Here is a 144,179-nt window from a genome sequence, read left to right as displayed (position 1 = left end):
CACCTAGAACAGTGCTTTAACAAATGTTGAGAATATGGGATCTCTCTCATCCCCGAAAAATGTGTCTTTGGAGTCTCGTTAGGAGTTATTTTGGGTCTTTGCACAAGGGAAAGCAACACACCCTACAAAGATTGACAAGATTGCAGTCTTAACAGCGTCAACTAACCTCAAACAGTTTAGAGGATTCCTTGGCCATGTGGGATACTACAGAAGATTCAGCACACACTTTGCAACAAAGGCAACCCTCTTGAATAAGCTCCTCAAAATATGCAAATTTTATATGGACTATTGATTGTGATGAAGCACTCAACCCTCTAAAATAGTGCCTAATTGAAGCACTCATCCTGTAACCTCTTGATTGGATGAAGGAGTTCCATGTGCACATTAATGCGTCAGTTGAAGGTCTAGGCGGTCTTATGCCAAAAAGGATCCTCAAAAGTTAGATCAACCTATCTATTATGCCAACTAAAAAGCAAGTGACTGAGAAAGGAATTATATTGTGATGGAGATCGAGTGCTTGCCAACGGTGTTTGCCTTGAAGAAGTTTCAACACTACCTACTGTCCACGCACTTCAAATTCTATATGGACCATGAAGCCCTATCCTTCCTGATTAACAAAGAAGATGTGAAGGAAATAATGATGAGATAGCTTCTTCTATTTCAAGAGTTTGACTTTGAAGTGGTTACCAAACCTAGTCGCTCCCATGTCCTAGTTAATCATTTGTCACAAATCCCTCAAAGCAATGAAGAAGAGCAGGATGAGCCTGACCTTCCTGATGCTTCCCTCTTTCTAGTAGAAATTGTTACCCCATGGTAAGCAAACATAGCCAACCTCTTGGAAACCCAATACTCTCCCCCTAGTATCTCCAACCGTGAGAGAGAAGAAGAACCTTCTATTGGAATCAGCCCCCTACACCTTGTTAGGAGGTGCTCTATACAAGAAAGGAAAAGGCGAAGTCCTGGGAAGATGTGTTGTAGGAGGAGATGAGGTTGGAATAGTACTGAAAGCATGCCATGACAAGCCCTGTGGAGGAGGACACTTTGTAGGACAAGTCATAGCTAGGAAGGCCTTTGTAGAGATGAGCACAAGCTCAACCACCAAGACCCACAGACCACTTATTCTTTCAAGAATTTCAGGTTGAATGCAATGGCTATCTCTCACCTAGCCATACACACTCTCAACCTACAAGTGTAGTAAGCTTACCTACATGCCTGATTGAGTTGCCTCCTCTCTCGAGCACTCCGGTAGCTCCACAATCCAACTGCAAGCTTCAAGAGAGCTCAATCCTTAAGCTCCACACTCCAAGCTCCATTTCCGTAAGCAAGAAAAGAGAAGACAGGAGAAGAGAAGAGAAGAGAAGAAGAGAGGAGAAGATGGAGAGCTTCTCCGCCACAGTCCCTCACCCTCACACACTCACTCCCTCACACTCTCACACCCCTTCTCTCAAGCACAAGCTCAAGCAAGCAAGAACAAAAAGAAGAAGAAGAAGAAGAGGAGAGCTCCTTTTGGCCAAACACAAGAATGAGCTCCTCATTCACTTTTCAACTTTATATACAAAACCCTAAATCCCTTTTGGGCAGTCATCCCCTTTCTGGTTTGGGCTTAGCCCATTCCTCCAACCCTTCTCCTCCTCTTTCCCTATTGGCATGGCCTCACCCCGTGCCTCTAACCATTTACAATTTTCACGAGTGAGAACCCGATGCTCTTTTACAAAATAAATCATGGTGCGCCTTGTGCTCTTTTACAAAAGTATTGACTTGCACTTTTTTTTGTACACCTCTCTCCTTGATTTAGGACTTTTTTCACATCTTAGTGCCATCGCAATCAATAGTGGTAAACAATGCACAAAAGACCATGGATATTACACCATACTCTTAAAATAATACAAATAGCCACTAGCTACCAAGAATTAAGGCGTCAATGAGCTCAATTATGCTACATCGAGTTGTCAAAATCACAAATGATGTCTCAAGAAGCCTTCAAGTGTACTTCTCCTCAACATCAATTAAAATTTCCACCCCATTGAACCCTCACTTCATCCACACATTGCTATGAGGAACTAGACCAATAGTCTTATAAGTACATAAAATCTAAGTACACACATGCACTCACATAATATCTGCACCACAATCTATACACAGTTTGGGTCCTCAAGTGTAGGACAATACTCTCGGCTTGCTTAGAGTTCAACCTCTCTCCCAAATTAATCAAACTATGTCTTGTGGACGATAAGAAGACTAGCAATAACCTCTAGGGAGAGACCATATGAGAGATTTTCAATTGCAGGTATTGAAGACACCAACAAAAGTACCGTTAGCTCATCATCAACACTCAACTCTGAACTCTTGTCCTTTATTATCATGCAAGTCCACCAAAGAATTGCCATGTGCAGAATCCCCAAAAGCCAACACCTATGGCAACCATCAATGCAACTCCCAACAAAGAATATCCCTATCACAAACTCCAACAACCCTATCACAAGCCAATAAAGCCAACAAAGTACCACCAATGACCTTCATTTGCACAACCACCAAAACTCCTCCACAGCAAATCACTGCAGTCCCTTCAACCCATATCTCCGGTGCATGCCAAAGCCTGCAGCAACCTATGATGGAGAGTGCCATGGGACTGTAGAAGGGGGTTAATGTCAACCCTAAAACGAACAAGGTGGAAAATCCAAAAAATCTAAAGCAGAAGATAAGCCAAGGAAAAAGTGAAACGAAAGACGAAGGTGCACCAAGAGAAATTTGAAAACACACTTGGTTGGGGGCCTTAGCGTTCTCTTTTTTTGAAGTGTCCTCACAGGATATAGCCGCGGCCTAATGAAAAACCTCTCTAGGTTGTGAGGGTAGAACTCCCTCTCTTTTTGGAGAGTCTAGCTCTTCATCTCATTCGCTCTAGACTCTTTTCCTTACCCATTGGAATATGCCTCCATTGCTTCTTATTAGAGAGGGTGTTATGTTAAGAGTCATTTTTCTCTTACTCCTAAAGGTTTGGGTGACTCTAGTGTAGAACCAAGAGATGGTTTAGGGTTCATGTCATGTAGGCTTGGATGGAACTAGCTAAAGAAGTCAAGGTTTTATTGATGAGTGGGAAGTATAGAGATCTAGGATTGCAGGGCCTTGAGTGAGGCTGAAGACATATGCGCTAACATCAAGTACCATTCTCCCTACTCCTAGCCTGCTAGCCACATGTAGAAATTCTTCTAGATGTAGTTCATCATACAAGGGATGTTTTTGGATAGTAGTAGAGAGCTGAACCTCATGGACCATTGGCAACACTCTTAATGAGATTGGGGCAACGTATGTGGAATCATGTATTGATGTCCAAAGGTTTTCCTTTGGTTAGCGAGTGTCATGAAAAAATTACACGGTGCAACGAATAGAATCTGAGAAAGAGATAGAGAGTACACAATAGATAAGAGGAGAATCAGTAAATTCTTTAGCTCCAAACAACTGATACAAAGATGGCTCTGTCCACCCGTGCGCTTCCACTGTGTGAAGCTTAGATGGCGATCTGGACAGAAGATAGGTGAAGAGCTTAAGGCTAGCTGGAACAACAACTCTGACTGGGTGAAAGATGAATGATCGATGGCTATGAAGGGGTTTAGCTTTTATAGCCCGCAAAAGGCCGTTAGGTCGGCCTAATTGACCTACCATATGAGCCTCCACTAGTCGGCCAAGGAATATTCCAGGGAAAATTCCCTTTACCATCGGGCTGGGGGTGTTGCTCCCGGACCCCCGCCAGGGGCGCCGCTGGCCCCCTTGGGACCCCCCAGCCAGGGGCGGCTTCCGCGGCCCTCGGACCCCAAAATAGGGGCCCCTTTTAACTCCCTTACCCCGAAACTTGATGCAATGTGCCTCGAGTTACTTAGCCACGTAAACCTCCTCCTTGAGGTCACATTTAAGAACGCCGACTTAACATCCATTTGGTACATTGGCCAATTCTTGTGGGCAGCCACTGCAATTACCGTGCAAATAGTGGTCATTCTGGCAATTGGGGCAAATGACTCTTGAAAATCAAACCCTTCAACTTGTGAAAATCCTTGGGCAACCAATCTAGCTTTGTACTTTTCTAAGGTACCATCAGCCTTGTACTTTACCTTCCAGATCCACTTGGCGCCAATAACCTTCCGCTTTGCTGGTAGATCCACTAGCTCCCAAGTGTGATTCTTCATTATGCTGTCATACTCCGCTTGCATAGCAACCTTCCATGATGGATATACAAGTGCTTCTTCTAAGTTCGTTGGCTCATTTACTTCTCTCATAATCTCAACCATCAAGGCCACATTAACTATGTGAGCAGAAGCCCTCCTTTGCTCCTCTATTCTCTGAGACTTCCTTGGTCCGTCTGCCTTCTCCTTAATAGATGCAGGCATAGGATTATTGTGGTCATAGAGCTGCTTCACCCAACGCGGCAATGGCTTTTCCGGTAGGGTGATGTTAGGTTGGTGAACTTTTTCCTCATCATCTGAAGATGATGCTTCCTCCTCCTTAAGGATAGGAACAGCTCTCGGGACAGGTTCATAGTGGACTACTTCTTCGCTTGATGATAAACTAGAAGAACTTGCCTTCTCCTCCTCCACTATATGCGGCTCCTCCTTAAACACCACATCACAGCTCGCGATGATCTTCTTTGCCTCTTGGTTATATGCCTCCTTAAACACTACATCATGGCTCGCGATGACCAACAGGGAAAAGTGTGAAGAAATTTAGGACAGATGGTGGTGGTGAGTTCAACTCAAAGGAGTTTGAAGATGAGAGGCCCCACTATCCAACACCCACACGTCACAAATAATTTGTGGCGCAAATGGATCAAGTGTCACATATAATTGACACTTGAAAACTTGTTGGTCATGTGACGGGAGGCCCCACTATCCAACACCCATGAGTCAGCGGTAGATTCTTCTTGCGCCAAGGAGCACACTTTCTCAATGGTCGCCATGAATAATTCCAACTCTGCTTCAGTTGTATTGGCTGTCTCTTTCCCTTTACTTTTAAGGGTACCATTCTTTTCATCTGCCTTCTTGACATGACAATCTACAATTGCATGTCCTTTCCTCTTGCAGTAGAAGCACTCTCCTTGAAACTTCTTCTTGCCGCCCTTCTTCTTTTTGTCACCATCATTTTTGGTGGAGAAAACACCTTTGTCTTTTGCATTGGCAGAGAATGCAGCATCTCCATTGTTGCTTCCTTCTCGAGCTTTCAGCCTCAACTCCTCCTCCATCAATAATGCACAAAACTCCTCAAACGTCAAAACTTGAGGTCTCACCTGAGTATTAACGGCACTTACTAGTCCATCAAACTTTTGTGGACAAATCCGAAGGCACCTCCGAGCTAGCTCTTTGCTTGTCTTTTATATCCCAGCTCCAACCATCTAGTCGCGTAGATTCTTAATCCGAGTGATGAATGCTTCAACTGTCTCTCCTTCAGCTAACTTCTCCGCTGCTAGTTGATTCTCCAAGTTTTGAATCCTTGTTTGGTTTCGTGTTTCATACTGACTTCTTAGTACATTCCAAGCCTTTGACGCTTTGGTTATATGCTAAATCAAAATCAGAACAATGTCAGAAGAGCTTGTAACTAAGGCACACAATGCATCTACATTCCTTCGTTTCCAAGCTCCTAGAAGATCTGCATTCGGAGGAATCATCACACTAGAATTTGATGGGTTAGGGGTAGGCTATGGTTCAGCATCAGTCCCCAGCACAGTCTCCAGAAGCTCATAAGAAACAAGGATAGTTGTAATTTTGAACTTCCACAAGGTGTAGTTTGTACCGTCTAACTTGCCTTTGCTGAAGGTTGGTGGAAGAATCCTCAGTGTTTGAATAGCCCGTATAGTAGCACCACCTCGTGCACCACTTCCTAATGCGCGAGAACCACTTTCGGAAGTCGACATAGTTTCTCTTTGCTATTGAAGCCTTTGCCTCTTGCACACTCTCTGATCTCTAGAGCCCCCTAGGCTCTGATACCATGTAAAAATTACACGGTGTAGTGAACATAATCTAAGAAAGAGATAGAGAGTACACAACAGATAAGAGGAGAATCAGTAAATTCTTTAGCTCCAAACAACTGATACAAAGATGGCTCTATCCACTAGTGCGCTTCCACTGTGTGAAGCTTAGATGGCGATCTAGACAGAAGATAGGTAAAGAGCTTAAGGCTAGCTGGAACAACAACTTTGAGTGGGTGAAAGATGAATGATCGATGGCTATGAAGGGGTTTAACTTTTATAGCCCGCGAAGGCCATTAGATCGGCCTAACCGACCTACCATATGAGCCTCCACTAGTCGGTCAGGGAATATTCCCTTTACCATTGAGTCGGGGGCATTGCCCCCCGACCCCAAAATAGGGGCCTCTTTTAACTCCCTTAACCCACAACTCGATGCAATGCGCCTCGAGTTACTACCAACTTAACCACTCCGTCTAACCCAAAGATTAGACCCACAACGGTCACCTTTTTGCCATCCGGTCACATAGACCTCATCTAATATATAAGTCAGGACTCAACCAATGTCCGAGCTCACATTTGGCTTCTCCTCATAATGGGGGCCCTACAACTTTGAGCACCATGGATCATTGGTGGCCCCTAATGAGGGTGGGGCATTGATCATATCTAACAATCATTAGTCAGTGGCCAATTTTTGCTGCCAAACTTTGGAACTTTGGTTGGAGTACCATTTCTGCACAAAGTTACATTTTCCTTTCCCTTTACATTTGATTACTTCTACATAAAGTCACATTGAGTAGTATAGAGTGAGGGTATCTAAGGCAATTCTCTAGCTGTGGCTTTTGGGATGTCATTTATGACTTCTTCAGCAACAACTACATAGCGGGAGCAAACATGTTGTTGCTTATCCCAAGTCAGGGGTTTGGCTATGAGCTTTGTATGCTCTCATGTTGGGCTTCCAATGTCCACATGGATGTACACATGTGTGATGGTTGTCAGCTTCTGATCAAACTTCATCAGACACTTCATTTCTCGTTCATTGGTCAAATGTGCCATCTCTTTTGCCAAATCTTCAAGAGATTTCACCTGAAGCCTAAGCTTTAGGTGCTTCTTTGCAAGTGTTGGAGGTGTTAAGGATGTTGGTTGCGACATCTCTTCCATAGGTGAATTGCTAAGGACACGTTCTGCAAGGGGCGTCATCATAGCCAAAGGCTATGGCTGATATGATTCCTAACTGGAAGTATTAGTGGCTAGTTCATTGGACTAGCTACTATTGGTAGACTGCAATGTCAATTCCTAGGCTGATCAGAATTAGTCATGTCTTTTATTGCCCTTTGCGCATTCACTTGTGCAGATCGAGCATCAATTGAGCTAGTCATAGTGGATTGGACATGCATATCCTTAGATTGAGAATTAGGGGTGGTGTCATGTCCTACACCTTGGTCATTCGGAAGCTGGAACAAAGATAGAAATTGGGATTGAGTAGATGCACTTAACAACTGTTGTTTTGCTTCTTGTGTGTGTTTTGGGAAAGAGAGTGTAGAAGATTTCAAACTCCTAGGTGGACTTGGCACTGTGGCTGGAAGATTTACTTGTGGCTCTTAGATGATTTTGCCATTTGCTTTGTTGAGCAATCAGGCTTATCATGAGTAGCGTGTGCCTATGGTGCTCATTATCCTCTTGGGAAGTCAAAGGCTCCTTGGGCATGTAATATACTAGTTCTCATGGCAAGTCAAATAACTAGAAATTTATGAATTACACCATGCTTGCAAAGAAATACAAGAAATACACCATTTTTTCAAGAAAGCCATAGCCTTCCATGGAAGGTTGAGAATCATAGATGTAAGCCACAACACAAATACTCACCTCATGTCAAGGTGGGACATGGTATGCACCCCATATCTTGGTTGCTAAGAGTATGCACCCTCTTAGTTGGTGGAAGAAAGGAACCTCAAAGCATGTATTGCTTGAAATGGAAAAAAGATCTCCCACAAGTTCCAATCTCCTCCTTTTATACTTAGCCCTAGCCTACTCTAGACTAAGGTGACTTATGCTTTATTACAAGCCATCCCGACCTAAAAGAGCTTTGTCATCAAAGTTGAACTGGGAACAAATTACAAGGATGATTACAAAGATAGTTTGAAGCATTTGGAATCAACTGAAATAAAGCTCCATGTTGATGAAGATCAAATAAGTTGATGAAGATGGACCTCATAAATGGAATTGACTATTGTTAACTGTCCAAAATAGGTTGTAGTACGAAATTGGTCATATCCTGAGCTAGAAGTGGCCAATTTCCATATGCAAGATATAGAAATGTAGAGAAAAACATGTACTATCTAGCCATGCCTTCAAAATCGAATTTTGATGCCGATAAGACAATTTACTTTCTCACAAAAAATTAATACAGCAAGTTATTTATTGCCCTGTTCATGAATTGTCCTCTTTCCCAAGCCATGGAGATTGTTCCAAATATGATGCTTGTTGCCATGAAGACTCTTCAATAGGCAAACCCTTCCATTTGACTAGGTATTCCACACGAATACGGCTCCTTAGAACCTTCTCCCACTTGCCAATAATCTTCTTGGGCTCATATATGATCAAACCATCATCATCCAAGGGAGGTAGTTCTTCAAGAACTTGAATTTGAGGTCCCACATACTTTTTAAGCTAAGACACATGAAAGACATTATGGATTCTTGTGTTTGAAGGTAAGTCTAGTTGATAAGTAAGATCCCCAACTCACTTGACAATATGATAAGGACCATAAAACCTATGAGCAAGTTTGTTGTGTCCTCCTTTAAGAGAAGCATAATGTGATTTGGAAACCTTTAAAAAATACTCATTCATCTTCCTTAAACTCCACATGTCTTCTTTTCTCATCCGCATAGACCTTCATTGTCTCTTGAGCTTTATGAATGTTATCCTTGCATTGCTTCATAAGGGCCTCCATCTTTTCCAACTCCTCATGTGCTTGTGGATTTACATCTTCATGAAACAATGTGGAGGGTACTTGTACTTTGTAGCCATATAAATCTTCAAAAGGAGACATTCCAATGCTAATATGGTAAGTATTGTTTTAACAAAACTCCACAAGATGAAGCCATTGGTCCCATGCATTTTGTGTCTCATGAAAAAAGTACCTCGAATAAACTTCTAGCCACTTGTTAATTCTTTCAATTTGCCCATCCGTTTGTGGGTGATATGCGGTACTAGGAGTCAAAAGAGTCCCCATTGAAGAGAACAAACTCCTCCAAAAGCTGCCCATAAACTTAGTGTCGGGATTGGACACAATCTTCATTGGCAAACCATGAAGCTTGAAAATACATTCCATGATTTGTTGAGCCACTTGCCCGGGGAGTCCACCTTATAGAACATGTAAGATACCACGTGAGTTGAAAAGAAAGGGTATTATATTTAGTAAAATTTACAGGATTATATTTACAAAAGGGGTTTTCAAATTACAATTTGAAAAAAATCCGTAAGTTTAGTAAAGTAAAAAGGGTCATTTTAAGGCCTTATAGCATATAAAGAAAGGGTATTTCCTAATATCCTTTGAACATATGTTATACAAATGATTTCTTATAGGTGGACTCCCTGGGGCCACTTGCTTTGCTATAAATTGGGCCTTAGTAGGGATGAAATGGGCTGATTTAGTCAATCGATCAACTATCACATAAATGCTTTTCCACCCATGCTCAGTTGTAGGTAATCCCACAATAAAATCCATAGAGATATCAATCCACTTGCCTTGAGGAATAGGGAGTGGCTGAAGTAAGCCATCGAGTAGAAGAGATGAGTCTTTATTTTGTTGACATATAACACATTGCATCACATAATCCTTGACATCCCGCCAAATGCCCTTCCATAGAAGCTGTTATGGATGCTGCCAAATGTTTTGAACAGTCCATGATGACCCGCTAAAGGTAAAAAATGCATCTAATGCAAAATACGGTCTTTGAAAGAGGATTGTGGTGTCAAGTAGACTCTACCATGATACCATAAAAGACCATTGTGCCAATTGAAATTGGGATACTCTTCTCCTTTTCCTTGCTAAAATTGTTAGAATATCAAGCTCTAGCTACTCTTCAGTCAGTCTATTTTTATGTATGTGACTAAAATTAGCTAGATACAACTGTACACGTATGTGACATTGAATAAGACAGTGTAGTCAATGACTTAACCACAACTATTCTTGGTTAGTCATACCTATGTGTGTAAGTCTCTTTCAGTTAGTATGATGGAAGAATAATGAAAGAAGGACAACAATGAGATGAGGCTCATCTTCCACTCTACTCTCTCTTTCTCCCTCTCTTCCAACTTGGTATCAGATCTTGAATGTCTGAAGCCTGAAGGCTTGGTAGTGGCCATTTGACATAAAGACATTAGATCTGAAAAAAACGTGATCAAAGGAAACTGTTCCTGCAACCCATTTTTTCACAAAAGCTATATCTTGCTACAAAAATGGGTTTTGGACAAACGACGTGCGAATCCTGACCATTTCAATGTGGTCCACAGCTTTGCAGAAGAAAGCTTTTTCAAATTCCTCACAAATTTTGAGATATTCAGCACAGACCTGTGCAGATTGACTGTTTACTGCAGCAAACAACAAGTGATTCTAGGGCACTAGTGGCTTTCATCCTAACAATTTATATGCCCTTAATATTCATGCATTTGAGCATGATATTAAAGTGTTAAATGCTCAATTTTGGAACTTATTTGTAGGCTGGAAACAATGAACCGGTTGTTGTCCTAAATTTGGAAACAATATATCTATAGGGTTAAAGTATTTGTGATGCTTATTTGCTACTAACAAATGCTTGGATCATACCACTTGAGTGGTAGATGCTTTTTGAGATATTGTGAGTGTTGGAAGTCCAAAGTTTGGACTGATTTGTTACTAGTTATACTAGGGTATTGACTGGTTATTGTCTGTAGGAAGGATACCTATCATCTTCACTTGACATACATGCAATATGTTCTGGCCGGTTGGACATGTATAAGCCGATTGCTTTGCAGTGACATTGAATGGACTTGGCAAAGAGTATAAAGCATTTGATACGTCTATTTCTGTGAGATTTGAATCCCCTAATTGGGATAAGCCGATTGCTTTCCTACTACATGAGGAAGTTAAGCTTGGGCTGAATACAGGTTCTAATACGACTCAAAGCAAAGACATTGTTATTTACTCTAGCCAGTGTGGTAGAGGTCATGGCTCTTTTCGAGGTCAAGGAGACACTCGAAACACTTATGGAAAACATCAGCAGAATGCTTGGCATGGCATAAATACACAAGGCCAATGTGGATCCGGTGGTTTTAGAGGCAGGGGGAGATCATCCCATGGTAGAGGTGATGGATCTGGTTCATGGCAGTCAAATGATCAGCCAAAAACAGAGATAAGGACTATCATTATTGTGGCAGATATGGACACCTTTGCAATGCTAGAGGTGATGGATCTGGTTCATGGCAATCAAATGATCAGCCAAAAATAGAGATAAGGACTATCATTATTGTGGCAGATATGGACACATTGCAAAGGGTTGTTATAAGAAGCAAGGAGATATGAAGGCAAAGGGCAAACAACATGGGCACTATGCATCTTCCAGCAATACTCATGATGAGCAGGTTGATAGATTGTTTGCCATGCATAGCATGTCTAAGAATGTATCTAGGCAGAACAAAGATGAGAGATGGTACATTGATTCAGGGGCTTCAAATCATATGACACCCTATGGAGAATGGTTTGATGAGATGGTTGCAAGTTCACATGGACATGTTTGTACTGGGGATGACACCCAGCATACTATTCAGCATAAAGGAGTTGTACCTTTGTTGATGCCTGATGGCAAGAAAAAGAGCATGCATGATGTACAACATGCACTTACAATAACCAAGAATCTTTTGTTAGTTGGACAGATGGTAGAACAAAATCTGCAAGTGAGATTTAATAGACATGAATGCTTTGTTGAAGAATATGGTAATGGCTGCAAATTGATGACTTTAGACATGTATGTGATGCATGTCAGTTTGGAAAGCAGACAAGGTTTCCATTTATGAGACATGTACAGAATAGCTCACGACCCTTGCAGTTGGTACATTCAAATGTATCCTTTGTTGATGACTTCAACATGTATACTTGGCTTTACATACTAAAACATAAGGATGATGTGTTTGATGCATTCAAGGACTTCAAGAAGCATGTTGAAAATGAGTTGAGCTGTAAAATTTCATGTCTTAGATCGGATGGAGGTGGAGAATATGTCTCTAATTACTTTGATAGATACCTTGCTAAACATGGGATCAAAAGAGAGTTAACTTTCAGCTATACACCGCAGCAAAATGGTGTAGCAGAAAGGAAAAATAGGATACTAATGGAATCAGCAAGAGCTATGTCGAATAAGAAGAGTTTGCTAAATGGTTATTGGGCTGAAGCAATAGAGTGAATAATGTCTATGTGTTGAATAGAACCCCTATAGCAGGGATTCATGATGTAACTCCACATGAGAAGTTATATGATCATAAGCCTGATATTTCACACTTGAAGGTATTTGGCATCATTGCATATGTGCATGTTCCTAATGAAAAGAGGAAGAAATTGGATCCTAAAGATGTCAAGAGTGTGTTCCTTGGTTATGCACAAGACTGGAAAGCTTACAAGTGTTATGTACCATCTACACATGAGACATTGATTAGCAGAGATGTTGTTTTTGATCCCGAGGGGTCCACTATGGTTTACCATATGGTACCACGTGAGTGTAAGGGAGGGGGGTTATTTAAGGGAAGCAAGATACATTTTATAAGGTAAGGTCCCATAAATAGGGGGTAGATAAGGTATATTTTCATATATTTCTTGCATGTACGTGACGTCTCCTTATTACTACTAGTGAATCCCCTGTGTTTTTGATGAGTTGGCATCATGGTATGGTAATCCTATTGTAGTGGCTACTGATGGATCAACCAGCACTAGTAATTCTGAAAATAGACCTACAATGAGTACATCTATGAGTGGTCCTACAAGTGATGGGTCACCTATAGTAAGTCCTTGGTTAGGACGTTTGTTGAGTCATACTCCTACGTCCACTGACACGGATATGTCAGTGAGGGGGAGATTGGATAAAGGAAAAGAAAATATGCTTGAGGATGTGATAGGTCCACTTACAACATGTTATGAGTCATCCAGCAGTGATAGTGTGGATAGTGAGTTGGGCATTCCATCTCCTATGACGCTTGGAGAAAGACAGAGTCATTATGTATCACCTCATGAGAGGGCTCAAAGTGAGCCACAGTTATGAAGATTTGAGAGAGTTAGAAAACGAGTTGACAGGTTTACATATACTGGTTATTCAGCCCACCATTATGCATATATGGCTAGTGTGGCAGGATATAAAGAACCTACAAAGTTTGATGATGCAGTTACAGATGATAACTGGTGTGCTACCATGAATGAGGAGTATGCAGCCCTGGCTGAAAATGAGATATGGGAATTGGTTGAGTTGCCTGAAGGCAAAGTGCCCATTCGCTACAAATGGGTGTACAAGGTAAAGTGCAAGTCAGATGGTTCGTTAGAATATTATAAGGCTAGGCTGGTTGCAAAAGGGTATGCACAATAATATTGCCTTAACTATGAGGAGACTTTCAATCCATTGGCTAAAATGGAAACAGTCAGAACTATCATTGCTTTGGCAACATGAAAAGGTTGGAAATTATGGAAAATGGACATTAAGAATGCTTTCTTGAATGGTGATTTGGTTGAGGAAGTATATATGGAGCAGCCTGAAGGCTATGTTCACCCAGACTTTCTTGCACATGTATGTATATTGAAAGGCTTTATATGGACTGAAAAAAGCACCTAGAGCATGGAATCCTCAGATTAGCAATTATTTACAACTACATGGATTTAGATTTAGGTGATGCAGATCACAGTCTATTGATGAAGAAGACAAATCATGGATATGTGTTTCTAGTGGTTTATGTAGATGATCTTATCATCACTGGAGATGATGAAGAGGGCATTGCTGAAATTAAATCATGTTTACATGCTGAATTCAAAGTCAAAGACCTTTGTGAACTAAAGTATTTTCTTGGGATTGAGGTATCTCTATGCCTCAAGGTATATGGCTGCTACAGAAGCAATATACTCATGACATCTTATAGAACTCTGATATGGCTGAATGCAAGCCTATGGAGACACCTGTTGATCAGAATGTCAAGCTACAAATTGATGTTGGGAATGACATAGAGAATGTGACCATGTATCGACAAATGGTGGGCACCTTGATATACTTGACTATTACCTGTCGTCCTAACTTATGTTACACAATGGGGATAATTAGTCATTTCATGCAGAAGCCTTGCAAACCACATTTAGATGCAGTCAAGAGGATCATGAGACATGTAAAGGATACTACAGATTATGGGTTGTTTTACGCATATGGAAAATCCCTTGACTTGATAGGGTTTACTGATGTTGATTGGGCTAGTTATGCCTATGAAAGGAGGTCAACCAATGGTTATGCATTTGGATTGGGAAGCAATACGATCACTTGGTAGAGTAAGAAACAGCCTATTGTTGCATTGTCCAATACAGAAGCTAAGTACAAAGGAGATGCCTTAGAGGCTTGCAAAGAAGCAGTTTGGTTAATGAAATTGCTGAAAGACTTGGAAATACAGCTAGAAAGTAGAGTGAGATTGCATTGTCATAACCTCAGCAGTGTTATGTTAGCTAGCAATCTTTTCTACCATGCTAGGTCTAAACATATTGAGGTTCACTACCATTTCATCAGAGAAATGGTTCTTACAGTGCAGATTGACTTGATTCATGTAAAGACTGAAGACCAGGTAGCATATATATTTACCAATTCTCTTGGTAAAGAAAATTTAATATATTTCATACCACTACTTGGAGTTTATCAGATCGTTTGAGCTTGAGGGGGAGTGTTAGAATATCAAGCTCCCGCTACTCTTGAGTCACTCTATCTTTATGTGTGTCACCCAACATTAGCTGGGGACATTAGCTGGATACAGCTGTACACGTGTGTGATATTCAATAAGTTGGTGTAGTCAATGACTTAACAACAGTTAGTCTTGGTTAGTCATACCTATGTGTGTAAGTCTCTTTCAGTTAGTATGATGGAAGAATAATGGAAGAAGAACAACAATGAGCTTAGGCTCATCTTCCGCTCCACTCTGTCTCTCTCCCTCTCTTCCAATTGAAATTCCTTCATCATCTTTGATGCTTGCTCATCAAGCAAATATTTTTCTTGGATGTCATGAATCCAATCCTTATGTACTATTGTAATTGAAGATAAAGAACATGCCCACATGCGTGATAAAACATCCGCCACATCATTATCTTTTCCAGCCATGTAAGATATTTCAAAATCATAGCTTTGAAGAGTAGCTAGCCACCTCCTTTGTTTAGGGGACAAATTTGGTTGAGAAAGGAAGTATTTCAACACACGATGATCGCTCTTCACCTTGAAACGGCTACCATATATATAGTGATGCCACTTTTTGATAGCATGCAAAATTGTCAACATCTCTTGTTCATAGACATCTAGTTGACACTCCTTGTCATCAAGCTTGCGACTTTCATAGGCTATAACTCCATGGTCTTGATACAAAACAGCCCCAACTTCTCTTCCACTAGCATCCACACATATAATGAATTTGTTAGAGAAATTCAAGCATATAAGAAAAAGTGCTAAAACTAATAGAGATTTTAGCTCATTGAAGCTCTTGTCAGCTGTGGAGTCCCAAAAGAAAGCTTCTTTCTTTGACCTATCGGTCAAAGGAGCCGCCATATGAGCATAATTTTTGATAAAATTCCTATAGAATGAAGATAATCCAAGGAAACCTCTCAAGGAAGTAGAATTTGTAGAAGTAGGCCACTCTTTGACACATTTCACCTTGTTAGGATCCACACGAATGCCTTGCTCTCCCACAATGTGACCCAAGTATTTTACTTCATCTTCCATGAAAGAACACTTTGACATTTTGGAAAAGAGTGTGTGTCTTTGTAATGTGTCAAAGACCTCTCGCACATGCATTAAATGTTCATCCTTGGATTTGCTATAAATGAGGATATCATCAAAGAATACAAGGACTGTTTTGAACAAGAAAGGCTGCAATATCTTATTCATGAGTGTTTGAAAAGTAATGAGCATATTTGAAAGCTCAAATGGTATGACCAAGAAGTGGTATAACCTTCTTTCAATCTTAAAGGTTTTTTTATACTCATCCCCTTCCTTCATTCGAATTTGATGATAGCCTGAATGAAGATCAATATTGGTGAAGACCTTTACGTCTTTGAGCTTGTCCAAGAGGTCATCAATGCAAGGAATCGGGTATCTATTCTTCACTATGGACTTGTTAAGCTCCCTATAATCAATGAACATGCAAAAATATCAATCTTTCTTATTAACCAAGGGCACAAGAGAGGAAAATAGAGATTGACTTGGCTGAATTAAATCCATTTGCAGCAACTCTTCAACTTGTCTTTCCACCTCTTCCCTTTCAAATTTTGGCAAGTGATAGGGAGGTCTGTTGATGGGTTTTGTGTTGGGAAGCAAGTCAATTGGGTGGTCTACCTCTCTCTTTGAAGGCAAAGATGATGGTTGTTGAAATAAATCTTTGTATTCCTCCAATAGCTCTTCCATTCTTGGATCCTTTTGCTTTGAAGAAGATGATGGCTTATTTGGTGACTGCTCTTCATCCACTTTTGCAAGCAAAAGAGTGAATATGCATGACTTGCATTGATTTTTTACGCATCTTCTTCCTAGAGATGAGTTCCATTTGCTTTTGACCAATGCCCTTCAATATTATAGGCTTTCCATTCCATTGGAAATCCATCAACATGTTTTGCAAGTCCAAAGAAAATTTTCCAATGGTGTTCAACCAATCGCAACCAATGACAATATATATGGGACCCATTTTCAAAGTTATTAGGTCCACTTCCATAGTACATGAAGGAGATAGAGTAATAGGAGTGTGTAGGCATACTTCATTACTTGATTATTAAGCTCCATTAGAAACTTGAATCTTCAACGGCACTTGCATTTGTTGAGGAAGAAATCTCAACCCATGCAAAGATTTGGTATTAATGAAGCTATGGGTGATGCCCATGTCAATCAAAAGATGAATCGTTCTACCATTGATCAGCCCCTCAAGTCTAAGGGTGTTTTCTCCTTTACAACCAATCCATGCATCATGAGAGATTGCACATAAAGAACCACCCGCATCAAAAGGAAAATCGTCCACAATATCATAAAATTCATCATTATTTCCTTCATCGTCATCATGCATTTCTTCAACCATAGGGTTTTCTTCCTCTTCACTTTCATCCTTATCCGGCTCATCAATGATGACAAAGTTAAGCTTGCTATTTTTGGATTCGCATTTCAGCCTATGGTCTTGTGTCCACTTTTCTCCACATTGGAAACATAGCCCTTTTGCCCTCATGTCTCTAATTTGTTCATTTGAAAGAACTTTGATGTAAGTGTTGTTCTGAGATCCCTTTTGTGCATTTTCATCCCTCGCAAAGATTTGTTTTGCTTCATCCATTGGTCTATAACCATTTCCTCCAGTTGGTTTTGATCCATAGATTGTTGGATATGTAGGAAACTTGCTGTAATTACTGTTGTAGGTACTAGTTCCCTTGCCTTCTTGCTTATAAGCATCCCTTTGCTAGCTGCAATGTGCTCCAATCCTTGAAGGCTGATTAGATAATGAATACCCTACACTTTTTGGCTGAACCCCCATTGATTCTCTTCTATATTTCTGCCTATATCTTTCAACATATATAATGGCTTCATGAATTGTCTTGGGCTACATTGCACCTGCTTCCGAAGAGAGGGTTGAATCTAGATCAAATATATATTTATTTAACTTGGCCAAATCATCAATCCCTTCAATGTACATAGAAAGATTAAGGAACATGTTAGAGTAATCACAAATGAACATGCCTCGTTGTTGAAGACCATACCATCTTCTTTGCAATCTTTCTTTTTCCATTGGAGAGACAAACACTTCCAACATTGCCTTCTTAAAATCCTCCTAAGAAGCAAAATTGTGACCAAATCTTTGCATATATCTCCACCATGTATGCGTGTAACCTTCAAGATGGAGTGCTGGAAAATAAATCTTGGCTTCGTCATGGCGAGGGAAAAGTGTGAAGTACATCTCTAATTTGTTTGCCCATTCTTCCCACTCCGTTGGAGATGCATTATCCCCCTTGAAGTTAGAAATGGTAATCTTTTCTTTGTAGTCCCTTTCATTATAAGTTGGTTGGAAATTGTTGGAGTGCTACCCAAGAGATTATTGTCTCAAAAAATCTCTATTCATTGAATCTCTTCCAAAAAAATTGGTCTAGAATTGGTTGTCCCAATCCAAAAGAATGATGATGTCCATTTGTGGGCTAGCCATGAAATGACTTATCTTTGTTGGTGATATCATGAAATGACCTTATTTCATAAAATCTTCCACTCTTATCATGAAAATCCAATTATTTTGGCTTAATGGTTGGTTGAGAGGGAAAAGATTTGTAAAAGGGATCACACCCATGAAACTCCTCATTCTCTTCTTCTCTTATGTCCTCCTCTTCTTCATAAGTAGCCTCATGTCTTGGATTGAATTGTGGATGGGCATGGTGCTTTGATGATATTGGTGGCTCGTAATGAGTACTCCTCAATGTGGATGGCTCTCCTTTCTCAAAGGTTGACATAATAGGTTGATCAATCCCCTTTCCTTTCATATTGGAGGGTTGGGTTGAAGTATTTTCAATATGAATAGTGGGTTCATTTGGTGTAAAAGATATGGTTTGAGTCTTCAAATCCTTGACAGCTGCTACTATATCCTCAAATCCACTCTTCATGAACTTGACCAGCTGTTGAAGCCCTTCATCCACTTTGTTAGATGTGTTCTCAATCTTTCCCATGGATTTGGAAAGTTTCTCGTATTAATCATGCATCCCAATGATCAGCATATGCATCTCTTGAAAGCATGTGATCTTCAAAAGGTTCGTGAGACAAGGGATTTCCATCATTACCCAATCGTGCACCATGAGCATTACCAACACTTACATCATCATCTTGTTGGTCATGATTGAGGGCTTAATTAGTCTTGTTTTGATCATTTATGTATTCTCTAATATCTTCTTGAATGGTCCCCATGGCTTGATCTTTTCTCTTGTGTTTAGCCATTAAGGATAGGTGCACACAAAATGACTGTGGGAAAGAAAACTGTCAATAACTTGCTTAGTATTGCACCAATGCCAATGGTTTATTGATCCAAAAAAAGATTATATATCAAGGATACTCCATAATTAGTAAGATCTCAGCTTGCAATAGGGTATATGGGTAAAATGAACTCAAATAGTGCGCCCCTATCAGCTTGTCTAGGTGCAGTCCACTAGACCCCCTATCAGAAAATTGATTATAACTTTTGCTGCCAATGTCCTATTACTAAAAATTTTTATTCAAAAACAAGATTAACATCCCCTCTTCAAATCAAGCTATCAGGATCCAAAATCAGATCATGATAGAATTTTTTGTAATAGAAACTGTGTACCTCTCCAGTGAATTCCTACAACCTATTAACACCCTGTAGAAGCTCTATTTCACCTTGAAATGAGTAATGTATTACTTATAAACCTCCAAAGAAATTAATAGACCTATTATGGGCTGTAAGACACTTTTAAGTATCCAATAAACACTTGCAATTGATAGGTACTTGTTGGAAAGCCTTGTATATCTTCCTCGGGTAAGTTACTCACGAATATATGTGTGCATCACATCAAAATAAGGTATTTTTCAAATACCATTTTTTTACTTACAAGAGGGTATGATATAAAGGGAATGTTTATAGATTGAATAAAAAAGGATTATGTTTTATTCAATGAAAATTCACAGATAAGGATATTTATAAATAGGCCTTGAATGCACGTGATGTAGAGGATATACATATAGTAACTTCCCCAAGATATCTACCCAAGGATGTCACAAACTACCCTGTTCGGTACCCCTAGTATTCAAATCTTCATCCACTCTTTCCCAAGTGGTCTTTCGTAGTCCACCACCTGTGGTGAGGGATAAAATGGTAGGATAGGCACCTAAATGGGCTCTAAAACTCTAGAAGGTGTGCAAAGTTCCTTCCGGGTCAGGTTATGCACCCCTACGGAGTCTTAAATAGCAAGGGAGGGTCACCTCTCTTTTGTCTTACTATTTCGTCTAGCTTCTATCTTTTTTCTCGGTTGGACTATACATGGCAGAGCTAGTATTCTATCAATCAAAGCAGGATATGCATGGCTGAATCAAAATTTTTCCATTTCATGATATGTAAGAACAAAGTGGAATAGGACTAAATTGAAATGGATATGGGTAAGGAATACCTACAGCAATGACTCACTTTTTTGCAATTCTATTCCACTTACCAATTGATTCTTATTTTCAGCCATATTTCACTCAATCACATCAAGCAATTCAAGGCTAGGATTAATACAATTTTTCCAACAAATGGAAGGAATTAGCAACAATTGGCTACCGATTTTTATTGGGTAAGATGAAAAGAATTCAACATGACATCATTCAGCCCTAAATTGGGTCTATATGCAATCAAATGGTAATTCTTAAATGAGATTACTCTTAATTATCACTTTTCAACAAATGGATGGCTTAAGCAATTGGATTTTAAAGGGATTAAGAGCAAAATTAGGAAATATCTCTTGTATTGTTGAAGTAGATGATTATGGAAGCTCCAATACCCATATGAAACTTGAAATTCTTGAACTCCGGGTTGATGTAACCAAGAATATCCTCAAATTACAATCCCCATAATGAATATGTATTTCATTGACTCCAATTTCTCTTCAAGAAAGCTCCAATATCCAAAAGCTTGATAGAAGTGATCCTTGTAGCCTAAATGTGATTGGAAATTTGAAAGGGAATCAATAATGAGCATCCAAAAGGGTAGAAGACTTCAATCATTGATGGAAAACTCTTCCATTGTAGCACATAGGCTTGCATATGCTGCCCATACACTTGCAATGCCAAGAAGAAGCTCTATTCTTGCAATAATGATACAAGACCATGAATTCTTGATATAATCCCATGCATAGAAGTTTTAGGATGCATCAAGAACCAAAAGCCCCATGATAACATGCTTCAAAGATCAAAAATTCTGAGAATTCAAGTGGCTGCCCTCATTCCGAGAGAAGAAGTGGCTCTTATCAAGAAATCTTCAATGTTTGTTCAATGAGTGCTGAAGAAGCTCAAGGATGATTGTTAGAACAAAAGCCCTTTGATCTATTGAAGAAATTTCAAAGAAGACTCACTATGGTCATGAATCTGCCATAGCTAGGGTTTGGAAGGTAAAGAATGATCAAGAGAGTGGAAATAGAACTGAGTAATCCCTGTTGAAGCTTGCAATAGCCATAGCCAAGCTTAATGGTTGAATTTTTCATAGAGTAGAAGAGGCTGAAAATCAAGGCAATTTGCGCAAAGTGCTCCTCTTGTCCTGGATGATAAAGATTTCTTAAGCTAAGAAGTAGACTGCTCTACATGAAGCTTGTGGCATAAGGAATCAAGCTTTGGTGTCTCTTCAGTGAGTAACGACCATTGGAGGAATATTGAAGCAGTAGAAGCCATGGATTCTTGGAGAAAAGCTTGAGAGGAAGAATAAAGAGAAATTAGTCGCAAAAAGTAATCAAGGTTTAACTTTTGTAACCCCAATTAAACTCCAGTTAGGGTCAAGAACCTTCAAAATGGACCTGCATTTGACCACATCTTGCTATTTCGGCCAAGAACCTCCATCTTCCTCAAGATCTTCTTTAAGAAACCTCCAAAATTAGTCTCGACTTGTTGCAAAGAACTTTGACTAGTCATAGTTTGAATTGTACCAAACGGTGTGGCCAAATCTTGGTACTCAAGTTAATTGGTTCCTATCCCTGTGACTAAATTCTCCAAGAAAATGACTCTTCCCATGGATCAAAGTCCATGCTCTAATACCAATGTAATATGCTAGTTCTCACAGCAAGTCAAATAACTGGAAATTTATGAATTACACCATGCTTGCAAAGAAATAGAAGAAATACACCATGTTTGCAAGGAAGCCATAACCAAGGTAGCTAGGCATGAAATAGTATTGCCATGGAAGGTTGAGAATCATAGATATAAGCTGCAATATGAATACTCAACTCATGTCAAGGTGGGACACGGTATGCACCCCATATCTTGGTGGCTAAGAGCATGCACCCTCTTAGTTGGTGGGAGGAAAGAACCTCAAAGCATGTATTGCTTGAAATGGCAAAAATATTCCCCATAGGTTACAATCTCCTCCTTTTATACTTAACCCTAGTATACTCTAGACTAAGGTGACTTATGCTTTATTATAGGGCACTAGTGGTCTTTGTGCATGCTTCACCATTACATTTGATATCCACTTGTTAAGCACATTAGGCTAAGGATCCATCTTTCGAATAGTCATGTTTGGTTTCTTGATTTTAATCATGAGGGGTTTAGTCACTTCAATGTTGTTGACTCAAGACTTAGATTTTCCCCTATACTTCTTTGCTTTTGATACAATCTCGCCTTCAACTGATAGAGGTGGTTTAGCAAGGAGTTTTGGTATCCAAATCCATCAGTTACTTGCATTATACCCTTGAGCACGTAGCAACACTTTGGATATCCATCGCGGCATTGTGCTAGCTCTCCATCGATACCTTAGTCTATAAGGCTTGGGCTTCTTTTGTGGTCTTCTACGATATTTGTAAGTCCAAAGCCTATCCTTGTCATTGTCTCCTAAGCTTCTTGTTTTAAGCATGGCCTCGCTCACTAGTTCTCTCTGTTCAACATGGGCTTGTATCAAATCTTTCAACAAGTCCTTGTCTCGTTACTAGGCATGTCTAGTATGTTAGAATATTCCTTATCTCTCTCTCGAGGTTTGATGAGTTCACCCTTGCTAAAGGTTGTGATTATCCTCACACCCGATGTAGTGTCAAGTGTATCCTTTGTGCTACATAATCGGCCTCACACTTTGTCGCCCTTTTGAAGGGTCATCCTAGGAGGGTTTCCTTTCCACAATTTGCACTATTTGAAGGAACATGGAATAGGATAGGCAAGCTTTCAGTTTCAATAGTTACAAGGATTTTGCACTTTCCTTTAAGTTCTTGTGGGTGCCCCCTGTAGGGACTAAGAGTTGCATAAGTCGGTGTGAGCTCTGATTGGCCTAGTAGGGTCCATGCTTCATAGGTCAAGATATTAAAATCCGCTCCTTCATTTGAAGGACCAGTCCAATCAACTCGTCCGATCGGCTAACTGATTGGGTCTAGTCCAACTTGTCCTGATGGTCCGATTGGTTAGACAGATAGCTCAATTCTAGGAGTCGGACTTTGGTAATAGTGTCCCCGACTCGTGTAGATGAGTTTCTAAGGATGATGAAAATTAGCTCAATTCTAATGGTTTTTGTTATGAGGGGTCACACAAACTTCCAGAATGTAAGAATAGACCCTAATGAAGGATTGTATATACCTAGAATAGTAAATAAGCTTCAAAATACAAATTGGCAATAAATCAAACCCTTTTGCCTTGTTATAACAGCAGAAACCCTAATGCTTGTTTTCCTTTCTTTTCTTTGTTTTTTCCTACCCTAATGCATCCAAATCGCAAAGCAAACACCTACACTACTCCAACCTAATTTTCCAAATCCAAAAAATCAAAGACTTACTTGCTAAGGAGATCAAATACCTCTTCAAACTGCCTCACTTCCTACCTATCTAGCTCAAATACCGGTTCAAGGAAAACCCTACTTCAATGCTCGATTCAGAGTGCACAAGCACTCAACCGTTGGTCCTGGTAATGGAACCAAAATGTAGGGGCGAGATCCCAAACCGCCAAGACCCACGGACAACTTATTCTTTCAAAGGTTTCAAGCCAAATGCAATGGCTATCTCTCATCTAGCTGTATACGCTTTCAACCTACGAGTGTGGTGAGCTTACCTCCATGCCCGCCGATCGAGTTGCCTCCTCTCCCAAAGCACTTCAGTAGCTCCATGATCTAAGTGCAAGATTCAAGCGAGCTCGATCCTCAAGTTCTATGCTCCAAGCTCCATTTCCTTGAGCAAGAGAAGAGAAGAGAAGAGAAGAGAAGAGAAGAGAAGATTGAGAGCTTCTCCACCACGGTCCCTCACCCTCACACACTCACTCCCTCACACTCCCTCTCTCAAGCATAAGCTTAAGAAAGTAGAAGAAGAAGAACAAGAAGGAGAAGAGAGCTCATTTTGGCCAAACACAATAATGAGCTCCTCATTCACGTTTCAACTTTATATACAAAACCCTAAATCCCTTTTGGGCGGTCATCCCCCCTTTGGTGCAGGATTGGCCCATTTCTCCAATCCTTCTCCTCCTCTTTCCCTATTGGCATGGCCTCACCCCATGCCTCTTACAATTTACAATTTGCACGAGTAAGAGCCTTGTGCTATTTTATAAAATAAAGCATAGTATGCATTGCACTCTTTTGCAAAAGTATTGGCTTGTGCTTTTCCTTGTGCGCCTCTCTCCTTGATTTAGGAAAATTTTCACTTCTTATGTTTCCTGATTTTTCTTGGCGTGCCTTCATCTTTCGTTTCACTTTTTCTTTAGCCTTGTCTTCTGCTTTAGATTTTTCAACTTTTCCACCTTGTTCATCTGAGGGTTAACATTCTTGCTCGCAAGTTATTGGTGGCAGACCCTCCACAATGATGCTTATGACTACTACAAACATTGCAATGCTTATTATCAACGAATGGAAAAGCCTACCAAATCTAGTGCCATGCCACTGTAACCCATCCTTCCCCTAAAGTTCAAGAAATGGGGAATCGAATTCGTGGGCCCCATTGATCTACCAACCAAAAGGAAACAAAACTGATACATCATGGTCTGTACAAACTATGTGACAAAGTGGTGTGAAGCCAAAGCTTTGAAGCAGGATGATGGCAATATCATTGCTCTATTCCTATGTGAGAACATCGTCACCCATGCTAGATGTTATCTATGTGATCGAATGGAAAAAAGGTGGTCTTTGTGGATCTAGCCTTTGGATTAGATATAGTATATTGGTAGCAACTTGAGGTACAATGCATCAAGTCTCAGGGCGTGGGAACAAAATTGAAAATATTCCTTGGCTAACTAAAGAAGGTTTATAATATGGTGGGATAGGTCATTCACTAAAATACATTCTCGAGCTATAAAAGCAAGATCCCTCCAAAGCCATCGTCAATCTATCTTTTTCCCAATCATAGTTCTTCCAGTTAGCCTTAAGCTCTTTGCTATCAACTATTTGGATTGCCATCTAAGCTACATAATGAAAGTGCATGGGTGGATAGAGCCATCCTTGTATCCATTCATTTGAAATTAAAGTTGTTTCTATCCTTCTCATATTTGTTGTGTATTCCCTACTCTTTACTCAAATTGTGTCCACTTGCATTTTGTAATTTTTTACAATGATGGTGTGGACATAGACTCCAACTTGATGTTCTCCTCCTTACCTTACTCCTTATTCAATCCTTGGTCCATCTCCATGCCTTGCCCCACATCCACATCCCCAATTATTGAAGTTTTCTTCGCTATGAGGATTAGGAGGAGCCTTAGTATAGCCGTTTAATTTTCTATTAGGACATTGAGTACAAAATTGGCCTAACTGGTTTCTTTTAAAGAAATGTGGCTCATTATTTTGATTCTTGTTGTTGTTTTTATTATTGTTGTTGTAGTTCTAGGGAGTAATAGTAAGATTTTTTGCCCTAATTAAAGTTTTCCTACTAGTAGTTTACTCAAGCTCTTGGCATAAGTAACCTGTTGAGCCTATTGTTTTACCTTGTGAGAGTAGCTACTAGTGTTTGTCCCCTCATTAAAGCATCTTCCAGATCAATAGGCCTCATTGTTGCTGAGTCCCATTGAGAGGTGGGTTCATGCCTTGATAGATATGTACCATCTATTGGCCCATGGACATGTGGAACTCGTACTTTTGTAACGTAACAAAATGAGATTAATATCCTTCAAGAGCAAGCCCTTGCTATTTGAGACTATAGAACTCACTTATTTTTAGAGTCTAATAGGCAAGAGACGAGTATCATCTTTGGATTGTCTCCTTGATTTGGCTTCACATCACAATAGTTTCAGAGATAGTCTTCATAGCACCATTGTTTCTACCAAACCGTGCTTCTCCTATAAGCATCAATAGTGTGGTTATTGTTTGATTTTTCAAATTGGTTCTAGCACAAAAATGTAATCTTTCATCTACTCGATCCAAGTTTTGGCACTTATCTCTACCTTTGCTCCTTCCCTATTAAACTTAAGCACCTTAACCTATTTAAGTAGGAACTTTTTCTCTTTCTCATCTGAGAGGTTAGTGACAATTGGAATAGCCGCTAATGGAACTTTGATCAAAGAAAACCGAAAGAGTATTGATATATTTTTCCTCAATATCATTTTCAATTCCATCCATCAATAGCAATCCATTCAGAGATAACTTAATTAATTGCAAGATTGTAACATCAAAATTAAGATTTGCAATCAAAGATGTTCACTTTTATGCAAGAGCTTCATTATGCATGTTAGATGTTTCAATTTAATTTAGCATAACACTATACTACCATCATTTACAAATTGTTCCAGAAAGATAGTTTTATATCCACATAATCTTGCATCATTGGCTATATAGAGTTTTATAAGGGTGTCTCATACAACAACAAAGGGAAAGTTTATGCAAGATTAGAACTTTTTCCATAGGGATTTTCTCATGGATAGATGCTATCTAGGGCTAGATAACTATTTGGGAGGTTGGAAATCTCTTTAATCTCATAATTATTTAGACGAGACCGCTAAGTCACAATGACACAATTTGGCTGGACAATCTTGGTAATGCTACAATAAACCCATCAGTTTAGGATCATCACTGCACCATTGATATGAATTGGAGGATTTTGGTTGTTCTTATGAAACATGTAGAGTCAAACTAAATTGAGTATCTCCATCTAGTGTAGCCTCAATAGATTGTACTCTATACCACTTATACAATCAATAGAGATGTAGAAATAAGTTGATGTCTATCCCCAACCTTACTATAAGGTCAAACATTCAAGGTTGAATTGATAAGCTGACTATAAAGTCCAACATTCCGAGTTGAATTGATAAGCTTGAGATGGAGAAATAATTTGATGTCCATTCCCAACCTTACTATAAGGTTCAACATTCAGGGTTAAATTGATAAGCTTAAGGAATAACATTCTTTTCCATAGTGTGGAAATTTTCTTCTCTTAAGAAGATATAGCACTGATGTCGAGCTTAATAGACTATAAAAATAGCTCTTGAAATCATTGCAATTCCACTTACACACACTTTTCACAATAAACACACATGTTTTTTTGCAATAAGAAACATAATTTCTTTTTGGATGCTTAATACAATGCTGATAACTAATTTTATAGTTGAGAGTCATTTTACCTTGTTATTAATACTTTAATCCATCCCTTGATCCTATCTGTACATAAAGAATCAGTCTTGCAATAGTGCACAATCCATATTTCTTCTTAGATCAATTCCCAAGATGACACACTCATGTTAATATTCCAATAGACTTTTTGCATTGTTACTTGTTTTATCAACTTGATTTCTTTTGTTAGATTCTATTTTTTCATGCTCAATGTAAGAACAATAAATATTAATATGATATCACATGTAATCTACCCACTGCTTGATTACATAAGGTAATGCTTCGTAGTCATCTAGGGTCTATCCAAGCTACCACTGTCTACACTCCATAAGAATGATCAACTAGGCTACCTTGCAAAAAAAAGTGCTTAGCCTCAATCCATAAGGATGTTTAGATAGCAAGCTCAACATGTACAGACATTGATGATGGAGCACTTAGTTAGATGGGTCCACACCCGGGTAGCTCACTATATGTATACCCTCTATATCACGTGCATTCAAAACCTATTTATAAATATCCTTATCTATGAATTTTCCCTTGATAAATTATAACCCTTTTCTATTCAACATATAGGTAACCCTTTTATATGGGACCCTTCTGTATGTAAAAAATGTGTAAAAATTGTATTTTCAAAATCCCTTATGTTGAACCCACGTGATACATACATATATTTATGATTGACCTCCTCAAGGATCCACACATCTACATTTAGCATGTCGGTGGTCATTATGATCCTCACATGGCCATTGACTTATCACTTATTATATTTGGTTGTTACACATGCATATAGTTGGCAGAGTTATAACACCAATCAATTAGTATAGTCAGCTATGTATTGTTTGAATTACTAGGCCACTTTCCTTGATATTGTATATATCTATAGTTTGTGTATATTATATTGGGAGAGAAAGAAAAGAAGAAACCAACAAGAAAATGTTTTGGCCTCCATCTCTCTTCTTGTGTTCTTGAGTGAGCTTCTCTTGTATGTATGGTATGTGTTTAGCATAGTAGCTCAAGCAAGTCTCTCCACCATGTAATTCTTTACATGGTATCAAAGTAGAAACACTAAGAGAGGATGGTTTTTAAGGGTAAAGTCAAGGAGAAGAAGCGAGAATTTGAGTAGGCAAGTAACAGGTAAGAAGCTCTCACATTCTTCCACTCTTTCTCTTAAATAGAGCTTGTAGAGACACTGAAAGTAGGACTGAGCAAGTATCTCAGATTGCTATGAGATTTTGTATGTGAGTAAAGCACTAATTCTTTAGATAATCTAAGGTTGTTTCAAGCCCCATTTTAGACATGTAAGGTTTCAGGATATACTATGATTTTGGTTATATCAACCAAGAGTGGGTGCATAGGTTAGAGATTTCAAATTTTTAAGTTCTAAGGTGTTTACTAGGAAGCAAGTACAAGTTTTATCTCCAAATAGGTTACATATTACATGTACTATTGAGTAGTCAACAATGAAAAAGACCGTTTCATGTGTTGTCATATACTTTATTGTGAAAGGTTGTAGAAGACTTACTTGCTATTTTGTATTAATTGTATGATAATGGTAGAAAACAATGGAAACCCCATCATTGAAAAGCTCAATAAGAATGATTATCTATCATGAAAGTTTTGTGTGACAAGATTCCTTATTGGAAAAGTCCTTTAAGAGTTTATTTCAAGTGAAAAAAAGGAGCTAGAGGAGCTAAGTGACCCTGTGACTACAAATGAATTAAAGGCATGGAAAGAATGGTTATCTATCATGAAAGTTTTGTGTGACAAGATTCCTTATTGGAAAAGTCCTTTAAGAGTTTATTTCAAGTGAAAAAAAGGAGCTAGAGGAGCTAAGTGACCCTGTGACTACAAATGAATTAAAGGCATGGAAAGAATGGAATCCAAAAGAAAAAAAGGTTACATAATGGCTATCTCCAAAGCAATCATTGATAACATTATACCGGGGCATATCAAAAATGCAAAAACTTCATGTATAGCTTGGATGATTTTTAAGAACATGTTTTCAGTCAATACAAAGGTACGAAAGATTCAACTCAATCAAGAGTTGAATATTTTGAACAAAGGGAATGTGTTCATAAATGAGTTTATTTTGAAGGTAAGAAGCATTGTAGCTACCTTGGCAACTATTGGTGCAATTAGTGATGATGATGATTTGATTTCATCTACTTTGGGTGGCCTAAATAATGAGAAGGCTTGAAAATCATTTGTCACTTTTGTGTATGTACGAAAGCTCTTTCCAGTTTTTAATGAGTTTGTCTCTCTTATGATCACCAAAGAGATCAATATATAGGGTGAATTATTTGTCCAAGCATTTTACTCAAGTTCAAAAAGGGGACATGGTAGATCCTCTTCAAGAGGCTATGGCATGGGACATGGTGGTGATAACTAGCAAAATAGGTTAAAACAATAGTTCGATATTCAAGCTTTAGGAGGCCATGGAAACTTTATAGGCAAGGGAGCTCTAGAGGAAGAGGTGAATGAAAGAACAAATATTCTAGCAATTTTGGTATTATTTGTTATTATTGTGGCAAAAGAATTCTTATTACATCCCATTGTTAAGCTAAGAAGGATGACATCAATAGTGGTAAATTGCAATAAGAAAACTATGCATCATCTTCATGACAAAATGAAGACAAAAATGAGTGTTTGTTTATTATGCAACATATGATAAACGATGTTATACGAAAGGAGACACACGATGATACATGGTATGTTGATTCATTTGTATCTAATCATATGATCAACCATGATAAATGGTTTGGAGGGATGCAAGATTCACAAAATCTAGGTTATGTATAGACAGGTGATGATTCATGCTACCCAATTTCACATATTGAAAAAATTTCCTTGTCCTTGCATGATGGTCAGAGAAAGAGTCTATTAGATATATTACTTGTATCATCCATCACAAAAAATTCAATCTCTATTAGTCAAATGGTAGAGCAAGGGTTGTAGGTTTGATTTAGTACAAAAGGTTATTTTGTGGAAGACTTTAATGATAAGTACATGTTGGTTGCAAAATGAAGTAGAGTTGGCTACATGTTCACCTTAGATTCTAGAATTTTTGCTATGAATGCTGCTATGTATACTAAAGGCAAAGGAGTGATTAAAGACATTGAAATATAGTACAAATAGATTGGATATGCAAATGTGCAAAGCTAAAATTAATGCATTTCAAGATTAGTTATAGCATTACATGCTTTTAGAGTTGCAAAATTTCATAAAGTGTATGAAGTATGTTAATTTGGTAAGAAAGCAAGACAACCTTTTTTATATGATAGAGATGTGAGTAGGAATATACTTAATGTTGTCCATACAGATATTTGAGGGCCTACACAAAATATATATCTTGGTGGCAAAAATTTTTTTATCACATTTATTGATGATTGTTCAAGAAAGCTATGAGTATAATTTCATGAAGGAAAAGAGTGATGAATTTGAGCACTTCAAAACTTTCAAGGCTACTATTGAAACAAAAATAGGCTTGAAACCTAAGTGTTTGAGGTCAGATAGAGGGGAGAGTACCTCTCTAATGAGTTCGGTGACTTCTTAAGGTCTCATGGTATAAAAAGACAATTTACTTGCAAGTATACCCCACAGAAAAATGGGATCTCATAAAGAAAATATAGGTATATTGCAAGAGATGCATTAGCATTGATGGCTGAAAAAAATATACCAAAATATTTTTTTTCTAAATCTATTCATACTTCTATCTATATTATGAACAGATGTTCCACAACAATATTTCATGGGGTGACCCTTGAAGAATGCTTTACAAGAAAGAAGCTCGATGTGTCACACTTGAAAGTGCTTGATTGTATTGTATATGTTTATGTGCTCATAATTCAGATGCTTCTATTAGCAATTATAAGGGTAGGTTGGCTGCAAAAGGCTATGCTCAAATATATGGCATAGATTATGAAGAGACGTTCAACCTAGTTACTAGAGTGGCAACTATTAGATGTGTGATTTCTTTGGCAACAAGCAACCAAAGGTTGGAGTTTGCAACAAATGGATGTAAAGAGTACCTTATTTCATGGTGAATCGCAAGATGAGGTGTATATGGAACAACAAGTAGGTTATGAGGATTTGGAGCATCCTTTATATGTGTGCGAATCAAAGAAGATGCTCTATGGGCTGAAGCAAGTACTTAGAGCATGGTCCGACAAGATCAGGGAGTATCTTATCAACATTTGCTTTTATGTTTCTAATGATAATCACTCACTTTATGTGAGAAAGGGAGATGCAGGTTTTGGCATCATAGTCATCTATGTGGATGACTTGGTTATTATAGGTAATAGTGGCATTGGATTGCTAAAGTTAAGGACCTTTTTTAAAAAAGTGTAAGATGAAGGATTTGGGTGAGCTAAGGTATTTTTTTGGTATTGAGGTGATAAAAAATGATGATATTATATGGCTTTCCAAAGGTAAGATGGCTTGGATATGTCGTCTAAGTATAGTATGACAATATGTAAGCCTCTTTCAATGCCATTAGAAAAATGTAAAATTGAGTGCTGATGTTGGGGATGAGACAAAACACCCCTACTATTTTTAGGAGTAGTAGAAATTCTAATTTATATGACTATCACAAGGCTAGACTTGAATTATGTTATTAGCCTTATCAATAAATTTATGCATATGCCTAGAAAGCCTCATTTGGATGCAGTTAGATGCATATTGAGGTATGTGAAGTACACTTTGTATTATAGAATTTTTATGAGGTAGGTAAGGATATGCAAGTGTTTGGATACAAAGATGTAGATTAGGTCGATAGTAGCATGTATGATAGAAGATATACATGTGGATTCATGTTTTCCCTTGATAGTTTAGCAGTTACGTGGAGCTGCAAAAATCAACCTACAGTTGCTTTATCGAGTATAGAGGAGCTTGAGTATAGAGATGTTGTTATGGCAGCATGTGATGTGGTATGGCTACAAAAGTTATTTGGTGATTTGTATTTGCAAGAATATGATCTAGTTGTCATTCACCATGACAACATGAGCAACATACAGCTAGCTGGAACCCATTGTTCCATGCTAGGACAAAACACATTGAGGTGCATTACCACTTTGTGAGAGAGAAGATACTTGTAGAAGAGATTGACTTGGTATATATCAGCACACAGAATCAGATAGCTAACATTTTCATAAAGGCATTGGATGCAAAAATGCTTTGAAATTTTTGAAGCTTACTTGGAGTTGTAGAAGTACAATTGAGCTTGAGGGGGAGTGTTAACATGGAAAGCTCAACACTTGCAGACATTAATGATGGACTGACTACCTAGTTAGATGGATCAAAGAATCCCATGAAGATAATAAGGATGATATTCGAAGTGGCAAGTTGCAACAAAGAAATTATGCATCATCTTTATGATAGAATGATGAAAAATTTTAGGGTTTATTTTTCATGCAACATATGATGAATGCTATCACAAGAAAGGAGACATGTGATGATGTATGGTATCTTGATTCATATGCATGCAATCGTATGACTGGCTAGGTTGAATGGTTTGGAGAGATGCATGATTTATGAATTCTAGGTTATGTAGAGATGATAAATGCTTCATATAATCAATTTTCACATATTGAAAATTTTTCTTTGTCCTTGCATGATGATCATGCAAAGTGTTTGTCAAATATTTTATGTGTGTCATCCATCACAAAGAATTTGGTATTTATTAGTCAAATAGTATTGCGAGGGCTATAAGTTAGATTCAATGCAAAGGTCTATTTTATTTGAAACTTCAATAATAAATGTAAGTTGGTTACAAAAGGAAGTTGATTTGGACACATGTTTACTTGCATGGTAGAATTCTTGCTATAAATGTTACTATGTATGCTAAAGGTAAAGGTGTAGTTCTATACATTAAAATATGGCACAAATGCGTTGGACATGAAAATCTACAAAGGTTGAAATTAGTGCAATAAAAAGAGTTGATTACAAGTTTTCCTACATTCAAAGTTATAGAATTACATAATTATTTGGGGGTATTAAGAAGAAAAACTCATAGAAGAAATAGACTGTATCTTTATATATGAAGACATCAACACAGAAAGGGCATTATTTTAGTATAAGGACAACTAACCCTTGTTCCAATTACTCTACCAAATCCACTTGATCTAGTTAATAAGTCCTTTTTTATACCAAATTTTATGATTAGCAAGTTGCAAAGTAGAGAAAGAAGTCATGGGCAGACTGAATGCCTACACTAACAAGGACTCTCCATTTGGTCTAAATAAGCAATACTCATTTCTCATTGTCAAATGTTGAGAAAATCTACCATAACACAAATATATGCTAAAGAAAAATGTGTATGTAGATTATCTACTTAATAAGTTCCAAGCACATCCAACTCTAACTTCCTTTTATATACATCAAATGCTAGTGTATAAGAATGCTTGTGGAAAAGTTATTCCAAGGCCAAGAGAGTTAGTGAAAGAGGAGGTTGGAGAATTACTAATACTATATCTTAGGAGGATAACACTCCATTCATGGTGTAATAATACTAATCAAAATGAATTTACATAGGAATGAAAGTATCAAGTAGCATTATATTAGGTGAATTATTCATATTACTATGGATGAACCTCTTGAGGTGTCTAAAGAAATGTAATTGCAATTTTAAAAATATTATTACAGGAGCACCCTAGATCATTTGATGCCAGGAGGCATATTCCACGGTAGATTCCGTGAGGTTTTACGGTGGATTTCGTAAACTTAGATGACCGGGGCTCATACGCAAAGAGAATTCTTTGTGCGAAAAGTTGATGGGGACGCCTGTCCTTTTCGGGCGTTTCATTAATTTAGTGTGTACGTGGGTGATTCCATAGCGGGTGATTCCGCAAAATGCATATTAAATTAATAAACGTTTATGAGTTTAGAGTGCGCACTCGTAATAAATTAAGGTTAGGATTTATTTCTAACCAGTTGATTTATTTATGTAGCTGAAGACTGCTAGGTATTCACTTTTGTCGGTTTAATTGTGTTATTTTACTAACGATTGTGAATGCTTCAGTTGATGTGTAGAGATAGCAGCAGTGGCGGAGGAAAGCATTGGAGTCTAGCGGGTTTTTGACTCTTGGACTATATTTTGATAGGCGCCACGCCTATATTTTGTTATGTCTATAGAGACATCGATTATTTATTATTATTTTGTATGCGCTTATGCGCCTGGATATGTTATTTCTATTTGGACATTGAGATTGGGCGTGCCAGACACTATGGGCACCGTCCATTAGCTTTATTTTCTTATTTTTGGTAGAAAGCAAACTCAAAAGCTAAAAGCTTGTCATATTTTTGTAATTGGGCTATTTTTGAGCATAAAGATTGGAAATATACATTAAATACATGCTTTGTGAAGCGCTCACACAAGGCATGGGGGAGATTGAACCCAATTTGTCTCTTGCTTCATGTCGTGCTTGCTTTTACATGGGTTTTTGTGCTAAAAAGTAGAGTACTTTGTTCTTGGGGACCTTCCGGGATTCACCACATGAGCTATCTGCGACCGATCTGCGCACCAGTGGTATCAGAGCAGAGCAGAGATCAAGGGCTTCCAATCGCTACCAATCTCGGGCGAAGGCGGAGCTCTAGGAACAAACGGCCTCTACAGTCAATCTCGTCGCGAACCGTCGATACAGGCAGACTTCTGGCGATCAAGAACCCCTGTTTCTACTGTCAGATCGCGAAGGACCAATCTCTGCAGGCGGAGGACCACTCAAACACCTCCTTCATGAAGTCGTGGAGTTACAGATAAGCTTGACTAATTTTCTCATTATTTCATTAAAAAAAAAGCTTAAGACAAAGCTTAAGAAGCTTATTAAGCTTCCAAAATTCAAATCGACCTGCAAGAGGACGTCCCGAAAATCACGCGTGGAGAAAAAAACGCCCCCCTCCCCCCCCCCACGATCAGAAACGACGGCCTGTTTTCTCCTTCTTAAGCTTATTAAGCTTAAGCTTAATTCATTAAGCTTAAGTTACTCCAAACTCTGCAAGTCAGTTAAGACAAACAAGTCAGTAACTCTGGGTCTCGCGCTCCACAAGTCAAGTTCAGTAAGTCATTTGGAATCAAGTACTGCAAGTTCTGCAAGTCGGCCTAAGTCCAGCAAGTCAACAACCCTGCAAGTCTGTTAAGTCTGCAACTCTGCAAGTCAGACTAAATCAGAACTGATTAGTGCTTAAAACTCATAGAAGACTTGTTCGCATGCAAAAACTTTGAACTGGAAAGTTGTTCGCAGCAAGCTGTTCTACCTATCTACAAGTTCGTTGAAGTACTTTCAGCAAACGGAGACAGAAATATTGCAGAATTTCTGAAAATTGAAGAAGAAAATACCCAAAAATACATAGCCTTGTAACCCCAAATTTGAGCTACGCTCATCCCGCTAACTGATTTTGAGTGAGAAAGGTTTGTTGAGTTTTACAGGATGACTACCCCACATATGGATGATCCTATGGCTGAAGACGACCTACCCGAGCCTACCATGGAACAAAAGCTGGATCTTATCATGCTGCAATTGGAAGAAGAGCGAAGAGCTAGGCAAGCCTTGCAAGCGCAATTGACAAAGCTACAAGGAGCGTCCACTGACAAAGAAGAACCTCAAGCTGAAGATCTGATTCGCCGTACCATCGACGCCACTCTTGAAGCACAAACCATTCGCAAGGAATCCAAGATAAGTAAACGAAGTTTCAAGTTTCGTACTTTCAATGGCATAAGAGAAGGAAAGACTGTTTTATCATTCATTAGCCAGTTTGATGACTATTTCCATGAGGAAACTTATCCTGAGAAAGATAAAATCAAGTGTGTTACTAATCATCTGATAGATAGAGCATCACTTTGGTGGACTGTAGTCTGCAAGAGTATAGAATGTCCTGCTACATGGGAAGATTTCAAGAAGAAGTTCATGTAAAATTTCCTTCCACCGCAATTTCATGAGAAGGCAATCAAGCAATGGGATTTACTTCAACAGCGCGATCGTGAGCCTATTCTACAGTATACAGAGCGTTTTTGGAATGCACTCTTACAGCTACGCATGCTTGAAGACGTACCAGAGACGACACATAAGCGGAAGTATATGTCTGGACTTCTTGGACATTACTACGCTGAGGTGAATATGTTCAAGCCTGCTACCCTTGAAGATGCCATCTCCTTAGCTCACGACACTGAAGATAAGTTACGCAGAAGAGATCGACGACCACAGCCATTCCAAGCAAACGGTAATTATGGATTTAAACAATTCAATTCAAATTTCAGAAGGTTTAATCCAGGTAGTTTCTCATCACCATCTTTCCGCAAGAATTGGCCTAAACCACCTGCATTACCACCCACTGTCAATCCAAATCCTAAGCCTATCCAACAAGCAAATCCAAATATACCCAGACTCCCAGCCATTGCAAATAATGTGACCAAAGCCAAGCCCATCGTATGCTACAAGTGCCACCAGCCAGGGCATCTCGCAGCAAATTGTCATTCAAAGAAGCCATCAGCACATATCAACTACCTTGGAGCTATGGACGAAGACGAGCATGAGGATATGCCGGATTTCACTGAAGAAGAAGATGATCCTACTACTACTTCCGACATTTTACCAGGTATGCCTACTTTACATTCATTGTTGACTATGAAATGTATGGTGGATGGAAAAGAAAGAATTATATTACATGATGACGGTAGTACCCATGACTTTATTTCAGCAAAATTGGTAAAGGAATTGAAATTGCATATACTGTACCTACGCATTATCGCATAAAAGCTGCATTTTTAGGCACTAGGTACAATGGCACACAAGAAGTTCAAGATTTAGAAATTCAAATTGGTCCATATATTGAAAGAAGAAATTTCTTAGTTGTCCCATTACAGTCTAGCGACATTATTCTAGGAATGCCATGGAGACACCAACATAATCCCAATATAGATTATTCCACACACACAATGAATATTAATTTTCAAGGAAAATCTATTACATTATTTGGTATGCATGCATCTCATATGTTTCCACTGCTTTCGCATACCCAAGCAAAACGTACACTACGCAAGAACACTAAATCATATCTCATTTGGGTGAATCAATTGCACGCAAAGGAAACTCATATGCACCCTAAGCATAAGGAATTTCTTGCATATTTTAAGGATTGTTTTGCAAAAGACCTACCACCAGGTTTACCTCCATCATGTCCAGAAGACCATAAGATTGACCTAATACCTGGCACACAACCACCTTGCAAAGCCCCATATAGGCACAATCAAATAGAGCAAAAAGAAATCCAGAGTCAAGTAGAAGAATTACTAAATAGAGGCTTAATTCGACCTAGCAGTTCTCCATTCGGTGCACCTGTGCTCTTAGTCAAGAAAAAGAATAATACTTATCGGATGTGTATTGACTACCGAGCATTAAACAAGATCACTGTAAAGAATAGGTATCCTATACCTAGAGTTGATGACCTTATGGACAAACTGCAAGGATCTTCTATATTTAGTAAAATTGACCTTAAGTCTGGATATCATCAGGTGAGGTTAGATAGATCCGACATATTTAAGACTGCATTCAGGACACAGTTTGGCCACTACGAATTCTTAGTCATGCCATTCGGATTAACTAATGCACCTGCTACTTTCAGTAGAATGATGAACCGTATTTTTCTAAAATATCAATATTGTGTGATTGTTTTCTTTGATGATATTTTAGTGTTCAGTCAAAGTGAAAAAGAGCATTATGAGCATTTATCATTAGTTTTTCAATTAGTGAAAGAAAATCAATTGTTTGCAAATCCTGAAAATAGTGAATTCTTTAAGACAGAAATAGAATATCTAGGTCATATTGTATCAAAAGAAGGAATAAAAGTTGATCCTAAGAAAATTGATGCAATATTGCATTGGCCTGTTCCTAAAAATGTACATGAATTACGCTCATTCCTTGGTCTTGCTAGTTTCTATAGGAAGTTTGTACGTAATTTCTCATTACTTGCTTTACCACTGACCAAACTTCTTAAGAAAGGCATTGTTTATCAATGGACCGAAAACCAGCAGAAATCCTTTGATTTACTTAAACGTGCATTGACCAATGCCCCTGTCCTACAATTGCCTGACTTTAACAGACCATTCTTTCTAGTTGTGACTGATGCTAGCGGATCAGGAATAGGAGCCGTGCTAATGCAAGACAACCATCCAATAGCATATTCTAGTTCTAAGCTGAAATCCTCTGAGCTTAAATATTCCACTTATGACAAGGAACTCTTAGCAGTTGTACAAGCATTAAAACAATGGAAGCATTATTTAATGGGTTCAGAATTCATGATCAAGACCGACCAGCAAAGCATTAGACATCTACTTAGCCAACCCCAAATTTCTGACCGTCATATCAAATGGGCTTCATTCATTCAAAGTTTCCATCCTATCATTCAATACCAACCTGGAAAAGAAAATGTAGTTGCTGATGCATTGAGTAGAAGACCTGCAATTCATAACACGTCTGTTAGCTCCGGTATGATGCCAGGAGGCATATTCCACGGTGGATTCCGTGAGGTTTTACGGTGGATTCCGTAAACTTAGATGACCGGGGCTCATACGCAAAGAGGATTCTTTGTGTGAAAAGTTGATGGGGACTCCTGTCCTTTTCGGGCGTTTCATTAATTTAGTGTGTACGTGGGTGATTCCATAGCGGGTGATTCCGCAAAATGCATATTAAATTAATAAATGTTTATGAGTTTAGAGTGCGCACTCGTAAAAAATTAAGGTTAGGATTTATTTCTAACCAGTTGATTTATTTATGTAGCTGAAGACTGCTAGGTATTCACTTTTGTCGGTTTAATTGTGTTATTTTACTAACGATTGTGAATGCTTCAGTTGATGTGTAGAGATAGCAGCAGTGGCAGAGGAAAGCATTGGAGTCTAGCGGGTTTTCGACTCTTGGACTATATTTTGATAGGCGCCATGCCTATATTTTGTTATGTCTATAGAGACATCGATTATTTATTATTATTTTGTATGCGCTTATGCGCCTGGATATGTTATTTCTATTTGGACATTGAGATTGGGCGTGCCAGACACTATGGGCACCGTCCATTAGCTTTATTTTCTTATTTTTGGTAGAAAGAAAACTCAAAAGCTAAAAGCTTGTCATATTTTTGTAATTGGGCTATTTTTGAGCATAAAGATTGGAAATATACATTAAATACATGCTTTGTGAAGCGCTCACACAAGGCATGGGGGAGATTGAACCCAATTTGTCTCTTGCTTCATGTCGTGCTTGCTTTTACATGGGTTTTTGTGCTAAAAAGTAGAGTACTTTGTTCTTGGGGACCTTCCGGGATTCACCACGTGAGCTATCTGCGACCGATCTGCGCACCATCATTTGAGAGCCCAATGTATGATGTATGGGAGAACTTCAAAACCTACATCCAATATGACCATATCCATTGAAAGTCATGACAATGGAATGGAAATTCCCTTAATGCACTATTCTCTCAAGGCAGGAAAGACTAAGAAGGGCGACGCCAGCGTTAAAGATGAGGACTCCACCTTAGTAGATGACTTAAGCACTCGCCTTCATTGTTTGTTTTGCTTGTAAATCTAGATTCAATGTTTGTGAAAGGAATGTATAACCCTAGCTCATAACAGAAATTTGAATAATGAATCAGGTTGACTTCAAGGAGGGCATGCCAAGCTACCCCTAGTTGGTTGCCAACCCTAGCTAAGGGGGTTCCAAATAAGCGTGACGGGAACGTGGACTGCACCTGCCACAAGAGGTCTCTCAGTGGGTTAGTTTGAATGTAGCAAGACACTTGGATGCCAGGGGGGCTTTGGCTGTAAATCCCATGCCTCTAGGTCCTACTCAAATGATCTACGTGACTCGATATATATTCTCGAGGCCTTAACACTAGTGCAAGGGTGAAAACTTGGAAGAAATAAGATGCATCCTCACGGATTGCGGAAATTGTCCTTTTTGAACAAGACTTGTATTTTAGTTAAAAGGATAATTTAAAGCTCACTTCCAAAGAACTTGTCTGAACTGTTTTTGTGTTAGTGCTATAAGTTACACAAACAAACCGTGTTTTCTAAAAGGCTTAATTAAGGAAGTGGTTTTTTAAATGTCATACATAAATGTGATAGGACCTAATTAAATAACTAAAGAACGCCATTGATGGAAGCTAGTGGGCGGAACCCTTGACGGATCCAGATCCCAGAGGACTAGAAGGCTTCTCACAAGATTCTACAGACATACGACCTTTAAGTAATATTAGATTAGAGCCCGATTCATGCCGTTTTAGGGAACTAGAATGGGACTATACGACCTTTAAGTAATATTAGAACCCGATTCATGCCGTTTTAGGGAACCTTTAACATTCTATAGACATACGACCTTTAAGTAATATTAGAACCTTATTCATGCCATTTTAGGGAACCAGAATGGGACTATGCCTTATGGGTAGAGAGGTTGAGCATTGGATCCCTCTCCTTTCCCATTCTCTTTGAACCAAGTGTGGCATGGATCTACTTCAGGTTGGGTATCTTTGCATAAAGTAGGATGTCTAGGATCCTGACACTAGAATGTTGTCAGGAAACCTCGGTAACTAGAAACCCAAATTTTAGGTTGTTCCTAGTGGGTTTGGCTGCGAACGTTTTGTTGCGAGGTGGACTCGAGAAACCCTAGGCGACAAACCCCGGAACATTCCATGGGAGTGCCGGGCGGCGACGCTTAGATTTGTTTCTTGATGGACCTCTAAAAACGTGCCTGTATAGCTATTAGGCGGGCATGTTACAATTTTTTGAAAATCCTTCCCATGAAAAATACACTAATGGAAATTTCTATGTAAGCACTAGCCTACCCTAAACTACCAATGATGATATCCCCCTTTAGAAAACTACATGTCCCTTTGATGAGCATCTAGATGTATTAAGCTGCTATTTAGTTTGGTTAGAAATAGCACAAAGTTTGAAATAGCCCACACATATTGCATTGTTAGATGGCACCTTGTGTGAAGAGCTTACATCCATGACTAAGTTAGAGATCCTTGATCTTGTGGCTCTATCACAATGACAAGAATACAAGGGTCAATGGTCTGTCCATGGAGTTGATGTGATTATCCCTTTTAGTTAAATTGCTAGTCTTTAGATTTTGGAATGTGGAATTAATGAAAGGGATACTTTTCAAGGCTTCTCTCTTTTTTTTTTTTGTGGTAGGGGGACCTTGGGATTATCATCTTGCAATACTTTTTTTTACATTTTGATCGTCACCATGTGGCCAATCTAGATGCTGCTCCCATCATATCACCATTTTGGCAACGAAAGTGGTGGTGATTGTTCTTGGTTGCATTCTTAAAGATTCTTTGCATTGCATGGTAAAGACCACTATTTTTGCTATTTTTGGCATACTTGGTATTTATATAAACTTAGCTATCAATGGCATGTCTTGTTGGAGATGATGCCTATCATTTTTCACCAATATCACATCCACTTGTATTAGATTTGTAGATAGTGTAAGACTTATTCCCTTTGTCCTATGCCCCCCAACAATCTCTCATGCTCATGCTAGATTTGTAGATAGTGTAAGACTTATTCCCTTTGCCCTATGTGCCCAACAATATCTCATGCTCATCATTTACCAATACGGGGGTGGTTTTTCTATCATCTCGATAGGGATTTTTTTTTGGCTCCAAGGCTCAACACACTATTGCATGATAGCCTTCTCATGTCTCCCCTGTATATTGATACCTTGGTAGCTCCAACCTTACATTTGGGACTTTCAACAATGAATACCTTGCCCCTTGCTTTCATGGAATCCCTCCAAGTCCATTGATTGTGCAAAATTCCAACTAGACCTATCAACCAACAACAACAAAAGGGAGAGATTTGAAACATTGTGTAGGGTTGGACAAGATAAAATCATCAAACATAATGCGAATGATAACTCTAGATGGAATGATGATATACCTATTTCTCTTGCCTCAGCTTCAATCAAATCCAATAGGCCTATGATGCTAGTATTAGTGCAATTGATGTGTGCACCCCGTTTACCTAAGCATCTCGGATATCCCCACACTCATTTTGAATTTCCCCATCTGAAATTCTTCCATGAACATCCCAAATTCCCCCATATGCATCTCAAATCCCCCCATCCCTGATTCCCCCATAGGTCACCCTAAATCCCCCCCCCCCCCCCCCTATATGCATCTTGGATACCCTCATATGTACAAAGCCTAACTAATGTTATGATATTGAATGTAATGGCCTTCTATACCACCAACAATATCTTTTGTACTTTTTAATACAAATTGTTGATTGTATCGTTAAAAAGACTTTAATTGTGACACCTCATGGGAGGAACACTTTTAAAAAATATTTAATCATTTGTAAATAACTCATATTAGTGCAAAAGTACTTTGTACTCAATCCCCTTACCCTAATGTAAAAGCACCAGATACTCGATCCCCACACCCTAAACTAGTTAATGCATGAGTTCTTCCATTAAATTGGACTCCACACACATTTGGTTGTTTTCTTACTCTTGCATTCACATGGTCCTCTATTCTAACTCTCACCCAACCAATTATCTCTTGAGCCTTCGTGCCCTCCACTTGACCCATCGAAATTGTCAACATTGAGCTAAGTGACTTTGTGATGATAGAACCAACCTTGTTGTGACCTATTTACTAGTAAAGCCTTGCTTTGTTTTATGTGACCTATTCACTGCATGTTCAATGTTCTTGTCTTTAAGGCTACCCTTTTCCTAGGGGCAGTCTCTCTATCACTTGATGGTGAACCTCATCCAATCTTCTGGTCTTTGATGCTCACCACCATTAAGTGGCTCGTGGCTACCCTTTGCTTTAGGGTAGCCTCTATCACTTGATGGTAACCCTCATCTAGTGTTCTTGTCATTGAGGGTCACCATCAAGCAGCTCATGGCCACCCTTTGCCAAGGGTTAGTCTCTATCACTTGGTGGTGACCCTCCTCTAGTATCCTTATCTTCTACGGTCATTGTGGGGAAACCCTTTGCACATGGGAAGCCTATATCTCTTGGTGGTGACCCTCATCTAGTGTTCTAGTCTGCAATGGTCACCACCAAGTGGTTTGTGGCAACCCTTTACTTAGGGGTAGACTTTATCAATTGGTCATGACCCTCATCTAATGTCCTTGTCTTCTATGGTTACCATCAAAAGTAGCTTGTGGCAACCCTTTGCACAGAGGTAGCCTCCACCACTTGGTGGTGACCCTTTTCCAGTGTTTTGGTCTTCAATGGTCACCACCAAGTGGTTCATGGAAATCCTTTAACTATGGTAGTGTTTAGTGCTTAGTGGTGACCCTCATCTAGTGTCCTTCTCATCAAGATTCACTACTAAGCAGCTCGTGGCTATCACTCAGTGGTGAATCTTGTCTAGTATCCTTGTCATTGAGGGTCACCACGAAGTAGCTTATGGCTACTTTTTGCCTAGGGGCAGCCTTTATTGTTCGATCGTAACCCTCATCTAGTATCCTTTCCATTGAGGGTCACCACCAAGCAACTTGTGGCTACCCCCAAGGGCAGTCTCTATCGCTCAGTGGTGGTGAGACCCTTATTTAGTGTCCTTGTTATCAAGGGTCACCACCAAAACGACTCATGGCTACCCTTTTCCTAGAGGCAACCTCTATTGCTCAATAGTCACCCTCATCGAGTATCCTTGTCTTCTATGGCTTGTTGAGAGAGAGAGAGAGAGAGAGAGAGAGAGAGAGAGAGAGAGAGAGAGAGAGAGAGAGAGAGAGAGAGAGAGAGAGAGAGAGAGAGAGAGAGAGAGAGAGAGAGAGAGAGAGAGAGAGAGAGAGTGTGTGTGTGTGTGTGTGTGTGTGTGTGCGTGCTTTGGTAATTTTAGGCTTGTGGTGGTGGTTCGACAGATTGATGTTGGTGGTGTGACGCATGCTGAGCCTAATAGATTGATGATGGTGTTACGCAAGTGGTGAGGGATCGAGAGCAAGCCTCACTCACAACCCGATAACGAGATGTTAAGGAGTGCTAGTTGGGGTAATTGACTTTGTCGAATATACAATACAACATTAAGAAATTAAAAATTTTGACAGAACACCACAAGCCACACATGAAACAAACACCAAACAATGCCTCTTGTAGCTCAAAACAACTTAAAACCCAAATGCGGGTAGAGCACTACACAAGCCCAACAAAACGTTGAAAAAACAATCCTTGAAGATAAATCCAGCAACATGAAAAATCTCCTACCTTGATAACCTTTGACCGACACTCGGTGCTTCAACTTCCAAATTCTCCGACTTCACAAGTTAGGACAACAAGAGTTTGCTCTTGCATGTGACCCTCCTCTCATCTCTCTCACAAGATACAATTGGACTTGGGGGGGAAGGCCCTTTTCTCTTCTCTTCCTCATCCTTATATAGTTTTCGCAAGTTCTCTCACACACATTAGGCTTTTTTCTTTTAGCTTTTGGCTTTTGCTTTTCACTATATTCGTTTTTTCTACCCTATGCATGTTTGCAACTTGTGTCGATAATAAGTTCATAACTTGAACTTTGAATATAGTCATCCGGGTACTCAAAACAATCGGAATGCATCTAGTCGACAAGCAATGGCGAGTTTAATTGCAACAATCCATTAAAAATGGGAAAAATATCAAATTTTATAAATCACATCATTTTTCTCCATCTTTTATCTTGGACGACTCATTCCCTTCCTTGGCCTATTGTTCTTGTAATTGCAAACACTTTCAGCACACATGTCCTCTTTTTCTTCAAGAAATACTCGTTGACGATGTAAAACTTATGACCTCTTCCTTTGATTCTAGAGTCTTCAAAATAAATATTATTTGGATATGAAATTGTTTTTTATGGAATGTGCCCTAGTAGGAATATGGTTTTTTAAAAGGAACTCCATGCCTAATCATTCATGATTTGGAAAAATATGCAATGTTGGATCATGATATGCAACCAATCAATTGATGCTCACACGAAAATTATGTATGCACTTGAAGAAGCGTGCCTAGCCTATCTACATGTGCTTGTGCATCATGCGTAATGCAAACAAAGTTTCTTATTAAGAATTGATCCTTAGCCTCACCTCTCAACTCTTAGCAAGAAAATATGACATGATCCACTCCACCCATCCAAAATCTCACAATCACTCAAGAAATCATGGTCCTCAAGATATTGACCAGATAAGAACAATGCATCTCATAAATGGTGGCATCCTTCACGACCCTCTAACTCATCCAACCACCTTAAACACTCAACCAAAGATTCCTAACTTTGTGATGAATATCCCAAATATTGTGTGTTCAAGAAATGTGTGTGCTCAATGACCCTCGTATCAAATAAGTGTAATGTGAAGTGCTCATGAACCCATAATCCAGGTGCTATGCAAGAGTCTTAGTAGGAATACAAACCTTGTTCCACTATGTTCCACAGCTTCTAGCAAAACTCCAGCTTCAACCTGTCCAAAGAAATACCAAGCTTGACCAATGCTATCAAGTTTCATACTCAACAAACCAAAACCAAATGACAGAAACAAACCCTAAGCTAGACAAACACAAGAAATCCAATTAGGAAATAACAAAACAAATTGTCACACAAAAAACTAAGCTAAGAGAAATCAAATCTAACTACAATTTGACTAGGGGTTTTAAGTTTTTATAAAAACGCTTGACATAATTAGCCCTCCCCCTAGTCTGAAAATATTCATGTGTAACAGTTTCTTATAAAATAATGCAACATTTATGAGCCAATCAAAAATCCAATCCAACAATCTATTCACAATCTTCTCAACAAACACAAATGGCACATTTCTCTCAAACAACTCCTTTACAGTTAGACAAAACTCATCCATGAAATTTTCATCAAAATCACTAAAACCCTTGAATCCCCACCATACTCAAGAATGTTTAAATCTTGCCCATCCTCCCTTGGAAAAACCATGTTACTGCTAAAGTCTCTAAATGAAGTTTTGACCCTTTCTTTGTTACCAAATTCAAATTCATTTACTGATTTATCTATGCAATCATGAACAACTTCTCCCAAAGATACTATGCAAGGATCTCCCTACAAATCAAACATGACATCAAAAGGAATCCACTCTAGACTCACAACACCACAAGAACCAACAATATCAACACACAAGGTCACTCCAGGATCACTCAACTTATCAACAATACAAGACTCCATCGAGTCCTTCACATGCAAAGAGTGGCAAACACCTTCCATTGTATCCTTACAAGCAACCTCGCAAGAAACTGAAGAAACTTCCACATCTACATCATCACAAAAAACATCTTCAAAATGCAACAACTTCAGGTCAATAACCTCAACCAAAGACTCCTCAACTACCAAATCCCCAATTACCGCCTCACAAACCCCTTCCAAGTCTATTTCCTTGGTATTAAACCTCTCCTCCCTCAAATTCTCAATTCTTTTCTAAGCCTTACTCAAATTCTCTCTCACATCCTCATCAATGTCACTCTTAGGGTCCTCAAATCCCCAATCTGAATCATTACAAACAACATCAAAACTTTTAGGAGAACTCAAAGAAACCATAAAACTATCAAATGAAGTTTTCTCTTTGACATTATTGCCTAAACCAACCAATAGTCATCCATATAACTATCAAGAAGCATGAGGTTAGGTCTACTCAAAACAACATCAAAAATATCATAAACAAAAGCCTCTAAAGGGCTACTCAAACTATCTATAACCAACTCACAAGACTCATCAAAGTAAACAACACCAACAACAAAATCACAACAAGAGTCTAAACCCAAAACCTCAATACTTTCTTGATCAACAAACTCACAATCAAACTCACAAAAAATCTCAACAAAATCAAAACCTCAACTTCATCTTGAAAACTTATAGTTTCTAAGCCCTCCCCCTCTTGGTCTTCTTACAAATTCAAAAATTTATCTTCCATTCTCTCTTCATCTTTCAAGCATCAAATCCATCTATACTCTCACCAAGGCAAACAAAATCACTCTCTAAATTGTTCTTATTCTCTTCAGCATTTCCATGGCTATTAGAACTTTCACCACACCTTCCCTCATCAGAAATATCAAAACTTTCTTGACTCTCATGCTCTTCCACAGAACATGAAAACTCTTGGTTCTTAAAACAATCTAGGCTCTCTTTTTCTTCCTTATGACTCAGATCCATCTTTGGCTCATCTCTATACTCCTCAAGCTCCAAAGTGATATCAATCGATCCCTCCATTTGAGTTAAATCACTAATCACTGGACTGGAAGTATCTGTGGTCAATGGGTATGAATTCACACTCCTAGATTCTTCACTCTAATAAGTCAAACAAGTATTTTTCTCCTCAACCACCCTAGGGAATTTCTCCTTATAGACTTCAATTGATTTCTCAGAAGTCAACTCATCTCTCCTAAATAGAGAATATAGTATATCGCTCTCATGATAGGCATAACTAACTCTCTTCTCCTCAAAAACTTTTCTCTCAACAAACTTGCCTTGAACTCAACCTTTCCCTTGGTTCATCAAACCCTAACTCTTTTTTTCTTTTGGTCTTCCTCTCTTGAAATTGAGCTATCTTAACTGCTTCTTTAAAACTCTTAGGGTTCTTAACCTCTAATTTTAGTCTCCTAGCTTCTAGTTTCAATTAATTTACATAATACATTATGTTCAACATAACTAGGGTTATCTCACCTTCTGACAATGTTAAACTCCATTGATTCAACAATCTTTCAAAATCCCTAGCAAAATCCTCAACACACTGATCATCGTTTTGAACACAAGTTTCTATTTTTGCCCAAATCTCACATTGACTTTCTCTTTTTTTTCTTTACCTAGATAAAAAAACATTTTTAATGGTCTCATAGTCCAATTTTTTTCTCTAAAGTTTCAGGCTTCTCTCAAAGTCAAGCAACCAATTTCGTGCTTCTCCCTGCAATTGATACCTAAGAATTTGGAATTTATCCTCAGGGTTGGTCACTCTCCCTATCAAACAACACAGCTCTATTTTTTCTAAAAATGTATTGGGATCTTCTACACGATTACCATGGAACTCAGAAAAATCATCAGCCATTTTCAACAATCACAAGAAATCAAAACTAGGTCACATGCAAGTAAAACAACCAAGACAAAGTTAATTTTTACACTCCTCAATGAGGGCACCAGGAAAGAGATGTTACGCGAGTAGTGATTGAGAGCAAGCCTCACTCACAACCTAATAACGAGACGTTAAGGTGTGCCAGTTGGGGTAATTAACTATGTTGAATGCAGAACACAACACAACAAAATAAAAAATTTTGATAGAACACCACAAGCCACACATGAAACAAACACCAAACAAAGGCTCCTGTGGGACAAAACAACTTAAAACCCAAATGTGGGTAGAGCATCACACAATCCCAACACAACGTTCAAAAAACAATCCTTGAAGATAAATCTAGCAACATGAAAAATCTCGTACCTTGATAACCTTTGGCCGACACTTGGCACTTCAACTTCCAAGTTCTCCAACTTCACAAGTTAGGACAACAAGAGTTTGCTCTTGCATATGACCCTCCTCTCACCTCTCTCACAAGATACAATTGGACTTGAGGGGGAAGGCCCTTTGCTTATCTCTTCCTCATGCTTATATAGTTTTCTGAAGTTCTCTCATATACATTAGGCTTTTTGCTTTGAGCTTTTGGCTTCTACTTTTTTTCACTATTTTCGTTTTTTGTGCCCTATGCTCGTTGCAACTTGTTTGGATCATAACTTTGTCATATGAACCTTGAATATAGTCATCTGGGTACTCAAAATGAACGAAATGCATCTAGTCGACATGCTTCCACAAGCAAAATTGCAAAAATCCATCAAGAAAATGAAAAAAAATATTGATTTTTGAAAATCACATCATTTTTGTTCATCTTTTATCTTGGATGACTTATTCCCTTCCTTGGCCTATTGTTCTTTTAATTGCACACACTACAACTCACATGTCATTTTTTTCTTCAAGGAATACTCGCTCACAATGTAAAACTTACGACTGTTTCCTTTGATTCTTCAGTCTTCAAAATAAACAGTCTTTGGATATGAACTTGTTTTTCATGGAGTGTGCCTTAGTGGGAATATAGTTTTTTGAAATGAACTCCATGCCTAATCATTGATGATTTGAAACTTGAAGAAGCATGCCTAGCCTATCTACATGTGCTTGTGCATCATGCATAATGCAAACAAAGTTCATTGTTAAGAATTAATCCTTAGCCTCACCTCTCAACTCTTAGCAAGAAAATATGACATGATCCACTCCACCCATCCAAAATCTCACAATCACTCAGGAAATGATGGTTCTCAAGTTATTGACTAGATAAGAACAATGAATCTCATAAATGTCGGCATCTTTCACGACCCTCTAACTCATCCAACCACCTTAAACACTCAACCAAAGACTCCTAACTTTGTGATGAATATCCCAAATATTGTGCGTGCAAGAAATGTGTGTACTCAATGACAAGTGCTGTCTCAAGTGCGTTGCAACTAAAATTTACTACATGTAGCTGCAATGGGTCTCATGCCATGCTAGTACTCGATGATGGTGCAAAACGTGCTTCATCCCAATTCATGGCATGGAAGTATTTTAGAAAATCAAGAGATGACCCCCAAGTACAGTGTATCAAATAAGTGTAATGTGAAGTGCTCGTGAAACCATAATCCATGTGCTATGCAAGAGTCTCAATAGGAATACAAACCTTGTTCCACTATGTTCGACAGCTTCTAGCAAACTCCAGCTTCAACTTGTCCAAAGAAATACCAAGCTTGACCAAGGCTATCAAGTTTCACACTCAACAAACCAAAATCAAATGACAAAAATAAACCCTAAGCTAAACAAACACAAGAAATCCAATTACGAAATGAAAAAACAAATTTTCATGCAAACAATTAAGCTAAGCGAAATCAAACCTAACTACAATTTGACTAGGGGTTTTCAATTTTCAAAAAAACACTTGACAACGGCAATGTGGTGCATGTTGGCGATGGCATGATGCAGTCGGGTCGCAATGATAGGCTGGCGGTGGCATGACACAGTCGAGTCATGACGATAGATTGCAATGTGGTGATGACAATCACTGGGTGGCAACCTCGTCAGGTAAGTTTTTTTTAAACACACAAACACACATCTAAACACAAAGACGAACACTTACATAAATACCCACACACACACACACACACACACACACACACACACACACACCCCATGCACACACACAAATGCAACTAAGATGCATTCTCTTCCACATGCAACCACACTCTTGGGCATAACTATGAGACCCCTATATATTTGGTGTATCTACAAGGGTGGTACCTATCGAAGTAGCACCTATAGGAGTGCCACCCATAGATGACTAAGCAAACCCTAGTGTCATAGGAGTGGAAGTTTTAGGGAGGGTTGGACGTGTGGGAGAGGTGTAGTGTTATCGTCAATGTGTGTGTGTGTGTGTGTGTGTGTGTGTGTGTGTGTGTGTGTGTGTGTGTGTGTGTGTGTGTGTGTGTGTGTGTGTGTGTGTGTGTGTTAATAGGTGAGGTGTGTAATGAAGTGTGTGTAGAGGTTTCTGTGTGTGTTGAATTGTGTACATGTGTGTGTTGTGTATGTGTTAATGTGGGGTAAAGATGTGTGAATATTCTTACATCAAATATTTTAGTTTTTCTAGTTGTTGTATATGCCGATCATAGTTTCTTTGTTTGGGATACTCATAACTTTTCAAAGGTCTAGACCTCTATTCCAACATTGTTCAGGCCTATGCTTCTTAAAAGTTGTTAAGCTCTCTATTGAGTGGAAGATTAAGAAGATATATGATTCCCTTGACTATAGAGATTGAAAGCATGCCCCTCATGTTCTATGCTTGTTCTACGTGCTTCCAAATTGAGAAGATATGGGAAAGGAATTCCTACGTGGAAGACATTTCAAGCACATAACCAAATGGAAAGTGGACTATGTAATACACCAAATACGAGGGGGTTCCTAGGGAGATTTTCAAGTGAATTTTTTTTCGTTTTTTGAAAGGAATTTTCATCTTTCTAAAGCTTAATATCAAAACGAATAATTTCCCTTAGGAATGAAAGAAAAAATTCCATTTGATTAAGCAACCAGATAAAGATACACCCCCTCTTTTGAAGAACTATTTAAAGGAGCCCATTGTCTTCATAGTTTATCTCATTGTTGAGAGAAGGTTACTCTTGAGAGAGTGAAAGTGAGAGTAAAAGAGTAAGACAAAAAAAAAAGGAGAGGTGAGATAATTTATATGATGAGGAGATAGCAACCATTCGTGCATTAACACTCTACTTACGAATCTCTTCTTTGTATCTCACATTTTCTCAACTACCATTGACCCACATAAGCACATTGACATAGTAGGACTTTCTTCCACCCAAAATGCCAAAAATATAGCCATTGATATTTTTCATGTTTACTATTTTCTTTGTAAAAATAAGTCCCTCCCATGTCTATTAGGGGATCTCGGCCTAGCTCATCATCAGTGTGAAGAGGAAGGATAGTAAGCATTTCCTGAATGCAACGGTCTAAGATCTCCATAGGATTCAGAAGCTTGTCATTCAAGAGTTGCAAGTAGCATAAGTTGTCAAAATCTCTACTCATGCTTCTTCAAACAATTCAATAAGAAAGTCTTTGGCAATATCCTAAAGTGTGAGAATTATGGAGATAGTCCATTGCATGTCTATGGTCCAACGATCACATATTTTTCAGACCAATCTTTGGAAGGGGATACATGGCCTTGTAGGCTCCATTTACCTCTTATCTTACGTAGCTCGCTAAGAATCATGCATAAGATTAAAAAAGTGTGTTTGTTAGTATGAGATCATATGAACTTGATCTCACTTTGAACATCATGATTCTAGATGTTGTAATTTGAACCTTCATCAATGAGAGCATCAAGTCGCTTGCTTGGTAGTTATTTTGACCCTCACAAATGTCAGAGATATTAGCTTTTCATTTTCTATGATAGTGTTTGTGGCTTTGACATTTTGGATGTTAGGCATTGTAGAACTAGCTCCTTATAAGGGGCTTATTAATTTATAAGTTTAAAAATTAACTAAAATTTAAAATTAAATCTATGATATATCATTAGTACTTGTGGTAGTAACAAGATTTGCAAAATTTCTTCAAAAATTAATAATAATTCTTAATAATTTAAAAAATTAATAAATTAAAATATTTTTAAAGCTAAATAAATTGAGAAAAATAATGACTATTTAGAAATAATTAAAAATAAATTAAAAATTTGATAATAATCTAATTTTTTTAAAATATAAATCATTATAATTAAAAAATTAAAGCAAATCCAAATAAAATAACAATGATAAATTATGAATTTAATTTATTAAAAAATTCTAATTAAATCATAATAGATAGAAAATAAATCAATTTGAGCTTCTACAAGTATATATGTATATATAAGACTACGAAAACTCAATGGTATTCATGCGAATCACATGCTATTTTCCTAAGAAAGTTAGCCAAATCCAATCTATGAGAACATTCTTCAACCATCTTACCTCAACATTACTAAGGTTGTATTCCTCAAAAATTTTCCAAAATCTTTCCAATGATGGCTATCACTACCCCAAAGACATTGCCACATAGTAAATTCTCTTAAGTGCAGCATGAAGGTTGTCTCGGGATCATGTTCCACTAGGGCTTCCAGGGGATCAAAGGTATGGGGATTGAACTAGGGTTTTATAATTAATGAGTCCTCCCTTCTCGGATTGGTAGACATCCACTTAGCATTGGCTACAATTTGCTGCCACAACATAGCTAGAGCCTTGTATAGGCAAGGATTTTGACTTTGGTGAGATTGCACCAAAGATGGTATTTCCAATCAATACCAGTCTAGAGAACACCATTGATCGAATCCAATGTTGTAGAAAGACAATCTCTAAGCTTTGTTAAATTCAATCCGAGGTGCACCATCTATTTCATTAGTTGTTATGAACTCCTAGCCAATCTATGGGGTGGACTTGCTGCCTTTCTAAGACCAAAGGAACATTCTAAATATCTTCTCAACCATTATCCATGAGTTCCTAACCAAAAGCAAACAAAGAAATATCATATAATGTGCTAGCTCAAAAATCCCTTCATGACTATGAGTTTCCCAACATCATAAGTTAGCGGGAAACAAGACGATGTGTCATAAAAGGACATAGGATACATGGGCCAAAAGTAAGCGGCTCCCAAAAAGTGATAAAAATAGCGTGCAATTGGGCACATTTAGCTTGTAGCCTGACTTCTTTTAGAGGACTGTGTCCAATGTGTCTTCCTTTTCTTGCGAGGATTAGTAACTTTTCATGACTGCAAAATGTTCAATCTCTCTCTGCCAACAAAAAGTGCTTTGCTTCTCATCCTCTATTGTTGCACCAAATGGCCACACCAAGAAACCCACCCACATGGTCCCACTTACCCAACCATGACCTACTGTAGATATGACCTAGATCCTGCATTTACTTCATGTAATCATAAAACAATATATGCTTTTTTGAATTCAAATATTAGAACTCTACCTTAGCGGCAACCAAGTAACCAACCCCCCTTCCTTCCCCCATATATACCTCGTCTATCCACATCATTTGTGTTGCTTTTTTGCCCACCACTAGAAAATTCTCTTACATACCAACGTGCAAACTTACTATCCAATTGTCAAGTACTTAGAAACAACATGCAAGTCTACTTCTTTTTGCCTAGCACCATTCCTAGCTTGTGTGTCATAGGCATACCTACTCCTAGGTTTATCTACTTCTTCCCTACTATTGGAAATTACTTCTGTATACTTAGCAATCCAACCCTATTCTCCCTTTCATGTCCTACTGCTACCTAAAAAGTTTGCTTCCCAATAAATCTTTTCTTACCATGTCTATTGTGTGTGAGTGCAAGGTATATATCTTTGCTAGAGATCAATTTGTCTCCCATATTTTTGCACCAATTTACTACTAAACAAGCAAGGGGATAGAATTTGTGCCATGTCTGTTGTGTGTGAGTGCAAGGCATGTGCCTATGCTAGATATCCATTTGTCTCCCATATTTTACACACCAATATACTACTAAACAATCAAGGGGATAGAATTTGTCAGTGTGGAGGAATCCAAACAGCATCTTCTATTTTTTGCCTTGTTAAGAAGTATTTGAAAGCTACAATTCTACCCCCCCAAACCATCACCAATTTCCAAATTGTAGGCTACCCTTCCACCACCTAAAACTAGGCTCCCTAAGCTGTCAGAAGCTAAAGGAGTTGAGGTTCCCAAACTTCCACCCTTAGGGAAGTTACTCGTGCATATATGTGTGCATCACATGGGTTCAAAAAAAGGTATTAAAAAACCATTTTTATATTTTTTAAACATACAAAAGGGTGTAATATAAAGGGGTTATTTATAGATTGAATAGGAAAGGGTTATGCTTTGTTCAAGAAAAATTCACAAATAAGGTTATTTATAAATAGGCCTTGAATGCACGTGATGTAAAGGATATAGATATAGTACCTTCCTCGAGCTTCAACCCTTGGGACAACAGCTGAAGAAGAAAGTTCAATCTTGTGATTATGCATTTTCACTTAATTGAGATATTGACTAGATGATGGAGACTTAAGACAAAATCTTTAACAACATTGACTCTACTTCTAACATTGTATTCTTGTTGTTATAGTTTACAACCATTCTCCTTTCAAATTGTGTTTGTTAGCACTTTACAATTGTGCTTGTTAACACGTTTTGATCGATTGTGTTTGTTAATACATTCTTAATCTACTCCTTCTCCCATCACGCCTAGCAAGAGGACAACTTACAAAGGCGATGAGGGCCTCAAAATCATTCAAATGTACCTCCTCCCAAAACTACTCATTTGCACTACAAGAGGGCACATTCTAAACAAGCTCATGTTCTATCTCAGCCTAATGAAGGGCCTTCTTTGGCTCAACATGTCCAATCAAACCACGGGCCTTCTTTGCCTCCACCCAACCCTTTGCCCATCCAACCAAGCATCGGTCTTAATGTAGTGCCAAGAAGGGACCAAGGCCAAAATGGATTGAAGATGATTTGATAATGGCAATTGCATTTCATGAAGAAGGTATGCCAATCAAAGAATGTAGTAGGAAATTTGGAATGAGCTTGACATCATTGGAAAATTGGATTGATGGCAAAACAAAGAAAAGATGGAAGGCCCACCTACCATCCTACTTGCTAAATAAGAAAAGGCCCTTATTGATTGGGCCTTTGGTATGAAAATTGATGGTCCTGGGGTGTCCATAAATTGCTTAAAGTTGAAAGTAGCAGAGATAGTGCAATCCCGACCCAACCCTTTCATTGATGGGATCCTGGGGAAAATATGGTGGGATTGTTTTCATCATTGACATCAAGAGCTCACAATTTGTGTATGTGAGAGTCTTGATAGGTCCCTAGACATTAGTGTATGGCCAAAAGTAGTAAAAACCTTCCATGGTAACTTGAATATAGCTACCCTCCTCAACATATTTGGAATGTTGATGAGATTGGAATGCAAGGAAGAAAGAATAGAGGTATGTGTGTCTTTGCTAGGAAAGGATCCAAAAACGTATATGGCATGATGCTCAATAATAGGGAGTGATTGACTGTCATGTGTTGTGTAAATGCTGCTACATATGCTTTGCATGGGTACTACGTCTTCAAAGGCAAGAAAGCTATGCAAAATTATTTATTGGAGTGCAAAGAAGAGGTTGTAATATCTATGCAAAACAAAGCATGGATGATGGGGCAATTGTATGCAAGGCATGTTTGGAGCATTTCTAACAAGTTCTCCCAACCACCCCACCCTCTCCTTCATCTCAACATTTGCTCATTATGGATGGACATGGCGATCACATGAGGCTTGAAGTTGTGCAAAAAGTGAAAGATGTTGGCATAGATATTGTCGCTCTTTTGGCTCACATATCTCACAAGCTTCAATCTTTAGATGTTTTGGTTTTTCAAACCTTTCAAATCCTCTTTTACGAAAAAGAGAAATTTTTGGCAGTTGCAAACATAGTCTACTTAGGCATCGAAGGGAGAGCTTGCTAGTGTTTCCTCAAGAGCATTAGCAATTGCATGCACTGAGTTCAATATAAAAGTTGAATTTTGTGCTATTAGAATATGGCCTTTAAATCATGACATATTGCAGTAAGGTGAGAGGTTGTGCAACATGAATGTGCATGAGGTGTTAGTAGGTTTCAAGACACAGAATGTAGAGGAGGATGCAACAATCCAAGATCCTCTTGATTGTAATCAAGTGCCTAGCACCCCCATGATTGAGGAATTGGAGGGAGGTGCTGCTCAGCTTGACAGATGATTTTTGATGCCAAGAAGTGCTTAAAAATAGCCAAAATTTATGAATATCTGGGGAAAAATAGACTTCGTCAAAGGCGGCGGTGGCAATCAGTATGATTTTAAGCAGCAAGTCCCTAAAGCACTAGTGCTTATTTTCATGGGAAATCAAATGGAGACGGATGTCCGAGCTGGAGTTTTCCTAGATGCAAAACAACGTTAGGAATCCAATGCAAGTGTCAGATCTCAACTCCGAGGTCGTTTGATCCCCCATTTAATCCCCGCAAGGTTTGGGTTGTGAAGCAGCTACTCGATTTGGAAGCTGGGAAGAGCATGACGGGGCCCAAATTTGTAGATTTCGATGCCATGGAACCACCTGTTCAAATGGATCTCGAATCCGATGTTGTTTGTCCCTCCAAAAGCGAAAAAGCCACTTGCCGTAAGTGTGAAAGTAAAATGCATGAACTAGATAATTGAGGATTAAGCCTTAAATCTCTAATTAAGAGCCAAAAAAAAAACTCACAAAATGAAACGATGGGGGGGAGGGGGGGCGGGGAGTTTTTTGCGCCCCATTTTTCCCCCCTTCATCATGATTTTCTAACCCGCTAAGGCAGGAGGAATGCTCCTAGGCCTGAGATGCTTCTATCCTTCGCCCTCCATCACCACAAACGGATCGAGGAATGATGCACTAAGTCAAGAGATCAAAAACCAATATTTCTCTCTCCTCCCTCTCTCTCCTGCATAGAGGCAATTCATGTACAAGAAATCAAGAAGAAGAGGGGCTGAAGAATTCTTATCCGGTTGTGATCGGATTGCTTCAAGATGAAGAGAAGGCTGAGGAAAGAGGTTTAGCACTAAATAATGGTTGTTGGTTGGTCTGTGGGCTGCCCAGAATAATTATTAAAAAACCCGCAACACACAAGACATGCAGTATGCTCCAATTTTATGAAGAAATTTGCTTGTTTTTGTTGTTTCATGGTCACAACGTTGTTCATATGCGATGAATTTTTGTTTGAGCCTTGTTTGCATCATGTTTGAGGGTTGTAACTACAAAAATGCAAAACCTATAATGATTTAGAGCCGTTATTAATTTTTTAAAACCCGTAAAATGTCATTTTTAATGGAAATTAGTGGTTCTTTCTGATTTTGAGTTGGGAAAATGAATGGAAATGGGATAAACTCAGAGAAAATGTTAATTTTCAGTCAAAATAATAAGCCAATACAAATAAATCAGAAAATACCTATTTTCCATGAATAATAAATAGAAAAAAATAGTAAAAAATAGAGAAAATTGAAGTTTTTGCGCTAAAAAAATATGGAAAAATAAGATTTATGTGCGTGAATGTTTGGCGAGGTTAAAGCATGGGGTTAAGCCTCAGTTTGGCCTTGTTCTTTGTATTATAGTACGTGTTTATTGCTTTTTACATAGAAAAAGGATACAAAACAACCATGTACACCTATGCACCGCAGCAACACCTAAACGGTGAGGGGGGGAATGAAGTTTGTGCGACGATCCATTTGATGAAAAGATACAAATTCGATTTCCCTCTTTGTGCATAACACTTAGGGATCATTACATGATTAAATATAGGTGACTAGTAGCACGAAAGTTCCAGTGCTAGTCCTTAAAGCAGTGCAACACGTAACGCTTAGTTAAAATTCATAAAAGGGCTGTTTTCTGCACCTCACATGGCTATTTTTTTAAATCATAAAATGGTTGTGCACAATTTTCATACACCTTGCATCAAGCATGCCACGTGGTATCTCCTAGAATGCATTGCAATTGATTGATAAACTTTGACCAACGTTAAGAGGACAGGAAACCTAAGATGTAGGTTTAGACGGGCGCTTCCGTTGGGGAAAGTTTTGCGAGGTAAATCAAAATCTCCTAAAATGCTAAATTATGAAAGAGTGGAGTTTGTGTGTTATGTTTTATATGTGTTAGCAACGCATCTTGGAGCCAATCCCCGAGGTATAGGAGAGTCATAGTGGAGCCGCAGCAATCAGCGGAGAGGTGCTTCCCTATGTGTGTATTATGAGGCATTATCCCTATATGTTATGGGATCTCTCTCTGAGGAGAAGGGAAGGTGAACGTTGGACTACAAATTAGATATAAATGCAAAATCGTCATAAGCATTTAGTGCAAAGTGAGTTTTAGACTCTCCTAGCTCGCGAGGCCATGTGGTGGGGTTGTCTGTCGTATGCATGAGGTCTGGCTAGTGCCATAGCCAGTGTCGGCCCATTTTAGGTCCCATTAGTGGTGCGTTTTCCGAGAGCTGCCTATAAGTGGTAGCTTCCAAATCTTGGTCTTATAAGAGACCTGTTAGCTTTATTATATAGTTGATAGCCACCTTGAAGCGTTGGATGCTAAAATAGGCAGATTAAAGTTTCAGCCATGAGCATGATGATGAAATCAAGGAATCCCCGTAACCCTAAAGATACCTTGTCCATTCTAAATGGTTTAGTGGGATCTTTGGCTAGAAATGTGGCTGATTACTTTACCCTTTGCCCTAAAAGTGACACCATGCTGGAGTTTGGGTTACTATGGAAAAATACTCATGGAGTAATCATGAGAGATAGTCCATGGGAGCTAGAGGAAAGATTAGGGAGTAAAAGTGATGTTAGGATGGCACAGTCGTTTGTGATCCTCAAAAGCTATAAGTTTTTGAAGGAAAAGACCGTGATGCCATTAGTCAAAGTAATATATACCTATGAGCAGGAGATACCTCCAATGTTAGGGCCTAATGCAATTGGGTTCCAAAGCACAATTTTGCAGATCCATAAAGTATTGGATGATATCTACATATGTGGAAAACCCTTATCAGAAAGGAGGTTCTATTAGGACCTACCTCCGATTCTAGGGAAAAAATAGCAAATGAGGATAGAATTACTAAAACACCAACATCAAGTGATGGAGTAGACTCCTTTATTGCGTAGCATAGGACTCCCTAGACCACTTTGTGAGTTGGCAGAAAGGGATAGCAAGGATGATATTAACCTTCCTACACTAGTAAAGGTGGAAATGGAAGAGGTTGGAGACCCTAAGACACTAGAGTTAGGTCATGAATATGAGGATTTTAATGGCCTAGTGCTGATCCCGAAGGAAAGGACTAAATGCCCTCCTCCTTATAGGGATCTCCCAATGTTTCATGGGCTAGTTAATGAGGATCCGATGGTGCATTTACAAGAATATGGCCTAACTTGCCTTGCAAGTGGGTTCAATGATATTCATTGGATGCTCGTATTCTCAAGTACCCTAAGAGTAGAGGCTAGAAAATGGTATTGGAGCCTCCCAAGGGGGTCTATTAAATCCTTTGAGGAGTTGAGTGATTGATTTTTAGATGAATATGAGAAGAAGGTGCATATAACCCAAGTTTTAGGGCAGCTGATGCAGATTAGGCAATAGTCCTATCCTTCTATTAAAGAATACGCTAGAGCCTTTGATGATATTCTGAGGCTTTGGCCAAGAAAAGCTACTACATTGCCAGGTGATGTGCTATGTGAGCTCTTTTTGAGTGGCTTAGAGATTAACATGCAAATCCAAGTGGGACTGCGGAATCCTAAGTCGTTAAGGGAAGCAAAGATGCATGCCATTGATTATGAGTGACATATTCAGAGATGTTGGGAAAACTTTTGGAGTTTTTTCCTCTTAGTACAAGTGCATCCTAGCTTCCAACCATTTCTACAAGGAGATAGCTCACTTGTTGATACCAAGGCAGCCTATGAGAGGAACCTTGGTAGCCAAAATCTCCAAGCAGAAAATGGAAATAGTAGGGATAATATACCCCTTGGGGATAAAAAGATTCCAAGCCTAGTAAGTCCCATTAAGGCTTGCAACACTTCCATGAGAGGTAATTGTGACGGTGGAATTGATAGAACCATTAGGTCTACAAGATTAGATGAGCATTCTATGAGTGGTTCTAGTTGTGCTCCTAGTAAGGCTCTTGAGAGACCTTTCCAATTAATAGATGAATCATGCTTTCGAGTAGATGCTATTCCTTTTAGTAAAAGCATGGTTCCTATGGCTAAGCAATTGTTGCAGAGTGGACAAAGACAAGTAAAGACATCTCGTGTAGAGAAGATGCGGCATGCCAAAGGTCCATCTGTACTAAATAGAAGTCATAAGGCTATGAGGCCATCTGGTAATGGTGATAAATCCACAGTGAGTCCATTGGAGCAATGTGGGTAGATGAGGCAGACTAAGAATATGAAAAGGAATATGAGATGGGTTTGGAGGCCCAAAATCCCTAAAAATATTGTTGGTATGTCGTAAGATGAAGGGCCAGGAATTGCATGTGGACATGCTTTGATGGATTCCCAAGAGGATGCGACTAAAGGCCATAATGTGACATCTGACAATAGGGACCGCCACCCTAAGATGCATCTATGTGATGGGTCTAGGCTTGAAGCTCTGTCTAGTTTGGATCGTATCATTGACATATGTAATGGTCCAATTAGAGAAGAGTTGAATGATCATAAATCCATGATTCTCCCTGTAGGAGGAGTTACTGGAAAGTTGGGACAAGTGATCCGTGTTTGAATGAAGACCAAGGGGATGAGATATATCAACCTAATGATGTCATTCATTCAGCTTATAGTATCCAAGAAGAGATGGCCATTATTACTGAGATACCAGTAGAAAGACTTGGGCTAGTGGATCTACAAAGAGCATAGATCAAGCGTTTAGCTGACTCGCATGAGTAGCATGAGGCTAGTCCTCCTATTTTATGCTATTCTGATTAGTTTGATAGGATGTGCTGTATATGCCAAGGAGATCATATATTGCATGGATTAGAATGAACTATCCATTTTAGGCCAAGAGGGCCAGTTAGTTTGCAGTGAAATGCTTTAATTCTTTAGGCCAAGAGGGCCAGTTGTTTGTTTAGTACGGGTGTAGTTAATGGTTTCTTGTTTTAGTCCTGTGCTAGACAGGTTCAAAGAAGCACTTGGAAGGAGCCTTTGTCACGTGGAAGCTTCTCGTGGCCCTATCCAAGTGATATCTCTCCTTTACGAGTGCCCGTTCTTTCATGTTATATGTATCTATACTTAAAGGGGGTTTTCTTTCTTGTTGGGGACTGGCAATCCCAGGTTTAGGCTAGGTATGTCTGGGGGATGTCTGAGTAGTTGTTAGCTTCTATAAAGACATTGTCAGGCATTGAAAGACCTATTTTAGATGGGAGTTCTAGTGACCTTGTTCTGTTGACCTGCTAGGTGGCGTTCTAGGAGTTCCTGTTAGTTGTGAGGTAGTTAAAGAAGCCTGTCAAAAAAAAAAAGATGATGATAAAAAGAAGAAAAACCCTGAATATCTCAAAGAAAGTATATATATACGAAGGTGTGTAAAAATGGGTTTTACCCCTATAAAAATAGAGAAGGAAAGAAAGAAAAATCCTTGAGCTGTTGTTTATCGCCTTGCGAAGGCTTGGTAGGTTCCTGGGGAGGAGTAAGACCCGGGGGGCCGATGCCTTGCCCTTCCTTGGGGTAACATCTTGCTATAAAAAAAAAGAAATAAAAGAAGATTGGAGTGAAAATAAAAGCGATCATTAGAAAAGGATTACATGTCACCTTACGAGCGCTTGGTAGGTTCTTGGGTACCAAGATTGGACCTGAGGCCAATGCCCTGTTCTCCTTGGGTCACTATGCTCAGCTCCCTCCTTTTTACACGCCCGAGTATGGAAAATGAGAGGTTAAAAGACCCAATGTGCTAAAAGACAATATTTGTTGATGAGGCTATAGGAGTCCTCGCCTAGTAGGAGCTCCTAGTTGCATTTTCCTTAGTTAGGTAGGTAGGTCAGACCAACACTTAGGATGACCTCTTTGATAGTTCTTTTTATCTTGACTGTGTTGCAGCAGTTGGTTAGTGACTAGCTTCGAGCCTTCTATTAGATTATGCTGGCCCTACTCCTCGTGGATTTCATGCCTTGGTTTTGTCAGGGGGTAGGGTATGAGCTGTGATGTGTTGTGTTGTGTATTTTTTGTATCAGCTTGATGCTCCTTTTTGTTGTTTATGTGCTGATCTATTCGTGGGATTCGACGGGCCGAGTCGCCCTATCCCGTGGTCGCCAATGACAGATGATTTTTTATGCCGAGAAGTGCTTAAAAATAGCCAAAAATTACAAATATCTGGGGAAAAGCAGACTTTGTCAAAGATGGTGGTGGCAATCAGTACGATTTTAAGTGGCAAATCCCTAAAGCACTAGTGCTTATTTTCATGGAAAATCAAATGGTGGTGGATGGCCAAGCTAGAGTTTTCCTAGATGCAAAACGACGTCAGGAATCCAAAGCAAGTGTCAGATCTCAATTCCGAGGTCGTTTGATCCCCCATTTAATCCCCACAAGGTTTAGTGTTGTGAAGCAACTACTGAATCTAGAAGCCGGGAAGAGCATGACATGCCCTAGCTTTGTAGATTTTGATGCCATGGAACCACCCATCCAGACGGATCTCGAATCCGATGTCGTTTGCCCCTCCAAAAGCAAAAAAAACACTTGTCGAAAGTGTGAAAGTAAAATGCATGAGCTAGATAATTGGGGATTAAGCCTTAAAGCTCTAATTAAGAGCCAAAAAAAACTCACGAAATGAAACGATGGGGGGGGGGGGGGGGAGAGGGGAAGGGGGGGCATCAGTTTTTTGTGCCCCGTTTTTCCCCCCTTCATCATGATTTTCTAACCGGTCGAGGCAGGAGGAATGCTCCTGGGCTTGAGATGCTTCTATCCTTCGCCCTCCATCGCCACAAACAGATCAAGGAATGATGCACTAAGTCAAGAGATCAAAAACCAGTATTTCTCTCTCCTCTCTCTCTCTCTTGCATAAAGGCAATTCATGTGCAAGAAATAAAAAAGAAGAGGGGCTAAAGAATGCTTGTCCGACTGTGATCGGATTGCTTCAAGATGAAGCGGAGGCTGAGGAAAGAGGTTCAGCACTAAAGAATGGTTGCTGGTTAGTTTGTGAGCTGCCCAGAATAATTATTAAAAAACTCGCAACACGCAAGACATGCGGTATGCTCCAATTTTATGAAGAAATTTGCTTGTTTTTGTTGTTTCATGGTCCAAATGTTGTTCATCTATGATGAATTTTTGTTTGAACCTTGTTTGCATCATGTTTGAGGGCTATAACTACAAAAATGCAGAAGCCCTAATGATTTAGAGCCATTATTAAATTTTTAAAACCCGTAAAATGTCATTTTTAATGGAAATTAGTGGTTCTTTCCGATTTTGAGTTGAAAAAAAGGAATGAAAATGGGATAAAGTCACAGAAAATGTTAAGTTTCAGTGAAAATAATAAGCCAATATAAATAAATTTAAAATACCTATTTTCTATGAATAATAAATTAAAAATAGCAAAAAATAGAGGAAATTGGAGTTTTCGCACTAAAAAAATATGGAAAAATAAGATTTATGTGTGTGAATGTTTGGTGAGGTTAAAGCATAGGGTTAAGCCTTAGTTTGGCCTTGTCCTTTGTGTTGTAGTAAGTGTTTATTACTTTTTACATACAAAAAGGATACAAAACAACCATTTACGCCTATGCACCGCAGCAATACCTAAACGGTGAGGGGGGAAATGAAGTTTGTGCGACGATCGAATTGCTGAAAAGATACAAATTTTGATTTTCCTCTTTGTGCATAGCATTTAGGGATCGTTCCATGATTAAATATAGGCGACTAGTAGCATGGAAGTTTCGGTGCTAGTCCCTAAAGCACTGCAGCACGTAACGCTTAGTTAAAATTCATGAAAGGGATGTTTTTTGCACCTCACATGGCTGTTTTTTTTAATCATAAAATTGATATGCAAAATTTTCATACACCTTGCATCAAGCATGCCATGTGGTATCTCCTGGATTTCATTGCAATTAATTGATAAACTTTGACCAACGCTCAGAGGATAGGAAACCTAAGCCGTAGGTTTAGATGGGCACTACCGTTGGGGAAAGTTTTGTGAGGTAAATCAAGAACGCTGAATTATGAAAGAGTGGAGTTTGTGCGTTATGTTTTATATGTGTTAACGACGCATCTTGGGGCCAATCCCCGAGGTGTAGGAGAGTCGTAGTGGAGCTGCGGCAATTAGTCGAGAGGTGCTTCCCTATGTGTGTATTACGAGGCATTATGCCTATATGTTATAGGACCTCCCTCTAAGGAGAAGGGAAGGTAAATGTTGGACTACATATTAGATATAAATGCAAAATCCTCATAAGCATTTAGTGCAAAGTGAGTTTTAGACGCTCCTGGCCCATGAGGCCGTGTGGTCGGGTTGTCTGTCGTATGCATGAGGTCCGGCTAATGCCATAGCCAATGCCAGCCCATTTAGGTCCCATCAAAGCTCCTTTCAAGCATGGCTACAACTAGCCATGAACATTAAATACAACTCTTGATCTTACCTCAAGTACAACATCCAATCTACTTGAGTTTCTATGAGTGCTAAGGGAGGGTGTCACTATCAATCGAGTCAATGGGGAGGCTTTTGTAGACTACTCCCACTCATTTATGCTCACATCTCACCAATATATCAAATCTATGAAGGCCATGAATGCTAAGAATTTGGAGTTAGAGAGGCAAAATTAGGAAAGAAGAATTGAGGGCAACAAGACAAGCAAGCAAGGATGGTTGCTGCAAAAGCTAGGAGAACATAGTGAGAACATGAAAATCAAGAAAGGGAAGAAAGGAAGCGGTGGGAGGCACAACTCACAAAGTCAAAAAGGCACATGAGGGCGGTGTTGTGGGAAGGGCCAATCATGGGGTTTGTATGCTTACAACCCCTACATGTTCCTACAGAGGCTACTCAATTGAAGAGGGCAGCATGGCTCCATGCAATGAGGCAAAAAAGGCAAGGAGAAATGCCCAAATAGCATGCCTACCAACTGTGTTTTTATCGAGGGTGTTAGTCCATTTCCCAAGCAACATGGTTTTGTGTACTAGTTGCATCATACAAATAGTTAGGAATACCAATTTTGTTACATGGTATTGGTGCAAGATTGTCCAATTGTTATGCTAACTCATTAGTAATTTGTTCACTTCCAATCTACCACATAAGGCTATTAACTACCTACTTGTGCATGAATGTCCTTGGTCAAAATCTATGGTCTAGATCTGTTCAAGAAAATATGGAAATTTTCATGCACAATTGAGCATATCTTAACATTAAGTATATAGATTTGATCATTCAAATTCCAACTGCAAGTACAACTTGAGTATTTAGAGGATTAGTACATAGTGGTAAGCCTAAAAACTGATATTGAAATCTAATCTTGTGCTATATTTCCCTAGTCTAACCCATCACAAGCTTGAGAAGATTTGCATTAGTAAGTCCATTCCAATGCTCTTAAATAAAATAATAGAACTATGAAGGTTGCAGTTGGAGCATGTTGCACTATCACTGTGGCTCCCTGGTCCCACCGGTTCCGCAATGCAGAAACCTGCACAAGTAACATGGTCCATAGGCATGCAACACTACATCACATCTTGAACACAGAGTAGAAGTGAACTTGAATGATATGCCAAGAAGATGCCATCACATCACAGCGTGTAGCCTCTTCACGTCATGTCACGTCATAGGCCCTCACACCTTGATATCCCTCCCACATCGCAGCTCACTCATAGCACGCCTAATGCATTTTTCTAACTTGTACTTGGATAACTTGGCACTTGGAGTTGTCGGATAGTGCCATAGAAGAGTTTCAGGCACACAAGGATCCACTTTCAACCATCTTGGACCATGGAGCCACGGGGGTGACACGGGTCATTTCCACCTCTCCTCATGAGTCTCAACTTCAAGAGTCATGTTGATTTGAACTCAGAGCATGGGGATAAATTGCCTCAACCAAATAGAGAACCTTGCTCACCAAGAGGAAAAAAATGATGGTTGCTCCATGTGGCATGGCCACCATGGAGGAGGGGGGAGACATGGCCCTCCTCAATCAAATTCAAATTGAGTTGGTTTCCTATGAAAAAGATCGGCGTTAATCACCTAAAAAGGGGTAGTATGAGGATTCATCAACCATATGCATGCCTTTGGCACAGATTGCCCTAGAGCCAAGGCAGTGATTTCTTTGGGCCATTTGTAATACGGCCTGACACCCTTGTAAGATTCCCCAATTACCTTACACGGGGAAGAGCTTTCCTTGATGGCCAGATCTCAACCCACTGGCCACATGTCTAACCTTGATCCGAAGACCAAAGATGGGTCAATTACCCTGATATGCTTCTCTCCTCATTCAGATAGTTAAGGCACTCCCATCTACTCCAACTTCCACATCAAAGACACAATTGCCCCTTTCATCCTTGAGTTGTTTTCTGAACTTGAATTGAAGTCATCTCCCCCCATCATTTCTCTTGCCCTTAGGCAAGGCAACCAAATCCCAAGTCTCATTCTTATGCAGGGAGTCTATCTCAGACTGCATAGCCCTCTCCCAGGAGTGACTGTCACCCCTGCGCATAGCCTCATCATAAGTGAAAGGCTCTTCTGCATCAGTAACCAAAACATAATGCATAGAGGGCTGAAATCTGTCAGGTGGGCGCCTGTCTCTAGCAGACCGTCTCACCGCAGGCTCTACTGCCTGTCTAACTGCCTGTCCAACACCCTGGCCCTGTGGAGGAACTGCTGCAGGCTGTACTACTGGCTGTGCTGGAGCTCTAGGCTCCTCCTGAAATATCACTCTGCGGATCTCAACCACCTTCTCAGGCTGCCTATGCATCTTGTCTTCATGGAATATGACATCATGGCTGCGTACTATTTTCCGTGCGTGCGGATCCCATAGGCGATAGCCCATCTCTCCTGACTCACCATAGCCAAGGAATATGCATTTAATGCTCTTTGGATCCAATTTGCTCCTCTTGTCCTTGGGCACATGGCAGAATGCCTCACATCCAAAGACACGGAGATGCGCATAAGAGGGTGGCTTACTAGCCCAAACTTCCTCTGCAACCTGGAAATCCAATCCACTGGAAGGCTATCAGTTTATGACATGCACTGTCGTACTAACTACCTCAGCCCAAAAACTCTGGGGTAGGCCTGCATGGCTAAGCATAGAGCGCACACGCTCCTGAATAGTCCTGTTCATGCGCTCAGCCAAACCATTCTGGGGTGGGGTGTAAGGGGCGGTCAACTGACGCTTAATACCCTTGTCATCACAAAACTGCTCAAAAGCATGCGAGACATATTCTCCCCCATTATCTGTCCTAAGGCATTTCAGCCTATACCCAGTCTAGTTCTCAACAAGAGCAAGCCATCTCTGAAAAACTGCCAAGACATCGGAGTTATGCTTTATGGGATAAGCCCACACTTTCCTAGAAAAATCATCAATGAAGGTAACGAAGTACTTCGCGCCACCCATAGACATGCAAGGCATATGCCCACAAACATCGGAATGCACCAATGCCAAGGGCTCACTCATGCATGGCCTACCCGATTTCTTATGCGTAGACCTATTCTGCTTACCATAAAGACAATGATCACACGAGTCAAAACATGCATAATCCAAAGGCGGAAGATACTGCAAACCAGATAACATTTTCATTCCGTTCAAAGACATGTGCCCTAAACGAGCATGCCAAAGTGATATATGTGGGATAGAACCCACTGCCAAAACATGGTCAACTGAGGACCCAGATACAACAAGAGGATAGAGGCTACCAGACTTGGCACCTCTAGCAAGCACAAGTCTGCCACGAGTAATCTTCCAAGCACAATCCCCAAAACATACATGAAATCGTGCATCATCCAGCTGTCCTGTAGACATAAGACTGCGCGTAAGCGCAGGTACATGACGTACATCCCTAAGCAAAAATGAACTGCCAGTGGAAAACTGCAACTGAATATCACCCATGCCCACAATGTCAAGAGACCTGTCGTCTCCAAGTCTGACTGAACCCGATATAGTGCGGTAAGAGTGGAACCACTCACGGTAAAGTGTCACATGGAAGGATGCTCCAGAATCCAATAACCAGCACTGTGCATACATACTAGATGTCTCAGTCAAGTGTGAAGTATCAGAAGAGCTAGCTGCAAGTATAAACTCATCACCACCATCGGACTCCTCAGTCTGCATGACATTAATTTCCTCAATCTTGACGCTGGACTTCGCAGGTACTATGTTGCGATCAGAGGACTTCTCCTGCACTTTACCTTTCCCCTTATCCTTGCGCTTCTCATTGTGCAACTCATGACACTGTGGTCTAATATGGCCCTTTTTCCCACAATGATGACAAGTGACATTTGCATTGCGCCCACGCGACTTACTACGCGACTTGCCACGAGATTTAGACCGACCCTTCTACGAGTCACGACCACGGTTATTACCACGATCATTCCTGTCATTCTTGCCTCTAACTGTCAAAGCATGACTACCACGAGAGGCATCCAAGTTTTTGCGATTCACCTCTTCCTGAAGAAGAGCACTCTCAACATCTGCCAATTTTAGAGTAGCACTAGAGGCACAAAGAGCAGTACGGAAAACATCCCATGTCTCATTCAGAGTCCCAAGCAAGAAAAGAGGAGTTACTTCCTCTCCAAAGGTGATATCCTGCGAAGTCAGGTTCTTCAGTATAGCATGGAACTGGCTCAAGTGAGCAGACATAGTCGCATTATATTCATGCGTAGATCCATAAGCTGCTTCAACCAGTACATTTGACTCGTCGGACTTTTCTTATCATAAAGATTCTTGATCTTATTCCATAGATCCCATGCACTCTGTGCTTCCTCAAATACATTATAATGTACCTGTTCAATGAGAGACAATACAATCGTGGACTTGCATAGCTCATCAAGTTCAAGCCAGTCGTCATTGTCCATAGTTTAAAGCTGCTCCCCACTCAACCGAAGTGGCTTAATCTGAGATTTCTGCACCAAGACCTGCCAAATTTGACTCTTCCAATAAGAGTAGTTGGTACCATCCAACTTTGTAATGTTAAAGATGGCACTATCATGCAAAGATGACGCCATTATGTAGGCTGGAAATGCCCAAACAGTCCAAAATTGCTTGCTGTTTTACTGCAGAAACTGCCCAAAAATGACCAAAATGGGGTCCAAAGGACAAGCAAAGTGTGCCAAAAGTTGCTGCCCACTTAGTACTAGGTGTGGTACACCAAATCAGGATATTTTAGCATGAAAAGGACACCTCAGTCCACCAATAACTGCTTACTGTAATAAATTGCAAGTATGTAGTCTAGAGAGCAAACTGTCCCAAAATAGGATCCAATGTCAAGCAAACAATGCTAGGTCCAAAGCCGGCATGAAACAGACATAAGCAAGGCCAATGACAGTGAAAAGAACATGAGCTCAACACCGAAGCATGTCAAAATAACATCTGCCAGTGAAAGGCACACCCCCAGACACTCTAGGCAAAGTGTTCCTGTAACTGCCAAAACCTGACACAAATAGGTGTCTGCTCAAAGAGAAAGATCCAAATATGAGACACAGCTCATAAGCATCCTGTGAACCAAGAGTACATCAATGCATATCCATAAAGATCGGAGTATGATCCCAAAGTCTCAATGCGTATGTAGCTGCTCAAGACATAAACTGCTCCAAATACATGTAAGTGCTCCAATAGCATGCAACTATCAAAGGTCAAGCAAGCATGTAAAATGCTCCCACTGGCACAAAAGGCGTACAAAGCGAGTTCAGAAGCTCAAACAACCCAAGAGAAAGCACCAGTGATAAGTGACCCTGTCAATGCATCAAGCGCATCCAAGAGAGCATGACATACATGAAGCACCGGTCGTATTAACCATGAAGCAATACATAAGCCCAAATAAGCTCTCGGTCAACTCAATGACATCCAAATAGCAACCAAGATCAGTGATCAAGTAAGCCGGGAATGCTCAAATACATCCAAATCCAAGCTCCAAATGTCGGTATGGCATACACGAACCAAATAGCATATGTCACGAACCAAAGCATGTAATGCAAAAGCCTAACTGTCAAGCAGAGACATGAGGCATAGGTGGTCCACGAGCATGCCAAGTCGGTCCAAATCCCAGTGAAGACGGAGCTAATGCGAAGCTCAAAAGCATCCCATAATCTCATACATATGCTCCAAGCCGTCCCCAAATGTCAAAGACATCATGTCAAAGCTCAAAGCATACATCCGGTATCGGTAGGTAAGTGCCAAAGCATGTAAAGTACCTTCAGCCCACTGTTATTCCAGCATGTATTTACTATTCTAAATAGTAGATTTCAGCCCCAAATTCAAGCCAAAATCCTGGTCAAACCAAATGCATACATCCCCAATACATCCGGGTAGGAAGTAGACCGCATATGGGCATCAAATAAGGTAACCGGAGTAGAGTATAAGCATCAAATGCCAATGCCAAGTGTGGCTGCCCTGTTTCCAGCACTGTATAACAGTAAATAACAGTCCCAAATCAGCCAATATTTCAAGCCAAAATCATGGCATAATCATGTGCATACATTCCCAAGGTACTAGGCATCATGTAGACCGCATATGGGCATCAAATAGCACAACCGGAATGGAGTATAAGCAACAAATGCTAATGCCAATGGTGCTGCCCTATTTTCAGCCTGTTATGACAGTTTATGATAGTCCCAAATCTGAAGAAATCAGCCCTGAATGATCAAGACCAATGCCCAAATCTTGAATGACATCAAACATGAAGTCTATAGCCCTCTTGATCAAGGTAGAGAGCAAGAAGCAATGGCCAAGTGTGGAGCTGAAGTAGATGAGTGCTCACAGCCTGGAAAAAACTGATGCAATCTACCCTGTTGGTGCTGAACTTGCTGCTGCTCCACATGGGCTGAAAAGGGGGTAATGGGGGGCTCAAGAAGGGCCTATCAAAGGCCTATGACAAGCCTCTTTGAGCCTTGATAGGTGTAAGGCACAATATGAGGGGAATAAGCTTCAAGGGTTTGAAGCCATGGCTGCCCTTGCTGTTTCAACCTGTAGACTGAAATAAAACCCTGAAAGAATGATCAAATACCTCAGTATCAATGCCTTGAAGGTGCCTCAATAGGCTAGGAAGGTGCTCGGGAAGCCAAGGAGTGATGGGAGCTCGGGGAGATCGGATATGGCTGCCGCGATGGAGATCCAATGCGTGAAGCGAGTCGATGCGAAGGTTGGGGAGCATCGAGTCGAGCTTGAGCAAGAGAATGCCAAGCTCTGATACCAGTTGAAAGGTGAGAAGGATCGAAGCTTGCACGCGAGCTATGGCGGGAGAGCAAGAGCAAGAAAAGAGAGAGACAAGAAATGGGAACTCCAACAGTCACAATGTGTGACCGGGCCTTCCTTTATTCAAACTGTCACTAAAAGAATAAATAATAAAGTGACGTGACGGGCACCTGCCACCTGCAGTGTGCAGTGGCGGGTACTGTCAGTGTAGTAATACACGAGGCGGCACGGCGGATGCGCCTTTACCCCCAACACTGGTCTCAAAGACGGCCCTGCAGTAGGTGGAGTAATAAACTCACCCCCTCTAGTCTTTTTAGCTGCATTTGGATTCTCTTTATCCCTCTTACGCTTCTCCTCAACAAGTACATCTGCTCCCTGAGACTTAGCCAAGTAGGCATAAATAGTGTACCTGTCAACAGGCGAATCCCAACATGTCTCAGATCTGATGCTAGAACCTGCACTAGTCAAAACAGTCTGCTGAATTTTTCCCTTGTTTGCTGTCTCCATAGCATAGGTCCATAATGCTGATTGATTCTTTGATCCATTCTCAATCTAGACTCCATATGCAGAAGCATCTCCTCTAGCTGCCACATAAGAAGAACGCACAGCCATATCATCTACTAATTTCTTCATTCCAGCTTTTCCAAAATTGGTAGCAAGCGAAGCTCCTGTTTCAGTCAACCAGATCTTGCCATCTTGTCCCCAAAATACCAAATTATTCCTCCTTGCATCTTGAAAATATTCACAATTCCTGTAATGCTGATGGTTTGTACTATCACACCAAATACACCTTTGATCTCTCCTAGGTGCACTAGGAGCACTCCTAGGTGCAGTAGGAGCACTAGAAGAAATAGTAGGTGCAGTCGAAGCAAACTGCTCTTTCAATTTCCCCACCAATTCTACTTTAACTGACTCTAGTGTCAAATCTATTATGCCTTTGATTATGTCATCAAGAGAGGAAGGAACTGACGGAGCGGATGGTTTTGAAGCAGAAGGAGCCGGCATCGGTCTTGGAACAGGAGGAACATGAGGAGTAGAAACAGTAGGCACTGGCATAGGCCAAGAAACTGGCTGAGGAAGAGAAGAAATAACAGGGCTAGAAGCAAACATAGGAGCAGAAGACGGTGTCGGTGTCATGGATCCATTCTGTAGGCGGGTCTTCCATATCCGCCTCTTGGTCAAGGTCAAGACCGCATCCTGGGCATCTTGCCAATCTGTTTTAAGATCCATAGGCTTCGTGTGAACATCAAGAAGCTCTCCTAATTCTTCCTAAAGAGCAGGATCTGCAGCTTGCAAGAAAAGCTCAACTTTCTCAACGTCCAATGCTCTTTGTTCAATGGCATCAAGCTGACTATACCTCTCTTCAAAATCTCGTATCAATTCTGAAGCAGCTTTGTTTGGCATGTAGACCCACTCTCAGAATGATCGCCGTGTAGCCATCGCAAAGTCCTCAAGAAAATACTCCTCTTTCAGGGCCGCCTTAAAATCTTGCCAATGCAAATTTTGAAGGAAAAGATTAGTCACTTTTACCCTCAAGGCAGGTGTGACAAGGCGAAGGAAATATTTACTCATAAGTCCTGTTAGTACTCCAAAAAATCCCATCTTGATCTCATACGTCTTCAAATAAGTCAAAACATTACGGCCATCAAATAGCTTCTTTTCATTCTCAATTGCTTCAATCGCCTTAGTCGCGTTGATTGCATTCTCTTGCTCCGAATATAGCTACCTTTGCTGAGACAACTGTTGTTGATGCAACAGCTGCTGCTGCTGCATATACAATTGTGTCTACTGATTTTGAAGCTGCATATACATAGAAATATTCTGCAAAATCTGCTTTAAATCATCCATAGAAGTACTTGAAGCAGAAGTCGATGATGGAGCTGAAGTAGAGGACAAAGCAGGAATCGTAGAAGAGGCTGAAACTGATGCAGAAGTATCTCCCATCCTGAACTTTAAATGCGACGCTTTCATGTTGGGTTCAACAAAGATGTCAAAGGGTTTTCAAAAGCAAAGTCGCGACCACAGAGGACCTTGACTAATTTCAGGAAGAGATACTCTACAAGTTGTCCGTTGATTAGTACTGTATAAGAAGCACCAAGATAATATGTATGCTAAAGACTAGACTCTTGTTATTTCACAGAGGAACACTCTGCAGGTTGTTTGCTAATTAGGGACTGATCACTATCTTCAATGGCATGTATATCAGTTATTGAGCTTGCCCCTTGTTGAAAACCCTGCTTTACCCATATGCAAGGTGAGTGTAGCAATGCTACTGTATTGGTACTTGGAAAGTTAGTAGGTGTTGGATCTGCCAGATTCTAAAGTAGAGGAGGCACAAACATATCACGAACATAAACAGAGCACTAAGACAAAGCCAAAGATGGTGACAGTCATGTTCATGCTCGTAGTCATCATTGTCGGGGATGAAGATTGATTGTTTGCCATCAGCACGCCCCTGTACAGGGCTCTCCTAGACTTCTCTTCCAAAGAAAAAGCAACTCAGGCTCCCCACTTGTGTCAACTGTAAGCCAAGCAAGTCCGGTGCAGTTTTGGCAGATACATATAGCTCTCTTGCACAGACAAAAACTCTGTAACATGCCAACCAAGTCTGGTGCAATTTTACACAGATATACACAACTCTTGCACAGTTAAAAACTCTGTCACAGGCCTCCCAAGATACAGTACCCTCCACCAAATAGAACTGTGATAAGATCAAAATTCTGCAACATGCATTTTCATCGCCATGTCGATGTTGCTTTGAACTGATTGAAAGGCATCTGAACCTAAACCAGGGCATCAGCAAGGAAAATGTAACTGATTGAGAAATGAGCAATTTCTCAAGGTATTGCATCAGTCAATGGTGACAGTCCTGACATCACAAAATTTGAATTCAAAAATCCAAGTTCCTTCAGTATTTGCTGAAGTGAAAAAATTGTCTCAAAATAGATGCCCTTGAAGCATCAACTGTCAAAGAATCATTGCGACAAAAGTGATGTCTATAACCAACAAAGTAGCACTTGTGTCACAACAGATGCTCTTCTATGACTGTCAAGGCAACGTTTGCAACATAAGATCTATATCCACAAAGAACAATCGATGGCTTGTTGCTTGGGGCAGCCTGGTTACCTACTTCATGCGGCAAGGGAATCCTCAGCGTGTATGTCAAGGGATACCATTTCAGGCGGAAGGTAATCCAATGTTCCACACATAGTCCTCCTCCTCCCTCGATTGCCTGTTTGCATTCTTGAATTGTCTATACTTCACTCTGATCCAGAGTGCCCAAGGAGACGTTTTTCGGATTTTCTAGTCCAAGACATGAATTCATGTTCTTCTTTCCAAGCCTGATCAGCCTCAGAGCAACTTCTGCCGATGTACTTGTGGCAGCCAAAACATCTGCTCCTGTTCCTGTATCAAGCCCTTCTTGAATAACATGCGTATGAGCAACAACAGCTATGAAACCATCAATGTGGCACCCAAGGTCAAATTTTGACTATGTGATTTTCTGAAACAGTAGTCTTTCATTTGATGACTCAAAACACCCTCAGCCATCTTGCAGTCATAAGCAGCACCAACCTTGTGCCGAGCATGCGTCACACCCTTGTTCTTCTTCCCCATTCGAGCTTCCTTCCACCGGATCAAAAGCATGTCCCAAAAAAAACCCTTTTTCTAGAAATAGCCATCCGTGGCTTTTCCTTCCCCCAGGCCAAGCATGAATCTATATTTAACAGGGATAATTTATCATACTGACTGGATGGTAAAGCTTCAAGTATCGCTGCCATGAGCTGTTCATATACTGCTTCCACAAAATAGGCAAGAGTTGTTCCACTATCAATTATGGTTCCACTGCTTTGGCGTGGTGTAGCAACTGATGAATCAACTGGTATTGTTACACCATTAACAACAATACTTTGCAAGTTGACATTATAATGCAGCTGATTAGGAATTATGGGAGTGTAACAAATCCTGCAGCTTGAACTTCACCAATTACAAGAATTGCACCTTCTCCATCCTCTCCTTCTAAGCAATGTGCAAATACTGCTGGAATTTGGTTTTGATACACCAACTGTGAAATGATCGAAGCATTCCTAGATGGCCCAAGACCCAAAATCCCATTCAAAGCCTGGTCTTCATTTGAACCTACAAACCCTTTCTAGTCATTAGTAACAATCCCTGAGATTATGTCAACAACTTCACCAACTTTACCTACAAGCTCAAACTGTTCTTTAGAGCATGTGTTTCTTGTCCGAAAATCTACACTCTTCAGGTGTGTATTTTTCACTCTCAGCTTCAGACACCTCTCCACTATACTGTCCATGTAGAACAAATGCAAACACAAGGACTAAGTATGTACAAAGTAACAAATTTCACACACACATCTTTTTGGTGGATTCCACACCTCGGATGCATAGCAGTATGACACTGTGCTTTTGAAAGTGGCGGGGAATATAACCAACCAATGCTCAAGGGTTTTGGCATTGTTAGCTACACATGCTACCATAAAATCTACTACATGAAGATCAGGGTCTTCATTATAATCTCCCTTAAAGATGGGCAATGGGACTATATTCACTGGCCTATCATCGATATTTCCAGGATAGATCTAACTAGGAAGGGACCTTGAGTCGCCGTGGGGACTTCCTTAAAGAGTGCTGCTAGGGCATTAAAAGAGGCTTATGGCTGCTAACTCGTTCTTTGCTTTGATTTTTTCCTTCTCTCTTCTCATGTACCTTTGGAATCATTCTAATACTTGTCTCTTGATTGTATTATTCATCAAAGAGTTAGCTGCACCCAATTCATCTATACTCTATAGAATAGAATCAGAGGGCTTCAATATCTGGTGGAGAACTCTCTTGCCAATATTTCTTCTACTTCCTTCTTTTCAACATCTCTGAATTAAGCTTTCAGTCCACTACAGAGGGGGAGATATTTAGTTCTGAAGGTATCAAAACTTATTCTTCTGAGGATCATTGTGGTTTCATCATCATAGTAATGCCAACTTGTGATGGTTTTGCTAGTGTATGTTGTGAATAATGCTCAGTATACTAGCTTCCAGTGGGTTGCTAATTGGAAAAATAGAAGGTTTTCAGTGTACCAAGCGTTCCATGTATCTTGCTATTGAGCATCCATGAATAGATTCCAACTCTTTTCATTCTTGTTCATGTAAACTTCTACTGACCACGATTCTTGAAGCTTCTTCACAATTTCCTACTTAATGATATCAGAAAACTCTTCAAAGAATGCTAGATCTTCCACGGATGGTCATTCTCTTTGTTTCTGCACTTCAATTTTCTCCCAAACAATTTGCCACCAAGATGCATGTCTCTGTTGCTTCAACAAGGAGAGGGAATAGTCCACCACATACACAACTCTACATCAAGATGGTAATATTCTTCTGCCATGAATTTCTTATAGAAAGTGGCTTTGGCAATGAGACTATCCAACTCTTTAGTGGTAAAAGGAACTTTGTAAGCATCCATTGAATTCTTCTCCTTTCAACAATGTCATTTTCTTCATTTTCAGCCCCTTTCTAATGCTTGTTAATGGCAGTTTTCCTCGGTTGCACACCAAAAACATGGATCCCCAAGAGGAACACCAAGAAAAAAAGGAATCTACTGCAAGAAAATCTATATTGTATTATCAACAAGTATATTTTTCATATTTAATGTATCAACAACAAGGAAAATAACACCAAGAACAAGAAATCTTCATGCAACTTCATAGAAACAATTCTCCCACGACTTTAACTTGAACCAACATTGATTATACTCTTCATATTCTTCATAGAATTCATCAAGAAAACCACTAAGATAAAAAAGAATAAGCCACTTTGAATGGAAATCATTACATAGTATTCTTTTTCAAAGGTTCCACAGCTTTCTCTCACAATCTCTCACTCAAAAATACACTGTTTTGCATAAAATTGACTATCTCTCACTCTCACTCTCTCTTATATACATTCTCTCTCTCAATAGTACAATGAGATAATCAAGAATAATCATTCATAACCCCTCTTTGGTCGTGGATAACCATTCCAAGAGGTGTGTCTTGTATGAAAGGTGGCCAGAGCCATTATAGTGTCCCTTGAGAGCTCACAATTGTCATTGTCACTTTAATCTTTACTTCAAGTCTTCAGTAGCTACTTCTTCCACACCTTCAAGGTCACCAGAGCCACTACACTGTCCCTTGAGAGCTCACAACCATCAGTGTCACTTCAGTCTTTACTTCAAGTCTTTAGTGGAGCTAGTTCTTCTGCGCCTTCAAGATATTTTGAACTTATATTCATATTTTCCCAAGATGGAAAAACTTCCCCAAGCTACACATTCATCCATCATCACACTTACAGAACAAAACAAAATAGAAGAGAAACAGAGGCTCTATAGACAGTCAACAGAGGGTTAATAGAAGGCATCAGAAAGCCTTTAGCTCAACTTGAATCATTCAAAACTATAAAAAACCAATCAATAAGCTTTCAAACACCCTCAAACTTCATTAATAATTGTCCCATCCTCTCATACAAAAGGAAACCAAAGCAAAATAGAAGCTCAACAGACCCAAACAGAACCAATCAAACACTATTAGAACATCAATAGAACATGTCAGAACATCATATCTCCACTATAAATAATGATGAGCTTCCCAAACCTAATCAACCTCATCCAAAATACTCTGATTTATCCATGTATATCTATTTCTTTAAATCATCATTAAGAAAATAAGTTCTCGCATCCATTTGGTGAACCTCCAAATCAAACTCAACAGTAAAAACTAACAAGACTTGAATATTGGTAGTAAAAACAATAGGTGAGAAAATAAACTCCTACAATTTGTGAGAAACCTTTGGCAACTAGCCTTGCTTTGAATTTGTCAAATGTTCCATCTAGTTTTGTTTTAGTCTCATAAACCCACTTGTATTTAATATCAATACATCCAGGTTGTAATTAAGTTGTAGAATCCATGTACCTTTAGAGTGAAGAGATTCATACTTAGCTTTCATGGCCTCCTGTCATTGTTTCTTTTGTGGGGATAATATGGCATCACTATATAAGACACATGGTCTTCAAAAATATTGAGAGTATTCTCAAGAATATAAACATCATAAACATGATAGGTACCATGCTCATTATCACTTCGAAGATCACGGTAAAGATCAAATGCCAAGGTCATCATTAGGAATTATAGGTGCAAGTTGTAGATCTTCATTTGAAGAGTCAATATTATTCCGTGAAAGAGGTTCATCATCATATAGAAAAGAGAAAGAGGTGAGTAATGACTTTGTATCATCAACATCCTCTAGTGACAATATCCTCCTAGCATCCTCTTGAGATCATGAGCTGCCCATAAGTTTCTCGTTGAAAATAGCATCATAACTTATGATTACCTTCTTGGAGGATGGATCATAAAACTTATATCCCTTAGAAAAATTTGAATATCTAATAAAAATAACTTTCAAACCAAGAGAGGATCAATTTTTTTGCAAGTCTCTTTGGGTACATGAATATAAGAAATACATAGAAAGGTTCAAAAATATGAAAGAGGAGTTTCACCTATCCAAGTAGTAATCAGTATTTTACTAGAAGGAGCAATCATAGGAAGATGATTTTGCAAAAATATTGCTATTAAGACTGCTTCAACCCAAGCATGAATGAATGAGCATACATCTCATGGCATTAGGGATAGTCTTATTTTTACATTCAACAATACCATTCTGTTAAGGAGAGTAGGAAACTATATATTCATGATGAATACCCTCATTATTATAGTATTCATCAAATTCATTTGAAACATATTCTCCACCATTATCACAACGAAGTTTCTTGATGTGATGACCAATATGAAATTTTGTAGCTTTTTGATATTACTTCAAAGATAATAAAGCTCCTAATTTGTGTTGCAGGAGAAAAATAGTGGTGTATCTTGAGAAGCCATTAATAAAAGTCATGAAATACCAATATTGAGATTTCTATGGAGGAAAAGATCCACAAATATTAGTGTGAATCAGATCAAATAAATCTTTGGAATGTGGTGAAAATGGAAAAAGGTTTGTGAAAATGCTTTCCAAGTGCATTAGATTCACAAATATCCATGTGAGGATGAGCTCTGAATTCCATGCCTTTAAGAATGTGACACCGATAAAGATTGACAAGCTTAGAAAAATCAGAGTGAACAAAGCGATGATGCCATTTTTTGCTATTAAGATCGGCAAGAGATGTAACAATATTTGCAACATCTTCATCTAAATATAAATTTAAAAAAATACCATTTTGAGGAGCGACAACTATGATTTTGGTCGTATTTCTCAATGTGACAGTTGGTATGGTCAAAATCAACAAAGAGACGAAGATCCATGAGACCTGCAATTGAAAGAAGATTCCTTTGTAGATCTGGGATATGTAAAACTGCATGCAAAATCCTTGTAGAAGAAAGAGTGACAAGATATAAATCACCTATATCTTTATCTTGACAGGAGGTGTCATTAGCAAGATAAACCAATTTCTTGACATGAATAGAATGATAATTATCTAACCATTGGGATTGATATGTCATGTTTCTCATAGCATGAGAATCAATAATAAAAAGACATCTGAATGAGATAGGATAACTCACACAATTTTCTCCTTTAGTAGTGTTGTCATGTGTAGTAGCATATGCTCTATTATGATCTAAATCAAAACGCCTCATGAAACGTAGATGTGGCGTATGATCAATCTTTTTGCAATAGTCACAAGGAGAATAAACTATGGATAAACGTGGTTGTTTATTTGTAATACCATGTTCTTCATCGTATTGTTTTTCCTAGCAATCATTTGTAGTGTGACCATTTCTATTACAACAAATAAGAACAATGTCTATTAGGAAACTTGAGACGAGAGAAGTTACCACCATGACGACTCCTACATGTAAAGAATGGAAAGGAATGCCTTCGAGCAAGTAAATCTTGGTTGATTTGTTCTAACTGTGTGTCCTCTTGTGAGATCATAACTGTTTCTTGATTTGTGTGTTGTCTTTCATGTCATTGTGAATATTCAATCAAAGATATAAAAAATTGATCAAAATTGATTCCATCTTTGTTAGATAATGTGGTAACAATATTACCATAAGAAGGACCCTTTGTAGTGTCAAGAAGGTATGTTACCAATTGCTTTCGTGTAATGGCATCACCACCCACCAGTAGCAAGCTAATTGATAATGTTCTTGAATGATTTGTGAGAGCAGATTTTTTATCTCGGGATGTGCCTAAAATTTGTCAAAAAATCTAGAATTTAGGAAAAAAATATTTAACATCGAAGGTGGCGGTTGCAGCTAGGACGATTTTAAGCACCAAGTGAAAGACGTCTTTTAAAAGGTGCTCGAGCAACATTTGTGGATTTTTGATAATTTTTTCAACTGCTATGTAGAATGTCAGGAGCTGCTAGTTAGTGCGGGATGTCAAGTCGGACACCGAAGATTTTTCAGAGCTCAAATCAGAGTCCGGACGGGGAAGAGGCCAACAAATGGCCAAGATTTGAAAGGGTGGCCACAACTTGGACCAAAGGGGGGGTGCCCTTTGGAATTTTAACCCCCCCCCCCCCCCCCCCCTTAATTTTTCATGCAACAAATTGTGGAGAGAGAAGAAGAACATGGCGATAGCACGCAGGCGCAAAATGCGCCATCATCCTCTCTCCTCATGATGTGGAGCTACAAAGAACCCCTGTAACTGACATTACCCCTCAACTTCTCCCTCTTTGCTGATTCTATCACTTGTCCTCACACAAGGAATGGCTGTCCGGATGAAGAGAATAGATTCTAGTCTTTCTCTCTCCTCTCTCTCTCTTCTCTATGGGCTATTCATGTGTACCATCTTGATGGAGGAATTGGGGAAGGAGAATGAAGGAAATGGTGAAGGAGATTGATGGAGATGCTAAAGATTGATGAGCAGCATTGAATTGAGAGCAATGGAGGCTTCGTTTGCTGATTATGCAATCATTCAAGGCATCTCGGGTTACGTAAAAATACGGTATGACCATTTTTATGAAGAAAATGAAGGATTATTTATAGTTTATGATGATAATTATGTTCTTATTGGATGAAAATTTGTTTGTGTGTTGTTTGCATTACGGTTAATTGTTGTTTATTAGAAAATATTGATTTTGCAATGATTTACATGCTTTATTTAATTCTCGAAAACCCAAAATACGGTTTTTAAGTGGCAAAATGGCAGTTTTTCCGTTTCGGGTGGGTAAAATATGTTCCCATGGAGAGAATATGGAAAATATATAGAATGTTAGTATGCTTAAGTGATTGGAACAATAAAAACTAGAAAATAGTATATTTTATTGCTAAATAAATCAAGAAAATGGAGAAAATAAGAAAAAAAAATAGAAATACGTCTTGGAAAAATAAAAAAATATATAATGATTGTTTTTGGATGTGTGGTAGTGGAAAAGCATGAGGTTTAGCCTCAGTTTGCCCTATCTCTTTGTCAAAGTTTGTGATTTATTGCTCTTATACATCAAAACATGACAAAATGAACCTCTATACCTGTGCAATGAAAGCAATACCTAAACGTAGGGGGTTGGGATGTTTGAATGGTCTTAGTAACCCAACTGCTACACATAGTCCTTTAGGTGCAGGAGGAAGCGTAAGTTCTTCCTCTCTTCCACCAAGTCAACCCACTTCAAGTGGGGGTGTGATTCCAATAGTTCAAACTCCCATTGTCCATCCGATTGTCGTCATGGCACAACCCATTGCAATTCCTGCAGGTACGTCAGATCTACCAGCTTCAGGAGTACCTTTGCCCATTTTTAATGGGTTAGCCAAAGAAGATGCAGAGTTTCACATTTGTGAATTCCAAAGATTAATGTTTAATTACTGTATCCAAGATGGGGGACATCTTATGATGTTCTTTAACATGACGTTAAAAGGAAGGGCTGCAGTATGGTATCATAGCATAGAGACTGGAGCCATAACCACAGTCGACCAATTTTATGCAGCTTTTCGAGGAGAGTATGCCCCTGAAAGAGGTGGCCAATACTGGTTGTGTGTTTTGAATGTAATGCGCCAAGATCCCCATGAGAATGTGAAAGCCTATGCCAAGAAGCTTAAGGAAGTGTTTCGTAAGTTACAAACTTACATTCCTATTCCACCGGTTTCCCAATTGCAATACTTCTTGCATGGATTGGATTTTAATATTAAGGTACAATTGAGCAGTGTGGCTTTGGTTGATATAGACACCACCACCACGTGGGCAAAAGGAGTAGAGGCACGATTACAAACGGCCTACTTCTCTCGAGTAAATCTTAATGCGGGTTTAGTACCTAGAGGCAATCTACCGTTGATGAATGGAAGTCAAGGGATGCCTATGAATAACCCTAATGGGAGAGGAAGCATGGTTCAGAATGTACCTTTGCTGCCAGCTCCTCCCAGTGTGACTATGCTTATGGCTAGTTAGTTGGCTCCACCAAATGTTGGAGGCCAAGCTTCGAACCCTAATGTTGTTCCTATGAGTCAACAGCCAATGCCCAATCAAATTTTTAGGCCCATGGAACGACGGATAGATGATCAAGGCTATGAGTCGAGTGCCTCTAATGTCCTTGGCGAAGTTAAGGATATGATGAAGCACTATACTGACATGATTTTTGAAAAATATCGGCAAATAGCTATTGACGTCAATTTCCTGAAGAAGCAGCAAAATCTGATAGGGAGTCGACGCCCTGAAGAGGGTGGCCCCTCAAGATTTAGTTGTAAGTGGTGTGGCAGACAACATTTCCCTAGAAACTATCCAAATGTTAAATGTGATATTTGTGGGAAGTCGGGCCACTTAGCTGCTACCTGCTGGAGTAATATTAGTTCCCTCCAACAAGGGAGTAAACAGCCAGGTCCAGTTAATCATAGAGCGCAAGGTAATAACCTCGAGCAAAATGATGGACCAAGACAAATATTGCAAAGGGGAAAGACCACTGTAGAGGAGTTGCCACAAGGTAATGGAGTCAGCCTTATCGAGGCTGTACGTGCCAATGGCACTGAAACCTCTAACCTAAGAGCCGTGACAAGAGGCCAAAAGGCTAAAGAGGTTGATAAAGACAATGCAAAACCGGTTGAGGGAAACCCTAAACAAGGGGATAAGGGGACGCAAGTCCAGAGTCCTAGCATGGAAGGTGGACCTCTAAGGCCGGTTGAGAAAAAAGTTGATCCTAAGAAGGATGAGGAAGTGCCAAGAAAGAAGGCAAGAGCTAAAAAAGAAGCATCAAAGCCGATCCCAAGACCAAAAGAAAGAATGGTCTGGCGAGAAAAGAGAGCTTTGGCTACCTATCATGATTTTGATTTAGCAAGTTCTCTTTGCAAAGTTAAACCAGATGTAAACCTCTTACAGTTGATTAAATTATCTCCAGGAGTACACAAGGAATTCAAGAAGATCCTGCGTATTGGGAATATTGTAGAACCTTTGGGCATAGCACGAGTAGGGGAAGATTGGTTTGATCATGCTGAAAAGAATTGCCCTAGGGTTCCAGCATACGTGGATGGAATATTAGTAGAGCATGCTATCGTAGATACTGGGTCGTCTGTCAATATCATGAGTTCAGAAATGATGGAGAGGTTGGGTCTAGGCATCCAAAAAGATAGCTCCACCCTCCTTAGAATGGCTAATGATAGTCTAAGGCAACCAGAAGGTTGCGTAACTGAAGTCCATGTTACAGTTGCAAGTGTAGAATGCTTCTTGGACTTTAGGGTGATAAGATTTGCAGGACGTCCTAGCTATTGAGTCTTGCTAGGCAGGCCTTGGATTTTACGAATAGACTGTCAAGTCGATATGCCTGCCAGTCGAGTGGTTCTAGGTAGAGGTGCTAATTGAGTAATAGTCTATGCTTACCCTGAGTCTCCTCAGAGTGAGAGAGCTCCTTTATCCTCTACTGAATTAGAGACAGCAGATGATCCATCTGGTAGTGAGACATCATCCAGTGATGAATCTAAAGAGGGGTCCACTACAGAAGATATTTATCAAATAACTCTAAATGAGCCGATAGAGCCGCAAGATAGGATAAGAGACGCGGATGTGATTGAGTTGGACCTTGGCACGCCGAATGATTTGCGGCCAATTAAATTAGGTTCCATGCTCAATTCAGTAGAAAGGGAGGACTATGTGTTCTTGATTCAAGAATTCCGCGACATCTTTGCTTGGAGTTATGACGAGCTGAGAGGCATTCCTCCCAACCTGGCTGTTCATACTATTCCTGTAAAAGAAGGCAATCATGCTATGCGTCAAAAAGTAAGGCATATGCCTTTTTAATTGAGGGATGGACTTTTTGAGGAGTTATAGAAGTTACGGAAAGCTGGTTTAATCTTCCCTGTACAACACACAGAATGGTGTTCACCAGTTGTCATCAGGAAGAAGAAAAACAACCAGATCCGACTATGTGTAGATTTTAGAGAGCTGAATAAGTAAACGGTTAAGGATTACTACCTGTTTCCATTTATTGACCAAATTTTGGATCAATTAGCGAGTAGGGAAATATATTCATTTATGGATTGCTTTGCAGGATACAATCAGATGGCAATTGTGGAAGAGGACAAGTTCAAAACGACTTTTATTACTATCTTTGGTACTTTTGTGTACCATGTGATGGCCTTTGGTTTGTGCAATGCACTTGGATCATGGCAACGAACAATAGATAAGACCTTTGGTGACATTTCCCTAGAGAGTTGAAAGTATTTATCGATGACCTGGGGGCAACCATTGTAAGGGAAAGGATGTTGATTATCTTAAGAAAGTGCTTTGAGCACTGCAAAAAATTTTGTATCGCTCTTAACCCACGGAAGTGTGTCTTTGGAGTGCCTTATGGGCTATTGCTAGGCCATGTGGTCAGTACAGTAGGAATCACAATTGACCCTGAAAAGATCAAGGTTATAGTCACTATGAGTCCACCACACACTCCGAAAGAGGTACATAGCTTTCTGTCATTGATAGGGACGTTGCCACTAACCAACTTATTATCCTTTAGCTGTCTATTTGTATGGAGCGACCCTTGTAAGGTAGCTTTCGAGGATGTGAAATAGGAGCTAGTAAAAGCACCAATTTTAAAAGCACCTAAAAGAGGCGAGATATTTTACATATTTTCAGTAGCCACCATGCATAGTGTCAGCTACTACTGTTTAGCCCAAATTTGGGAGAAAAAGTGGTATCATCCGATAGCTTTTGCTAGTAAAAAATTGGGCATATTAGAAATTAATTACACTTACATGGAGAAGTTGTGCCTTGAGATGGTCTTTGCGACTAAAAAATTCGGGCACTACATCCTCTATGAGAAGGTAGTTTTCTATACGAAGGCGGAAGGGCTTAGATTGCTTATGAACAAGCTACAACCGCCTGATCATCTGGCAAAGTGGTTAATCACTTTGCAGGAGTTCGATTATGAGATGTAGAGTAAGCCACCGAGGTTGCAGGGTATTGTGGAATGCCTTGTGGATTTTAGGGAGCGGAAAGAGACTTTGGCTGAAGGAAGTGATATTGAAGAAATGTTTAAAATTGATAGAGCTTATATCCCATGTTGGTATGCTGCTATCATGCATTATCTATCAACAGGAGAGACTGGAGCTGGTTTATCAAAATCAGAAAAGAGGAAAATCAAACAACAGGCTTTGAAGTTTTCCTTGATCACAGGAACACTATATCGGTAGGGTGTTGATGATATCTATCGCTGATGTGTGATGCCTAACGAGGTTCCTTTCATCTTGGAAGAGTGCCATGACTCTGCATGTGGAGGGCACTTCGCTGCACGGTTGACAGCACAGAAAGTTCTAAGAGCTGGATATTGGTGGCCATCCATCTTTTAAGATTCCTTTGAGTACGTTAAGAGATGTGATACCTGTCAAAGACATGACAGTAGAGAGAATAGGAAATGCCCACTTACGCCTATCATGGCTATCCTTCCATTTGAGAAGTGGGACATTGATTTTATGGGTCCTATCACCTCGTCGTCTACTACTCAAAAGAGGTACATTATAGTAGCAACTAATTATTTTACAAAATGGTCAGAAGCACGGGCGACGAGGTAGGACAATGCAAAAGAGACTGCAAGTCTTCTTTTAGAGCAGATTATCTGCCGTTTCGGTCCACCGAAGGAACTAGTGTTGGATCGTGGAATCTATTTTTTGAATAAAGTGATCAAAAGCTTGACTGAAGCTTGGCAAATCAAGCATAATAAAATGACCCCCTATAATCCGCAAGCAAAGGGCAAGTCAAAAGTACTAATAAGCAACTTGTGGGTCTCTTGTCTAAAATAGTCTCTGAGCAGAAATGAGACTGGGACAGGAAGTTATATGTGGCAGTATGGGCGTACAATACAATGTTCAAGCGAGCTACCAACCATACTCCATTTAAATTAGTTTATGGGGAAGAGTGTATGTTACCCCTCGAAATCGAGTTGCCAACCATACGGTTTGCAATTAACCACTCTTTGGAAGATGAGGATTCACTCTTTGAACATTTCACGACCATAGCACACCTGGATGAGTTGAAATTGCAAAGCCTATTACACCAGGAGGTAGCTAAACATCGGATGAAGCAGTTGCATGATCTTAAAGCAAAGAAGTATACCTTTAAAAAAGAGCAATTAGTTCTGTACTACGATGCGCATAGGGAGCTATTTCCAGGGAAGCTAGAGGATGACCCCTACAAGATTGTCAGGATAGGGAAAAATACGTCTACGACTCTACTAGCTGATTTGTAGGGAGTAGAATTTAAAAATAAGGTTAATCTTAATAAGATTAAATCTTATTATTTCTAAGTATGCTAATACAGACAAATGCATTGCAAGTCCATGCTGGGGCTGATTTGAGACCTACAAAAGAGCTTAAAGCTGGTTGATGGGGCGGTTAATTCCTTACTTGGAGCACCCATATCTGGAGTAGATATACCATCAGGGAAAACTTATCTGGTGGAGCAAAGGATACAAAGTGATTGAGCAAGAAGACGGAACCTTTGTGTGGGAGATCAAAGTCTTCTGCCATGACTACTTACGAATGTTGACAAGTATCCCTGTTGAGTTTAATGAAAAAGGTGGGATGGAGCCGTCAGTTCATCCTCTAAACATGCTAAATTTTGGCTATCATAATTACGAATAGGGGTGTTCGTGATGGCAGGCTATGTAAACCCATTGTGGACGTACACATTATATTTTGACGGAGCGTCTAGGGGCCCTAATAAAAAAGGGAGTGTTGGAGTAGTAATCCAAGATCCCTGACGTAGAGTAAAGGATGTTGATTATCTTAAGAAAGTGCTTTGAGCACTGCAAAAAATTTTGTATCGCTCTTAACCCACGGAAGTGTGTCTTTGGAGTGCCTTATGGGCTATTGCTAGGCCATGTGGTCAGTACAGTAGGAATCACAATTGACCCTGAAAAGATCAAGGTTATAGTCACTATGAGTCCACCACACACTCCGAAAGAGGTACATAGCTTTCTGTCATTGATAGGGACGTTGCCACTAACCAACTTATTATCCTTTAGCTGTCTATTTGTATGGAGCGACCCTTGTAAGGTAGCTTTCGAGGATGTGAAATAGGAGCTAGTAAAAGCACCAATTTTAAAAGCACCTAAAAGAGGCGAGATATTTTACATATTTTCAGTAGCCACCATGCATAGTGTCAGCTACTACTGTTTAGCCCAAATTTGGGAGAAAAAGTGGTATCATCCGATAGCTTTTGCTAGTAAAAAATTGGGCATATTAGAAATTAATTACACTTACATGGAGAAGTTGTGCCTTGAGATGGTCTTTGCGACTAAAAAATTCGGGCACTACATCCTCTATGAGAAGGTAGTTTTCTATACGAAGGCGGAAGGGCTTAGATTGCTTATGAACAAGCTACAACCGCCTGATCGTCTGGCAAAGTGGTTAATCACTTTGCAGGAGTTCGATTATGAGATGTAGAGTAAGCCACCGAGGTTGCAGGGTATTGTGGAATGCCTTGTGGATTTCAGGGAGCGGAAAGAGACTTTGGCTGAAGGAAGTGATATTGAAGAAATGTTTAAAATTGATAGAGATTATATCCTATGTTGGTATGCTGCTATCACGCATTATCTATCAACAGGAGAGACTGGAGCTGGTTTATCAAAATCAGAAAAGAGGAAAATCAAACAACAGGCTTTGAAGTTTTCCTTGATCACAGGAACACTATATCGGCAGGGTGTTGATGATATCTATCGCCGATGTGTGATGCCTGACGAGGTTCCTTTCATCTTGGAAGAGTGCCATGACTCTGCATGTGGAGGGCACTTCGCTGCACGGTTGACGGCACAGAAAGTTCTAAGAGCTGGATATTGGTGGCCATCCATCTTTCAAGATTCCTTTGAGTACGTTAAGAGATGTGATACCTGTCAAAGACATGACAGTAGAGAGAATAGGAAATGCCCACTTACGCCTATCATGGCTATCCTTCCATTTGAGAAGTGGGACATTGATTTTATGGGTCCTATCACCTCGTCGTCTACTACTCAAAAGAGGTACATTATAGTAGCAACTAATTATTTTACAAAATGGTTAGAAGCACGGGCGACGAGGTAGGACAATGCAAAAGAGACTGCAAGTCTTCTTTTAGAGCAGATTATCTGCCGTTTCGGTCCACCGAAGGAACTAGTGTTGGATCGTGGAATCTATTTTTTGAATAAAGTGATCAAAAGCTTGACTGAAGCTTGGCAAATCAAGCATAATAAAATGACCCCCTATAATCCGCAAGCAAACGGGCAAGTCAAAAGTACTAATAAGCAACTTGTGGGTCTCTTGTCTAAAATAGTCTCTGAGCAGAAATGAGACTGGGACAGGAAGTTATATGTGGCAGTATGGGCGTACAATACAATGTTCAAGCGAGCTACCAACCATACTCCATTTAAATTAGTTTATGGGGAAGAGTGTATGTTACCCCTCGAAATCGAGTTGCCAACCATAGGTTTGCAATTAACCACTCTTTGGAAGATGAGGATTCACTCTTTGAACATTTCACGACCATAGCACACCTGGATGAGTTGAAATTGCAAAGCCTATTACACCAGGAGGTAGCTAAACATCGGATGAAGCAGTTGCATGATCTTAAAGCAAAGAAGTATACCTTTAAAAAAGGGCAATTAGTTCTGTACTACGATGCGCATAGGGAGCTATTTCCAGGGAAGCTAGAGGATGACCCCTACAAGATTGTCAGGATAGGGAAAAATACGTCTACGGCTCTACTAGCTGATTTGTAGGGAGTAGAATTTAAAAATAAGGTTAATCTTAATAAGATTAAATCTTATTATTTCTAAGTATGCTAATACAGACAAATGCATTGCAAGTCCATGCTGGGGCTGATTTGAGACCTACAAAAGAGCTTAAAGCTGGTTGATGGGGCGGTTAATTCCTTACTTGGAGCACCCATATCTGGAGTAGATATACCATCAGGGAAAACTTATCTGGTGGAGCAAAGGATACAAAGTGATTGAGCAAGAAGACGGAACCTTTGTGTGGGAGATCAAAGTCTTCTGCCATGACTACTTACGAATGTTGACAAGTATCCATGTTGAGTTTAATGAAAAAGGTGGGATGGAGCCGTCAGTTCATCCTCTAAACATGCTAAATTTTGGCTATCATAATTACGAATAGGGGTGTTCGTGATGGCAGGCTATGTAAACCCATTGTGGACGTACACATTATATTTTGACGGAGCGTCTAGGGGCCCTAATAAAAAAGGGAGTGTTGGAGTAGTAATCCAAGATCCCTGACGTAGAGTTACGATGAGGTTAGCTGCTTATCTCGAGGTAGGATTCACTAACAACATGGCAGAGTATAAAGCCTTGATTATGGGACTGTATATTGCCAAGCAAGGTGGTATTCGGCGGTTGTTAGTAAAAGGGGATTCCTAGTTGATCTTGAATCAGCTAGATGTGAGATACACAGTGCGGAATCCCATCCTTTGTATGTATCATCGAATTGCGATGACCCTACTTGACGATTTTGAGAGAGTGTCTTTTCAGTTGATTCCACATTACTGGAATCAGTTTGTGGATTCACTAGCAAATCTTACTTATGAAGAAGACCTTTTCTTCAACTGTGGTCCCAGTTTGGATATTGCTATCAATAATGAGACAGGACTCAGTTGCTTGTGGGGAATGTTATCAGAGCATGCAATGTATGGCAGGTGACGGTTGATATGGGTGATGCAAAGAGTAGCCGAGACCAATCTACCATTGTTATCCTGGACCCATAGGCTGATTAGACAACATGTTATGCGTATGCCTCTTACTATATATGCAGGAGGGATGGGTCATAATCTTATGCATTTAGTTTAGGGCTGTGAGCTCTATTTTTCCTCCTTGGGAAGGAGCATATTATTGTATATCTGTACTATTTCAGGGAGAGATGTGTAGGTGCTATTTTGTTTAATTTCGTTAGGCCAAGAGGGTCAGTTTTGTGAGGTTTTAGTGTTTTATTTCATTAGGCCAAGAGGGCCAATTGTCTGTTTAGTACAGGTGCGATTAATGGTTTCTTATTTTAGTCTTGTGCTAGACAGGTTTGAAGAAGAGCTTGGAAGGAGCCTTTATTGCATGGAAGCTTCTCGTGGCCCTATCCAGGTGATATCTCTCCTTTACGAGTAACGTGTTTTTATGCTATATGTCTCTATGTACTTGTAGGGGATTTTTCTTTTCTTTATTGGGGATCGGCGTCCAAGGCATGAAGTCCCAGGTTTAGGTTAGGTATGTCTGATGGAGGTCCGAGTAGTCGTTGCCCCCTGTAAAGACATTGCCAGGCATTGAAAGACCTGTTTTAGAAGGCAGTTCTAGTGGCCCTGTTTTGCTAGCCTGCTAGGTAGCCGTTCTAGGAGTTCTTGTTAGTTGTGAGGTAGTTAGAGAAGCCTGTCAGAAGGAAAATTGATGATGAAAAAACCTTGAATATCTCAAAGACAATAAATATATACAAAGGTGTGTAAAAAGGGATTCTAGCCCCTATAAAAATAGAAAAGAAAGAAAGAAAAATTTGTAAGCAGTTGATCATTGCCTTGCAAAGGCCTGGTAGGTTCCTGGGGACGAGTCAGACCTGGGGCCAATGCCTTGTCTTCCTAGGGGTGGCGTCTTGCTGGAAAAGAAGAAAGTAAGGAAGGTTGGAGCGAAAATAAAAGTGAGCATCAGAAAAGGATTAAGTTTCACCTCGTTAGGGCTTGGTAGGTTCTTGGGTACTGAGAAAGGACTTGAGGCCAATGCCCTGTTCTCCTTGGGTCACTACGCTCAGCTCCCTCCTTTTTACATGCCGGAGTATATGGAAAAATAAAAACCCTAAAAGAAGATATGTGCTAAAAGAAAATACTTCTTGATCAGGCTATAGGAGTTCTCGCCTAGTAGGAGCTCCTGGTTGTGTTGTCCTTAGTTAGGTAGGTAGTTCAAACCACTACTTAGGGCGACCTCTTTGATAGTTCTTTTTAGTTTGGCCGTGTTGGAGTAGTCGGTAAGTGACTAACTTCGGACCTTTTATCCGATTATGCTAGGCCTACTCCTTGTGGATTTCATGCCTTGGTTTTGTCAGGGGGTAGGGTGAGCATTGGGCTCTGTTTCAATATGTACCTATTTTGTATCAGCTTGATGCTTCCTTTGGTTGTTTTGTGCAGATTTGTTGTGGGATTCGACGGGCTGAGTCGCCCTATCCCGTGGTTGCCAATGAGAGTGGAGTTTTGAGTCCGTGATGTGCCTAAAATTTGCCAAAAAATCCAGAATTTAGGGAAAAAATATTTAACATCGAAGGCAGCGGTTGCAGCTAGGACGATTTTAAGCACCAAGTGAAAGACGTCTTTTAAAAGGTGCCCGAGCGACACTTGTGGATTTTTGATAAATTTTTCGACTGCTATGCAGAATGTTAGGATTTGCTAGTCAGTGCGGGATGTCAAGCCGGATGCCCAAGATTTTTCAGAGCTCGAATCAGAGTTCGGACGGGGAAGAGGCCAGGGGAAGAGGCCAACAAATGGCCAATATTTGAAAGGGTGGCCACAACTTGGACCAAAGGGGGGGTGCCCTTTGGAATTTTAACCCCCCCCCCCTTAATTTTTCATGCAAAAAATTGTGGAGAGAGAAGAAGAACATGGCAATAGCACGCAGGCGCAAAATGCGCCATCATCCTCTCTCCGCATGATGTGGAGCTACAAAGAACCCCTGTAACTGACATTGCCCCTCAACTTCTCCCTCTTTGATGATGCTATCACCTGTCTTCACACGAGGAATGGCTGTCCCGATGAAGAGAATAGATTCTAGTCTTTCTCTCTCCTCTCTCTCTCTCTTCTCTATGGGCTATTCATGTGTACCATCTTGATGGAGGAATTGGGGAAGGAGAATGAAGGAAATGGTGAAGGAGATTGATGGAGATGCTGAAGATTGATGAGCAGCATTGAATTGAGAGAAATGGAGGCTTTGTTTGCTGATTATGCAATCATTCAAGGCGTCTTGGGTTACATAAAAATACGGTATGACCATTTTTATGAAGAAAATGAAGGATTTTTTATAGTTTATGATGATAATTATGTTCTTATTGGATGAAAATTTGTTTGTGTGTTGTTTGCATTAAGAGTAATTTTTTTTAATAAAAAAATCTTGATTTTGCAATGATTTACATGCTTTATTTAATTTTCAAAAACCCGAAATGAGGTTTTTAAGTGGCAAAATGGTAGCTTTTCTATTTCGGGTGGATAAAATATGTTCCCATGGGGCTAATATGGAAGATAAATTGAATGTTAGTATGCTGAGTGATTGGAACAAGAAAAAATAGAAAATAGTATATTTGATTGCTAAATAAATCAAGAAAATGGAAAAAATAAGGGAAAAAATAGAAATACGTCTTGAAAAAATAAGGAAAAATACAATGATTGTTTGTGGATGTGTGGTAGTGGCAAAGAATGAGGTTTAGCCTCAGTTTGCCCTATCTCTTTGTCAAAGTTTGTGATTTATTGCTTTTATACATCAAAACATGACAAAATGAACCTCTACACCTGTGCAACGAAAGCAATACCTAAACGTAGGGGGTTGAGATGTTTGAATTGTGTGATTTGCGTGTTGATTATTGCTGATTTTTTTATGCACATCATGTCATAGAGTTTGTGGTATGTTAATTAAGAGGATAGTAGCACAGGTGTTATCTCGGTGCTATCCTTACATCGCTGCAATGGGTTGGTGAAATGCATATGAAAGCTTGGTTGTGCACAAGCACGTTGCTGATTTGAAAATGATGTTTGAGCACTTTAGAATCATTCACTTTGCATGTGCATGTTGATCATGGTATCGAAATAAAAAACCCTGGATGCATACCACCTGTTTTCAATGATAAGACCACGTTTGAGTGTGAAAAGGCATCCTAAGCCGTAGGATAGACGTTTGTTTCTTGGGGGACTATTTGGAGAGGAAACATGGTATCTCCTGGATTCAAAATGAAAGAGTGGAGTTTGTTCGTTTGTTTTATATGTTGAGCAGCGCATCAAGGGGTTAATCCCTACGATGTAGGAGAGTTGCAGTGGGGCTGTGGTGGTTTTACTATTGAGAGGTTGCTCCCATGTATGTGATTATCATGGTATTTATTGCCAATGTGTATGGGTTCTCCCTCTGTGGAGTTTATAGAAAGGGAAACGTTGGACTACAAAACTATAAAACTATAAATGCATAGATTAGGCTTTAGGGCAGTTTGTCCTTTAGCAGAAGATAGACGCTCTTAGCCTACGAGGCCGTGAGGGTGTGTTTGTCTGTTATGAGCATGAGGTCCGGCTAGTGCCATAGCCAGTGCCGGCCCATTTCAGGTCCCATCAATTTGATATGTGTTTTCATAGAAGTTTCAATATTATATTGTAACTCTGTGAGCTGACTACAAAGATAAAGTATTTCTATAATAGATCTCTTCTCAAAATTTGCTATCAAATACTTGCATATAGCTTGTGAGGTTGAAAGATTATATACCTCAAGCATAAAAGATTATTGAAGAGTATAGAGAATATACCAACAAGTTGCTTTGTCATGTCTGATCCACTTGTTGAGAAATAACAAATAATGTATTTTTCTGGAAGAGATGTCCTGAATCCCATATGCACAGTGAGGAGAGTGGAGAAGCTGAAAAGCTATAAAGACATATACTTGGTTTACTTTTAAAAGAAATGCTAACAAATAATGCATGCTTCTAGAAGAGATGTCCTGAATCCCATATGCACAATGAGGAGAGTGGAGAAGCTGAAAAGCTATAAAGACATGTACTTGGTTTACTTTTGAAAGCAATGCTATTTTGTACTTTGTACTTCATTCTGTGTCTTTATCATGGTTAGCTCAAGATTGTGTTTATGAGTCCAAGCCTACATCTTGGAAACTAATTCACTTGAGCAATAGTCTATCCTCTTGTCTATGTCACTATGAGTCTTGTTATCAACTTCCATCCTCCATAGTTAGTGCTATTCTCTAGACCCATGTTTTCTAACATGGTATCAGAGCCCAGTTGGGCATGGCAAAGCTCATACTATGACTCTCTAGTCTCCCTTCACCTCTGATGATCTCTAACCAACTCACATTCAGCTCATGTCTCCAGTTTCAACTTCAAATCTCAACTAGACCTTGTGGCACCCATAGCCAGATTGCATTTACCCACCTTGGAGCTTCTAGATCTCTCTCTATAACCTATATCTTCTAGTGATTCCTTCTGGAGATATTTTCCTTTGCTCAAGGAGCTTCCTCTTGGCACCTCAATTGATGACATTGCTGCTCTATAGCTCTAGCATTGCAAAAATTGGAACTCGCTGCCTTGTTTGCGCCTGTGTGCTATCGTACAACTCCCGCCACTTATGTGTGCCACAATCTAGCTTGTAGCTATAGGTCATTTAAAGCCCATTGTATGAGCTATCTAACCACCAGAGGGTTCTTGAAAAGATGAACTGCAGCTCCTGCTACAAGCCAAAAACCGCCTGTTTAACCCTAACAAAAGCCATAGCCTTTTGAGCTTCAAGCTCACAAACTCACTTCATTTTCTCTCTTTTGACACTCAAACCAACCTATTTCCACTCTGATTCACTGAATTACTCAGTGATAAACATCAAGGAGAAGACATTTGTGGAGTGCCTGGAAGACTTGGAATATTTAATCAAATATCATCATCAAGCTCCTCTTCCATCTCACTCTTCACACTCCAATGGAAGGTTTTTCCACTCTGATCTGAGCTCCCAGCTTGGTTTCCAGCAATGACTCAAGTTGAAGGAAAAGACAAGCATCAAATAATCACCATCAAGAAGGAAGAAGAGTCAAGCTTAAGGACCAGACATAGTATCTCTTGATACTACAGTGTGCATTCACATTATCTTGCACTTGTGTCTCTTGATACATCAAAATACAACTCTTTTGCTGAATAATTGAAGCTTATCAACATGGCAGAACTTGAGCAAATAGCAAAGTTTAATGGAGAAGGTTTCCATGCCTAGAAGGAAAAGTCCATATACCACCTCATGAGGAAAGACCTCTAGGATCTCTTTGAAAATGATGAAGGTGATGCAGATGACATGGAATAAGATTCAAAAAGTGGAATCCTTGTAGTAACTCCATCAAAAACCAAAGAATGGAAGAAGATGAATAACAAGGCACTAGGCATCATGCCTCGGGACTAAGTGATGATGTGCTACATCATATCTCTGGCATTAGAGATGCTAGAACTTGGCACGATGTTTGGTACATAAGCAAAGAACTTGAAGTAAAATTACTTATGCAGCTATATAAGTTGGATGCAAAATACAGTTCATATATGACTATATAGATCAATAAGTTTAAGAGCCTTAAAACTCAACTAGTAACTCTTAAAAAGAACATTGATGAGGATGAGGCAATAGTAGTGCTACTTGCCCGTGTTAATCATGAATTGTATGAGAACCTTGTTTCAACACTAAGTAATGTTCCTAGTCTCTCACTCAAAGACATTGAGCACTCATTGCTTGATGGAGAAAGAAAATTTAAAAGCAAAGATGTAAAAGAGAATAGCTCAAGGAAAAATCTCCTACAAAACCAAAGGAGCTACTGGCTCCAAAGGAAGAGGTTGAGGATTCAACACTGATAGCAAAAGTCAGATAATATGTCATTATTGTGGTAAAACTGGCCATATTTCTAGTGAATATATTCACAAGAAAAGAGCATAGCAGATGTAGAATGACCACCACCAAAGTCAAATCATGAATGAAAAAGAAGAAGAAGATGCTTCTCCTACCATCAACAGCTCTGACAGATTTTTCTAAGGAATTTGTTCTCATAGTAGATTTGCTTTGTAAAAACCCTTGCCAAAGATATAAAGTCTCAAACTTTAACTTGACTAGGTTGCCTATTAGCTAGTCTCCTGGGCCATGTTATCATGTAGGGGGGGGGGGGAAGCCAGTAAGTGTAGGGACTCATCATTTGAGGGGGGGGGGGGTGTTGAGAAATAAAAAATGATGTATGCTCCAAGAAGAGATATCCTGAATCCCATATGCACAGTGAGGAGAGTGGAGAAGCTGAAAAGCTATAAAGATATGTACTTGGTTCACTTTTAAACGCAATGCTATTTTTTACTTTGTACTTCATTCTCTGTCTCTGTCATGGTTAGCTCAAGATTGTGTTTATGAGTCCAAGCCTACATCTTGGAACCTAATTCACTTGAGCAATAGTTTGTCCTCTTGTCTATGTCACTATGAGTCTTGTTATTGACTTCCATCCTGCATAGTCAGTGCGATGCTCTAGATCCATGTTTTCTAACACCACTCATTATAAAGAGTTTACCATTCTTCAAAGATAGGTCCTTTAGTTAAAAGTATTATCATGAGCGTGATCAATTGGTTGAGACGACATACATTCATAATTACCAAGAACAACATCATCCAAGTCATTGCCTTTAAGAATTAGCATCATCTTGACTTTTTGTCTAAGTCCTTGAAAGTGAGGGACATAATGTTATCTGAAGAAAATCCATTGATGATTATAGAATTGGACATATTTGACCGAGAGAATACATACAATATAAGATCATAGAATCTACACACTATATATGAAACAACGAGGAAAGTACATCACAACAATTTATATGCACAAGCTATGTAGTAAAGAAAGACATTTAGTTCAAAAAGCATACTCCCAAGGAAAGAGACCCAAGATAGAAAAAACTTGGCAAGAATAAAGCAACCCAAAATAGATGAAATGTGTGCGAGAATAAATCAGCCCAACATAGACAATAAATATGAGCAACGATCAAAACATTATTGCTTTACTTTTTAGCCAAGAATAGATAATGATTTAGTGAATTTTGGCAGAAACTCAAGAGTGAGTAATTGTGAGGAAACCTGTGTCATAGAAGTTTGCATGAAAAGCTATTGTCCTATTTGTTTTCTTGTTTCAAGTCTAGTTTACTTGAACTTACATAACTTTTGACAAAGAACTCCAATAAGCATGGATTTGCTAAGAAGAAAGCTTATGAGTCTTAGTACATTACAAAAATAGGTTTTCTTGAGAAAGGCATTTCCTTAAGAGTTTCCCAAATAGAAACTCTTAGGTATCCAAGCAAGCCATATTTACAATTCAACATATCTGCAATCTAAATGATGATCAAGTGAACTTCTTCTATGCTTAAAATTCATAGCATAAGATGCTCATAAGATACACAATATATCAAGTTGAAGCATGAAAAAATCACGAATCAAGAATTCTAGAGATACTACATAGGTATACTTCTTGATTGTCTTCTTCAAAGAAATGTTTGTAGTCGATTGTGATAGCTCTAATACCATGTTGAGATATAGAGAGAGAAAATATGTAGAGACGTGAGAGATAGAGAGAGAAGAGTCATGCCATGTACACTCCCAAAGATTATTTCATATTGATCACAATCTACATATATATAGGTGAGATCTAGTCTAGATAGGGTGAGATATATATAGCTGGACCAACACTTTAACCGATTCCTTCTTTATATCCTCAAAGGATATTTTGTATGCATCACTCCAAATAAATAAACATTTGAAGGATAATAAATTTATCAATGGCAATATCCTTTCAACTAGTTCATTAACGAATCGTTAGTAATATCACACTGATGATAGGAAACTATGCACTTCCCTGGGGTTTCATGGTAGACTCATAGAGACAACAAACATTATGAGAAATATGGACTCTCTTTTTGGCCCCTTAAGGGGTTTCTCTCACCTCTCTCTCTCTAAAAAGAGATTCCAAAATAATATTATAAAAAGAGATCTTCTACAATTAAGCAAATCTCGTTTTTGTGTTTTCAATAGATTTCACCTACTATTTTATTCCCAAACTGCAGGATAAGGTCACTTTTCTCAAAATCCTCATAACTTAAAAAATACAATTCTATTTTTTCTAAAAACGCAGCCAATCATTGATACATGACTCTTTAATACCCTCATGACTTTTCAACATTAAAATATATTAGAATCATTCTCATTCTCACTTCTTAAAAGGGCGGAAGTTAAAAAATGATATAAAATGATGTACACATCATATTTTAAGATTTTTTTTTACCTAGAGACACCTTTTTGACTCGAGAGTTTCCTTGTAAATTTTCATCTTTTTTGGACAACTATATACCTATTTCTGGGCATTTTTTCATTCCCTCAGAAAGCTCTAGTTTTGTCCCAAATTTTGTGCATTCTTCTCTTTCCCTCCAGAATATGGTTTCTTGCATACGAGTTCTTCTGAAGCAGCATTGAGGAGTAGTTTTGATACCATTTGTTGAAATCAAATAATCTCTATCTACAACACACTCTACCCTGCTACAAGCCATCTTCCTCTTCAGAAATATGCAGTAAGAAATCTCCGTCTTCAACAGTCTATACTACAAGCAATCCAGTGATAATGGAGGCATCTTTATTTTTTTAATCTTTGTGATGTTATTATTCTTCACAATTTTTTTTTAGTCCTTAAGCATCAATTCATAGAGAAAGAGAGAGGGGGGGGGAGAGAGAGAGAGAGGAGGGGAGAAGGGGGGGACAGAGAGGACTGTGTGAGATGAACAAAGAAAATAAGTGATAGAGTGACAGATAGTAAATTAGGGCAGAAGATAAGATGATGTTATTGTTTTCCACTAGCCAAGCTTCGGTATGAATGTGTTTAGGGTTTCCTTAATGAATTTTTGTTGAGAGAGAGAGAGAGAGAGAGATATATATATATATATATATATATATATATATATATATATATATATATATATATATATATATATATATAGAGAATATTTTGGATAGAACAGAAGATAAGATTTGATGCTAATTAGAGGTAGATTAAAAGCCAAGATTACAGGCTAATTAGGGGTTGATTAGGATCTATCAAGACTGAAAGCAAGAGAAAGAGACAAGAACCAACTGGGTTTTTAAAAAAACGCAGATATAGTGAATCAAAGGGGTGTAGTTTTGCGATTTGAATGTTAATCCAAGTTAACATTTGCATACTTTTTTTTTTTGCAGAATGCAGGTGCAGGATGTACCAAGAGAAAGTGAGATATTCACTTTCAATTGGAGGATGAATATGCACCAATGTTCAAAAGAACTGTGGAAAGAGATGATGCAATAAGATGCAGGATGCAACAAGAAAGAAATGCAAGGAAAAAAAATGTGGACCTTTGGGTTGATGGGTGCATTTATCCACCCGAACCCCTCACTCGAAGGCCACCACAATTTGAAGGGCTTACATCATTTGTAAAGTTTGCTTGTGAAGGCAATGAAGGATTGTATGGATACACATGCAGACTTGTCACATAAGGATTAGCAGGGGCTCATCAAACCTTGACAAATATGTAAACAAGATTACAAGGGAATATGCAGTCTTTGATGGAAAAGGATAGATTATTGGCTGAGAAGGATAGAGAGAACTAGAACCTACAACAAGCAATGTCTGTCATTGAAGATGCTATGCATGCTACACACGTGCAGAATATGGAGTTACAATCTAAAGTCAATGACTTGGAGAAGGAGAATCGAAACATAGAGAGGAAGCTCACAAAAACTTTGGAGATTGGGCCCACTTTAAAAACCAAAGAGGCACGTCGGCGCATTCGATCCGTTAAACCAATTCACCAATTAGCCAAAGGAAGTGGACAATATCACAGACCGATATATGCTCAATCTACTACAATGAGAAATATGTTTCCTCATGCAGAGAATGATACTATTGCCAAAGTCCTTAGCAAGGATATGGTAAAAAATGCATTGGAAAATCGTAAATTCAGGGACATTGTGGATGGTGTTGCTAGAGAACGTCTTAGGGATGTGAGCAACTTGTTTACTGCTACAGATGCTCAGGGGTTATGTAACAAGGTGGGAATGAGTTCTGAGTCATATACTATGCTCTATTAATAATTGGATACAGGTTTTAAGCAAGTCTTCAATACTAAGCGACTAATGCCTCTGCCAAAACCATTTCACGAGAAGAAGGCTCGAAAACAACTAAATGAGAAAGTTTTAGAACTAATTGGTGAGCCTACGCATCTGGAACACACACACATATTGAAGTATGGTTCCAAAGAAGTTGCCTTTGTATTGAATGCATCCAACAACTTTGTATTGGATATATGTAGGGTTCAGATTGCTATGGTCAAGTTCTACAATATGTCTATGGAAGAATGTAGAGGCAAGCTTAAGTTTGTCCTCAAACTTGATGAGAGTGAGATTATCAAGGGGCAAAAACTTGAGCGTGTGAGTATAACACTTATGAATCGAGCATTGGATCCCAACATCGATGAAAAACATCCTTTATACTTCAGTGTACAATCGGAGAATGAAATATGGTGGCTTGCAGCATTTGAAGTACCAAAGGAGGACCATGAAGTGCTTAAAGTTTTTTTTAACCTCACTAATATACCCAGTGTTATTCAACAGCAAAATAATGGAGCAGTTTTACACGTTGAGGGATTTGGGGACTATCAAGTTGAATGGCATCTTGCAGGTGATTTAAAAACATTGAAGTGTAAGTTTGGTTTATCAAATGCAGCAAATGCAAAATTTTCGTGCATATACTGCATGCAAACTAGGAAGAAAGGGAAAGATGGAAAGAAAGAATGGCTTGCCAAGGTAGGACAACAGGGTGCTCCGACACGTGATCAGAAAGTCATGAGAAATGGAATGCTAATTCCAATGGATCCAAATTGGCGCCCTATTTTGGAAATACCACTAACAAGGGTTCACTTTTGCACATTGCATTGTTTGGTTAGAATAATTGAGAAGCTAGTATATGAATATATATGCTTTGCATACAAGATGCAGCGCGTGTCAGAATCTGATGCTACATGCAAGAAGGTAGAACAAGTCCTCTTTGAAGTTGGATTGCACGGAGGCCAAGTAGAAATAAAAAAGGATGAGAAAATTGGGGAAGAGTGGAAATGTTCCTTGTAAACCATGCTTTGGCGGACCCAAGGCTAGGAAGTTTTTATCTCCACCTCGAGATGAGGAAGGCAATATACTAGTAAAACAACCAGAGAAGTACGAAGCATGGAAAAAGTTGCACCTTGCTGTTTCAGATTGGAGCAATGGGGGACGAACGAGGATTGAGAAGGCAGAAGTGTGGATACACCTAGATAGATTAGCAGCTCTCTTACAGAAGTTGAGGTTTATGGATGGTGATGCCAATGCATTTAAAGAGACAGCTGCTAAATTTCATAAGTCCATGGTGGAGGCATGGAATACAAATAGCATAACACACTACATGGTCAGTATTATCACAATTGCAAAAAAAAATCATCATTTCGAATTACTTTGTGTTTCTAATCTCTGAGAGCAGAATTCTGGTGTCGGAAAGTGCTTAAAAATAGCTAAAAATTATGAATATCAAGGGAAAAATATCCAATGTCAAAGGCGGCGGCTCGACCTAGGACGATTTTAAGCACCAAAGTGCTTTAAAGGTGCCCGAGCGATACTTGTTGATTTTTCATAATTTTTCAGATAGTCGTGCGGGTTGAAACGAGCTACTAGCCAATGCGTGATGCTAAGCCGGACGCCCAGGATTTTTCAGAGCTCAATTCCGAGTCCGGACGGGGAAATGGCCAAGAAGTTGGGCAAGATTTGAAGAGGTGGACATTGGAGTGGCCAAAGTGGGAATGACATTTGGGAGCCCAAGAAATTTTATGCAACATAAAAGTTAGCAACAAATCGTGGAGAGAGAGAGGATGAAGAAACGTGGACAGCAGGCGCCGATTTTTTCGCTTGGATCTTGATTATGCCATCTCCAGCCTGCACACAACCTATCCAATCGACAATGGCCCTTGCTTCCCTCCTGAATGCTGACTCTATCGTCGTCCTTCGCTCCTCAATTGATGGCCTGAATGCTGAGATGGAAATCTAGTCTTTCTCTCTCCTCCCTCTCTCTCTTCTAAGGGGGAATTCATGTGGGAAGAGGAAGGAAGAAGAAAGAATGATGGAGGCTTGTCCGGCATGGATCGGATTGCTCCACGGGCTGGAAATGGTGATTTGTGATCATCATGAGCATGAAGTGCTGCTGATTTTCAGATTTGCAGCCATGGACATGAAACCCGAAACACGCAAATAAGCGGTAATTCAAATTTTTCAAAGGAAATTTGAGATTTTATGGCTTTTGATTGATAAAATGTTGTTCATGTGAGCTAAAAAATATTTATGGTGCTATTTTCCTTGAGTACTCGTTGATCATAATCAGAAAATCAGAAAAATATGCATCTTGTGGCTCAAAATAATACACTAAAACACGTAAAATATGGAAAATCAAGGGAAAACGATGTTTTTGGGCATAAAAATGGAGGAATAAATAGGAACACCAACTAAAATTTCATTTTTGCTGCAAGAAGGAACTAAGGGCTACAGCCCATAACCTATTTTGAATTTTTAGTAATAAAATAATACAAAAATAAGGAAAAATACAAGGAAAATAGAGAAAAAATCACTAAAAATAGGGAAAAATGCATTTTGGGTGCGAAAAATTAATGAAAATTAAGAACAATGTTTGTGAATGTTTGTGGGGACTGAAGTATGAGGATTTTCCTTAGTTCACCCCCACCTTCTTGTTCTAGTGTGTCTTTTTCTATTTTTTACACATAAAATGATGGTAAAATGCCCTATAAATCCATACAACAATGCAACATTTGATCGATGGGAGGGTAGAGTGGTTAGAATGTGTCTAAATGTGGAGTCAAATGATGGAAAGATTTTTGTTTTTGTTTGTATGCCATATAGGTCGGTGAATAATTATAGAATAAGATCCTAGTAGCACGAGGGTTTCCTTGGTGCTAGGTTTGTGCAACGCCGCATAAGAACGGTAGTTGGAAATCATTGAAAGGATGTTTTCCACATGTGCATAATATTGATTTTATAATTGTTTGAGCACTTAGCATCCACACTATGCATAAATCATGGAAATGTTTAAAGGTATCAGAAATCCTGGATGCACAGCAATTATTTTCATTAGAACCTTGACCTATGTTGAGTGAGAGACAGGACACCCTAAGGCATAGGCTAGTCGTGGGGTCTAGGGAAAAGAGAAGTAAGGGCAATGGTACATTCCTGTATACGATTAAATGGTACCTTGAGTGGATTTTGTGTGAAATGTTCATGTGTTGAGCGACGCATCGAGGGGCCAATCCCCAAGGTGTAGGAGAGTCGCAGAGGGGTGGTGGCACTCAGCCGTTGGAGGACCCCCTATGCCTGTGCTTTGTGCCATTAGGAAATGTGTAAGGGACTCCCTCTGAGGAGTAGTGGGTGAGAGAAAAGTGGACTACAAATGACGTAATACAAATGCAAGACATTTAGGAAGGCAGTGTGTGTGTTATCAACGCTCCTGGCCGTGAGGCCGTGGGGTTGTTGAGTGCGTGAGATAGAGGTCCGGCTAGTGCACGAGCCAGTGCCGGCCCGTTCTAGGTTCCATCCGTGGTGTGTCTGCCGGGAGCCACTTAAAAGTGGAGGTCCTTGAATCCTGGTTGACTAGGGACCAACTAGCAGTTTATGCCAAAGGATACTGTGATTGATCTGTTATTTATCGATAAGCATCGTCTAGCAGAAATCCAAAAGCAAGAAAGAGACGAAAGAGCTAGGCGACATGCTAAAATTTTTAGGAGATATTCCCCTAAGCGTAGCGGTGCTAAACCCTTACGGGGGAGTGGATCTAGTGGTCTTTGTGCCACAAGCAGTAAGTTAGGAGAAGGTGGAAGCTCTAGTGCTCCCCTTTCTTCCATAAACCAGTCTACATCAAGTGCGGGAGGTGTAACACCACCGTCCCCTATTCCTAGTGCAAATCCAATTCTCGTCATGGCACAGCCTATTGCAATTCCTGCAGAAACGTTGGATTTGCCGGCTCTAGGTTACCCGCTACCCATTTTTAATGGGTTAGTTGAGGAAGATGCGGAACTCCACATTAGGGAGTTTCAAAAGTTGATGTTTAACTGTCGCATTCAAGAAGGACATTTAATGATGTTCTTCAATATGACTCTCAAAGGAAGAGCCGCTATATGGTATCATGGTTTAGAAGCCAGAACCATATTGAATATTGATTCATTTTATGGAGCTTTTCGAAGGGAGTTTGCCCCTGAAAGGGGTGGGCAATATTGGTTGCGTGTACTGAACGTGACCCGCCAAGAACCACACGAGGATATTCGTGCTTATGCGAAGAAAATAAAAGAGGTTTTCCATAAGTTGGACACCTCTATTCCTATCCCCGTAGCTGCCCAATTGCAATATTTCCTACATGGTTTGGACTTCAATATCCAATTGCAGTTGAGTGGTGTCCCCTTGGGGGATATAGATACTGCCATTACACGAGCACAAGAGGTGGAATCCCGACTACAAGCAGCCTATGCTTCTCGAGACAATTCGAATATGGGTTTAGTATTGGGAAACAATATGGCGATGGCCAATGGCAGTAGTGGCCAAGGGATAGCGATGGCTAACCCTAATGGGAGAGGGAACATGATACAAAATGTCCCTTTATTACCAGCTCCCCCTAGGATGTCGATGCCTACGAGCAGTCAAATGGCTCCAAATGGTGGAGGCCAGGCGGTCAATTCTAATACCATGCCTGTGGCTCAACAACTAGTGCCTAATTGAATTGTTAGGCCAGTGGAACGACATGGTAATGACCAAGGCTACGAGTCGAGTGCTTCCAATGTTCTTGGAGAAGTTAAGGACATGATGAAGCATTATACCGACATGATTACGGAGCAGTATCGACAAATAGCCCTTGATGTCAACTTCCTTAAAAAACAACAAAATTTGATAGGAAGTAGATACCCAGATGAGGGTGCACCGTCGAGGTTTAGTTGCAAATGGTGTGGTGGGTAGCACTATCCAAGAAATTGCCCAAATGTTAAGTGCGACATCTGTGGAAAATCTGGCCATTTAGCAGCTACTTGCTGGAGTAAGATCAGTTCCCTCCAGCGAGGTAGTTGGCAACCAGGGCCTATTAATCATCGTGTGCAAGGAAATGATTCCCAGTGAGAAGACGGACCTAAACAAATACTTCAACGACCAAAGACTACAGTGGAGGAGCTACCAAGTGGTAGTGGGGTTAGTTTGATTGAGGCTGTATGCGTTAATGATGCTGAAACCTCTAATCTGCGAGCTGTTCTTACAAGAGGTCAAAAGGGTAGAGAGGCCTACAAGGATAAGCCTGTCGATGGAAATCCTAAACAAGGCAACAAAGGAACGCAAGTTTTGGATCCTGCCATGGAAGGGGGACCTTTGAAGCCCGTAGAAAGTAAAGCTGATAAGGAACCACCAAAGAAGAAGGTGAAAGTTAAGAAAGAGGCAATAAAGCCAGTTCAGCGACCTAAAGAGTGGATGGTTTGGCATGAAAAGCGAGCTCTATCGAACTATCATCAATTCGATTTGGCGAGCTCTCTTTGTGAAGTCAAGCCGGATGTGAATCTTTTGCAGCTTATTAAGCTTTCCCCAGGAGTACACAAGGAATTTAGAAAGATCCTACGTACCGGGTATATCGTAGAACCTTTGGGTATTGCGCGAGTTGGTGATGATTAGTTCGAGCATGCTGAGAAGCATTGCCCAAGGGTTGCAACCTATGTCAATGGGATATTAGTAGATTATGCCATTGTCGACACGAGATCATCTGTTAACATTATGAGTTCTGAACTGATGGAAATGTTGGGTCTCGCGATCCAGAAAGATACCTCCACAATTCTCAGAACAGCAGATGATAGTTTGAGACAGCCAGAAGGCTGCATTACTAAGGTCCATGTCACTGTTGCAAATGTAGAATGCCTGTTGGACTTTAGGGTGATTCGTTTTGCAGGGCGTCCAAGTTACCAAGTATTACTCGGATGACCTTGGATCTTGCAAGCGGACTGCCAAGTAGATATACCCACCGGTCGACTAATATTCGGTAGGGGTGCCTAGCGTGTGGTGGTTGATGCTTATCCTAAGTCCCCACAGAGTGAGAGAGCTCCTCTATCTTCTACAGAATTGGAGACATTAGAAGATTTATTTGCCAATGAGACATCATCGAGTGATGAGTCCAAAGAGGGATCCACCACGAAAGACATCTATCAGATTACTTTGAACGAGCCGATAGAGTGCCAAGATCGTATAAGAGATGCAGATGTTATCGAGCTAGACCTTGGTACGCCTGACGATTCGTGGCCAATCAAATTAGGCTCTATGCTCAACACAGTAGAAAGGGAGGACTATGTGGCCTTGATTCAGGAATTTCGGGATATCTTTGCATGGAGTTATGATGAGCTGAGAGGCATTCCTCCTAGTCTTGCTGTTCATACAATTCCATTGAAAGAGGGCAGTCGTCCTGTACGATAGAAAGTAAGGCGTATGCCTTTCGAACTGAGGGACCGGCTATTTGAAGAGTTACAGAAGCTTCGAAAAGCGGATTTGATTTTTCCTGTGCAACACACGGAATGGTGTTCGCCAGTTGTGATCAGAAAGAAGAATAATGATCAAATTCGATTATGTGTAGACTTTAGGGAGCTGAACAAGCAGACAGTTAAGGACTACTACCCGTTGCCATTTATTGACCAGATTTTGGATCAATTAGCGGGTAGGGAGATATATTCGTTCATGGATTGCTTTGCAGGATATAACCAGATGGCAATTGAAGAAGAGGACAAGTTGAAAACAACTTTTATTACTGTATTTGGTACTTTTGCGTACCATGTGATGGCCTTTGGTTTATGCAATGCGCCTGGTTTGTGGCAACGAACATCAGATAAGACATTCGGTGACATATCCCTTGAAGAGTTGAAGGTGTTTATTGATGACTTAGGGGCTGCCACCGTGAGAGGAAGGCAGTTGATCATTTTAAGAAAATGTTTTGAGCGCTGTAGGCAATTTTGCATTGCCCTAAACCCACGGAAGTGTGTTTTTGGAGTACCTTATGGGCTATTGCTGGGTCATGTGGTTAGTTCGGTAGGAATTGCGACAGACCCTGAGAAGGTCAAAGTTATAGTTGCCATGGGTCCAACACGCACTCCGAAGGAAGTTCATAGCTTTCTGTCTTCGATTGGTTACTACCGTAGATTCATAAACGCCTTGGCAGAAAGAACGTTGCCGCTTACGAATTTATTGCCCTTTAGCTGTTCGTTTGTATGGGGTGATCCTTGTAAGGTAGCATTCGAGGATGTGAAACAAGAGCTAGCAAGAGCGCCCGTTTTAAAAGCACCTAAAAGAGGTGAGATGTTCTTTATATTCTCAGCAGCCACCATGTATAGTATCAGCTGCTGTTTAGCCCAAACTTGGGAAGAGAAGTGGTATCATCCGATAGCCTTTGCTAGTCGGAAACTGGGCATCTCAGAGATCAATTATACCTACATGGAGAAGTTGTGTCTAGCGATGGTCTTTGGGACCAAGAAATTCAAGCATTATATTCTCTATGAGAAAGTCGTGCTTTATACGAAGGCGGAGGGACTTCGATTATTGATGAATAAGCTACAGCCACCTGATCGTCTAACAAAGTGGTTGATCACTTTGCAGGAATTTGATTATGAAATCTGTAGTAAGCCACCAAGGTTGCAAGGCATCGTGGAATGTCTTGTGGACTTTGGGGAGCCGAAAGAATCTGTGGCTGAAGGTAGTGACATGGAGTTGTTATTTAGAATAGATACGGCATCTATTCCCTCCTGGTATGCTGCAATAACACATTATTTATCGATGGGAGAGGTGGGATCCGAATTTCTAAAGCGGAGAGAAGGAAAATTAAGCAGCAAGCGTTAAAGTTTGCCTTTATCGTAGGTACATTATATCGGCAAGGGGTTGATGACATCTATCGCCGATGTGTGATGCCTGACGAGGTGCCATTCATTTTGGAAGAGTGCCATGATTCTGCTTGTGGTGGCCATTTTGCTAGAGAGCTTACAGCACAAAAGGCTTTAAGAGCAGGTTATTGGTGGCCTACCATCTTCCAGGATGCGTTTGCGTATGTTAAGAGATGCGATATTTGTCAACGACATGATAGTAGAGAGAATAGAAAACGACCGCTCACCCTATTATGGCGATAGTTCCATTTGAGAAGTGGGGAATAGACTTTGTGGGCCCTATTACTCTGTCGTCGACTGCGCAAAAGCAGTATATCATTGTAGCAACTGACTACTTCACAAAGTGGTCAGAAGCACGTGCAACAAGGAAAGATGATGCTAAAGAAACTGCTAGTTTCCTTTTAGAGCAGATAATATGCGGTTTTGGTCCGCCAAAAGAATTAGTGTCAGACCACGGAACCCATTTCCTGAATAAGGTGATCAAAGGTTTGATAGAGACTTGGCAAATCAAGCATAATAAGATAACCCCATATAACCCGCAAGCCAATGGGCAAGTTGAAAGCACCAACAAGCAACTTGTGGGCATCCTGTTCAAAATTGTATCGGAAAAGAAACGGGATTGGGATAAAAAGTTATATGTGGCAGTGTGGGCCTATAATACGACTTTCAAACGAGCCACTGGCCATACCCCGTTCAAGTTAGTATATGGGGAGGAGTGTGTCTTGCCTTTAGAGATTGAGCTACCGACTATTCGGCTTGCCATCAATCATTCTTTGAGTGATGAAGACGCACTTTTTGAGCGCTTGACGACACTGGCACATTTAGATGAGCTTAAGCTGCAGAGCTTATTGCACCAAGAAGTGGCGAAGCGCCGAATGAAGCAGCTACACGACCTCAAAGCTAAGAAATACACCTTCAAGAAAGGATAGCTTGTTCTGTATTATGATGCACGACGTGAATTATTTCTAGGCAAGCTAGAGCCCAAATGGGACGGGCCCTATAGGATCGTTAGAATATGAAAGAATAAATCCACAGTCTTGTTAGCTGACCTTGAGGGGATAGAATTTAAAAATAAGGTTAATCTTAATAAGATTAAACCTTATTATTTTTTATTGCAGTAATACTATGACTGCCTTGCAGGTCTAGGCGAGATCGATCAAATATCTGCAAGGAAATCGTGATAGAGGTTGATAGGTCGTCTGATCCCTTATTTAGAACACCCATATTTAGAACAGAGGTATCATCAGGGAAAGCTCATTTGGTGGAGCAAAGGATATAAGGTGACTGAGCAAGAAGGCGGGACATTTATTTGGGAGATCAAGGTCTTCTGCCATCACTGCCTACAAATTTTGACGAGCATCCCTGTTGAATTCAATGATGATGGAGGGATGGAGCCTACAGTCCACCCGTTGAATCTGCTGAATTTTAATTACCATAATTACGAGTAGAGTTCCGGATGGCGGGATATGTAAACCCTATATGGACATACACCTTGTACTTTGATGGGGCGTCCAGGGGTGCATGCAAAAAAGGAAGTGTAGGAGTTGTCATCCGAGACCCCTGACGACGCATTGTCATGAAGTTAGCCGCTTATCTTGGGGTGAATTTTACCAATAATATGGCAGAATACAAAGCCCTGATTATGGGTTTGAATATTGCAAAGAAGGGTGGTATCCGCCAGTTATTGGTAAAAGGGGACTCTCAGTTGGTTTTAAATCACTCAATGGGATGTACATGGTATGAAACCCCATCCTTTGCATGTACCATCATACTGCCATAGCCCTCCTAGACGAATTTGATAGAGTGTCTTTTCAACTGATTCCACAAAACTGGAATCAGTTTGCCGATTCATTGGCTAATTTTGCATATGAAGAACACCTCTTCTTTAATTGTGGCCCTTGTCCCGATATATCTATTGATGGTGAGACAGGAACTGGTCGTTTGTGGGGTATGCTTTCTAAACATGCCCTCTTTGGCAGACGATGGTTGATTTGGGTGATGCAGAGGGTAAGCGAGACTCATCTGCCTTTATTATCTTGGACCCGTAGACTGATTAGATGACATGTGATGCAAACACCTCTTGCGATATACGCAAGAGGGATGGGTCATAATTTAATGCACATAGCTTAGGGCTACGAGCCTCTGTTCCCCTGGGAATGGTATGCTTTGATGTCTATCATAGTTGTTTCCAGGAGGATGTTATGTGAAGTCATGTTTTATTTCATTAGGCCAAGAGGGCCGATTCAGTTTTGTAGCAAAGTCATGTTTGATTTCATTAGGCCAAGAGGGCCATTTCCCTGTCTAGTGCGGGTGCGTTTAATTGGGTTTTTGTTTTAAGTGTTGTGCTGGAAAGGTTTCGTGTTCGTGAATGTTGGTGGAGCCTAGAGGAGCCTTTGCTACAATGGAAGCTTCTTGTGGCCAGTCCAGGTGATACCTCTCCTTTACGAGTACCTTTCTTTCCTGTTATATGTGTATTTGTACTTGTCGAGGGGATACATTTTTGTTGGGGACTGGCAACCAAGGCATGAAGTCCCAGGTTTAGGCTAAGTATGTTTGAGGGAGGTCAGAGTAGTCATTGCCTCTTGTAAAGACATTGTCAGGCATCGAAAGACCTGTTTTAGAAGGAAGTCCTAGTGGCCCTGTTCTGCTAGCCTGCTAGGTAGCCGTTTTAGGAGTTCTTGTTAGTAGTGAGGCAGTTAGAGAAGCCTGCCAGAAGATAATAATAATGATGCCAAGAAACCTTGAACATCCTAAAAGATGAATATAAATACGAAGGTGTGTAAAAAGGGGTTCTAACCCCTATCAAAGAAAAGAAAAGGAATGAAAATGTATAGGCAGTTGATCATCGCCTTGCGAAGGCCTAGTAGGTTCCTGGGGACGAGTCAGACTCGGGGCCGATACCTTGTCTTTCTAGGGGTGGCTTCTTGCTGGAAAAAAAAAAAAGAATAACAAAACAAGGAAGGTTGGAGCGAAAATAAAAGTGAGCGTTAGAAAAGGATTAAGTGTTGCCTGGTGAGGGCTTGGTAGGTTCTTGGGTGCCGAGACAGGTCCTCAGGCCGATGCCCTGTTCTCCTTGGGTCACAATGCTCAGCTCCCTCCTTTTTACATGCCCAAGTATGTTAATGAAATAAAAACCCTAAAAGAAGAAATGCACTGAAAGAAAATACTCCTTGATCAGGCTATAGGAGTCCTCGCCTAGTAGGAGCTCCTAGTTGTGTTGTCTTTAGTTGGTAAGAAGTTCAGACTCCCACTTAGGGCAACCTCTTTCGTAGGTTTTTTAGTTTGGCTGTGTTGGAGCAGTTGGTTAGTGACTCGCTTCGGATCTTCTATTAGATGATGCTAGGCCTACTCCTTGTGGATGTCATGCCTTGGTTCTGTCTAGGGGTAGGGGGAGCATTGTCTGAGTTTTATTATATATTTGTTTTGTATCAGCTTGATGCTTCTTTGGTTGTTTATGTGCAGATATGTTCGTGGATTCGTCAGGCTGAGTCGCCCTATCCCGTGGTCGCCAATGAGAGCGGAATTTTGGTGCCAAAAAGTGCTTAAAAATAGCTAAAAATTATGAATATCAAGGGAAAAATATCCAATGTCAAAGGCGGCGGCTCGACCTAGGACGATTTTAAGCACCAAAGTGCTTTAAAGGTGCCCGAGCAACACTTGTTGATTTTTCATAAATTTTTAGATAGTCGTGCAGGTTGACACGAGCTACTGGCCAATGCGTGATGCTAAGCCGGATGCCCATGATTTTTTAGAGCTCAATTCCGAGTCCGGACGGGGAAATGGCCAAGAAGTTGGGCAAGATTTGAAGAGGTGGACATTGGAGTGGCCATAGTGGGCATGAACTTTGGGAGCCCAAGAAATTTTATGCAACATAAAAGTTAGCAACAAATCGTGGAGAGAGAGAGGATGAAGAAACGTGGATAGCAGGCGTCGATTTTTTCGCTTGGATCTTGATGATGCCATCTCTAGCCTGCACACAACCTATCCAATCGACAATGGCCCTTGCTTCCCTCCTGAATGCTGACTCTATTGCCGTCCTTTGCTCCTCAATTGATGGCCTGAATGCTAAGATGGAAATCTAGTCTTTCTCTCTCCTCCCTCTCTCTCTTCTAAGGGGGAATTCATATGGGAAGAGGAAGGAAGAAGAAAGAATGATGGAGGCTTGTCCAATTGCTCCACGGGCTGGAAATGGTGATTTGTGATTGTCATGAGCATGAAGTGCTGTTGATTTTCAGATTTGCAGCCATGGACATGAAACCCGAAACACACAAATAAGCGGTAATTCAATTTTTTCAAAGGAAATTTGAGATTTTATGGCTTTTGATTGATAAAATGTTGTTCATGTGGGCTAAAAATTGTTTATGGTGCTGTTTTCCTTGAGTACTTGTTGATCATAATCAGAAAATCAGAAAAATATGCATCTTGTGGCTCAAAATAATACACTAAAACATGTAAAATATGAAAAATCAAGGGAAAACGATGTTTTTGGGCATAAAAATGGAGGAATAAATAGGAACACCAACTAAAATTTCATTTTTGCTGCAAGAAGGAACTAAGGGCCACATCCCATAATCTATTTTGAATTTTCAATAATAAAATAATGCAAAAAATAAGGGAAAATAGAGAAAAAATCACTAAAAATAGGGGGGAAATGCATTTTGGGTGCGGAAAATTAATGAAAATTAAGAACAATGTTTGTGAATGTTTGTGGGGACTGAAGCATGAGGATTTACCTCACTTCACCCCCACCTTCTTGTTCTACTGTGTCTTTTTCCGTTTTTTACACATAAAATGATGGTAAAATGCCCTATAAATCCATACAACAATGCAACATTTGATCGATGGGAGGGTAGAGTGGTTAGAGTGTGTCTAAATGTGGAGTCAAATGATGGAAAGACTGCTGTTTTTATTTGCATGCCATATAGGTCGGTGAATAATTATAGAATAAGAGCCTAGTAGCACGAGGGTTTCCTTGGTGCTAGGTTCGTGCAACGCCGCATAAGAACGGTAGTTGGAAATCATTGAAAGGATGTTTTCCACATGTGCACAATATTGATTTTATAATTGTTTGAGCACTGAGCATCCACACTATGCATAAATCATGGAAATGCTTAAAGGTATCAGAAATCCTAGATGCACAGCAATTGTTTTCATTAGAACCTTGACCTACGTTGAGTGAGAGACATGACACCCTAAGGCATAGGCTAGTCGTGGGGTCTAGGGAAAAGAGAAGTAAGGGCAATGGTACATTCCTGTATACGATTAAATGGTACCTTGAGTGGATTTTGTGCGAAATGTTCATGTGTTGAGCGACGCATCGAGGGGCCAATCCCCAAGGTGTAGGAGAGTCGCAGAGGGGTGGCGGCATTCAACCGTTGGAGGACCCCCTATGTCTGTGCTTTGTGCCATTAGGCAATGTGTAAGGGACTCCCTCTAAGGAGTAGTGGGTGAGAGAAAAGTGGACTATAAACGACGTAATACAAACGCAAGACATTTAGGAAGGCAGTGTGTGTGTTATCAACGCTCCTGGCTGCGAGGCCGTGGGGTTGTTGAGCGGGTGAGATAGAGGTCCGGCTAGTGCATGAGCCAGTGCCGGCCCATTCTAGGTTCCATCAATCTCTTTTCTTGTGCAACATATACTTGAAGCACATGGTCCATACTTTGCAGATCAAGGAAGTTTGGCAATATGGTCAATTCAAAGCATGGAAAGATCTCACTGGCAAGCTCGCTGTGCTTTGCAAAAGGCAACTGATCATGGAGGTGGCATCAATGATTCCAATTCTATGAGGCAATTATTCCAATGGTGGTATAGGATACTAGAGATACGATACGAGGAAAAAGAAAAGAAGTCCAAAACATCTCAAGCAGAATCTATAAGTAGGGCAATATATGAAGTGAGAAAAGCAAGATATGAAAACAGCACAACTAGACAACGGCACGCAGAATGGTTGGCAACTAAAGAGAGAGATGGAAAAAATGGAGACCTAGATAAAGATAATAATTTTGATGCATTTAGAGTCCACAAGAGAGCACAAGTCCCAAGGATATGACACATCAATACTCATATCTCTAACATGAGATGTCTTATAAATTTTCTTTAAAATTTCAAAGGTTTGTCACTATGTTTTTCAAAGTCGATTTTGAACTTTGTTTTTTAATTATGAAAAGTGGATTTTGAAATCCTAAGACAAAGATATGAAAATTCCAAACATTGGAACATTCACTGGCCTAGAGAGAGAGGGGGGGCATGAGGGGGGTGTCAGGAGATAGAGAGAGGTAGGGATGGGGTGGAGAAATGAAATGAAATGATAAATTTAAAATTCATTTACACCACAGTAAGTTTGAAAGTTTCGTATTTAAGTCATCTCTCCCTTCATTTTTTCCCATTGCTCTCCACTCTAACCTCCACCTTTCTATCCTTCATCATCACAGCCATGGCACGTTCCAAGCTTCCTATAAAAAAGGCGCCTGCGAGAGCAAGAGCTCAATACTCTTCCAAATCTAGTGAGCGTACTGTGAGTGACAAAGATCCCCTGGTGACCGATAACGGTGGCCCTACTGCAGCCAATAATGGTGGCGCTACTGTGGCCAACAATGGTGGCCCTAGTGTGGTCGATAATGATGGTTCGCCATTGTCCAGAAATGGTGGTCCACATGCTCCAGCTGCTCCACCTCCCACTACTGCTCCAGCTCGTAATACACGCCCTCCAATACATAAAAAGCGAAGATGGAGACCAGGCACAGCTGCACTACGCGAGATAAGGAAATTCTAGAAGAGTGCCGACTTGATTATTCCTAAGGCACCATTCTCCAGGTTGGAGCGAGAAATACTGCAAGATCTACTGTCAAGGCATCATCACAAGTTCTTTTCGAGGAACCACGCAAGGAATGTGGGGCGATGGTCAAGCCAAGCCTTGCTTGCTCTCCAAGAAGCAGCTAAAAGCTACTTGATTGATCTAATGAGTAATGGCCAACTTTTAGCCATTCATACCCAACGTATCACTATTAAGCCCATAGATCTGGTTTTTGTTTGCAGGATTCGCAATAACAAGGATGCATTTAATCTTAATGTCAACAATATGCATTGAGAAGCTACCTTGTAATTGGATCTATGTTTTTAGCTCAGGTTTGGTTGTAGATTGTAAGGAGCTTAGTTTTGGGTAATCTTTCCAGTAGACCTTCAAGTATTTGATAGTAGTGGCTTGCAAAATGGAGCTAAATTTTCCCTAGCTCTAGTTGTACTTGGTGCGATGCACTATCTATCGTGTATTTCATAGTTTCGCAATGCTAAATCTAATATGTGATATTCTATTTTGACCATGTTTCGCATTGTGTGAATTTTCAAGTTTCCAATTCTGTAAGTAGTTTTGTTGAGGATAAATTCAATGTGCAACCATATACACGTCGGTGATCAGTTGTACATGGGCCAATGCACTATATCCTTACTACATTTAGTGGTTTGGTAACAGTATATCCGATATGCAATATTCCATTTTACCCATGATTTATTTTTTGTCAATTTTTAAGTTTCCAATGTTTTGCGTTGCGAGGCCGACAATACATTTAATCTGCAGTTGCGCACACTCATTATCAGTACATTTAATCTACAGTTGCGAGGTTGACAATACATTATCAGTGCAGTATAATGCAGTTAACGCATTTTCAAAAAAAGATTGAACCGTCAAATTTATAAATCAGAATTTGGTGAAACTTCACCCTCATGCTGGGCATTAGAAAAACTCATTTATATTAAAAATTTGGCCCCATCAGAAGCCTTTGGGTCACCTGTCCGGAGGCTTGTGTCTGGGGCCTTGAATCTTGGCCCCAGACATGAGCCTCCGGACAGGTGATCCAGAGGCTTCTGTTAGGGCCAAAATGTTTTTGGGTGGTTGATGTGTCCTTGAGGAGTCTACAGGTAAAATTTCATGTGAATCGGAGCACTGGTGATATTTTTCCAAAGCGTGGATTCATTAATTAAAATTTTAGGGTTTTTGAAAAGTTTGGCTATAAGTTTAAAGCTTCACCTCATTTTACACATTTCACTTTTGAGTTCTGAGTTCTCTCTCCTAGAAGACATGGTACTCACTAAGCAAGCGGCCCGGAGATACCCCCTGGAAATTCCATAAGGTAGCCACGTCCTCCAGCTCCACCACCACCACCACGACGCCAGCATCGCAAGCGTCGATGGAAGCCATGCACAGTGGCTCTTCGCGAGATCCGCCACTACCAGAAGACCACTCACCTCCTGATACCGAAGGCTCCATTCCAGAAGTTGGTGCATGAGATCATGGAGGGCATACTGATCAGGAACAACAGGACCCAGTTTCTAGATACATCACACGCGAAACAACCGGATCGCTGGATTGCCCAGGCCCTCCTCGCACTACAAGAAGCTGCTAAAGCCTACCTCATCGACTTATTTGGAGACTCAGTCTATGCAGCGGTGCATGCAAGGAGGGTCATCGTCACCGACAGGGATCTACGGATAGTCAGGTTCTTTCGGCGATGGAAAGATAGTCCTCGTGGAGGTCAGCAAGGATAGATGTGTACAACTCAAAAGCACATGGAATGTAGCTTCTAAAGACATTTTGTAAAGCCTTGGTTGTAATGGACCCCATGTAAAATTGTTATTAATACAAATACAAAGTTTTTGGCGCGTCTTATTTTTGTTTAGTCGCTTGATATTTATTTTATTTACGTCGTTGAGTTATCGTTACATGCGTTCGAACAAATACATGTTGCGCACGGATTCGATAAAGCACTGCGTATTAAATTTAGGGTACGAATCGTGTTACGTATAAATTCGACAAATAAACGTAACATTCAAGTAAAAAACAACAGTAAATGACACGTATCACAAACTACATTGCACATGAATCCAACAAACATCGGTTTTCATTACTTGAAGAGAAGATTACAAAGTGCAGTACATTAGTGATGCGATATCAGTAGGCAATAAGTACATCTATTCTCTCCTAGGCTTCTTCGAGCTAGGCTCTCCATGGTCAAAGCTATTCTTGATCATAGGCAACAAAACATTTTGCCCCAATAGTTCCTATATAATGACAGTGGGGTCTTCAACATCGGCAACCATGCCACGGGCCACCATGGAGAAAAGTGGGCCAGACCTAGTACTCGTGAATAAGTAGAGTAGCTTCGAACGTCGAAGCAACACTACTTTCTCCAGGCTAGAGTTGGTCGGGATGGTCTTGAAGGGCCGAGCCTTTGTTAGTGGCCTCAACTTCAAGAAGTTCTCGGCAAAAGCAGGGGAGCATGTCTTATGAAATACAATAATGTCCTTGACAAGCTGCCCAACGTACTCCTTCAATGCCGAGTCTTGCACTCTTCCTTGGCTACCAGATCGGCCACCCCTGCCTAGATGAAAACTCATCTATATAGACAATCTCCTACAACACACAAGTTCAGTATCAGACTCACTATGCATGGAGTGTGCTGAAGATATATAAATCATATTTATATGAAACCTAACCAGTAGGGCCTCTAGGGCATCGGGAGCGCACACATGTGTTTTTGTCGGGATCAGGCCCCCAGAATGTGCCCTGGCCGGAGGCTCGCGTCTGGGGGCCTGAATCTACATAGGGCATCGGGAGCGCACACATGTGTTTTTGTCGGGATCGGGCCCCCAGATGTGCCTTGGTCGGAGGCTCGCGTTTGGGGGCTTGAATCTACCTTCTCTACATCATCTATCTGCCGCTGTAATGGAGCATCCAGGTCTGCTCGTGCCACTGGGCCACCCTCGTCTCGCTCCTGGGTAGGCACTACATAGTCGGGTCGAGGACCAAAAAGGCTTTCCTACAACCGCTCGAACTCCTCATCAGAGATCTGATACTATGGCGCTGCATCCTCAATCTGCTCCTGGATGCTCACAATGACAGAGATGTCATCGATGCTCGTGCCATCATAACGAGCCACCTCATCAACATGTGGTGGGGCATCCTAGAAATCAAAATCTATGAAATCACTAGGTGTATCACGCACCATGATACAGTATAGTTCTTCTTCCCTAAGCTCCAACAACTCTAGCACATCCTGCATGAGTAGATGTTCCACCCCCTCGATGGTGATAGCATGGAGAGAAGAGAGTGGTGGCTCTTCGCTCGTGGGCATCTCATCAGGGCAGGGAGGTGGGTGCACAATGGCCAAGCTCTGTGCTGCCTCAACACTCAGATCGAGAGTGATCTCGTCAGGCTCCCTCTCAAAGTACTCTAGTAGTGGCCGAGAGGGTGCGTCGATGTCCTCGTCACTGTCCTCTTGCACCTCAGTGCACATAACATATATGGCAAAGGCAGTATCCCTCTCAATGAGATCCATCGTGACGTGGTCCTATGACGAGGTGGGCAGTGCTCTAGCGCGGAGATGTTGCCCCATATGCACGAGGGCTCGACTTATCACCTTTGCATGGTTGGATACGGCACGCAAACTATACAAAAAATCCATGGGAACCCACCTGAGAGTGGAGTCGGGAATAGAGCAAGTGAGAGGGTTCACTGCATCACAAAACAATGCTAATATACTAGAGTCAGGGTCTACAGCGGAAAGCGAGCTCTCTAGACTCAAGGTCATGCAGAACCTAGGGTATATCTGGTCCCCTATGTGCGCATAGCATGTGGAGCTGATCCATGCGGCGAAGGCGGGAGTGGTAGCCATGGCACACAAAGAGAGAAGGAAGGAGAGTACAAGTGTAGGGAAGTGGAGAATGAAAGTGAAAATGAGTTTGGAGTTATAGCTTTTATGTGTCTAGGGTTTTAAATAAAGGTTCTTTATAAAGTTATTAACTCTAAAGTTTCAAATTAAAACTCTCTTACCTTAGTTTCTTTATTTCAGTACTTTAAAGTCACTGTTAAAATTACTCATACAGACAAACGCTTCGTTCTACATTATTATATCCTCGAATATGTTTGGGTCACTGAGTATATTCAAGTCTAACGAGAGAAAATATATAATTTTTTAAAGAAAATAAATCTAAAAGGCCTTGAAATTCCCTTTGGATCCAATTTAATATTAAAATTTAAGAAACGAGCAGCAGAGATGCACTACAATATATCATTGTGCAAAGACAATATTCTATAGATTTGGACCTCTAACCTGCAATTTAATTATGATTTTTAACTGCATGATTGAGTAACTACAGTATGTATTATCGCATGCTTGGATCACAGTAAACTAAAATTTAAAGTACTTAGAAGTTCAAAAAAGGTATGTATTCGCTCTTTATAAAGTTTTTTTACAAGGATTCCACTATCTCAAGGATATGTGGAGAAGCACATTGTTTACATGTCATGGATTGCTCACTACGAGTCCTGACTTTTCTATTATCTAACTTGAAATAGAAGTTGTAGAGGGGCTCACTGGACATTAATTGGATTTCTTGTCTTAGAAAATAAATGGGCCAATGACTCTCTGCGCTGACTACGAAAGGATTATGAACACTCCACAAGATTACCACATCTACGAGCGATGTATGTGTGTCATCTCGGATATCTTAATCCAAGCTGATCCACTCCCCTCGCAAAAGTCGTCATCTTCTATATCGAAAGCGAATGCACAGAGTTTGTCTAACAATGAAATACTTGTAATAAAAACAAAAATAATGGTAAGTGAATGCGACTAACATAACAATTCATTTAAGCGAGACCTATGTCAATTAAATCAAGGTATGCAAAGTAGTAAAAAAGTTTTACCTGAATGTAATATCAGATTGGTTGACCCTGCACTCAATCGTCTCATCAAAATGTGTTCTTTTGACTTGCCAAGACTCACCCAATAGCTGACTCATCCATTCCTCGGATGGACACTTGCATTGATAAGTAATCTTTTTTTCTTCAAAACATCACATGAACCAAACAAATGTGCAAACAATGAGAATGGAATAAACCAACTAAGATGCACATCTTTGGAGCCTGTGGTGGGTTTCATAGCACTATTGATGTCAGATTTTATCTTCGACTTGCAAGGTCCTGACAACTCCAAGCTACCAATGAACCATTCACCACTAGATAGTGGCGGCAATGGGACATGCTGCAATCTCTGGCTTTCTACCACATACAATGAATTATAAAAAAAGATATTTTGAGTGGCAAGTTGACTTGCAGAGGTATTATCATAGATCAAAGAACCTATCTCTTCATGCCAAACATGTATCTTGCCGCTTAAACATTCCACATTCTGCCATTCATGCAAAGTCGATGGATATAGAGCTGTCAATCAAACAAGACTGAATTAGAATATTGCAAAGACTTTTAAAAACAACTCTGATACAAAAGAATAATCAATGATAAAATTTAACAACTTACTGTTTTGTTTATAATTTGCAATGTTGTTCTCGTCGTGTACAGAGATTTGTTTATGCGTATAAACATGTTGAATCAACACTTCTGTTACTGCACTTGTGCCATTAAACACTTTTTTGAACTCTAGAATTCTACCTTTCCAATGTTTGCTAGGGTTTGCAACATCCTTGCGCTTGACCTTGAAACTCCCTTGAGTACTTGGGTGCATCAAAATCCAATCCAACTTATAATACTTATCACAAATTCAATTACCGCCATTATCTTTCCTATTGAAGACCTCCACTGCAAGTATGCTACTGATATTTTTCCTCCGTGAAGACATCTGTAACAACCAAATACAAAAGTTACCTATCAACATGTGTATAATTTGCAAATGTTCTCTCCAAATGAAATTAAATTTAAATGGATCAATTTAAAAAAGAAACATTGTACCTGTAATTTCTTTCACAAAGATCCCTAGATATGTTGAACAAGAAGTTGACTTATAGCAAGACCATTGTTCCTTCACTGACAGATTCCTGCAGTACAAAAACAAAAGAAATCTTGGGTCAACGCATACATATAACTTATATAGGCTTTGTCCAAATGCGTTGAAATTTAACCATGGAACAGTAGTAAAAAATGGCAATATACATGTGGCTTTCTCTGCAAAAAATCCCAAAGATGTTGTAGAAGTTGAGTTCTTAATAAATCATTGTTCTTCACCCTCGGAGATTCTTGGAGTAAAAAAACAAAGGAAAGCTCAGTATGCATGTAACTTGTATACATTTTGTCTAAACGAGATAAAATTTAACAGTGGAGCAACAAAAAAACAAGACAATATACCTGTAACTTTGTTTACAGAGAAACCCTAAGATGTTGAAGAAGAAGTTGAGTGTTCAAAATATCACTATTCTTGACTGTAAGAGACTCCTAGAGCATCAAAACAAAAGAAATTACATGTCAGAGAATGCACATAACTTGCACAGGTTTTCTCCAAACGAGATAAAACTTTACCATAGAACATCTATGGAAGAGAAAAATATACCTGTAAAGTTTTGTGAAGAGAATCTTAGGGCTTTGGTAAAACAAGCTCTGCTCTCATAAAACACATGAAACTCTCTCTGTGCTTGTGCAAAGAAAATGAAATTTTACAGGGTTACAGACAGGGCAAGCAACAGTGAGGCTATAAAATTTCATCAGGAAAGAAGAAGCGGGGAAAGAGATATGACAAATTTGAGTTCCGCCTAAGAAAGAGGGGGAAACTAAAAAGGGGAGAAAAGAAAAGTCAAACATAAAAAATAAGAAAATGAAAATTCGAGGCACAAACTTCCAAGAAGTGACAGCATTGTAGTCCCCACATTTTCCCTTATTTTATTGCTAAGGGAAGATTTGGTCCAATATATGGCTAGAAGATTCATGTTACATGAATCTGGAATCCCAGCTCTCTCATTGGTTAGGCCTATATTTGCTTATTCACTCCTTAAGGGGCAAAAAAGAGAGTCCATATTTCTCCTAATGTTTAATTGTTTCTAGGTCACAATTTTGGCTAAACTAACTATATGGCCCAACGATAATTCGTAGGGCACTCCAAAGATGCATTTCCTTGGATATAGAGGAATGCAAAACTTCATGTATCACTCAAAACACTTCCTCAATATTATTAAATGTCTATCCCTAGTCGTAGCTACCCCCCAAATCATCAATGAAAACTTTTAAACACCATATTGGGGAGTATGGAAATTTCCCATAAGTTTGGGACACGTGGTCAAATCTTTGGATTTGTCATAACTTGAACATTATAATTCCAAATGGAGCACTCTATAGCTAAATAGATTCTATTTTTCAAGCGCTTTCAAATGATAGGTCCCATCATATAGTTTTGAGAAACTTATGGGCATGTTATTTGGGTGCCACCTTTTTAGTATTCAAAAAATGGGAATTGGGAGATTCCCAAACTCACTAATATTGTGTTTTTAGCTCTTCTGGGAAAATGTAATCAAAGGTTTTGTTGGCCATGCGTTACCAAGAACCTAGTGCATTACATAATTCAAAGGCCATGACATGATAGGCAAAGGTTCCAAATACAATTACAAATGCCATCTTTAACTTGTCTTCCTCTGTGATAATGATTTGATTGTAGTTGGTAAAATAGTCTATAAAGGAGTATATATCCTTACCTATTAGTTGATCTAAGATTTGGTCAATGAATAGCAATGGATAATAATCCTTAACTATTTATTTATTGAGATTTCTAAAATCAATGCAAAGCTGAATTTGATTATTCTTCTTTTTCTTGATAACTAATGACAAACACCACTATGTGTGTTGCATAAGAAATATTAGGCCAACCTTATGTAATTTTTGTAACTCTTCAAATATCACATCCCTTAACTCAAAAGGCATGTTTCTCATTTTTTGTTGGATAGATCAATTTTTCTCTTTCAGGAGAATATTATACATAGCTAAATTGAGGAGAATACCCCTTGATTCATCATAACTCTAGGCAAATATATCTTAAAAGTCCTAGATTAAGGACACATAGTCCTTCCTTTGTTCCATGTTAGGCATAGACCCTAATTTGATCAGTTGTCGTGAATCATTTAACAAACCAAGGTCTATATCTATCACATCCACATCTTTGATTCTATCTTGAGATTTTATAACCTTATTTAAAGTTACTTGATAAACATATTTTGTAGTAGACTCCTCTCTTTATTCATCCCTTAATGAAGTCTCACTACTAGAAGGTCCTTATAATGTATTCAATTTTGTTGAGGAATTGGATGCTCTATCAATTTGAGGTGATTTTGGGTAAGTATCAATTATAACTTGTTTCCCACCTCTACCAAAGATCAAATGATTGGCCGGTATATGGATTTGATAGTCAAATTATAAGATCCATAGCCTTCTTAATAGCAGTTGGTAGCTTGGTTGCCATACAAACCTAATGACACAAAACTCTAGGTTACATTCGACGTTAGCAACTTTTACATGGACTTTAGTAATGCAACCTTTTTGTTGTATCAAACTATCATTAGCCATCCTTAGAATTGTGGAGGCATCTTTTTGGATCTCTAATCCTAGCCTCTCCATCAATTTCGAGCTCATAATATTAATGGTGGAGGATCTTGTATCCACAATGGCATGGTCCACCAATATACCTTCAACATAAGCTAGCACCCTTGGACAATGTTTTTTGGCATGCTTAAACTACTCATTACCAACATGGGCTATAATTAAGGGTATGGTAATACATCCACCGCAAAGGATCTTCTTGAACTCATTAAGCACTCCCAATGATAGTTTGATTAGCTACAAGAGGTTAACATCAAGCTTGACCTCACAAAGAGAACTTGTAAGATCAAATTCTTGAAATTAGCGATAAATCTCTTCTCCTAACAAACCATTTTCTCTTTTGGTCTCTTCACAAGATTAGGCACCCCTTTCTTGGCCTTCACTTTCTTCTTCATTTGCTCCTTATTTAGGTCTACTCTACTATCAGTAGCCTTCAAAGAACCACCTTGTATGTCAAGGCTAAGGATTTTCTTGCCCTTCTCATCCTATTTAGGGGTTTTCATAGCAAGTTTTACATTATCTTTATATCTCTCTTTGGCCTTCTAACCTCTTATAATTGCTTGTAAATTAGAAGCATCAGTAGCATTAACACGCACTACTTCAATCATTGAAATTATGCCACTACCACTAGGTGGTTCTTCCACAACAGCCTTTCCTCTATGCAAAATTTGCTTCGATTCCTCATCTTGTTGAATATTGTTTCCTTATCCTCAGTGATTAATAGGACCTAGCTGTCTACGTCCTTCCTAAAGGAAACTAATCTCACTCCAACAAGTGTTGACTAAGTGATCACACTTTCCACATATGTCACATTTAACATTGGGATAATTTCGAAGAAAGTGTTGACCACTATATCACTTGTAGCTAAATCTTGATGGAGCCACATCATTAGTTTTTTTAGTGCCCATCAAATTTTTTTGATGCTTTAGGAAATTAATATCTGTAGTAATCTTTTGATATTGTTCAATAATCATGTTAGTGTAATTTTTAATCATATTCTTAATATTCTCAACAATATTTGATGCCAGGAGGCATATTTCACGGTGGATTCCGTGCCACGGTGGATTCCGTGAGGTTTTACGGTGGATTCCGTAAACTTGGATGACCGGGGCTCATACACAAAGTGGATTCTTTGTGCGAGAAGTTGATGGGGACGCCTGTCCTTTTCGGGCGTTTCATTAATTTAGTGTGTACATGGGTAATTCCATAGCGGGTGATTCCGCAAAATGCATATTAAATTAATAAACGTTTATGAGTTTAGAGTGCGCACTCGTAATAAATTAAGGTTAGGATTTATTTCTAACCAGTTGATTTATTTATGTAGCTGAAGACTGCTAGGTATTCACTTTTGTCAGTTTAATTGTATTATTTTACTAACGATTGTGAATGCTTTAGTTGATGTGTAGGAAAGCACTGGAGTCTAGCGAGTATTCGATCTATGGATTATATTTTGATAGGCACTACGCCTATATTTTGTCATGTCTATTGAGGCATCGATTATTTATTATTATTTTGTATGCGCCTATGCGCACGGATATGTTATTTTTATTTTTTGGACATTGTATTGGGTGTGCCAGACTCTTTGGGCACTGTCCATTAGCTTTATTCCTATTTTTGTAAAAGCAAACTCAAAAGCTAAAAGATTGATATATTTTTGTAAATTGGGCTATTATTGAGCATGAAGATGGAATATACATAAAATACATGCTTTGTGAAGCACACACACAAGGCATGGGGGGATATTGAACCCAATTGGTCTCTTGCTCTTGTCGTTCATGCTTTTTACCTTGTAACTTGTGCAAAAAGTAGAGTTCATTGTTCTTTGGAACCTTCCGGGATTCACTACGTGAGCATACAACGACCGATCTGCGCACCAATATTTGATGTAGAGGACTCATAGCTAGTGGTATTAAGAGCCATCCACACATTAGGTTTTATGATTTATAAAGGGGTTGTTGGTTGCACAGGTCCTTGGTTTACAAGGGGACCTTACCTACTATTCATAGATGCCATGGATCTTGGTTGGTATAGGCATCCCCCCCTCCTAGCCAATTGCTATGGCCCCTGTGGCTCTCCTACACCCCAGGGATTGGGATACATTGTCTAAAATATATAACACATTGTAACAAAATCCTCTCTTAATATGTATCGTTCCAGGATATTATTTATAATATCACATAATCGTTTTTCCAAGAACAAATGTGCTAGCCTACGGCCATGGATCCTCTTTTACTCCACATGGGTCAATGGGTTTGCACACAATTGCTATGCATCTAGGAGATTTATTCTGATATCATGCTTATATGCATATACAATGTGTCATGCCACATAGTGCTCAAACGGTTCTAACTAATAAAACAACCACGTGATGTGCAAAGCCATTCTTTTCATGATTTATTCTAGTGTGTGGCATTGAAGAGATGGAACTAGGTTAACTTGTGCCTCCACTCCTTTAACTATTCACTAAAACCCTAAATGCCTTACTACAATGCACAAACATTTGGTTCTTCATTGCAAAGATGTAAAATTTCTGCATTCATTTTATGTTTATGCCTTGTATATATCAAATTTAATATTTTCTGGATCATTTTACATAGAACCTATCCTTACCCAAGTATTTTAACACAAAGTGAGCGCAGAGTGAGGCTAAAATCCGTACCCTACTTCTATAGTATACATTCCTCAATATTTTCTTGTTTTTTTTAATTTTCTAGGCTCAAAATCTATTTTTAAAAAATTTCCTAATTTTTTATAATTTTCACAATTATTATTATAATAACTATTGATATTTTTACACTTTCTAATCACAAAACAGAGAAACATAGCATTCATTATTTTGTCCCATATGCACCATTACTTTCATCAATTTTATCAACTATAGTTATACTTCTTAGTTTTATGGATTTTGTGCAACTTGAATAATTATTTTTTACATTATAATAATCACAAATTCTAAAAATTTAGAATTGCAACACTTGAAAAAAAAAATTACTTCCACATCAAATTTCAACCCATTGAAATAGAATCAAATTCCCTTTAAAACTGAGATTTATTGAGAATTATTTCATAAAACCACTTTAATATTTATGATTTTGGGATTGCTTAGGCAGCTTCCTAATGCTCCACATTACTGCTAGTAGCCACATTCATGCTCTTTTGCTCCATTGCTTTTAGAGGGAGGGAGGGAGAGAGAGAGAGAGAGAGAGAGAGAGAGAGAGAGAGAGAGAGAGAGAGAGAGTAAAAAGAGACTAAAAACTGAACTTTTGATAGAATGAATCATTCTCAATGATTTTTGTGAGGATTTGAATCAACGAAATTGAGGAATCTATGGCCAAGACTACTCCTTGTAGATCTAATAGTTGCAAAATGCCATTTCGTGGGGATTCGAGATTTGAAAACATGACCACATTCTTGGCATCATTTTCTATTGACTTGGCCTCCTAGACACTATTTTCGACTTTTGAATCAAGTAGATGCTTTGTAATGTAAAAGTTATGTCTCTGTAAATGGGCCATCTAATGAACTTTGACTGAGGAATGGATGCTTCAACCAATGCATTTCGAGCTGGCTTTCACTTTAAAAACTCTAATACATCTTCATTTTTACCACAATGCTTTATTTTTTGCTTCAATTTCAATGGCTAGTCGCACATCTGACTTATATGATTGGAAACTTTATTACAAATATTGCATTAGTATGCAACAATGCTATATGTGTGTCCCGTAGTAAGGCATAACTATTTTTGCATTGTGGAAATTTAGCATAATAAATACCTTGCAACATTGTGTCTCGAATTTAAAAACATTGCCCCAAGAATCCTTCATGAGGACTACTTTGTCTTCTTTACATAGAACAATATAGTAATTCTCATTGTCTACGTCCATATAGGAGACTTTAGAATTCCCAAATAGTTTACAACCTCCAAAATATCAGCCAATTATTATTCATGTTGCTTTGAGTAGACAATGCCATCTTACTTTACATATGTTGCTTCATTCAACTCTATTAGGCTCTAGCCTATCTAATTTCCATGGCTGCACATGGCTCATATTAATACTTTTGTCCCAATACTCATCAATACAAAAGGTACAAAAGTATGAAAAATTTCAAAACAAACTTGGATAGGGTCTTTGCAACTAAATCCCAACACACAATCTTTTTTGTGAGTACCTTTTACTATTTGGCGAGCATATGCATTGATCTTGTCAACATTCTTGATATTCACCTCAGAAAAAGCCGTTGCTTTCCATCATCCTCCATCTTTCAAGTCAACCATTCAACAACATCATGGGCATTATGTAGCTTGGCACCATTTGCATCCAATTTCTTGGCTATTAGAGTATGCTTTATCATAGCTTCACCTCAATCATACTCTCCCTTACCATCCTCGGTACCATAGTAGTTCCATAGCATTCGATTGTTGGTTAATCATAGGTGCATGTTATTACCAATGCAAACAAACTTATTACTCGTACATAATACTAACATACTATGAAGAGCACTAACATACATTGACATAGACCACCATCACATAGTATTAACATGGTCCAACATAGGTTACCATCACAAAGTATTGGCAAAGAAGAGTACCAAAACAAATAGTACTAATATTGATAGCACTACCAAATAGTACTTATAGTGAATACCATTACTAGTTAGTCCTAACACTAACATAGATTACTAGAATAGGGTAGTAATTGATATTAATAGAGGCTAACATGTAGCACCAATGCAAAATACTAACATGAAAGACCTATGATACTAATGTATAGTACTAACAATGAATACCATTACTTATTAGTTCTAATAACATACGTCACATCCATGTAGAAGGCTACTTGCAAATCATACTAAGAAGGAAGAGCAATAAGACAATAGTACTAACAAAAATTGACAAGAGTATAGCTAATCTTGAACCTTGAGTATACATAGTATATAACTAGTGTTATATACAACTAACAAGTTTGTCACATAGTACCAACATCGAGTAATAAACAATATAGATAACTACCAAGGACAAACAAAATACTAGCATAAAGCTACGAAAGCACTAAAAAAATACTAACATTAGGGTTGACAACAAGTGCATAATCTCACCTTGCAGTGAAGTAAAATGGTCATGCTATCTTAAATTGAGATATTGCTCCTCTAACAAAACCCAATGCCTTGAAAACTTTTATCCTTTAGATGCAAGGCACTCAAAATGATACATAAAACAATGTTGAATGAATCATATATCATATTTTTTATCATTTGAAATATAAAAGGTAGATTACTTCTTTAAATTGGCACCTTCCTTCCAATAGAAAATTTGCATCAATATTGTACACTGGTCATTATACCAATGCATGGACTAAATTTTGCTCTATACCTTGAAGGCAAAATTATTTGCAAAGTCAACAACAAATGTGACCACATCATTGGGCACATCCTTTAAAATTTTTTTGAATTGAGTACCCTACCAATAACTTTAAAAGTTATGGGGGATGAACACTTCAACTGCTATAGAAACACTAGGATAGTGTCTTTCACATGTATCTCCTTTTAGACTTGTTTCATACATTTCCTCATTTGATGTCCTCCTAAGTCTTCTGTGACCATGCTTAAAAGTCTTCCACTTTATTGGTTTTTGATTTGTTACATCAAGATCAAGAGGACAAAATAAACATTTTGGAAAATTCTTAATGCTTGTAGCAAAGCACGCAAGTTTGTACCACTTGGTTGATGGATTCTTTTGGGCTTACTACCAACCTCCACAATCTTGACACAAAAAAAAAAGGTTGCATGGGCGATGCATTTTTCCCTTGCATTTGGCCTACAAACCATGCATGAGCAATCACATACATCTCCATGTAATTTTTTTGTGTTCATCCTCATGTATGTCACTACAAGATGCATTAAATCAACTCCTGTATGGCAAACAAAACAACATGTAATTCTCTCCTTAAGTTTCCTAACAAAATTTAAGGACTTTAGGCTTTGAAAATCACAAAACCCAATACAAATAGAGGTATTTCACTTATTGAATTTCATGAAGAATTGTGCCTACATCACTATAACACATCAAATAAACTCAAGAATTACCAATGATGAATTTTGATACTATCAATAGAATTTTCAATCATTATAGTATAGTGCTAATAGGACTATCATTGATAATTTGTCTCTTGAAACTATTGACATTAGATACATTCAAAGAATTCATTTAAAAACCATTTATTTTGTGAAAAACTACTTGGACAATTCATTTAAGAAAAATCAGGCAATGCTAAGTTATACTATTGAAGATAGTAACATTTGATGTAGACATACCATGGTAAGCTCTAGGTAATGGTAGGGATGAATTCTGAAGCTTTTTTGACTTATTCACTACCTATGCACATACTTCTTGTTTGGAGACACCCTTTTGTTTCTTGTCCAAAACTAAATGATGGAGTGAACAACCTCTTCACTTAGACAATTGGCCCTACCTTAGCAACCTTCTCCTACCCATTTGAACTTCTTAGCTTGCACATTAGCACAATGTTTCTTCAAAGTTCTTAGTTGGATATGTTTTCTTTTTGCTGCATTATGAACAACTATGCGAAGTGTTTCTATCTTTGTAACTAGCTTATATACACTTTCCACACCTTTGACCATGCCTAGTGATGCCTTCAAGGATATTGTCTTCTCCACAAATTGTTGTAGTTTCGAATGCTATAAAATCCTTCCAAGTATCTCTCATTATCCTTCTCAATCAAAACTACTAGTAATATTGAGGAAGTAACCCACTCTACAGACAGTGGAAAACCACATTTTCTTTTACTAGAGCGCTTTGAATATCCACTAGATTATCCCATAGACATGCATGGATTAGTTGAAATTTGTCTCATATAGGTAGATGAGACAAAGAATAGGTGTGTTAGTGGGAGAGGTAGAGAGGGAAGGGGTCGAGGGATGTAGAGAGGAAAAGAGGCAAAGAGAGGGGATTAGGCAAAAGGGAGAGGCAGAGAGAGAGTGACAAAGAGGAAGAGAGTGGAAGTAGGTACTATGGGGAAAAACTAGCCAAAAGAGCCAAGGGTGAAGGTTTGTACATAGAGGATGAGAAGAGTGTGAATGCGGATTATGTAGTAGTAACACTAGAATAAGGAGGGAGGGAGGGAGGGAGGTGACACAAAAACTACAATGTACCTACAAATTCCAGACCTTTGTTATTTTGGCTCGAGTAGTTCTAAAATTTTTTCCTTACCATTTTTAGTAATGTAAGTGCATTTAGCATCCTTGAAACCCCCCCCCCCAAAAAAAAAAACACTACTAAATGGGTGCACTATAGCATGCTTTCACCCATCTAGTAAGAATTTATGTCTTCAATTACATGTCTTCTTATTTTGCTCTTATGCAATTCTTCCTTCAAGATTATAGAATTTAAAATTCAATATCTAGATGTCAAGATGATATGAACATTTTTGTCCATGCAAGAAAATACAAAGTGTGAATACGCCAATATGTATAGGAAAAGTTGCACAACATAACAATTTTAAAAAAATAGTGAAAAAATGGATTACTTTGAAAATATGGTAATAAAATATGTGGCACTTTTAAAAATCTATATGATTTTTAATCATTTTGAAAATTCTATTAGCTCAATTTTGATGAATTTTTAAAAATAGACTAGTTTTTGAGATTTTTTTAAAGGAATCCTTGGAAATCCTCTTACGAGAAACATGCAACTTACCCAAAAGGATTGCAACTATGTTTCTTCTTCATATTCTCTTTAAAACCATCTATCCCACACATACTCAAACCTCCATACATTTGTCATTTCAAGTTCATAGTGCATGCACCATGAGCACAGAATTGCAACAACACCTCAATGTAGGAAGCCAAAATGATCACTAAAATCTTGGAAACTCTAGGGGGTTGCACTCCCCATTGATCTTTTATGCTAGACATCACAAGTATTCATAAACAAGGACAAATGTTTATACCCATTATTTCCAAGGATAACGACACTTTTTTGTGATCCATAAGGCAACTATTAGCTTATTTACGTATATTTTTCTACAATCAAAGAGCAATCAAAATGATAGTAGGGCACTTGTATTAATAGTGTGGTAAATATCAACTCATAAAAATGCATTTGCTATGATCATGGGTCACTGGTAATTCAAATATATATGTTTGATATGATCAATCAGCTATCAATCATACATGGTAATTGCATATTCTATGATCAATATGGTAGGGTGACTATACATATCTTATGATCAATATGATAGGGTGATTATATTTATGGTATGATCAGATTGATGATAGGTTTAAAGTATCCTAGATAGTCTAGGGGTGCAATGACTAAGTTAATTCTCTCAATGATGAACTTTTATGTAACTCTCATATCAAGATTCTATGAGTAAATGAAACATCGATGTGAAGGGGATACTTAGGACTAGGACCTCTCATATCAAGATTCTATGAGTAAATGAAACATCGGTGTGAAGGGGATACTTAGGACTAGGACCTCTTTCCACTAGCCTAAAATTTGCGAACAAGTTGCAAACTTTCTATTGAACCAATGGGCTTTTCGAGACTAGAATTCACTCTCAAAGTTTGAACCTTGAATATCTTTCATCCTTTCTTGAAGGCATTGCCCAAGAAGGTTCATTTCCAAACTCGCATGTGTGAAGCCTTTTTTTTGTAGCAATCATCTCTCTATTGGCCTATGCCATTTTAGTATAGCTTTTCATGTTATGAAAATTATATTTTATTTCTCTCAATTCTCTTGTAGGTGCAAAAACTGTTAGCTATATATAGTCTATCTATATATATGTTAGCTATATATAGTCTGTCTATATATAGCGCCCCAGGTCCCCTCTATATATTCCTATCATGTGTGCTCATTTGACACACTTCTGGGGTTCCACTTCCGGTGTCTCATATCTCTCTTCTATTCTCTCTTCCTTTCGTCTCTTGTCTTCCTTGCAGTTTCCAACATGGTATCAGAGCGCACAAATACGCTGTCGAAGGGTTTGGAAAGCAATGTCGCAACTACAGAAGTTCTTGAGAAATTCCAAGAAGGAAGATTAAGTGAAGCAAATAATCAAGACAAATATGATGTCAAATAACGATTGTATAACTGCCAAGTTTTCACTGTGAGCATAGAGTGATACCATAATAAATCCACATGTGATCCATGCAATTGACCCATGCCATGTATACAAACTCTTATTAGAATCCAAGCTTATGAGAAGCAAGATTTCAAATGCTCACAATTGACAACAGTTTCAGCCTGTTTCACTCTGAGTTGCATCCAAGCAACCTACACACATTTCTATTGGGTCTTAATGAATTCTTCTACACCTCTTAGAAGTCTCTTTATAAAGAGGCCTTTAGGGAAGACTTCAGTGACCTTTCTCACCACTATTTTAAACTTCACAGCCTTAGATTTAGTGTGCTTTTGCCTGTGAGCATTGTTGTGTCCATACCCTTTCGAGAAGGAAATTACTGCACTGTTGTACTGATTTCAATTGTAAGTGGGATCTAACTTGGGCTATGAAGTTTCTTTCCATATCTAGCTCACTGCTTTGCATAGGTCAGTTGTTTGAGATTTTGTTAAGAGCCCTTAGGATTACCCTTTAGAGAGTGGCCTATCTGGCTTTGAAGGGAAAGTGTTGCTTCCTGGTGTCTACTTATGCAATCAAATTTATGTGGCCTCTACTTTGTATCTACCTTCAGCACGGCTGTCTCTCCCTTCCTTCTTCCCAGGTCGTGCCTCAAATATGCTTCCTAGCGCGCAACTTCTATGACCTTAGAAAAGCTGCTATCCAGAACGATCATTCCAGATTGAAATTGAAGTCTGAGAGCAAGGTGATCATGATAGTTGCAACAGAAGCATCTCGATTCCATGCTGTTCCCACTTTCTCCCTTTTGAGCATCATGGATTGATTTTGTGATCAGACTTCAGTGTTTTAAGCACTGAGAAAATCAGTCCTTGGTGATGTTGCACAGATAAGGTACTAGAGTTGAGAAACGAAGGCGTCCATCATCTTGTAACATCTTCACGTTTCGACAAGCATCACTTCTGACTTTAGTTTTTTACAGCAACATCATCTCTGTCTTCTCCTTTGTCGTCATAGTTCTTCCGTCGTCAGCATAGAATGAAAGAGCAAACATAACAACTAAGTATGTACAAAGTATCAAATCACACGCACAACTTTTGGGTGGTTTTCACACCTCGAATGCGTAGCAATACGACATCCACCCCCTCTAATCCAGTGCATCCTCCGGATGGGCCAACTACCCATGATCATTATCATCAAGATCCACAAACAGATCAATCTCTTCATTATGCATTTCCGGTAGATCAACAAGATTATCTGTCATATCATCTGTCTCTTCCATTGGATATTCTTCTCGTTGTTCTCTTGCAAATTCTTCTAATACATAATCCTCATCATCTCTTTTCTTGAAAATCTTGATTCTTTTTCCAGCAATAGGCACTTAAGCACTGTCCCATCCAATTCTGTCAGCTCATATGTTGCATTATCAAAGACATGTCTAACTATGTATGGCCCAAACCATCTTTTCACCATCTTCCGAAGTGTAGTATGCTGATTTTCAAGGCTGCTATCAAAGACCAATACCCAATCTCCCTCTTCTATTGCTCTAGGCCGCAAGCGATGCCTGTTGTCAAACCTGTCCTTATTCCTTAGTCTAGCAACCTTCAACCTGTTAATAGCTAGCTGAATATCCTCTGGTCTCCTCCCCAACTGTCGAATCCGAAGAGCTAAGAGCTCCTCTCTCGTCAAATCCTCCTGCCAAGGTAAAACTGACCAAGTCAAAGCACAAGTCTCAGTCGGCATAACAGGTTTCTGACCATACATCAACTCTGCAGGCATATATCCTGTGGTAACACTGTGAGTTGTACGATCAGCCCACAAAGCAAATGGTAGAAGTCTCAGCCATTCTCCAATCTGTCCTCTGTATGCTTTGGCTAATGCTTTCACTATCGGCGGAGGCCCTCTTTCACTCTTCCCATTTCCCTCTGGATTATATGCTATAGTTAGAGCCAATTTGATTCCTAGCTGAGAGAAAAACTCCCTTGCTTCATCTACATCCAATTCACTGCGATCCGCAGTGATCTTACCCACACAACCATACCTGCAGAAAATTTCCTCCAATAAGAACTTACACACTGCACTAGTGGTCTTCGTTCTCAAAGATCTGCCCTCAACATGATTGGTAAGATCCTCTCTAGCCAAAATAATGTATCTCATCTGCCATAGACCCATAGGAATGGTAACCAAATCAACTACCCACTTATAATGAATGCATAGCGGATAGGTCGGATGAAGCTCATCTCGATGACGCACTACCGAATACATCTGGCAGTCTCTGCAAGTCTCAACAAAGTGAGAAACATCTCTATACATGCCTTTCCACCAATATTTCTCCTTGATTTTCTCATAAGTAGCCCACACTCCTCTATGACCAGCCCAAGGACTCTCATGAAACTCCCTCATCACCTGTAACTGTGTCTCTCTATCGCAGAGAACCCGCAAAGGTAATTCGCCTCTTTTCTTCGGATGCTTCCAAAGAAATCCATCCTTGAGAAAATAACCATAAGCTTTCCTTCCGATCTTCTTAAACTCTTCATCTGTCCATTCATCTCTTTTTCTTAGTGTACTAAGGTACCTGCCAATCTACAACCAATCTCCAACATAGAGTTCTTCTATGAAAGCCACAATATCATAGACATGACAAACATGATCAACCATAGTGGCTGAAATTTCTGCATCATCCTCTTCTGCAAGTAGAGTCTCCTCATCATCATATCGTGCTCTAGACAACATATCTGCCACTGGATTATCCTTCCCTTCTATGTGTTTAAATTCCGGATTTAATGACTTGATGTATGCAATCCATCTCAACATGGCTATATCCGGAGTAGAGCAACTCGTGATCATACCAATCAATGGCAAGCAATTTGTCTCTACCACAACTAAAGCTCCAATAAAGTACTCCTTGTCACATTTGAGAGCCATGACAATCCCCAATAACTCCCTCTTGATTTGCGGATATCTCCTCTGTCTCTCGTTTAGGACTTTCACCCCAAACCGAATAGCATACCTATTTCCATCTACATCATCTTGACCCACAACCCAACCTATCCCAATTGGACTAGTGTCAACTGTCAATACAATAGGCCTTTCACAATTATAATCCGCTTTCCTGAGAGTAGGAGCATTCTGCAATAACTTCTTCAATTTCCGCATGGCTCTAGTGTGGCTCTCATCCCAATAGAATTTCTGCCCCTTTCGAAGCAGCTGATACAAACAATCTGCTATGTGTGCAAAATGAGGTATCCAAATCATATAAAACACACAAGCTCCAATGAATCTCCGTACCTCTGAAGTGGTAGAACAATACTCCGCAATCTTGCCTATAGCATTCACCTTATTAGGTGAGGGTTTCCTGCCATAATATCCACACATATGTCCAACAATGACAACCTCATTCACTCCAAAAACAGATTTTTGCCCTGAAAGTGTCAAGTTCACTTCTTCTAACCTGGCCAAAATCTTCTCACATGCTGAAATATGATCAGCCACAAAGTATCTGCATCCCTTCTCATTTAGACTCTCATTCTTCTCTTCTTCTACACACCCCTTAATGGGCACATCATCCAAGAAAGGCATGGTAAGCTGAGGTATATAATCACGAAGGACCTTATGCATGGCATTCATCATATGCGCAACAGAATTAGTGGCACCTTGAGGCAAGGTACATATCCTGACAAGCCCAATAGGAGTTCTCATGGTGGTTATGTCCCTGCTTTCCAAAGCCAGCTGAAACTGATCATACCCTGAATACAAATCACCTAAAGAATAGATGGCACGTCCAGCAAATGCCTCTACAAACTCATCCACAAGTGGACCTATACCAACATTCCTGATAGTAACTCTGTTCACTAGCTGCATGTCCTGAATAAATCGGAGAGTACCATGCTTCTTTGGAACTGTAAACCACCTGTTTGAGTATAGTGCAGATGAGGGCTCAAGGATTTCCATCTTGATTTTCTCATTCAATAAATCAATCAGCTTTGGCAAGTGTGCTTTAGGCACTCGAATAGGTCGGAGATTCCATGGGATATGAGGAATAGTAAAAATGACCATAGGAGCAACAATATCACTATTCACACATCCAATCTCACGCGGGAAAAAAGCAAATCCCCTTCCATGTCGCTAAAGCATCTCCTGAAAGCATTGCTTCTCTATGGGTAGCAAGAAATCACAATTTCCAATTTTCAGTTCAGCAAGAGTCTCTGCTGAAAATTTATGACCAATATGCTCCGGATTCCTCAAAATTTGCTATTTAGCAGCCCTCTCTATTTGCTGATCACTGTCAGGTGGAAGCGATACAGCAACCGGCTTCACCTTCTTACCCACAGTTTTGTATTTCTGTCCACCCTGGCTTCATTATGCTCTTCTGCATTACACAAATCTTGCTGTAAATCAGCAATTCTGCACACCAATGGCTGAATATTCTCAGCCCTCTGCTCTATGGACTGCATAGAAACAGCCCCAAACTCTGGATGCTGAAATATTTCAGCAGTAAACTCTGTTGGCTGAAAGTTTTCAGTCCTCTGTCTCTCTGAAAGCTGATCATAACCAGCTGGAAACTCTGTTTGCTGAATTTCTTCAGCACTTAACACTCTTTGCTGAGTTTCCTCAGCCTCTGACTCAATCTGTAACATAAAATCTGCAATTTCATGAAACATGTCCAGGGACTGCACTAATACATTACTGTGACAATTCTGCATATCAGTTTTCAGCATATCTCCCATCTCTGTCATCGTATCTGCACAAATCACACTGTCATACATCCCATCTATGTGCTCATCATTCTCCAAAATTCTTGCATTTTTCACATTTTTCTCCTTCCTGCATATATACTGCCTGGCAGCTCTAGGCAACCTAGAAGTCTTCTGATAGCTCATTGAACTGTTTGTTGAAATCCCAACAAAACCGGAGGAGAAAACATCGCTACCAGGAGGCGAGAACTCTAATCTCCTCTGCTCTGTACCACCGTCGTCTCGCGAAACGGTGGTACCTAATGAAAACCCGAATCCCTCACAGTGGGCAAAGGTGCATCTCTGAGAGTATCCCTGTTTCTAACATGTTTCACACATACAGTCATAAACTGAACTGCTCTCATGCCATCTTTACTGCGAATCCGTGCATAAGCAGATCCATCATCCATTACCTTTGTTTCCATGCGCATCTCTATGATGAATGGCTGACCAAGAATTATGGGATAAGAGCATGAATCCTGCACAAAGAAATGAAAATCCTCCTCTACATCACCAATAGAAACCCTGACACTAGGACAGGCAGCATAAAAATCACCTGCAGTGTTATTGGCGGCTCTCATATGCCACCCATGCTCTACATCCATAGGCCATCTGTTGCTCTCATAAACTCCACGGACTATGAGATTAATCTCTGAACCATGATCCACCAATGCAACATAAGGCACCTGTTTCTCTCCAATCTTTACCATCGTCTCTATAGTTGCCCTAGCCCAATGGCTCCATGAAAAGTGACTACACGGTATCAAGACAGGCTCATCAATTTCAGCATAATGCATAGGCTGAACCCTCTTCTCTACCTGCGGAAAAACAGAAGCATTCTCAACCATAACCTCATCCTCATCCTCATCCAACTCCCCCATCAAAATTCCCTGTGTATCAGTGGTAGACAACGCATGTCTTTTCCTCTTCAGAACCTCCTGAAACTGATCCTGAAACTCTCTTTTCCAGATGCCCAAAATCTCATAAATAGTGAAAGTCACCTCACTGCCAAGTATCTTATCATTAAAGATTTTCTTCATGTCCGTAGATGTCTCAATATCGGACATCAATCTAAACCCTGGATGCTTTCTCTCTCTAGGCTCTTGCCTCTTTTCTCTCTTTTGAGCATCTTCCATCTGTCGATCTGGCCCTGGTCTTGAAGACGGTCCTGCAGTAGGTGGAGTAACAAACTCACCCCCTCTAGTCTTCTTAGCTGCACTTAGATTTTCTTCATCCCTCTTACGCTTCTCCTCAACAAGTACATCTGCACCCTGAGACTTAGCCAAATAAGCATAAATAGAGTACTTGTCAACAGGCGAGTCCCAACCTGTCTTTGATCTGATGCTAGAGCCTGCACTAGTCAAAACAGTTTGCTGAATTTTCCCCTTGTTTGTAGTCTCCATAGCATAAGTCCATAGTGCTGACTGAGTCTCTGATCCCTTCTCAATCTAGACTCCATATGCAGAAGCATCACCTCTAGCTGTCACATAAGAAGTACGCGCAGCCATGTCCTCCACTAACTTCTTCATTCCACCTTTACCAAAGTTGGTAGCAAGTGGAGCTCCTGTCTCAGTCAACCAAATCTTACCATCTTGCCCCCAATATACCAAATTATTCCTCCTTGCATCCTGAAAAGATTCACAATCCCTGCAATACTGATGGTCCGTACTATCGCACCAAATACATCTCTGATCTCTCCTAGGTGCACTAGGAGCACTCCTAGGTGCAGTAGGAGCACTAGAAGAAGTAGTAGGCGCAGTCGAAGCAAACTGCTCTTTCAACTTTCCCACCAACTCCACTTTGACTGACTCTAGTGTCAAATCTGTTATGCCTTTGATTATGTCATCAAGAGAAGTAGGCACCGATGGAGCAGGTGGTTTTGGACCAGAAAGTGTAGGCATCGGTCGTGGAATAGGAGAAATAGGTGGAGTGGAAACAGTAGGCAGTGGCATAGGCCAAGAAACTGGCTGAGGAGGAGAAGAAATAATAGGGATAGAAGTAGGCATAGGAGCTGATGATGGTGTAGGTGTCATGGAATCATTCTGTAGGTGAGTCTTCCATATCCTCCTCTTGGTCAAAGTCGAGACTGCATCCTGAGCATCCTGCCAATCCGTTTTAAGACCCATAGGCTTCATGCGATCCTCAAGAAGCTCACCCAATTCTTCTTGATGAGCAGGATTTGCAGCTTGCAAGAAAAGCTCAACTTTTTCAACATCCAATGCTCTTTGTTCAATGGCATCAAGCTGACTATACCTCTCTTCAAATTCTCGAATCAACTCTGAAGCAGCTAGACCTTTGTTTGGCATGTAGACCCACTCTCGGAATGACCGCCGAGTAGCCATACCAAAGTCCTCAAGGAAGTATTCTTCTTTCAAGGCCTTCTTAAAATCTTGCCAATGTGTATTTTGAATAAGAAGATTAGCCACTTTTGCCCTCAAAGCGGGTGTGACAAGACGAAGGAAGTACTTACTCATAAGTCTAGCTGGAACTTCGAAAAACCCCATCTTGATCTCATATGTCTTCAAATATGCTGAAACATTACAGCCATCAAATAGCTTCTTCTCATTCTCAACTGCTTCAATAGCCTTAGTCGCGCTGTTTGCATTCTCCTGCTATGAATAGAGTTGCCTTTGCTGAGACAACTGCTGTTGATGCAATTGTTGCTGCTGCTGCATATACAATTGTGTCTGCTGATTTTGGAGCTGCATATACATGGACATATTCTGCAAAATTTGCTTTAGATCCTCTGTTGAAGTACTTGACGCAGTAGTCATTGACGAAGCTGAAGTAGAGGCAGCTGGAATTGTAGAAGAGGCTGAAGTATCTCCCATCCTGAAATTTCTGCGACGCTTTCACGTCGGGTTCACCAAAGATGTCGAAGGGTTTCGAAAGCAATGTCGCAACTACAGAAGTTCTTGAGAAATTCCAAGACGGAAGATTAAGCGAAGCAAATAATCAAGACAAATATGATGTCAAATAACGATTGTATAACTGCCAAGTTTTCACTGTGAGCATAGAGTGATACCATAATAAATCCACATGTGATCCATGCAATTGACCCATGCCATGTATACAAACTCTTATTAGAATCCAAGCTTATGAGAAGCAAGATTTCAAATGCTCACAATTGACAACAGTTTTAGCATGTTTCACTCTGAGTTGCATCCACGCAACCTACACACATTTCTATTGGGTCTTAATGAATTCTTCTACACCTCTTGGAAGTCTCTTTATAAAGAGGCCTTTAGGGAAGACTTCAGTGACCTTCCTCACCACTATTTTAAACTTCACAGCCTTAGCTTTAGTGTGCTTTTCCCTGTGAGCATTGTTGTGTCCATACCCTTTGGAGAAGGAAATTACTGCACTGTTGTACTGATTTCAATTGTAAGTGGGATCTAACTTGGGCTATGAAGTTTCTTTCCATATCTAGCTCACTGCTTTGCATAGGTGAGCTGTTTGAGATTTTGTTAAGAGCCCTTAGGATTACCCTTTGGAGAGTGGCCTATCTGGTTTTGAAGGGAAAGTGTTGCTTCTTGTTGTCTACTTATGCAATCAAATTTATGTGGCCTCTACTTTGTATCTACCTTTAGCACGGCTGTCTCTCCCTTCCTTCTTCCCAGGTCATGCCTCAAATATGCTTCCTAGCGCGCAACTTCTGTGACCTTAGAAAAGCTGCTATCCAGAACGATCATTCCAGATTGAAATTGAAGTTTGAGAGCAAGGTGATCATGACAGTTGCAACAGAAGCATCTCGATTCCATGTTGTTCCCACTTTCTCCCTTTTCAGCATCATGGATTGATTTTGTGATCAGACTTTAGTGTTTTAAGCACCGAGAAGATCAGTCCTTGGTGATGTTGCACAGATAAGGTACTGGAGTTGAGAAACGAAGGCATCAATCATCTTGTAACATCTTCACGTTTCGACAAGCATCACTTCTGACTTTAGTTTTTTACAGCAACGTCATCTCTGTCTTCTCCTTTGTCGTCATAGTTCTTCCGTCGTCAGCATAGAATGAAAGAGCAAACATAACAACTAAGTATGTACAAAGTATCAAATCACATGCACAACTTTTGGGTGGTTTTCACACCTCAAATGCGCAGCAATACGACAACGCTCGAGCTGGAGGAGAAGGAATGGGTGCTCTCCATCAAGGGCATGCTCGACGCCTGCTTGTGCGGGTCGTGGGACTCCTCCCCCTCCATCTTCAGTATGTTGCTTCACATCCTTTCTTCTTGCGGCACTCTATTTTACCTGAGTAGGATCGTGTCCTGGTGTTGATTGTTGCCATTCGAGATGTGTATCGACCGTGACGGCATTGTCTGCCACACTCAATTTTCCTTGGATTAGGATCGTGTTCTTGGTGTGGATTATTATTGCCATATAGCTTGTATATCAACCGAGACAGCATCATCGAGACAGCATCCTTTGCCGCTCTCAGTTTTTCCTGGATTAGGGTCGTGTTCCTGGGTGTATTATGATGCCTGTAACCCGAGGGGGGAATATACGGTTGGGCGGATGTTGACGGTTGGTATGTTTACTGGGACGCGAGGCCGTTCTTGGATGCGGCCCTTCGTAGCAGCGCCCTTCATGGAGACGAACTGTGTCCTGGAGCGTCGCCCCAGTGATTGCCAGAGCAATGCAGAAATCAAACGGCATCATGGTGATTGTAGCGAATTGGAGCTGTCCTTTATGTGTGGTGTATGTGAATCGGACCTCCCTTTGCAAATGCTTGGGCCTGATCTGGCATCTTGGGCCTGATTTGGCATGCAGCTGCTGTGTTGTGCTCCATGTCTACAGAACTATGTAGAACTGTAGCTCTTACAAGATATCACAGCTCAGCAGGACAGTAGTGGGCAAGGTTTTACAGAGTTTTCCTCCTTAAAGGGGACCATGAACTCGTTTTGTTGCCCCTCATATGCACAAGCATCAGCTTTATACATGCGCAACATACAATTGCTTGCACCTGAGGCCTAGAGAAATTGGGAGGAAGAAGCCAGCGAAGTTTTATTCAAATCTTCTGACTAAGAGCTGGATGATGTTGGCAAACGCTTGTCACGAGCAGCTCTTTTCCACAAGTACAATAATTATTTCCAGGTTCCGTATCACCTTGGTTATTCCTGTGAAGAGTATGACAATTTTAAAAATGCAACACATTGTTTATATTGTGAAGCACCAATTCATGGGAATGAGTGGCTTAGTATACAAGCCAGCTCTCTGAGTGTGAAGGATTTGTGGAAGGCTTTAGACATATAATGTGTGGATGCATCATGGTATGTCCTTCGACCATCATGGGTCTCTTGAGGCAAAGCCAAACATTGTGTATTATGCCCTTTCACATCTGCTCAGTTATCCAACTGTAAACCCATTCTTGTGTCCAGAACATCATGATTTTTATCAAGAACCTAACCATGCACACCATAGAATTTATACCCATCTCCAGTATCCGCAATATTAGGATTGAAACTAGCAGAGGAGCTTGCACAGCAAGTTTCTCATCAAAACCAACAATCTGGATCAGAGTCATAGTGTTCACCTACCTAATCGCCTGCTGTAAACATTATTTATTACACACACATTAAGCTACATGTTTGTTTCTGGAACAGTTGCATGGTAATTTTCCCAGCCAAGATAGATATCTGTTGCAGGTGACAATTTTAAAATCTGTTTGGATGCTTATAAGCAAGCAGTTCTTGTGTGCAGAGAGTGTTCCAACAACGTTTGACGACTTCCATTGTAATGGATGCTGCTCCAATCTGATTGATCCTATCCCTGGTTATAGAACAAAATAATATACCTACAAACATCAACATTACTTTTGGATGTTGATATTGCCATGCTTCATGATGATCGTCCTCGTTCGTTTTATATTCTCGTTCGTCATTCCATTGATGAGCATCTATATTCTAGATGATGATACATTGTTTCGTTTATATTCTTTCCAACTGATGAGGGTCTATATTCTAGCTGATGACACATTATTTCATTTTGACACATTATTGCGTTTATATT

The sequence above is a fragment of the Lygodium microphyllum genome, chromosome 14 (genome assembly GCF_053477565.2).
Source record: "Lygodium microphyllum isolate KBCC chromosome 14, Lygodium_microphyllum_v1.1.10, whole genome shotgun sequence".
Taxonomy (NCBI): Eukaryota; Viridiplantae; Streptophyta; class Polypodiopsida; order Schizaeales; family Lygodiaceae; genus Lygodium; species Lygodium microphyllum.
Note: the sequence above shows the minus strand (reverse complement) of the source record.